Consider the following 123,934-nt stretch of genomic DNA (forward strand, 5'->3'; position numbering starts at 1 on the left):
GATTCATCGCCCATTGTCAAGTTTCAACATATTCAAAATATATATATATAGGATATTAAAATGAATAAATATCTATTTTTACAGCCTGCTGTATTAGTATTTATTTATCACACTTTAGATACAGTTCCTATTTATTGTTATTTACGCAGGGCATATATACTATTTATCAAGTCTACTTTTATTACTATCGTATTTTAATGGGGATATAATTTATTACAGCTGACAGTTATGTGAGCAAACAAGGTTTGAACATCAACTGTAACAAGATCAAACTGAAATTCACAGCTTTTTAACACAAATTTGAAGGCTGTTTATTGGATAAATACAGGTAAACGTCTTGCCTTAAGAACAGGTTGTGCAACCAAATTAAGCACTGACTTAGTTACAAGCTAACTAGTAGTTACTAAGCCCTTACGTCCCAACTTACATGAGACCTTACGCACAGCTGGTGCGACCCTACCCAGGTGTTGCAAGAGAACCTTTAAGCATCCAGCACTCATCCTGCCTCAAACTCAACAGACCAAATTTGAATGGTGAGACAATTTCTTTCATTTGACACTTTAAAAGCTGTAAAAAGCTTGAAAAGCTGCTCCACTCTTGCATCTCATCAGGCCTGCGTAGTCTTCTTAGTTACATAATAAAAATGCATAAATACTATTTGTTCAAAATAACAATATCAGTATTACCTTTATTAGATGAACTACTGTACATCAGTAGATAGATTTTTGATAGATTAGACCATTGATAGATTAGTACCATCTCAACTTCTTACAGAAGAACATAGGCCTATAGCCTATACTTCATGTAAATGGGTGCTTTTATAGGCTACATGCAAATACCACCAAATAAGTAAAGGGGAGAACTATTATTGTTATTTAGTTCATATTGTTTCACTGTCACTAACTGTCTTCCAATTGAAGCCATCAAATGTGGTTTACAGTACAATTAATGGTTTCAAGCCTAGGTGAAACTTATTCTGGTTAAAATGATTCTGTTAGGGTCAGGGTTAGTATAACGGTCATGCAAGCAGTGGAGACGCCCTACATTTATGCTTTCTGTTGGTGCCTATAAAATGTATTTATCTCCTATGGATCTGACATTTGAACCAGTCATGTATCATACAGTCCAATATAAAGCATTTCAGGTCTCTGCCGTTGTTATAAGCCATACTTCTGTGGGGTAAAAATCATGCAAACCTTGTTTACTTAAAGTCTTATAGTTTAATATTAAGAGTGTTGACTCAAGCATGTGAGAACAAGACAGTAAATGCACCCACACATAGATCAGGCGCTTGCAGACTGTCTCATTGTATCTGTACTATGAATCAATTTTCTTTGTGTTGAGCTTTTAAACTTCCATCAGTGTTTCGCCATGAACGAGATGATTTAAATGGCTTTTGCATTGCTGTTCCTCTAATAATTGAGAATGCAAAGACTTAAGATAGCAATATAAGGAATAACAAAGAATAACACGATGTGCCAATAATGGCTGATTATTGTACGTTACAATGATCTGTTCTCAAGAGCATTGCATGTATAGTGTAGCAGAAAAAACAAGTATATTCAGGACAAGCTATTCTACAGCTCATACAGTTATGATGGGAAACAAAATACTCTCTTTTCAGCTGTCCATATTAAAGAGACTCAGCTTTCAATAGATGTGGAAGAAAGTGTCTTGAGCTTAAAGTTGTCCTTGATTTTGTTTTCTTCAATACATTTCTTGGTGTAATCGCTTTCTTTTACCCTGATACAGTAGATCTCTGAAAAAGACGTAGCATTATGGCTGCATCCGAAATTACATACTGTTAGAGTATGTACTGTATTTGATGAAGAATGCAGTTCTTCTTGTTCTACAAAAAAAAAAAAAAAAATGTTTTGAGTAGTACAAAAACATTTTCGGACATACTTCTTCCAGGAATGTGGGCATTGCCCCATGACCCAAATATAGGACAGAACAACAACCACGTACAGTGTTCAGTGGATGTGCACTTCTAAATCAGCTGGATACACTAGAACATCAGGGTATTTCTCTCCTATTCTTTTATGAATACTGAGGATTCGGACACCCCACTCCATTGGCATACTATGTGCTGTAGTAGGGAAGTATGCATATTTAGATGCAACCCATTGTTTCTAAACACTGGAAAAACAATGCTCTTAATTTTCCTTCTCCTGCTTGGGAATATTCTACCAAAGCACATACAATGTTGTTTAATAAAGAAGGGAAATCATTTAATGTGTTTTAATTTTTTACCAGCCTGACTGGTAATGTGAATAAGGATTGAGTAACTATAATCACTTATTGGTATGTTAATAATAATAATTTCTTAACTTGAACAACTGAATATATCATTGTCATAACTGAATAACAATTCTGAAGCTGAAATGAAGATCACACGCACCTGCACGCGCATTCACACATACAAACACACACACACACGCACACATGTTGGTGCGGCTATCATTATGAGGACTCTCCATAGACATAAAGATTTTTATACTGTATGAACTATAGATTCTATCCCCTAACCCTAACCCTCACAAAAAACTTTCTGCATTATTTTCAATAAAACATTGTTTAGTATGTTTGTTTTTTTAAGCGATTTGAATTATGGGGACACTAGAAATGTCCTCATAAACCACATTTATAGCATAATACCCTTGTAATTACCAGTTTGTAACCTAAAAAAATGTCCTCGTAAACCACACACACACACACACACACACACACACACACACACACACAACTGTATATGTATCTGTGTCCTTGCCCTGTGGTGATGACTTTGATATGTGCTTTTATGGGATCAGTGGGAATAGGATTTTGCATGGTTATTATGACAGAGACCTCCCCATCTCTCTGATCCACACTCTGGTCCTCTTCTTCATAATCCCCACATGTTCTACTTGAGTCTTCATTTCCAGGCCCAGAGAAAAATGGGGAAACATGAAAAGAAATAAAAAAAACTCCTTGGAAATATAAGTTAAAGAAGAAAGCTTGGAAGGATCCAAAGCTCACAGTGAAGCTCCAACCTCTGGGATATGGAGGGTTTGGTCCTTTTTGTCCACATATGTTATCATTTGTATTTGTAAAAAAGATTGCATTGTTGATACACTATTTCATTCAATATTTGGAGCAGGCAGATATCATGATTATTACAGTCTCCTACTACAGTGAATCTGTTACAAAGGTATGACAAACTCTCTGTCTCCGCTGAAACTTTGCACTCTTCTTAACAATTCTGTCAATATTACTACAACCATTACAGTAATTATTTGCGTTGTTCATGTGTCATTAGCTCAGTAATTATGGACTGTGTCTAAATGGGTTACAAAGGTCTAGTTTTTTTTATTTTTTATCATATTATATAAGTAGATACTGCACTGCATATTGATTAGTCAATAATCTGCTATTCATCCAGATTTGTTAAAGACTTGAAAGGCTCCACTTAAGGCACAGAGTGTAAAGAGCCTTGGGATCAAATACAAATTTACTGTAAGGACTAATGCCAGTGATATTTATAAGGCCTTGTTTGGTTTCTACTGTTCTCAAATTAGGCTTGGCACCAGTGTCATAAATGTGAAATTTTTTACATTTCCTGTTCTGAAGAAGTGACCAATTGTGTGTGGTGGACCTGTATTACTTCAAACTCACCAAGTGAGCACAGAGATTTCAGACAGATAAGTAGCCTACCTGTCTCATCTTCTACTGAATGGAGAGGATTTCAGGCACACAGTACAGTTTCCTGCTGTGCTGGACATGTAATTTATAGAATGTTTTCACATTATTTGAAATGATAGCTAATGCATAAGCACCGATACATGACTGAAATCATAAGCAGTATGGTGTACATCTTTTAGCGTTCATTTATTTTAGTTTAAAATTAGAGAGACATGCCTACTACAAACCCTTAAATTTAAAGGGATAGTTCACGTAAAAATGAAAATTCTCTCAGTATTTACTCACCCTCACGATATCCCAGGTGTGTATGACTTTCTTTCTTCACCAGAACAAGAAATAAATAAATAAATATCTTAGCTCAGCGGGTCCTTAAAATGCAAGTGAATGTTGATTTCTCTTTTGAAGCTCCAAAAATCACAGACAGTCAGCACAAACGTCATCCATACGACTCTAGCGGTTAAATGAATGTCTTCTAATGGGATATGATCACTTTTGGTGCAAAAAAGGATCAATATTTAAGTACTTTTTAACTATAAACAATCGCAGTACACTTTTGTATGATTTTTAAAATTGTTTCTTATGATTTCGCCATTACAATTTCACCATCTTGTACTTACTGCAATTACTAAAATAGTAATTACTACAACTTGTCATGAGACCGGGTTGGCCGATACTGATATCTAGGGAGCAGGGTGTTTGATATAATGCAGATATACTGTATATAATATGATTTAATGGTTCCAAACAAGATATTTTACAAATTATTTACTTAAAATTCACTAAAAATTTTGAAAACAAAATTTGTGATTTATCCTTGGACTGTTACTGACACTAGGATGAATCACCACTTCACCATTAATCTTCCAAGGGCACAGTTATTGGCCTCAAAATGGCAAATTCAGGCTGATTAATTGGCCTGGCTGATACATCTGTCTATCACTAGCATAAACTGCATATAAGCTAGATAGATTGTTGAAGCATACTAAAGAGCTCAGTTCTACTGTCTTTATTTGGCTTATCACACCAGCATTGTATAACTCCAATATAGAAGTATCCAATATAACTAATATTTTAATTAAACTAACAGACACATTTTAAATGATAAGTGCAGAACATGGACTCATCCGTTGAATGACTGAGGCTGACAACGATTCCAAAACCACTGCCAACCACATTAGCAGGGTTGGGAGGGTTACTTTTGAAATGTATTCCACTACTAGAAAAAAAGAAATTCAGAGATCCAACATGAATTTTCTTGATAAAAAAATATGTTTGTTCTGTAACGATTAAGACAATGTATTGACATGCATTCTATTAGTATGCAGGGTACCTTTAAGACGCTGACCATCTCATTTGCATATGCATGTGCTGTGTGATTAGAGAGTTACTCAGTATGTGTGCAGGTGCAGGAGGATGATGACCAATCTGCTCTCCCTGAACTTTATTATACTTTTATGTTTTGTGACACTAATGGTTTGTTAATTTTCTCATGTATGAGAAGAGCGTGCAGCCTGTGTATCTGCTATTAAATGCGTGGAATACAGACTTTTGCTGTTTGGCTCCGTGATTTGTTGGACTAAAGCATTTATCGCCGAGTAAATGCGTTACAAGTCCTGGTAACTTGTGCATGTAAAATGGCTAGAAATAGCATTTTAGCTTAGCGTAAAGCTGACAATTTACACAAGGTTTATTTTCATTTCTTCTGCTCCTAAATTACTTCTCTCTCTGCTCGTATGAATGTAACACATCATAAGAAAGTATTTCACCGCTGTTCAAATGCACTTTGGATCGCGTCATTTATATGAATAAATGTTTTCCATCTGAAAGGACTAAATATTAAATTAAACAAATGACAATAAAATTCAAAGTAATCTCTTCAGTTATCAAAATACTTTTTGAATGTAACTGTATTCTAATTACCAATGATTTAAATTGAAACTGTAGTGGAATACAGTTACTTATATTTTGTATTTTAAATACATACTCCCGTTACATAAATTTCGTTACTACCTAACCCTGCACATTAGTATTACAAACAGCATTATTATACAGTCACTTCATATGAGCAGTTCCCCTCCATCTCAACTGTCTCCCTGCTTGCCCTGATTTAAATGGAGATGACACCATTGTCATATAAGTTACTGCACCTGTGCAAACCCAACAAGACTGAAAACAACCACACAACCTTTATGTTTTTGTTAGCATGTGTATTTATCTTCATGCAAAAGGTCTCTGTCAATGAACTACAAACACTCACTGACTGACACGCAAGCCTCAGGGTATGATGACAGTACATGTAAAGCCACACCATTTTGTCCAGTGTTTAATTGCAAAGTCTTTTTACGAAGTCTTAATGCAAACACGGCTGATCAGGTCACAAAACTGAATGGGTACAATGCAGAGATGTGCCTTTTATGTGAGGAAATCCACAAATTACTGTGTACAATGTAGAGCAAGCATACATTGACTACTATTGGAACATGTTTCAATTACTTCTTTTTTTGACCACTTTAGTAAAACTTCTAATTGATTAAAATGTTAACTATTGTTCTTTAAAAGTGATCTAGATTACTAATTACTAGGTTTAATTTACTGATACAAAATATAGGTGTTCGATCAATTGAAATATTCATCTTTGAACATCAAGATCTAGAAGAACTGACAGCCATACACAGCTGTCTCAGTTTCACAGGGTCATCTATCACAGACAGGGTTAAACTGTTTAAGCTGTTGCGAACCTGTAGAGAGCAGCATTTGATATAATCAGATTCTTCTCTATACCATCAACTCGTCCTTACCGTAAATGGGGTGGAGCGACTGTAGTAACGCTCTTGCATTTCCCTGTCTTGGGAGCCGAAACATATTTGCTGTACATTTTCCCCACATATACACAAACAAATCATGAACTAAACCGCTTCTAAGTGCATGTACTCTTAATGTCATTTTAAATAGTTCGCTGCGGGTTGAAAAGGGCATCAATATTTCCCCGCAACGTGCATTGAATTGCACTAAACTGGGATACGCGACGAAGACCGCTCGTTTAGGAGCCTTGTAGGATTTCAGTGGACCCGTTTCGATTTTTGGAAGCAGTTTGACGTTCTTCATAAGTGAGTGGGTGAGTAATTGTCCTCCGGTCAGCTGTCGTGTTGAGCTTCTCACTTCAGAGTTGTCCTCTAATGGTGCGCGCGAAAGCGCAGAGTCGTAAAACATCTGCGCCAATTGTCGGGACTGCGCTGATGTTTTATAGCTCTGCACTTTGCGCGCAACATGAAGTGAGGTGAAAAGTAAAAGGGCTATTTGCCAAGTTCGGCTCAGCATACACGCCAGAAGGCAAATCACATTAGTTCCCATTACTGTAGTGTGGATAAAGGGATATAGACGGTGTATACCCATTAATAATATACTTTCACTTGCCCCTGTGAGGAGTCAGTGTCATAGGAACATTTACTAGGTAATTTAGGTACATATTTTCTCACATAAGTTTTGGCAGTACATTCGTGGGTGGTAATAAATCAATCATTTCACCCTGTTGCATAGCCGAGTGTTTATCATTCAGCAGTGTAGTTTTATGAGGCTGTAACTTATAGGCCCTTTTGGATAACATTTTCAGTTTAACATGCAAAGACATAAATATACAGCAGGCACAAAAATAACAAACAAACAAACAAAATAAAAAAACCCTTAACATCCAACTTGATTTTGCGTCAGCCTTCGCTGTTTTTTTCAAACTGCTTTCATATATAAACGCGGCGTCTTTTATCTGTGCGCCGCGTCTCGCGCAGGAGCACCGCGTTTTTTAGACGTCGTGTCAAGGTAAAACTTAAACTGTCTCTACATATTAATTGGCAGGATATTTTTGCTTGGCTTCTGCGGATGTTACACAGAATACTAAATAAGAGGATACGAGCTCGTGGTCATGACGGGCTGAATAATTAAGTGCATGGGTATAATGAGGACACGCAGGCATCCTTTAAGAACCCAGACGGTGGGAACATATGCGATAAACAGTCCTCCGGTCGTACTCAGGTTTCAAAGGAGAACTATTTACAAGTAGTGCAGCACACTTGGATGTGACTTGACACGTTTCCTTACGTGTCCCGCATTTGGGAGCGAATTCGCTATTGCGGTTAAAAGAACGCGAGAGGAAGAAAGGGAGTCCAGTTGCATAACAGCGCAGCTGACGTCCAGAAGTGCATTCGTTATATACTGCTGACGTCAGAGCGGCCGTCGCGGGTGCGCGCGGGTCAAACGAGGGAAAGCCAGCCTGGCGCACTATACTGTGTGAACAGCATGCACTCTGCGAATGTACAGACGAGCCTGTGCTTTTCTGCCCTCGTTGCTGTGGTGTCCTTAAGCAGTCGTGAGACTAACCATTCAAAAATGGTGTCCTCGAAAGTGTTCTATTTGCAGTGCTCTATATACAGTCCTGTATTTGCATTGGATATCCGAGTGAACACTCACCAGATTTAGCTCAGCAGTCATGTCTGTACATGCATAAAGCATGTATGACATGGATTATAATAACAATAACAGCAGTAATAACAACAGATGTTGCAGCCTTAGGCAGTCATGATAAGTGTTACAACTGCCTGGGCAAAAACAATCAGAGCAATTCGCCTAATGTCCAGTGCAGTAGAGAACATCTCAGAGTTTAAGTGCAGCCTACTCGATTTCATAATGCAAGACTGGGTTCTTTGTGTATTTAAATGTTTTGTATTTAAATGGCATGGGATCAGGAATGAGCCATGTTGCTTATTTTTAAGTCTTTTATTATTATTATTATAGATTTGTCTGCACATGCTTTAAGCTCATGGGTCTCTTAGATTCTTAAGTTTCCATATTCATTCAGTGAAGTCTAACAAAATAGAACATACACTTAACAGCATCTGATGCAGGCTTTGATATGCTGTCTTTTATTAATGAAGACCTCTTCCTCTTAACAAATTTCACTTGTGAAATTTGTGCTCTACTTTCTTACAATTATAATTGTAGTAACAAATCTACAGTAATAAGAGTGACATTGCATTTCTGGGTGTGATGTGGTGTAAGGATAGAAGTTTGACAAGTATATTGTGTTGTGATTTTTTCTGAAGTGAGGGTTAAATGTTTTTTTGCAAAAAATAAAAAAAATAATAAAATAAAATGGAAGAAGTTGTGACTCAGGGTTAATGGTATTGATCCAATAGAGAAACAGAGCCTCCAAAATAAATTTTGCCTATGGCCTCTTAATGTCAAGAACCGGCCATGACCACAGTGGCCCTGACTGAAAGTAAATTGGGTCATACATGAGTCTACCAATCTTGTGTATTTGTGTCCAAAGAATTGCTTCAGTTAGTTACTTAAGATTAGTTTCAAGAACATTAATTAGTACCCTAGTGTAAGACCTGAATCCTGAACCCAAAATCAATCTTGAATCAGATGATTGAGACATTAACATTCCAGCTTTGCTTTACAATCTGTTTATAACCTATAAATAGATTGTAAAGTATATCCTGTTGTGATTTTTTCTGAAGTGGGGGTTAAATGTTTTTGCAAAAAATAAATAAATAAAATGCAAGAAGTTGTGTCTCAGGGTTAACGGTATTGATCCAGTAGAGAAACAGGCCGTCTTATCTATATTTATTTATAGATATTAATTTAACTTGCATCAAATCAGAACTGATTATATTATTTTTTAATGCAGAAGGCCTCAAAAGCCATGTGGCATTTGTGCTGCTTTGGAGATAAGTCTTTGATGGAAATAATTTGGCCATCATGTTCAAAGAGGGCACCAATCTATGTGATAAACACATTTTTCTCCCAGTTCCTCTATATTGTATGTCATCTATAAGATCCAGCACTGGAAATATATGTCTTAGTAGTAGACGCATCTTGTATGAGTTCTGTATTGAAGAAATGTGCCCAGTTGCCATCGATCACCACTCAGCAATTTTTGAAGACCAAACAACAAGACCTTTGTGTTACTGTTGATTAGACTCTGCAATAGAACTCACTGACAGATGGCTATGGTCTCATGGCCACTGTAATGATGAACGCAGTCATCAATGAGCCATCCACTTTGTGGCCACTGAGTGCTCTCATCCTTAACTGCAAAGGACTGACCTTGAGTCACTCATCCCACCACTTTTAAGATTTAATGAACTGCCATCGTCAGATGTTATCTCAGCAAATATTTATGATAATATGAGTACAGGCATTGTGACTACAAAAGAGGATCTGCTATACTATAGATGTAATTTGATATATGCAGCATAAACTGTAAGATTACATGAATCATATAGAAACTAGCATGAAAGCTTTAACTGAAGATGTTAAGGTTGTAAAGCAAAGCTGGAATGTTAATGTCTCAAACATCAGATTCAAGATTGATTTTGGGTTCAGGATTCAGGTCTTACACTAGGGTACTAATTAATGTTCTTGAAACTAATCTTAAGTAACTAACTGAAGCAATTCTTTGTACACAAATACAAATGGTAGACTCATGTTTGACCCAATTTACTTTCAGTCAGGGCCACTGTGGTCATGGCCGGAGTTTGTAATGCCAACAAAACTACATTTGGTAAGAAACCTAATTAAGTTTGGACATTGAAACCTGTTTGAGTCAAAAGATTAGAGTCTCTAGTTTCCTTCGATGTGCCGTTTTTTAAATTTTAGCGATTTATCATGAAATGCCACGCTGCTAAACACAATGTACACTAGGGTTGCTCCAATACCACAATTTTGGCTTCGTTACGATACCAGCCCTGGGACCTCGGTATCGATACTAACTTGATACTTGGAAAAAAAAAAAAAAACTGAAATTATACAAAATATTACTTGTCTAAAAGAACTGCATAAAGTCTTATAGATACAAATTATGTCTTTTCTGTTTTAATTTTTCTGGATTCCATGTTAAAGGTTTTAATTAAATGTTATGATCAAATTGTGTTTAATCAAATACATGTACAGCTTTAATCAAATAAAAATATATTAATTTTCAACTATATATATATATATATATATATATATATATATATATATATATATATATATATATATATAGTTGACTTCAGTACACTTGCTTATGTGTTATTGCTTACAGATAATAATACTAATATTTTAACCATTTCGTGTTACAATGAATATTATTGAGACTGCTTTGAATATTACACTTTTATACAGTAATAATATTTTTCTGTTGTAATATCTTCAATTTCATGCAATCAGTTGAGCTCTCATTTCAGTGGGACTTTTATTTTGAAAGATCTTTAAAGTTCTTCCTGTTTCTGAAGGGTTCGTTATATCAAGCTTCCTGTGACTCACGAGCTGAAATCTCCGAGCTGCAATGGAGAAAGAGTTCATTTGAGAGTTCACAGCCGTTTATACACTAAACACACTGCTCTGGGGCTCTGCAGATGGATACTATTGGACACACTGCATGAAAATCAAGCATTATTAGTGTGTGTTGCATTTGTGTGTGTGTTCGTATGCGTGCCTGTGTGTGTGGGTTCCTGTGCGTACCTGTGTATGTGTGAAGGAGATGACTCATACTCATACTGTGGCACGAAGCGCATGTGACTGTATATTATTTCATTAAATGACATCCTTCTGCTGTTTAATGATCACACTTGGCCATATAGAGGCTTTTTTATTATTATTTTCAAATGGTATTTGATTTTATCACAAACCTCACATTACATTACATTTTGCTAATGACAGCATACTTTAATATGGTACAGAAATTAACAACAAGATGATATCGTACCATTTAAATTTTTTTTTGCATCACAATATTTTGTTAGTATACTGCACAACCCTAATGTACATATATGTGGACATAAATTTTTAGGAAAACATTTTGCTGTAAAAGATACAGTATACATACAGTACTGTGCAAAAGTTTAAGGCACTTGTGAAAAATGTTGCATAAAGAGGATGTCTTAAAAAATAATGAAATATATAGTTTTCATTTAAAAAAGCTAAATCAATATTCAGTGTGACAACCTTTGCCTTTAAAACAGCACCAATTCTCCTAGGTATACTTGGACACAGTTTTTCTTGGTTGTTGGCAGATAGGATGTTCCAAGCTTCTTGGAGAATTCACCACAGTTCTTCTATCTATTTAGGCTGTCTCAATTGCTTCTGTCTCTTCATGTAATCTCAGACTGACACGATGTTCAGTGGGGGGCTCTGTTTCCTATTGACACACTAAAGCTGAAGATATAAATAACCATCTTAAGACAAATGGTTTTGTGAAACAGCTAATGTGCCTAAGACTTTTGCACAGTACTGTGTGTATATATATATATATATATATATATATATATATATATATATATATATATATAATCACAAAAAATAGTTTGAGATCAAACATTATTCAGTGGACCCCCTGCAGTATGACCGTTGAACCCCTGTTGAAGACCCCTGTATTAGAAAACAAAGCATAAATGGTACTATGCTCTCAAAGATTCAAATTGTGTTAAATTGTGCCAGACCCTGTATATTAAATGAACAAATGTCCCTGTGTACCTTGACAATATGAAGTGTCAATGTCCTGACTGTACAAAGAGGCAGCTTTTGTAAAGAGTGGCACATATGCACTGGAAAATGGCTCTCTACGGGACGCATAAGTCCTGAAGAGAGCCATTTCACATTACAGTCACTGGACTGTAACCAGAAGATTGAAGTAGATCACATTTCATTTGCCTCCCTCTGCCCCCTCACTAACCTATGATTGTTGATTGATCCTATGCGTGTGCGTGAGTGTATGTGAAAGAGGAAGAGAGAAAAGTGTCATTTATATTCCTACTTGGTGATTTATGTGTTTGTCAGTTTGTCATTCTTACTGTTTTTCCTCAGAACTGTGTGTTTGTCTTTCTGCTATAGTGTGTCATGTGTCCACTACGCTGGGAACATAAATATGTGGTGTGACACTTATGATATTGCCACACCCTGAACGCCATAGAGACAAAGTATAGGCTTATATTAATTTACGGAGACACATAACTCATGGAATACTGATTTGTGTACACAATGAGTAACACACCTCCTGTAGCTTAAATCACCTCAGAAAACAATAGCTTCTAGCAGTCCATGTGATGTGACTGTGTCTTGGATTATTTGGCATTCAACCATCCATATGTATACTGATCTTTGTAATGCAACTTGTTATAGACTGAAGTTAAAGGAACAGTTCACTCGAAAATTCAAAAAATGACAATATTGTCGGAAAATCTTCTGCTCTGTTGCAGCTCTAAAAATCTCATTCTCCATTTTGCATTTGTGAACTGGGGCATCATGTTTGCTTAATAAGTAGGTGAGAACTAATTGTGTGTCGCGATAATGACGTCAAACCTGGCATGATGCGTTGAGGCACCATTTTTTTAATCTGAACATAATTACGAATAAGATTTTAGAGTAAGGAAGAGGAAGATTATCGGTGAATAATGAATTTTGGCCAATTGCTTACACAAAGTTATTGTATAACTTCAGAAGACATGGAAAATAGCACATGAGTCATATTGATTACTTTTACTGTACTTTTATGGTATTTTTTTTTTGGTGATTTTTGGACATTGACACAATGGTGGTCACAATGAACTGCCTTGTGTATAAGAGCTGCATAAAAATTTCAAAAATGTTTCCAAAAATTCAAAATGATTCATTTTGTGTGAACTATTCCTTTAATGGACTGTTGCATTAGAGGGAATTGAGGGTCTAAAAATGCTATGCTAAAGGTACACTACAGAGGATATCTCATTTACTTTTTTCATTAGAAATGCAAAAAAAAAAAAAAAGTAAAATATATGTAAAATATTGAGTTTACATTCAGAGCTGTCGGGTTCGATTTGGTGGAAATTTCAGGCTTTTAGCCTTTTGTGTTTGAGTCATGTCCTTAATCAAGGAAAAGATGGTCAGGCGGCAGATATGCGATTTACTTGCTCACGTTACATATTTTTCGGATACATTTCTTTTATGATTTTCTTCTTACTGTCAGTGACTCCTGGTGTAGTTAGTCAGATCTGCTCTGATATGGTGATCACAGGCAACCGGGTATACCTCAAACCATCACATTTATTCACCCTAAAGTAGCATACTAGTATGCCATTCCAAACTCAGCTGTGTTCCAAGTAAATTGCAATTTTATGTTTCAACCACTGATGTTGATAGAGCCCAGAATTATGCAGTGTACCTTTAAGAACAATGTTTTTTTGTGTGTCCCTCTTCCTCTTTTTGTTCCGCCCATTAACTGTTCACATTTATCATATATTAAGCAAGAGAGAACTGTCAAAATCAAAAGAGGTCACAGACAGTCTAAAAAAAACCACTTGGACCCATGGCCATGTTCAAGTGGATATTCTTCATGCATATCGCAACCTACGGGGCAGGGAGGAGAATTTATAGTAAAAAAGGACCCACACCTATCATATCGCTTCTGAAAATTTTGGTTTGTAAATCTTGCATTGTATGGAGCTACAGAGCAGAAATATTCTTCTAAAAATCTTAATTTGTGTTCTTCAGAAAAAAGAAAGTTATACACATCTTGGATGTTGTGAGAGTGAGTAAATGATGAGAGAATTTTCATTTTTGGGTGCACTACTCCTTTAAGATGGAACTCAGTGTGACCTCATTGTGTATTCATGTTAGTTTGTGTACCATCAAGGTATCTACAGGAGACTGCTCCCTATAGATCCATTCCATTGTGTTTTATCTGGATTGACCCTTAGCCTGGTCTGCTGTACTGTGTGTGTCATGTATCTTGTTCCCAGGAAGAAGAAAGCTGTGTACGGTACGAAGTTGTAATCATGACAGATTTTGACTAATCAATAGATATGAGTAGTTTTGTTTCTCACAGTATGTGAAGATGCTTTTGATGAGATTTTAATCAGAGATGAGTGTTAGACAGGAAACAGGTTTTTCAGACAGATTTTCTATCAAACCCTAAAAACAGCTAGACGCAGTGCAACAAATGAAACAGAACACAGGTGTCTCGAGGTGCATTTTAAAATATTGAAGCTCTTTTTAACTTGACACGGATTTAAAATCCATCGGTCCTGTGTGAGACTCTAAAGAAACAGCAAGATGCACTGCAGCAGTCAAAGATGTCCATCTAATGCATGATTACATCAGAAAACAAATGAAACACAGACATGCGCAAAAACATGTTTGGTGTGAAAAGCCCCTGTTGTTGGAGCCAGGATTTGAACTGGGGTCCTTGATGTAAGACTCTTAATTTCCACCACTGAGCCACAGAAGGGAGTTGAACTTGATAGTCAGACGAGCTCTTATAAGAACTCAGAAGAGTTTATTAACAAAAATAGCAAAAGAGTACAAAAGCAATTTCTTACTGACAATCACAAAAAGCAGAAAAATCTTTAGTCCAGAAAAGGATCTGAAAGGAGGAAAAATAATCTCCAAAAAACTCAGGAAAAAGATAAAAACAGCAAAAAATAAACACGGGGAAAGAACAAACCAAAAGGCTTACTAAGTTTAGTACTTGGAACTAGAGCAAACTTACAGCAGTAACTGGCTAGGAACATCAATAACCAAGCAAAGAAACAAAAGGAAGTGAACAACTTAAATACACAGTCCAGAACGAGGCACAGGTGAAAACAATAACACATGATAAAATGGCGGGAAACTGAAAAGAAATACAATGAGGGCCTCTAGTGGCCAAAATAAAACATTAAAGCAGAAAACTCTGACAGGACCCCTCCCTCTAGGAATGGCTCCTGACGTTCCCTCCTGGACGACTGGACTTGCGAGCATGAAATTCTTGAATTAGTTTGGGGTCCAAGATGTCCTTGGCAGGGACCCAGGAGCACTCCTCAGGGCCATATCCTTCCCAGTCCACAAGATACTGCCGGGACCCACGTACTCGACGGGCATCCAGTATTCTGTAGACTGTGTAGGCTGGCTGGCCACCAATGATACGAGGAGGGGGAGGTTTACCTGTCGCAAGAAAAGGAGAAGACAAAACAGGTTTTAACAGTGAGACATGAAAAGTGGGATTTATCTTCAAAGACCTAGGCAAATATAAACGGTAAGTAACTGGGTTTACTTTCCTGGCAATCCTGAAGGGGCCAATGAACCTCTGGGAAAGTTTACGGGATTCCACCCGCAAGGGAATGTTCTTGGTGGAGAGCCAGACTCTTTGGCCGGGGCGCAGAGTGGGGGCAGGTCTGCGTCTACGATTGGCCTGGTGCGGATACTGCTGAGAGACCTTCAAGAACTTGAGTCGGGCTTTTTTCCATGTCTGGCGGCAACGTTTAATGAACTGTTGAGCAGAGGGAACTGCAACCTCCACTTCTTGCTCAGGGAATAGAGGGGTGTATCCCAACTGGCACTCGAAAGGGGACATGCCTGTAGCTGAGGAGCGAAGGGTATTGTGAGCGTATTCTGCCCACATGACGAAGGAAGACCAAGAGGACGGGTTGTTAGCTGCCATACACCTCAGTGTAGTCTCAAGATCCTGGTTAAGCCTCTCCGTTTGCCCATTGGACTCCGGGTGGAACTTAGAAGATAGACTCACTGTAGCCCCCAGAGATTGACAAAATGCCCGCCAGAATCGGGAGGAAAATTGGGGTCCTCGATCAGAGATGATGTCTTGTGGGATGCCAAAGACTCGGAAGACGTGGTTTATAACCAATTCAGCAGTTTCTTTAGCGGTGGGTAGTTTGGGCAGAGGAATGAATCGGGCGGCCTTGGAGAATCTGTCAACTATGACCATGATAGTGGTGTTGCCTCGTGATAGCAGAAGTCCAGTGATAAAATCCATAGAAAGATGAGACCAAGGTCTATGAGGTATGGAGAGAGGATGCAATAGCCCCTGTGGAGAGCGGTGAGGGACCTTATTTTGGTTGCACGTGGGACATGCATTTACAAATGTTGTCACATCCTCCTTGATAATTGGCCACCAAAATCGTCTTTGGAGGAACTCAAGAGTGCGAGAGGTACCAGGATGACAAGTGAGATGAGAGGAGTGTCCCCACTGGATGATCTGGGAGCGGACAGCTTTAGGGACAAACAGGCAGTGGGTTGGCCCCCCTCCTGGGTCAGGTTTTTGGGCTTGGGCTTGTTTTACAGTATTTTCTAGATCCCACCTGATAGGAGCTATTATCTTGGAACTGGGAATAATTGATGCAATAGAATCTTCCTGAGGAGTGTTTACATATACTCCGGACAAAGCATCAGGTTTTAGTGTTTTTAGAGCCGGGGCGGTAGGATAAGATGAACTGGAAACGGTTGAAGAATAAGGACCAATGTGCCTGGCGGGGGTTGAGTCGCTATGCCTGCGGAATGTATTCCAGATTTTTGTGGTCTGTGAATACTTGGAATGGGTGTTTGGCCCCCTCAAGCCAATGCCTCCACTCTTCAAGCGCTAGCTTAACTGCCAGTAACTCTCGATCACCAACATGATAGTTTGTCTCAGTCGGTGTAAGGCGGTGGGAAAGGAATGCACATGGATGCAACTTGTTGTCCTCCCCTCTTTGGGACAGCACAGCTCCAACCCCTACATCCGAAGCATCGACCTCCACGATGAAGGGTTTATCTGGGTTAGGGAGAATGAGAATAGGTGCAGAGGTAAAATGGCTTTTGAGTTTGCTGAAGGCCAACTCTGCTTCATGTCCCCAATTAAAGCTGGTTGTGTTCCCCTTGGTGAGGGCAGATAAAAGGAGCCGCCACAGTACTGAAGTTCCGGATGAACTTGCGATAAAAATTGGCGAAACCAAGGAAACGCTGTACTTCCTTTACCGACGAGGGGGAGGGCCAATCCACAACTGCTTGAACCTTTTGAGGGTCCATTTGTATCTGGCCAGGCTTGATAATGAACCCCAGGAACTGAACTTTGGTTACATGGAACTCGCATTTCTCAGGTTTAACATAAAGATGGTTATCAAGAAGACATCTGAGGACCTTACTGACGTGTTTTACATGTTCTTGGAGGGAACTCGAGAAGATGAGGATATCGTCCAAGTAGACAAACACAAATTGGTTGAGCATGTCTCTAAGAACATCATTAATGAGAGCTTGAAATACTGCAGGAGCATTGGTGAGACCGAAGGGCATAACCAAATATTCATAGTGCCCAGTGGGCGTGTTGAAGGCGGTCTTCCATTCATCTCCTTGCCTGATGCACACGAGATGGTAGGCATTGCGCAAGTCAAGCTTAGTGAAGATGGAGGCTTCTTGCAGAAGTTCGAAAGCAGTGGTCATTAATGGCAAGGAATAGCGGTTTCGAACAGTGATCTTATTAAGGCCCCTGTAATTAATACATGGCCGGAGTCTGCCATCCTTCTTCCCAACGAAGAAGAATCAAGCTCCAGCAGGGGAAGTGGATGGTTAGATGATACCTGCCGCAAGGGATTCGTTAATGTATTTGTCCATAACAGTTCGTTCAGGGGGAGACAAAGCGAATATACAACCTCTGGGGGGGCAGGTTCCTGGGAGCAGCTCAATGGCGCAATCATAGGGGCGATGAGGTGGTAAGGAGGCGGCCTTCCTTTTGCTGAATACTGCCTTGAGGTGGTGAGACTGAGCAGGGACTTGAGACAGATCTAGGGTTTCTTGGGACTCGAGAACAAGATCAGGGGAATTCTGGGCCAAGCATGTAGTCTGACAGGTGGGACCCCAACTGAGAACAGTGCCAGTGGACCAGTCAAAGTGTGGGCTATGCTGGAGGAGCCAGGGGTGACCGAGGATAATAGGAAACTCTGGAGTCTGTATAAGGTGAAAGCACATTCTCTCCTGGTGCTGGTAAGTGACGAGACCAAGGAGAGAGGTGAGGTGGGTTATTTTCCCTGGAGCTAACGGTCTTCCATCCAAGGCTGTCGCAGTTAGGGGGGCAGGAAGGGAATTAATAGGAATCTGGAGACTCTTGGCAAGGGAAATATCCATGAAATTCCCGGCAGCACCAGAATCAATCAATGCCCGGAGTTGGTGTTTTTGATCTCCCCAAGTGAGTGTGATGGGAAGGAACAATCCAGAGTTGGAAGGTGAAGCTGTGCGTGTAACTCCCGTTACAGTCCTTCCTTGCCTGTACAGGACTGGGCGTTTTCCGAAAGCTCGGGGCAGGCAGAGCGAAAATGACCATACACTCCACAATATAGACAACCGCGCTCTCTCATGCGACGGTCTCATTCTGATGGGGAAAGCCTAGTCCTTCCCAATTGCATGGGTTCCGAGGACTCGTGGGGCACTGGTAGCATTGGAGCAAGTGCTGGACTGGCAGACAATGTGGAAACAGATGGCCGGTTCAGGGTTCTCTTCCTCAGGCGATTATCCAGCCGGATTGCTTGATCCATGAGGGTCTCGAGATCACGAGCAGGTTCTCTGGTAGCCATATCATCCTTGATTGCCTCAGACAGACCATTCAGGAAGCACACCATGAGGGCCTCGTCGTTCCAGCCGCTCCCTGCTGCAATTGTCTGAAACTGTATGGCATATTCAGCCGCGCTGCCATTACCTTATTGGAGGATGAGAAGTCTCTTAGAGGCTTGCCGGCCACTGAGGGGGTGGTCAAAGACTCACTTGAACTCCTTTTCAAACACAGAATAACTGGAACAGAAGGGTGCCTGTGCCTTCCAGACTGCTGTTGCCCAAGAAAGAGCCTTGCCAGAAAGGAGGGTAATAACATATGCGATCTTGGCCCGATCTGAGGGGAAGGAAGATGGTTGTAATTCAAATGTGAGAGAGCATTGAGTCAGGAACCCATCACATGCACTGGGATCACCTGAGAAATGTTGTGGTGGAGATAGGCGAGGTTCAATCAGGGGAGAGAGTACTCAAGAATCCAGAAGGGATACCAAGGCAGCAGGAGAAGCAGTAGCTGAAGTAGAGAGCAGCCAGTCCAGGATCTGACAAACAGAAATCATGAGATCCAACAGCACTTGTGAGTGTTTAGCCATCACAGTCTCCTGCTGGACTAGTGCTGACTCATGGCATTGGATTGCGGACTGCTGCTGAGCAGTTGTGGCCAGGAGTTCTTGAGCATTAGGAATCTCTGGGTTCATAGTGTGGCTTGGTTATTCTGTCAGAGCCAGGATTTGAACTTGGGTCTCTGGCACAAAAGTCTTAATTTCCACCACTGAGCCACAGAAGGGAGTTGAACTCGATAGTCAGACGAGCTCTTATAAGAACTCAGAAGAGTTTATTAACAAAAATGGCAAAAGAGTACAAAAAGCAATTTCTTACTGACAATCACAAAAAACAGAAAAATCTTTAGTCCAGAAAAGGATCTGAAAGGAGGAAAAATAATCTCCAAAAAACTCAGGAAAAAGATATAAAAAAACAGCAAAAAATAAACACGGGGAAAGAAAAAACCAAAAGGCTTACAAAGGTTAGTACTTGGAACTAGAGCAAACTTACGGCAGTAACTGGCTAGAAACATCAATAACCAAGCAAAGAAACAAAGGAAGTGAACAACTTAAATACACAGTCCAGAACGAGGTACAGGTGAAAACAATAACACATGATAAAATGGCGGGAAACTGAAAAGAATTACAATGAGGGCCTCTAGTGGCCAAAATAAAACATTAAAGCAGAAAACTCTTGACACCTGCGTTCTCTCAAAAGAGTATATCTATGTTGCCATGTCAAGTGCTTTAGTTTACTTGTGCTTCGGATCTGCATTTGTCTTCTTATCTGCATTTGTCATAAACTTCTTTCTTTCAATGTGTATGCCCTAGTCTCTATTTCTTGTCCAAGACTGACAGCCCTGTGCTAAGCCCCAGCTAATTTTTCTTACCCCATTGGCAAATACTTATAATTACAAATAGTTCCTCCATGCCACATGACGTACAGGTGCATCGCAATAAATTAGAATGTCGTGGAAAAGTTCGTTTATTTCAGTTATTCAACTCAAATTGTGAAACTCGTGTATTAAATAAATTCAGTGCACACAGACTGAAGTAGTTTAAGTCTTTGGCTCTTTTAATTGTGATGATTTTGGCTCACATTTAACAAAAACCCACCAATTCACTATCTCAAAAAATTAGAATACATCATAAGACCAATAAAAAAAATATTTTTAGTGAATTGTTGGCCTTCTGGAAAGTATGTTCATTTACTGTATATGTACTCAATACTTGGTAGGGGCTCCTTTTGCTTTAATTACTGCCTCAATTCGGCGTGGCATGGAGGTGATCAGTTTGTGGCACTGCTGAGGTGGTATGGAAACCCAGGTTTCTTTGACAGTGGCCTTCAGCTCATCTGCATTTTTTGGTCTCTTGTTTCTCATTTTCCTCTTGACAATACCCCATAGATTCTCTATGGGGTTCAGGTCTGGTGAGTTTGCTGGCCAGTCAAGCACACCAACACCATGGTCATTTAACCAACTTTTGGTGCTTTTGGCAGTGTGGGCAGGTGCCAAATCCTGCTGGAAAATGAAATCAGCATCTTTAAAAAGCTGGTCAGCAGAAGGAAGCATGAAGTGCTCCAAAATTTCTTGGTAAACGGGTGCAGTGACTTTGGTTTTCAAAAAACACAATGGACAAACACCAGCAGATGACATTGCACCCCAAATCATCACAGACTGTGGAAACTTAACACTGGACTTCAAGCAAATTGGGCTATGAGCTTCTCCACCCTTCCTCCAGACTCTAGGACCTTGGTTTCCAAATGAAATACAAAACTTGCTCTCATCTGAAAAGAGGACTTTGGAACACTGGGCAACAGTCCAGTTCTTCTTCTCCTTAGCCCAGGTAAGACACCTCTGACGTTGTCTGTGGTTCAGGAGTGGCTTAACAAGAGGAATGCGACAACTGTAGCCAAATTCCTTGACATGTCTGTGTGTGGTGGCTCTTGATGCCTTGACCCCAGCCTCAGTCCATTCCTTGTGAAGTTCACCCAAATTCTTGAATCGATTTTGCTTGACAATCATAAGGCTGCGGTTCTCTCGGTTGGTTGTGCATCTTTTTCTTCCACACTTTTTCCTTCCACTCAACTTTCTGTTAACATGCTTGGATACAGCACTCTGTGAACAGCCAGCTTCTTTGGCAATGAATGTTTGTGGTTTACCCTCCTTGTGAAGGGTGTCAATGATTGTCTTCTGGACAACTGTCAAATCAGCAGTCTTCCCCATGATTGTGTAGCCTAGTGAACCAAACTGAGAGACCATTTTGAAGGCTCAGGAAACCTTTGCAGATGTTTTGTGTTGATTAGCTGATTGGCATGTCACCATATTCTAATTTTTTGAGAGAGTGAATTGGTGGGTTTTTGTTAAATGTGAGCCAAAATCATCACAATTAAAAGAACCAAAGACTTAAACTACTTCAGTCTGTGTGCATTGAATTTATTTAATACACGAGTTTCACAATTTGAGTTGAATTATTGAAATAAATGAACCTTTCCACGACATTCTAATTTATTGAGATGCACCTGTATGTCTAAAAGGTATAGTTCACCCAAAAAAGAAAATTCTCTCAATATTGACTCCATTCAATCCATTCAATGCAAGTGAATGGTGACCAGAACTCTGAAGATCCAAATATTACATAAAGACATCATAAAACTAATCTATACGACTCCAGTTTAATCCATGTCTCCAGAAGTGATCCAATTGGTTTTGGGTGAGAACAGACCAAAATGTAACTAATTTTTCACTGTAAATCTTGATAGCAGTCTACTTGGCGATCGTGATTTCAAGCTCGATTACACTTTCAATAGCGCCATTTAGCACTCTGTCACTGTGTCTCCTTTCAAAGGCTGCATGCTAGGTAGGTCGCGTCCTTTGAAGGCAGCGGTATACAGAGTGTCCTCCTTTAAACAAGCCTCATTTAAACAAAACAAAACCTTCGTAGGACAAATGGAAACAGAACTCATCATGGTTGCTATGACAGCACATCACTCTTTAACAAGCATGAGCGCTTTGAGTGAGAAGGGAACAAAGTCCCTCTGAAAGGAAATGTAGGAGGTAAATTTTAGGAGAGTTATAATGATGTAGAGAGAAAAGAAAATAGATTTTACAGGTGTACTTTTAGTCTATAATACTTTATTTTAATTATATATTACTATAATTATACATATTATATACTCTGCATCCGTCTACTGAGGTACGTCAACTTGGGAATTAACATTACTTGTGTTTTAACATCATATTTTCAGGCAAATTTGCGTCATTTTGTTTTTAGACATTTCCACTGAAGCAAAGCATTGTAGATTGTGAGTGCCTACAAAGGATAATCCTCCAAATTCTTGTGAAAGAAGGTCGCATTTGAAGGCTGCATTCAGAGTGTCCTACTCGCTTTTATGAAACGAGACAGCCTCGATGATGTATGTGGCCGACAAATGTGACCTCCGGAGGATGCAGCCTTCGAATTGAGACACAGCCTGTGCATGCGTGAAGCACTAGGAAGTGTAATTGAGCTCGAAATCATGATCGTGCTTAGAGACTGCAGTGGAAAATTTATAGTGAAAAAAGACTTATATTTTGGTTCGTTCTCACCGATTGGATTGCTTCTGGAGACATGGATTTAAACACTGGAGTCATGTGGATTACTTTTTGATGCCTTAATGTGATATTTGGACCTTCAGAGTTCTGCCAACCATTCACTTGCATTGTATGGACCTAAAGAGCTGAGATATTCTTCTAAAAATCTTCATTTGTGTTTAGCAGAAGAAAGTCATACACATCTGGGATGGTATGAGAGTAAATGATGAGAGATTATTTTTTTTTTGGGTGAACTATAGCTCAGCAAGTAAAGACGCTGACTACCACACCTGAAATCGCAAGTTAGAATCCAGGTTGTGCTGAGTGACTCCAGTCAGGCTTCCTAAGCAACCAATTGGCCTGGTTGCTAGGGTGGGTAGAGTCACGTTGGGTTAACCTCCTCGTGGTCGCTATAATGTGGTTCTCGCTCTCGGTGGGGCGCGTGGTGAGTTGTGCGTGGATGCCATGGAGAATAGCGTGAAGCCTCCACACGCGTTAGGTCTCTGCGGTAACGTGCTCAATAAGCCACGTGATAAGATGCATGGATTGATGGTCTCAGATGCGGAGGCAACTGAGATTCGTCCTCCACCACCCGTACTGAGGTGAGTCACTATGCCACCATGAGGACGTAGAGCGCATTGGGAATTGGGCATTCCAAATTGGGGAGAAAAGGGGAGAAAATCCAAAAGAAAAAAGAAATACACTCTGTCCACACAATGAACTTGCAAAACTCTTTAGTATGGAACAAATTGAAACCATAGGCCCTTTGTGTTGTGGTCTGTGTGATTGACAAATGAATGGTCCATTTCACTGATGTGGCAGAGCAAGAAACGTATTCTGCATCATGCTCTTTTCTATTTTTTTTCAGATGAAATTTCTAAGGAGGAATACAAATTGAGAAGTAGATTTGGATTTACCTCAAAAACTTTTCACGCACAGAATGACTCTTGTGTTTGTATGCTGGGGATGCATTTGAAAAAATGTGAAGAATGCAAACTGCTAACCAATTAGAGACAGTTTAGAGACATGCAGCTATTAGAAATGCACTAAGCTTTTCAAGCAATTTGGTTCGCTGATGCTCACCCAAGTTTGGAAAATCGCTCTTTCACACCAACCAAATGCTTCAAACTCACACCCAAAGCTCTAGCTTGAAAACCCATAGTGTGAATTCACACTAAGCTACAATAGTGTTATTTGGTAAGGAATCAAAATCGGTGTTGAGTGTTTTCTAGACCCATGTTTACTGTTGCTAAATAGTGCCTTGACAAAGTTCGGAAATTACATAGAATGCACCTTTGTATTAGCCACAAGCCAGTCAGCTCATTTTTTCTCTGTTGTTTTGATAGAAGCTGTTTACATTTCCAGCCTTTGCTGTACAATTAAAAGAGTGAAGGTGCATGCCTATTAAGCATACAAAACTTCCCACTGGGCTCCTTTATTTGACGAGAACCGATGCCACGGGGTGTTTCACAGTGAATAGATGTTGCAACTGCCTCATTCAGTCACTGCTCTTCAGCTCGACTGCCCTTACAAGTTAATTAATCACAATGTGGTGTCAGGGACAAATCAGATTCTTCATCCTGCTTGTCATATTGCCTCCTCTTGAATGTTACAAGCCGAGTTGACTCGCTGCTTTGACTCATGTAACATTTTCATTCATTCGTTTTGCAACCCTCTTGACCTCAACTGTCAGTACCTGAAATAGTAATTCCGCAACATAATATTTTAGCTTTTCACTTGTTGTTGAGGGCCGAATAGGAAGACAGTTACCAGGGTAACAAGCAGCAGATTGTCTGATGGTTTTAGAAGCCCTGCCAAGGTTGTATTACTCCATAAACAGCATGTTTACACTAATTTGGCATTTTATTCAAGACCCAAAGACATTGCATTTAACAGATGTTCAAAAAATATTCAAAATCTTTTACATACCAAAAATGGTAAATGTCACAAAAGAGAAAAGAGCAATTCCAGCTTCATTTTGATTTGGAGATTAACAAGAAATTTCATGACAGAAATGTCATCATTCAGTTTTTTCATGTGAGGCTGACATTTCCAAGCTTCATCAGCTCCTGTGAGGCTGTTGCTCTCAAAGATTCATCATGATATATTTTGGATACAGCAGATATGATACCCACACTGGAGAAATTCAGAGACAATCACTTTATCTTTAGCCGCTCACTGCACAACAGAAACACATCAAAGATGATTGAGGAAGTCAGACTGACTAATCTCAAGCTGCAGGCATGTCACGAGACCAGTTGCATAGTAGTTAGTATGGCCTCAGTGTCTGAGGAATATTTGATATGTCTGAAGACCTGAGCTTTTGAAAGTGCATAAATCAAACCTGAGCATGTGCATAGCTGCTGGTTTTCTGCTAGCTTGTTGCTTAAATGTCTTTTTTCAAAAACATCTTTGCTCACACTCTGTTTAGATGCTTATAACGTCATTCATTGTCATTAAATTGTGAGATTAAATAAAAATTCAGACATGCCTTGACATTTAAATATTATAAGGATCACATTCATAATTAGCCATTTAGTGTAAATCAGTTTCAGTTGGATGCTGAGTGATTTATTCATATTTATCTATATTGTGTGGATAAACTGGAGTTTCTTCATATTTTTCAGTGTCAGATACTTTTACTGTAAGTACAGTCGGTGCTTGCTTTGACTGATTTATTTTTGTAACATAACCCTCATCTTATTTCCAGATTATTCGATTATTTGAAATAATCCGCTTTTTCATTGTGCCACATAAAACATTTAAATTCTTTTGAAACAAAATAGCTCTTTTTATGACAGAGAAAAAGAATACTGCTTCAGAATACATTTACATGCATGTAAAGTAAATATGTATTTTTAGAGTATTTAAGGTTATTTTGGAGAACATATATTTATTTTTTATATAGAAGCATTCTTTTAAAGGGACAGTTCACTCAAAAATGAAAATTATGTCATCATTAACTCACCCTCATGTTGTTCTAAAGTCATATGACTTAATTTATCCGTGGGACACAAAAGGAGAGCAAAGCAGAATGTTAGCGACTAACAGCCTCAGTCACCATTCTCTTCCATTTTTTGGAAAAAGATGCAATGAAAGTGAATGGTGACTGAGGCTAACATTCTGCCTAACATATCCTTTCGTGATCCATGTAAAAATAAAAAACATCTAGATCTTCTTGGCAGGTTCTTCTCCTTAGTTTAGGTTATGATTAGGATGTGACAGAGAGATGTAGAAATAAAACAGTGAGGATAGGATAAATAAAATAAAAGAATTTGGAAAATTACAAACTCTCTTTATTTAGTGTGAACATATAATTTTCCTTGTTTGTATGTTCCTTATTCCTTACTAAGGGACATTTTACACAGTATGCCGTCATTTTGTAATCATAAAATAATGAAGGTATTAGACTAGTGTCAATTTGGGTATTAAGAAAAGTTCTTAAAGCCATCCCTTTAATGATGTGCTAAATTACATTACATTTACATTTAAAGGTATTTTGCAAATGCTCTTTTTCAGAGCCACTTACAAAAAGTGCTTCAGTTTTAAACATAAAAATACCATGGTGAACAAATGGTAATTGTCACGTCTACTCCATCTTCTGAAATGCATTTTTTGTTTTTTTTAAAGAAAAAGAAAACTGCCTTATTCAAACCCCCCCCCCCCCCCAAAAAAATTTTTTTTAAAGGAGCTTTTTGTTGTAATATTGAATCCATTCTATGACACGTTTTACCTGGTCTTGCCATTTTAGTATCACAAATTTTGTCTAGCCATAGATCCACTGTATATACAGTATGTAAAATCTCATAACTGATTATTTCGTGGTCACGTGCACAGTACCAAGCTTAGTTTTGGGGAATTCCCATGGCCTACTTTCTGGTAGTGACTGCTCCCATTCTCTGCAGGTCCTCGGTTGACCAGTTCAGGAGCGCCTCAAAGAATGTCTGGGGCAATTTGATCCCTTTTTTCTGCTTTTTAAATCTAGTAAAAGCAAATTATGGTTATTAATATGCATTGCTTTTTACCACAAGTGTTTTTTGAGGTGTCTGTATTATGATTCAGTTGTAACCAATCCTCAATCAACAGTCGCATTCTTAAATAGCATCAGCTCCCACTTTAGACAGTTTTCACCTCCATCATACTTTGTTTCTCACCACCCTGTGATGTATGGTTCATTGTTGCTTGTGTGATGTGTTTTTGGGGATTTTATTTTAAACCTGACCTAAAGATAGATCTACCAAGCCTGTGTGTTTGAATCTTGGCTCCATCACGTAAATCTTTTAAAATCCCTCTTCTGTTGGGCCATCAAAAACATTTAGGACTGTCTCCACTTGGAGAGGAGAAAACACTAAGATGAAAGCATAGTTTTGAATGTTTCAGTGTCAATTTGAAGTGCCAATTGGTCTCCTTCTCCATCCCCTTAGGAGAAAGTTTCTTCTTCCATCCCTGGCTTTTTGAGCAGGAGGGATTCAATGTCCTTGTCCATGTCTTTGAATTAGCATTTTATTGTTTAGTGTTCCAAAACAACCAGGGTTCAGTACAGAATTATGTGGTGCTTTTAATACTTATATTGTTTTGAAATCCAGTCAGATTCTTGGCAACACATGAGACCATCTCTGCCAAAAATGTGTTGCAGTCGTATGGACTGTGTGCATGCACTCTATAGAAATGTACAGTATGCTCTATATTGTGTGTGTATGTATTTGTGTTTGTGTGTGAAATTTTGGGGACATCCTCATTTGGTAAATCAAGCCATAAATAAAGCAAAAAAAAAAAAGTATAAAATTAAATAATAAAAAAAAGTTTATTTAAACAAGACTGATAGAGAGATTTGTTATAATAGTGAGTTCCTGTTTGTGTATGTTCGAGGCTGTATGGTACCATTGATCGGATTTAAAGAAAATAATTCCTGAGGGAAGGTTATAAATGCTGCTTCGATCAAGTCTGCTGCAATGCTTGTGTAAACATACACAGAATCAGATTGTTTCATTAGAAATTGACAGTAAAAGCTATTGACTAAAACTATTGAATGGGAAAAGTGAAACTACAATAGCTTGTTAAATAATACTGCTTGCAATACTTGAACCTGAATAAATGACATATGATAATTTCACCTGTTTAGAACATAACCCGATAGTGCAGAACTTGGTGATTGTCTCATAATTATTGTTTTATTCATGATCTATGGACCCTAGTCAGGGTAGATGTCATGCAGTATTTAATATGATGTGAATGAGGAAGAGGCTATGACGTGAATAAAAATGCTTTACAGTACAAGTCATCTTAATCAAATCACAGAATGCAGTTGCAGTTTCACTTGGTTTATTAACAGAAAGAATATGCCTCTAGGAATTGACCTTGAGATCTTAGTCAAGCCCCGGTACCACAGAGCCATGTAACATCATTAAGCATTTTTTTGAGTGGTAAATCTTAAGTGCAACGTTGCTCAGTATCTTAATCTGATTCATTCAGTTGATTATTTATTTTATTTGATTCTGTTTTCTAGCCATAGGGAAAGATAAACAGTAATATCTACCAGTGTAGAAAGAGAGAGACAAAGCAGGAAACGAAAGCATAACATTTTCACAAACATAGTCTTGAACAAAGAATAATCTCCACTTTCACTTTAACTTCCGCATTCTTATTCTTTTGTTTTTGGCGATTCGCGTTCTTAATGCATAGTGCAATATACTGGTCAGGACAGTTCAAAGGTGGAGATTTATAGTTAAAAAGGACTTAAAAATGTATCTGTTTCTCACCCACACCTATCATATCACTTCTGAAGACATGGATTTAACCACTGGAGTCTTATGGTCTTATGTGATTTTTGGAGATTCAAAGTTCTGGTCACCATTCACTTGAATTGTGAGGACCTACAGAGCTGAAATATTCTTCTAAAGATCTTTATTTTTGTTCAGCAGAAGAAAGAAATTCACACACATCTGTGGTGGCATGAGGGTGAGTAAATGATGAGAGAATTTTCCTTTTGGGGTGAACTATCCCTTTAACTTGTCCTAAAATGTAATGAGCAGTGATGACCGCTTAAAAATGAAATACTAATGGCAGCCTTTATGGCAGTTCAGCCTTCCTATAATTGGACAGAGGCTGAGTGGTTATCTTGGAAACGGCAAAGTTATTGACCTTGTACAATGAATCCATATCAGTTTCAGAGCAGGAATGGGAAAATAACACACAGATGTAAGAGATTAATGTTTATCAGTTGCCCCCTTTTCCTTCGAATGAGTGTAGCTCGCCTGAGCCCTTGGGGCAAGAGTTCACAGATGAGGACCTCACACGCATGTGCACCACCAAGTGTTGAAACTGAGTCACAGCTGCTTTAGAGATGTGGTTTGGTGTAGCCTCAAGAATGGTGGTACATGAACCCCAGGGTGTAATTTAGCTGGTTCGAAGGGCTTACTTGGAAAGATTTCGATTTAACTTTTTATTTTATTTTTTTAAGTTGCACTCTGCTTTTTTTTTTATTACTGTCTAAACTTTAAACAGAAACAAATTAATATTATTTATTTTAAATATATTTACAATGATGCACCTTCACATGAGATGAAACCTCTAGACATAACAGTTTTAAAGAAAAATGCTGCTTTATGTGGTGATGGGTGAGCGCCCCATGCTGACATAATATGACCAGACAAAGATTATTTGCTTTATCTTGACAATCCCCTTTAACTGGATGCTTTTACATACTCTCATGGCTTACTGTGAATAGCACATTTCTTCGATGGCATCAGTAACTTTGCTGCTATGTGTCAGCACAATTTAAACACAAATATTACTCAATGCACCTTTAAACTAATAAAATAGAAAAGGTGACATAAATGCTAGGGCTTTCAAAGAAAATAAAATGAAATGTGTGTTATATTTGCCAGTTTTATACATTTGTGTGGATGTGACTTAAACTGCGCTAGTTTAAAATGTAGATTTTTTTTAAAAGTAACATTAATAATATAAATGATATTGCTGCATTATATTCGTTATAATGTGAGTTTAAAAGATCACATTTCTGGTTTGGTGTTTATAAAGGGGAACTTCAGCTTTACAAATGGGGCTGTGGGGGTGCGTATGACAATAACGGTTGGGAAACACTGCAGGAAGAAGTTTTGCAATGAAGAGGTGCCATGTAGATGACTTGGTTGGATAAATTTACTGTTTGTCTCTTTATTCTTGAACAATGTACCGTATGTTACATAATTCAAAGAGATGATCAGTGTGATTCATGTCTCTTATTGTCTCTCAAACAGGTATAAAGGGTGTCCAGTTTGGCCGAGAGCCAGATAAACACACAGGGGATGTCACCATGAATAAACCAATGGCAGCTGACTGATACTGACACTGCATATGCTGAGCACATCAGCGAGGGTTGGGTTTGTCTCAGTCTCGTGTGATTGGACGCTGAATGGCATTAAGGTGAATGGAACACAACGAGCAGGACCTTAACCTGCCAGAGGGAGATGAGTCACAGTGAGTTATTGTGCGTATGTGTGTATGTGTGTGTGAGCTTTTATATAATGAATGGTAATTCTAGATGTGGAGCTCAATCACAGTAAATAATCTCAACAAAATAATCATACCCAGAATAACGTTAATATTAATAAAAATTAAGGCTGTCGATTTTATGCTTTAATTCAGTGTGTTTATATATATATATATATATATATATATATATAAATGCATTTAATCATGTACCCTGTACACATGTAATTTCCATCTTCTTCTTCTTCTTCTTCTTTCGGCTGCTCCCGTTAGGGGTCACCACAGCGGACCATCCGTGATCCGCTCATGATCCGGCACTGGTTTTACGCCAGATGCCCTTCCTGACGCATCCCCCAGTGTCTGTGGGACTCTATGCATGTAATTTCTATAATAAGGAATTTTTCTACCAACAGAGCAATTAAATTTGTTTTTCCGAGTCACAGTCAGCAGGGGGCAGTCAGCGCTACTCCAGCTGTATAGGGAATAAACCGACAGCAGAGTGCAGGGGTCTTGAGATGTGTTTTTTTTTAAGTTTCAAACTATGTTTAACTTGACACAGCATCCTAAAATAGTGACATTTATGGCTAGAAATGCTGAAAACAGTGGTTCTTTTGTAAAATAACTTTTGTAAACTGCAGCACCTGTGTATGGTGCCCCCCCCCCCCCCGGCCCATCCCCCCCCAGCACCCTAACCAATGAAAAACAAATAAATAAGCATACTGTATACTGTATGCTACTGTTCATATAAATATTAAAACATTTTATTAAAACAACAATGTAGCCTTCAAGTAGTAAACATTGCTTCAAGCTTTTAAAGTCAAAATTCAAGAGCCAGTAATAAAATAGAGTAATAAAATAGAGAACAGAGTAAACAGTGCTGAACAGTATTTTTTTTGTAATAGCAGCAATTAAGCATAAAAAAAAACATGATATTATGAAACATTAAAAAGTAATCTAATGCAAAATAAAAGTACTTTAAATTATTGACATATTCTTTACTTTGATTATTAGATATGCATAAATACTGATTCAATGTTGTCAGAGTTTGATTGAGAGGTTGACCAGTCACTGAAATTCATTTAAAGCTGCTAAAGTTGAGGACAGTGAGTCAGTGTGCCTTTCTCATTTTCTTGTCAATAGTGTTGTTTGATTAATATTAACAATAGGCCTATAGCTGCAGGTCTATTAGGCTGCATTTACACATCGCACAGATCTGATATTTTGAGATATAAGATTTTTGTCCTGTCTGCTTACACTCTTGTAATACATTAACGGCTGTGTTTACATTAACATTGCGTCAAGAAGGGCATTTTGACCAAGAAGCACGTTTGACTGTTCACATGTGCAGCTGCGTTCAGAACGAGACAGGAGCACTCCAAAAAGCACGCCCAGACATACGCATGTGAGTGTTTGAAAGCAGACGGCGGTACTTCAACAGCGCGCGGGTACTGAATTCAATCAGTAGGCTACTTGGTACTTCCGGTACTTTTGACATCGTGGCTGTGAATAGAGCAGAGATTACGCTGCACCCAGTTTGGGATGCAGTGACATGGACCCCCGAAAATAGCGTCGACGGAACACAACAACGTGTCCTCCTGTATTGACTCAATTGCAAAACTGATTGCTGTGGACTGTAGGCCAATGAAAGGCTTATGTTCAATGAAATGGAAAAATAACCAACAATTTATTGACTTCTAAAGGCACTTTTTGTATTGTCTAATCACTAGTCTGCCACAGTAATGTAATGATCTGAATTTTCAGAATTTTTATATTTATTATATTTATAATATATACTGGCAGCCAAACGTTTGGAATAATGTACAGATTTTGCTTTTATGGAAAGAAATTTGTACATTTATTAACCATAGTGGCATTCAGCTGATCACAATGTATAGTCAGGACATTAATAACGTGAAAAATGACAATAACATTTTGAAAAAAATATTCAGAACATCTTAAACTACTTCAAAGAGTTCTCATCAAAAAATCCTCCATGTGCAGCAATGACAGCTTTGCAGATCCGTGGCATTCTAGCTGTCAGTTTGTCCAGATACTCAGGTGACATTTCACCCCACGCTTCCTGTATCACTTGCCATAGATGTGGCTGTCTTGTCGGGCACTTTTCACGCACCTTACAGTCTAGCTGATCCCACAAAAGCTCAATGGGGTTAAGATCCATAACACTCTTTTCCAATTATCTGTTATCCAATGTCTGTGTTTCTTTGCCCACTCTAACCTTTTCTTTTTGTTTTTCTGTTTCAAAAGTGTCTTTTTCTTTGCAATTCTTCCCATAAGGCCTGCACCCCTGAGTCTTCTCTTTACTGTTGTACATGAAACTGGTGTTGAGCAGGTAGAATTCGATGAAGCTGTCAGCTGAGGACATGTGAGGCGTCTATTTCTCAAACTAGAGACTCTGATGTACTTATCCTCTTGTTGAGTTGTACATCTGGGCCTTCCACATCTCTTTCTGTCCTTGTTAGAGCCAGTTGTCCTTCATCTTTGAAGACTGTAGTGTACATCTTTGTATGAAATCTTCAGTTTTTTTCAATTTCAAGCATTGTATGGCCTTCATTCCTCAAAACAATGATTGACTGACGAGTTTCTAGAGAAAGCTGTTTCTTTTTTGCCATTTTTGACCTAATATTGACCTTAAGACATGCCACTCTATTGCATACTGTGGCAACTCAAAAACACAAAGACAATGTTAAGCTTCATTTAACGAACCAAATAGCTTTCAGCAGTGTTTGATATAATGGCAAGTGATTTTCTAGTACCAAATTAGTAATTTAGCATGATTACTAAAGGATAAGGTGTTGGAGTGATGGCTGCTAGAAATGGGGCCTGTCTAGATTTGACCAAAAATGACTTTTTTCTAATAGTGATGGTGCTGTTTTTTACATCAGTAATGTCCTGACTATACTTTGTGATCAGTTGAATGCCACTTTGGTGAAATAAAGTACCAATTTCCTTCTGAAAGAGCAAAATCTGTACATTATGCCAAACGTTTGGCCACCAGTGTATATATTATACTTATAATTATTTTGATTAGTATATTTTACATTATTTTGGGGGTCTTTTTCAGCAGATATTGATATATGCAATTATTAATGCGAATAATTAATTAAATGTATCAGCATAACGTAATTCATTTTATTACAATTTTCATTGATCGACAGCCCTACAAAAATTAAGGGAAAAAATAAACCCAGACAGGGTGAACAGGACCCCAATGCGAAGTGGATTATTACACTGCTATTAACCAACTAAATAAATATATGTACATAAAAGATTGATTTGTGTTGAAATTATGTAATTATGTGAGAAGAAATAAATTGCTAAACAGCTGAAATTCACCTCCGGTTTGCGTCGAAGTTCTTTTGGTGTTTATTTTGTGAAAATGACCGTCTGACTTCTCATAATCCAGCCCATTACAAGACTTCTTGCCAAATAAATAAAAAAATGGGCATGAAACATTGATTTGCACTGAAATTATGTAATTATGTGAGAAGTAATAAATCGCTGAGCAGCTGAGTTGCACCTCCAGTTTCAGAGTTTTGTTGGTGTTTATTTTTTAATTAATGACTGTCTGACTGCTCATTATCCAACTCATTAAAATACTAATTGCCAAATAAATAAATAAAAGCACATGAAATATTGACATATCGGACCGCTAGATGGTGAAACTGACCAATCAGAATCGAGTAATCCAGAGAGCAGTGTAATAAATAGGCAAATGAGTTCATATTATTATTAATACGTTTAAAGGAGCAATATGCATTAACATAAAGCATTTAAAATGGGTACTGCAGTCCAAATTCAAAATATTGGAGAGAGTTGTCTCCCCACCCCCCCTCCCCAGACTCGAAGCTCACGCTGGTTGCCAGGTTGAGGACACGCAACAGGAACGAGCAAACTGACAATGGCAATGTCAGTTGATCAGCTAATGTATACATTTGCAATGTTTTTATTGTTTGCAAATTATAAACCAGCTCATGTGGAGTTTGTTATAAGTCTGTCAATGTTAGCTAGATGTAGGCCTATTGCTGGCTTCCATGGCTGCAACGCGCTGTGTTTGCCCGCTAACTTGTTTCAAATCTGGCAACCCGGGGTGTCGAAATACTATTGGGAAATGGGCAGTGGACAGGTTCACACAGGCCAAAACACAAACAGAAATTCAGGCCCCGAACGGACATTTCAAAGTAGAATAAATTGGCTGTAGCCAGTATTTCAATTTAGCATATTTCCTAAATCTCTGATAACATATTGTGATAATTTTATGCTTTAGCACAGTAAATATATTACATATTGCACCTTTAAATCTTTGATTTTAAAGTTACAGTATGTATCTTTTGGCCCTCTAGCTGTTAAAGCATAAAAATGCAAATTACGTACTTACATTTTACATGATTTGTGATTTGGCTCTGCTCTTCTGCGCGGATTAATCTTACGGTTTGAGGACTCGGAGATATTTACCTGCAGAGCAGGAGTCATGAGCCGATAAGGATATTTTCATGTTGATATTATGTTATTCGTGTAAACATTTAGAATTGATAAATGACTTAATTTGAGGAAGATAAACAACTCTCTTAATTGTATTTTAAATGATTATTCAAGTGTTTTATCCACTGCACAATACACATTAATGTTTGTATTGTACTACACATATCAAGATAAGAGGTGAAACTTGAGAAATTACTGATATGAGTTCAATTCAAGATGCAACATTTTTATAATACATTCTACAGCCTCAGTGGGCAATGCAAGTTAAACCATAATACTACAATAGTACGTCTATACACTGCACACAATAAAACTATAAAGCCAAATGCAAAACAAGGATATAATATATATATATTTTATTTTATTTTTTTTTTATTTTTTTTTTCTGCTAAAAGGACAATGGAAAGTGACAATGATTTACGCATTTCTGTGACTGGGGTAAAAAAAAAGTAAATAGCGGCACACACACTTTGGGAATCTCAAAACTGCACCAATGTTATAAAATACTCAGAAGTCAGGAATATAACTCAATATGTTACAGTAATTTCGCCGGAAAAATGAAACTTATAAACACATCGCGATCGGTACACATGACAACTGTTCGATTAAAGCATGACAAACAATATAAGCTTCAACAACCCTACCAGAAAACAAATCCAAGCATTACAGCAGGTAAAAAAGCTTTGCTATACTGTTAAAAACAGTTAAACATCCATTAGAAGAAGGATTTCACGCTACTGCTCATGCAAGTCGGGACACAGCCGGACCTTTCTGAGCTTACGAACATGACGTAAACAGGGTTTAAAAATCAGTGAGTTCCGGGGTGGTGTCCCTTTTCAGTAAGTTACTAAAATCCTCTCACCAGTACCTGACTCCTGCTCAGAAGACTCTCCCTCACTCTCTGACCTCGAGCCTTGTGGTTGTGCCCCATCTTGAATAGAAGAATTAGACTTTTCACTTATTTTTATATGCAATAGTATTGTCAATATACTGGATATATTGTTATGCTAAATATATAACACATGTAGAATAATGTATATATCTGCACTTTTAATTTTAGTATTCTGAATACTAAAATTTATATTTGTTTTACTTAAAATATGCTTTACTTTGAAACACAAAGTTATATAATACTTCCTTCTATGTCAAATTAATATGAGGAAAAAAATACTTCACTGAAGACACAGTGTGAAGGATCTTTTGCTATATATTTTCATCATGATTCAGGATTCAACTGCTTGCTTTCTCGTGCTTTGAATCCAGCTTTGCAAACTCTCCCTTTAGCAGCCTCTCTCTGCTCTTTCTCTTTCTCTCTCTTTTAAATTTTTTACAGTATGCAACACACAATTTGAACATATTCAATATTGTGATGTGCAGACCTGGCATTATTTAACATTATGCAAATAAATTCCACAGTTACCTCCACTGTTATTTATATTTACTTGACTGACATAGACTTTCCTTATAGACTTTCCGTACATACAGTAATACAAAGTGAATTGTAGTAGATTGCTTGCTACATACACTGGCGGCCAAAAGTTTGGAATAATGTACAGATTTTGCTGTTTCGGAAGGAAACTGGTACTTTAATTCACCAAAGTGGCATTCCACTGATCACAAAGTATAGTCAGGACATTACTGATGTGAAAAAACAGCACCATCACTATTTGAAAAAAGTAATTTTGATCAAATCTAGACAGGTCCCATTTCCAGCTGCCATCACTCCAACACCTTATCCTTGAGTAATCATGCTAAATTGCTAATTTGGTACTAGAAAATCACTTGCCATTATATCAAACACAGTTGAAAGATATTTGGTTCGTTAAATGAAGTTAACATTGTCTTTGTGTTTGCCACAGTATGCAATAGAGTGGCATGTCTTAAGGTCAATATTAGGTCAAAAATGGCAAAAAAGAAACAGCTTTCTCTAGAAACTCGTCAGTCAATCATTGTTTTGAGGAATGTCATCTGACAGCTTCATTGAATTCTACCCGCTCAACACCAGTTTCATGTACAACAGTAAAGAGAAGACTCAGGGGTGCAGACCTTATGGGAAGAATTGCAAAGAAAAAGACACTTTTGAAACAGAAAAACAAAAAGAAAAGGTTAGAGTGGGCAAAGAAACACAGACATTGGACAACAGATAATTGGAAAAGAGTGTTATGGATCTTAACCCCATTGAGCTTTTGTGGGATCAGCTAGACTGTAAGGTGCGTGAGAAGTGCCCGAAAAGACAGCCACATCTATGGCAAGTGATACAGGAAGCGTGGGGTGAAATGTCACCTGAGTATCTGGACAAACTGACAGCTAGAATGCCAAGGATCTGCAAAGCTGTCATTGCTGCACGTGGAGGATTTTTTGATGAGAACTCTTTGAAGTAGTTTAAGAAGTTCTGAAAAATTTTTTCAAATTGTAATAGTAATTTTTCATGTTATTAATATCCTGACTATACATTGTGATCAGTTGAATGCCACTTTGATGAATAAAAGTACCAATTTCTTTCCATAAGAGCAAAATCTGTACATTATTCAAAACTTTTGGCCGCCAGTGTATATTCAGTTCAGCAACAGTTCAAGGGCTTACTTTATTTTTATAATTCTTTATCATTTATATTATAATGTTATGAATTAGCTGTGCAGCAATTGTTGTATTTGGAAAACCTACATTTCAGTTTAAATAACATCAAAATGAAAAGGTTTAGTTTTTAGAGACTTACGTTTGCTCTGCGATCTGATGGTTTACCTTATAAACTATTCCCTGTTTTTAATGCATTTGGGCCCGTTTAAGCATTATCATAAAATTAATATGCATTTATGATGCATTTGGACCCACTTAGGGCCCCTCTCCACCATTGCACATGATTCGCTGCACTGCAAAACAGCCGTTTAGAGCACGTTTATATAAATCAACTGTATACTATATATACAGTATATAAAATCCCGCAGACCGTGTTGTACTATTCATCATACTGTATATAAATCGCTTTGACAGTGTGGATAAAAAGAGTCTGCAAAGCTTTCTCCAGAGGGGCACGATGCACCACAGTTGCACAGGAGGGCAAAAGAGCTGTCACCCCTATGTGCACATCCCTAGTAGTGTGCTACCATTTTGGGAACGTTACTTACAGATAATGATGATCATTGCTTTTTTTTTTTTTTGCTGAACACGGTATGCTGCCAGCAATAATCTGCCTGCTGTTTACATGCAGCTTTTTGATTATTGTCAGTTTAAGTGCCGAAAATGAAAAGTATTGGGTTTTCACAATTCACAACTCTAAACTCACAGTGGACACAAAACATTTTAGCCCACTGTCTAAACTGAATTATACATGCAGACACTCAAAGGAGAAGTTTTCGACCGCTGATTTTTAATTCAGTTGTAAATATATCTCTAAAAGTTATTTTTTAATGTGACCTCACAGCTAGTTACGGCCATGGACGTAAACATGCAAGGACAAATGACGTACACCTGTGATTTCATGCCAAATCTGACCCGACAACTCTAAATAAAAATCATTATTTTAGGCTTACCGTAGTGAATCGGGGTAAGATAAGGACAGGGTTTTGAACATAGTTTTTTTATGTACTAACTCAGTAATTAACTTTTGTTAATTGTAACCCAAAAAAAGCTTAAGTAGTGCAGCTTTACGGGCATTTTTGTTTATGTTTGTACGATAACATTCTTTGATCCTTTGTTGTTTTTTCACATGATGTCCAGTGTAAAATTTGGTCCTGAAGTGAAAACAGTTGAAAACCACTGGTTTGCATGGATATATGGAGTCATTACTTCACAGATATTCTGGAAGCTTTTCAGAACATTATGCAGATTCTCAGTCTTTAACATTACCAAAGCAAATGTGATTGTAATCCAGAATTCCTGATGATTTGTCCAAGTGTGTGATGTGTTTAAGAGGAAGCTGTCAACAGTACACGCATACGATTAGATGAGAAAAGGACAAATAGAGAGTGAGATTAGAGTGCCTAAGAGAGAGAGAAAGATAGAGATGGCCAGATGGGGCCACTGTATAACAAGGGACAATTCAGGACACTGACTCATGACAAAAGTCTGTAGATTGTCTGTGAGCAGCATGTCACTGAGGCAGAGAGAGAGAGAGAGTGTGTGTGTGTGTGTGTATTTGGAGCGCAGAAGCACGTGTCTCTCTGTGAGCTGCCTCATGGTCGTGCCCTCCCCCCAGACTTTGAGTTACCGCGTCAACACAACCACACACACTCTCACACACACACAGTTTTAGGCCCCTGTGGGTCAGTTCTGGTATTATTATGCAGCTAGAGAAGCTTCAGACGGTTCGCTGTAAGGCAGAATTTTCCCAAGCCCTGCTTCGCCTCGACCGCCATTTAATTACGCTGCTATAATTTGATAAGCAGAAGGCTTCACTGAAATGCTTATTCACTCCAAGCATGCTCATCTCTCCACACCTCAGCCCATCTCTCCATCTGTTCTCCTCGAAAGCATTTGCAGGAATTAAAAGCAGGAAGTGGAACCGTGACATCCTCTCGTGGACTTTGCTTTGATGTTCAGCAGCTCACGTGTCAGTAGATAAAGTCTGACATTTTTAACTTGTTCGTGCCCAAACAATTGCAGCAAATCTGTTAATAAAAATGGTGTATTTGTTATCTGGTCAAATTTATGTAAATCCACTTGTGAAAATGGTTTGAATTTAATAGTTTTCATTGCAAATGATAAAAGCATAACAATCTGAGTAAAAAAATTGAGCAGGAATTTGAGAATTTCATAGTATTTTGTAAATATTTAGTTTAATGACAGGCTGGCATGCACTGATAAATTGATAACCTGCAATTGTTATCTCAAGCATCTATTCCTATTTGATTTATCCCATGAAAATGACTTTTTTTGGAGAAAGCTTTTTTGTTTGCTTGATTTAGTCAGATTAAATACAATTTCTGACATAAAACTAGTAGCACAAACTAGCACAAGTTTTAGGCTACTTGACAAAACATTTTTTTTACACTGTGGACTCGAGTCAAGATTAAAAATCGAATTTAAACATGGAAATAAACAGAATGATTTACGTTGATGATTTACATCATCAGTGTTTCATTGAGTCAAATTTGTTTCAAAATTGATTCAAGCTCTAAATTCCTTCCATGACTACTTTAATGAAGATTATATAATACTTTATAATTAATAAAAGTGAATAGAAATAGAGGTGGACTGATGCTGGAATAGTTTAGTAAACATTTGTTTATATACTGTACCCTCATGTTTAGAACTCCATTGATGTTGTGCATTGAATTGATGCACTGAACATGTGCATGTTGTGCGTTCCGCTCTAACACAGTTCTGTTGATGATTTATGCATGTAGGTATTAATATGCTATAAACTCTGCAAAAGCTGAATGTTACTATCTGGAGTGTGTCTAGATGACAGAATTGTAGCAGGTGATTTTGACTGCAAAGGAGGGACCTTTGCTTCATTAAGTACGATTTGATCAGATAAAAACACAGTAGAGTGATGAGGAAGATGAGAGCAGAGGGTTCTGGATGTGGGAGAGATGGGGCTCACAGGAACAGAGCTCTCTGATGCACTGGAGCAGTGGCAGGAGGAGGGATGTGATGCAAGTGTGTGTGTGTGTGTGTGTATGTGTATGTGTGTGTAGAGGGAGGGGGTGGGGGAGAGAAGTTGAATCCTACCAGCTCAGAGTCCCTGTTACTGCAGATAGATTGCTGACAGCTTGGCAAGAGGAGGGCGACAGAGATCATGCACATTTTACAACCCCATTATGCCAACAGGTTAGAATATTTCATTTTCTTTCTTACTCTCTCCCTTCCACCCTAATTGCTATGTTAGTGTTTGCTCAATTGTGTTTTCAGTTTCAGAGGAATTTATGTTATCCACGACATTGCATGTTGTTATGATGTAACACTAGCTGAATCATTATATCTTCATATAGAATAGTATTATTAAGATTGAATGTTTATAAGGGTTTGGATACTGTGTGTCGGTGTGTTAAGCTCCATATACACAAGTATTGCCTCAGTTGAACTAGACTGTGTGCACGTTTAAGGGGGGTGTGTCAGGGTTTACCTTGCAGTACATTGCCAGGGAGTTCATAACCTCCACACACAAACAGAGACATTTGTTGTTATTAACTACACACTGGGATACTTTACATGAAAGAGTTGCTTGTGTGTTTTATTGTGTTATTGCAGTCATGAAGGCAGACACATGAGCTGAACACATGAGAACTTTTATAATTTTTGTGGCTGATTTGTGGTTTGATCTATTGGCTTTTCTTTCGGTTTTAGAAGGTGATGCAACTCTCTGTTGATAGACACATTATGGCAGTCAGCCGAGGTGAAAAATGCAGTGAAAATTATTTTAAAACAGTGCCACCACATGGTGAAATATGTATATATTTGAAAAGTATATTTGAGGGGTTAAAGAGTAAGAGAGATTTTGGAGAGAGGAGATTTTCTAAATCAATGGCTAAGTCCGATGGTAATGGACCCTTTTCACAGACTTTGATGACACCTTTTCACATTAAAGGGGTAGTTCACACAAAAATGAAAATTCTCATCATTTGCCTACCCTCCTGCCATCCCAGATGTGTATGACTTCCTTTCTTTTGCAGAACACAAAAAAGATTTTTAGAAGAATATTTCAGCTCTGCAGGTCCATACAGTGCAAGTGAATGGTGACCAAAACTTTGAAGGTCCAAAAAACATATAAAATCAGCATAAAAGTTATCCATACGACTCCAGTTTTTAAATCTATGTCTTCAAAATCGATATGATAGGTGTGTGTGAGAAACAGATAAATATTGAAATGCTCTTTACAATAAATCTCTATTTTCACTTTCACATTCTTTTTGGTGATTTGTATTCTTTGTGCATAATGCTCTTCGGCAGGGAGGAGAATTTATAGTAAAAAAATAACTTAAATATTGATCTGTTTATCACCTGGACCTATCATATCATTTCAGAAGACATGGATTATACCATTGGAGTCGTACTGATTACTTTTATTCTGCTTTTATGTGCTTTTTGGAGCTTTAAAGTTCTGGCCACCATTTAATTGCATTAAATGGACCTACAGAGATGAGATATTTTTCTAAAAATCTTCATTTGTGTTCAGCAGAAGAAATAAAGCCATACACATCTAGGATGGTATCAGGGTAACAAATGATGAGAGAATTTTTATTTCAATTTTTTAAAATATTTCAAGTGCATTTATTTCACTATACAAATTATATATATATATATATATATATATATATATATATATATATATATATATATATATATATATATATATATATATATATATATATATATAGATAGATAGATAGATAGATAGATAGATAGATAGCCTATTTTTAAGATTTACACGTTTCAGTTTCATAACAAAATTCCATCACATTGAATTGTGTAAAGTTTATCAAAGATAAATAAATTACTTAAATATATTTATGTATTTTATTAAAGATTGCTCAATAGATGAAATTTTGTTATGAAATTGAAATGCATAAATCTTAAAATTATGATTATCTAAAAAAAATTAAGTGTACTTTTTTTATATTACCCTGGAATTAATGAAAAAAAAAAAAAGGTCACCACTGCTGCGACAGGGTTTCAAATACAGCTGCTGAGCATCTTTGGCATCTTTCTCTCTACTGACTGCCATGAAGTTGTCTATTTTATTTCTCTAATTTAGAAAGGCATGGAAAAGTACTGTAATAGTGGATTTTTCTTTTTCTTTCTAGCTGTTGGGAATGCAAAAGTAATATTTGCTGTAGCTTGTATAGTTTACTTCCATTTTCCAAACCCAGAAATGTGAAAACAGTCAACATTAATTTTACTGTTTAACCCTGTAACGCCGTGTGTATCAAATATGATACACAATGTATGACGGCTCCTGTCTCACTCTCTTTTCAAGCTGAAAAGCAAAAAAAAAAAAAAAAAAAAAAAAAAGGATGGTATGTAAGTTTCACGTTTATGGCTCCATCTAGAGGTTATTTGTGAAAAAGTGGTTTCAATGTTTATATCCATCTATTTAAAATGGCGACGGACATCCGCAAAAAAAGACTCTTATGTTGGGATAAATGACAGCTTATTTCAATAAAGTAAAAGTGACAGTAATTATTATATTGTTACTGATATTTTAAAATGAGTATTTGCTGAATACAAGCAACTTATGCTTGGTTAAAAATGTTTATATTTTATTGAAAAAGCATGTTGAAATTACATGTATCAAATATGATACAATATGCTTTTGAGGTATATCTCTTAATCACCATTACATTCCATTCATGCCCACTTTATAAAATAATAATAATACAAAAAAATCACTGAGCTTTGAAAATTCTGACATATACTTTTTATAAGATTTAAAGTGTGAACTACTATGTCTGTGTGTTTTCATATATGCAGCCTGCTCTGTCATTATAAAGATCTAATAATTTTACATTATAAGCTATGATGATGTCATCTTACCATAAGTACCATAAGAGACCTGGGGAAAAAAGTTTTACAATTTCCCTTTTTTAAATGTCAAAAATAAAATAAAAATGTTTGGTGCATAAAATACCTATGATAAAAATTGTTTATTGAAAAATTTTATTTTTGATTCATATTGAATTTGATGTGCTGAACTGAACGGTGATGCATTTCAATTCATATTTATAGACCAAGAAGAGGAACTTGACATGGCCAAACTCTCAAAAATTTGGTATCTCTGAAAAGCCCAGGGAGTCCTTTGATAATACCCCAAGATTTACCACTGTAGCATGTATGGGCTAAGAGAAACTTAAATAACAAATGTCCTACACAAAAATGAATTGCTGGGCCTCAGGGTGATAATGAACTTTAAAGCCTAATGTATCAAATATGATATATACATTTTATTCTTTTTTTAAAAAAATGAAAAAAAATTGCACTTTTTTTTTTTTTTTGACAATTTTTTTTTATATTTTGTCTAATGACACTAAAAACAGTTTAATATATAAAAAATAGAATTTTCTGACAATTCTTTCATATGTCAGGCTTTACAGTATTAAAGAGTGTAATAAACATAAACCATTTCAATATTTATTGTGTGAAAAACATTTCTATAAATTTTTCAAAAACTATGACTTTCCAACTGTTGTGGCATCATTTCCACCACCACACCAAACAAATTTTCCCATAATAAAGTTTTTCCATAAGTTAGTGTAGTTGTTTATCAAGTTGTCAAAAGTGTCAGTCAGATTGGCTTGAGATGAACTATGAGAGTCAAGGAAAGTCAATATAAATATCACTTGTGATTAGAATATTGTTTATTATAATTTCCAATAAAGCTGTAAATTTTGCCAAATTATGCAAAACGTGAAAATATTATTGAATTGTGTGTATTTTTATGATACATAAAATGTTAGCTATGAAATTAACCTTAGCAAGACAAAAGAGTTGGGAATGTCATTTCAAAAAAAGTTTAAAATACAATTCACATCACAGAATACAGAATTTGAGGTGTGGTGGAAATGACACTGTGGTGGGAATTTTCATGACTTTCAGAAAAGAAATTACAGAGAATGAAATAAATCTCCTGTGATTGCAAGTACATACACTGTTGGACATTGTTTTTAAATAAACGAAATAATAATTAATAAGTACAGTATACTGTAAAACAGTTCAGTAATAATGAATATACTGAAAATTATATAGCAATCTACAGCATTTTACAAATTTTGGATTTTCTTTAGCTTGGTAAAATTTGACTTTCTCTTCCCCTCCCCCATCTCTGTCTTTTTCTTCAGGTGGCCAAACGGAGTGAAGAGAAAACGAAAGAACAGTCAATGCTCTATGAAGAGCACGTCTGGTAAGGATTTTGCATCTAGTGGCAACCCAAACATTTTGGGCTTATGATGGATTGTGTGTTTATGAATGTATGTACCTAATTTAAATGCAATGATAGAGACTCCTCTATCTTATAGCAGTCATACATTCTACTGGCAATCAGGGTTGTAGAGATCTCTGGGAGGTAGAAGTGGTCCAGCTTGTGTGTGCATGTGTGTGTGTTCTGCTATTACAGTCCATTTTCCTTCTCTTCTAGTGAAGGGCATCTCTGTTCCAGGTTATGTTCCCAGCTACCTGGACAAAGATGAGCCATGTGTGGTATGCGGGGACAAGGCCACAGGATACCATTACCGCTGCATCACATGTGAGGGCTGCAAGGTGAGATTCTGAGTCCTTGAGCAATCTCAACACAATATAAATCTGTACATATTCATTCATGTTCTCCTTTCTTTTCTCAGGGTTTCTTCAGGAGAACTATACAGAAGAATCTTCACCCATCCTATTCCTGTAAGTATGATGGCTGCTGCATCATTGACAAAATCACCCGCAACCAGTGCCAGCTGTGCCGCTTCAAGAAGTGCATCTCGGTGGGCATGGCCATGGACTGTGAGTGTTCACATACACACACATTCACATAAACTGTACAAAAAAAAAAAAAAATCTAAATCATTTTAATAACAGTCATTAAAGACCCAGTGAAATTGCTTGACTTGCTTATTGAAACTGGAAGTTTAGGTGGGACATATTGTAGGTCTTGTCTGGTTTTTCTAAATAGCCAATAGGATTTAGTTGCATTACAACCATGAACCATGAATTGCTACTTGCTTGTTGGTTGCAGGGGAAGGGACATTCTCATTCTGAATTCATATCGTTTATGTATATCTGCTGTAGGGCTGCACAATTAATGGAAATAAAATCGAAATTGTGATCTGACCTTATGCAAAAGGCTGTGATTTAAATAAATAAATAAATAGTCTGCCCGCGCTGCTGACTTCAAAGATTATGTGCGCCGCTGTCTTTTGTCTGTATTGTGTTAGTGCATTATTACAGTTTTTTCAGAGTGGTTCTGTGCTCCACAACTCCATCTCGTGCTCAGAGTAACAGATGTGCGTTCGGTTCAGTTACATTTGTTTATGTGCTCTGAGCGTGCTATATTTAAAGTGCTCCAGATTCACTTTAATATCACTTTTGCATAATTCCTAATATTTGTGTAATTATATGGGTATTTGTGGACAGAGGAGGAGATGTTAAAGGGGTCATGACATTAGGAATCAAATTCTCCTTGATCTTTTAACACATGGTTTATGCAGGTCTGAAAAAAAGTCTTAAAAAGTCTTAAATTGCCCTTTCAAATTAAGGCCTTAAAAAGGTCTTAAGTCGGAGCAACTAGTATTGAATTCATAAGCTCATGCTATTAAATGTTAAATGAGGGATTGGTTGCACGCTGTGTTTAAGTCATTTTATAGTGAAGAATAATTTCTAGGCACGAACAGCCCCCATACCAAATTTGTGGTCTCTAGGACAAACTCTATAGCACCACCACCAGTTAAAAAATGCACTTTTCTTTTGCGTATCTTTTAAATAATTTGTCCTTGAAACAAAAAAAATTTTTTTTCATGTAATTATGCTCCTCCTGATGATACAAATGGACTGCTTAAATTAAAACTCTGCCCATTACAGTGGATGTCATGAATTGGAATATGACGCTTATTGTTTATTCCCTACTATTCCTCCAGAGTTTGCCTGATTTGCATAAACATTGGCTAAAATTCATCTCCAGACTGATCTACACAGAATAAACAATACAGAATTTAGATTTTTGATCTTGTTGAAAAGTTATGTAACACAAATTTAACAAGGTCGACAGAAAACAGGAAGTGATGCTGTATTTCAGCAACAGTTTGTCGTATTGGAATGAAACTTGGTATGCTTCACCAGGACCATGATCTGAGGGTACATGCAAAGTTTGGTGACAGAATCATCTATGGGTCAAAAAATTTGAAAAATGGCTATTTTTGCCCATACCTTTTGAACCGTATGTCCCATATAATGTTTCCCATATCAGCCATACTGCCCCTCTGGCAAATTGATTTTGATCAAAAAGTTAAATATCTTTTGAATACATTGTCAGATTTATAAGAAATTTGGTATGCATCATTGACATCATGTCCTGAACATACATGAGCAGTTTGGAGGCGACACCACCTATAGTTCAAAAGATAATCCACACTTGTGTGCTAAATCCAGCCTTGGCATTTCTCTTTGCCATTCTTGAGTCATTTCAACTGAGTGGCACAGCGTGTACATTTCTGTAAATGTATAAATTACTGGCTAATCCAAGACAAAGGATCTAGATTGCAGAATCATAGGGAGGTTCTTATAAAGAAAGAAAAGACAATCATCTACGCTCCTTTTGTTAAGCTTCTAGATTTAATGACCAAAAATGTATTTAAATAGAATCTTGTTTTTACATGTTTGGTGGTGATCACTTATTTTTTCCCCAGACCTTTGAGGTATATTTTTGGGTGTTGTTTAAACACTATTCAAGTGAAACAGCAGTGTTGTAGAGGAATATAGCTGATACAATGGGTCTGATCAGAAGGTAAAATGTATTTCCACATTCTGGTAGTTAGGGGCAGAGGTATTCAAGCCTTATGTTACTTAAGTTGTTAAGCTGTATTGTGTTAAGTTGTGTTTTTAAACTTTGAAGTGTTATTACTGTATATGACTGTGCTTGTGCTCCCGAGGCATTTACTTTTAGAGAACGATGCAATGACATTAAATTTCCCTTTAGTTGGTCTTAAAAAGGTCTTAAAAAGTCTTACATTTAGCTTCATAAATCCTGCAGAAACCCTGTAACATATGAGAGGTCATTGTACTTTAAAAACATACTGTAAGTTTCAGAACTCTAAACTTACTTCTCACTGCGAAAAGAGCATTTGTTGAAAACAAGCTGCCAAAATGACTCGTTCTCTACTTTCTCCACATTGTGATGTCACACTGTGGTATTCATTTGTCAAACACATCAAAGCCTACTTTACCTTGTCACCTCCATAGCCCGCCCAGTAGTAGTGAGCAGTCAGATGGCAAGTAGAGAGCAGGTCAGTGAAGGACAGAGAGCCAATCATAACAGTGGGCGTTTACTGTCAATTCTTAAAGGAGAAGCAGCACAAAGAGTGTTTCTGACAGAGGGTCAGAATGAGGGTGGAAAATGATCATGTTTTAGAAATATATAACTGTTTAGTGTGCAAATGTTTTTACTTATATTATAAGTGAACCTCACATATTAAAATAGTAAGTAGTAAGTAGTATAGTAGTAGTAAAATGCGGAGCACATTATACAGCTGTTGTGAAGCTACACACAGAAACATGCAGTTGCCCACCCAAACAAAAGCTTGTCAGTTTAGAACTCTGTCTGGACCGCATACTGTAGCAATGCCACATGCCAGTGAAGATTTTAGTACAGAAATATATTAATATTGATAATGATTAATAATCAATATAATATAAAAATATTACAGTAATACAATATTCAAATTGATTGGGCTGCAAAAAATAATGAAGATGAATAGTCACACAAAAACAGGTACACAGTGAACAGGTACAATGTGAATATGAAAATATTTGTATCTCTTTGTTTTGCGGTTTTATTTATTTTTGTTTTTGTTTTGTTTTGTTTTGTTTGTTTGTGTTTGTGGCCATTAAAAAAGCCTGCTATAATCATCTAATGCAAAATAACATTGCATAATCTTGTCTGTCATTTTCTTATGTGTACTGAGAATATTAAGTCGAGTGATTGAGTGAGTGATTCATATCTCTGGCAGTGGTGCTGGATGATTCAAAACGGGTGGCCAAGAGGCGTCTGATCGAGGAAAACAGAGAGAAGAGGAAGAAGGAGGAGATGGTGAAGACACTGCACAATCGACCCGAGCCCACCGTCTCAGAGTGGGAGCTGATTCGAATGGTGACTGAGGCTCATCGCCATACTAATGCACAGGGACCTCACTGGAAACAGAAACGCAAGTTCCTAGTAAGAGGCCTGCTCGTGTCTGTATGCCTGTGATCTTCAGCACTTTTCAAAGCATGTGCAATTAGAATGTATTTAAATCAAAATGTCCATTTACTGATTAATTTCCACTGGCCCCACCACAAAACAATTATACATTTACATCAACTAACCCGAAACCCTTTCACACTGGCCCAGGGCCTCGGACCATCGTTACTGTTGAGCCCTGATTGTACAGATGGTTGGATTTTCTCTCAGTGTAGTGGCTAGATAAAAAAATAAGATAAAATCCAGCTCTCATCCCTCTGTCAGCTGTTCTTTTGAGAATCATCCCAGTTGCCTCAGCAACAAGTATCACGTCATCAAGCTGTGCATAATTCCTTCATCGTGACAATTGTGTTTGAATGTCAGGGGTCAAAACACATGTTGCCTAGCAACCATATGAAGTGTTAGGCAGAGTGGGTTGCTAGGAGCATTGATTATGTTGACCAAAGAGCATTGATGACATTATTTTCACAAGGCAATGACCTAATACTCAATTTATATTCAAATAACAGCATGCTCACACAAAACATGCTGGACGAATGATTCAAGATAAATCAGTTTGAGAATGGATGGAACGGGATTGGATGGATGGATGGATGGAGCAATGGATGGATGGATAGATGAATTTTTGTTACATTTCATTAATACCATCCATCAGATATTTTTGTTTTCACTACTATCAAATCCCTATATTTGTTTGTCTTCCAGCCAGAAGACATTGGACAGTCTCCAGCCCCCACATCAGACAATGACAGAGTGGACCTGGAGGCCTTTAGTGAGTTCACCAAGATCATCACCCCTGCCATCACAAGAGTTGTGGACTTTGCCAAAAAATTGCCCATGTTCTCTGAGGTTAGTCTCTGATGTTCCATAGTTTTGCATATGTAACCTTACAGTTGCTCATTTCTTCACTGTGACTGAAAGCCCTTGCACAGATAATGGTTATTCCACGTGTCTTTTGATAAATATTTTATTTTTTATAAATGTTGCTGTGCTGCATTATTACGATAACTGTGTGAGATAGAGACTGCTGTGAAAGAGCAATTATCTGCCCAGCTCAAGCTGTCACTGCATGTTCTGAGCCACAAATCTTCTCATCATTCACCGTGTATGTGAAAGTCTGTGTTTTTCATCTAGTTTCACATAAGTCCTTGTTTGTTACCATATCTGAGTAATAGCTTAATTAAAACACCATTGGCTGTGATTATGGGCTGTTCCTCTGCTTTGAATCAGTTGTTATTTTGTCACTCAAATGCTCATGTGAACACATAATCACAAATCATCGCTTAGTGCCTTGTACACAGGAGGAATTTGAAGCTTCTTTTCTGCCTCTAGCTGAGGAGAGGTGCTTGTGATTTGAGTTTGACTAGGAATCCCAAAAGGCCATAATTTCTGAAATGGCAGATCTGTAAATGTCAAAACCATCCAGTGATCTGTGCGCCAGTGAAAGCACAGAAATCTATTGTGTTTGCCTGTAAAAGGCTCAACGATAAGGATTTTCCCTGCTAGCCCGGTCATGCCAGTTGTCCAGATTTTACTTGCCCTGCCAACATTTTCACTGGCCCCACCGAAAATAACATATTTAACTATTTAGTAAAATATTTTTGTCTGTAAAAAGTAAAATTTTCATTAAATGTGTAGTTTTTATGTAGTTAAAAGCTAGGACTGGGTAGAAATATCAATTTTTTTCGATGAATTGTGATCTTCATTTGAATGATCTCGATATCGACTCTTAAATCCCAAGATCGATCTTTTGTTCTATGCGCAACCCTCTACTACAGTGAGAGGAAATTGCTCACATTTGCAACCAACTTTCACACTATTTGACTAAAAATGTCTATGAAATACCACTGGCTGGTAAATGTTCAGATTTCACTCACCAGTGATTGTGTAGTATTGTGGAGAAGAAGTTCAGCTGCGAGGTCTTTTCACTGCATTTTGAGAGTAAAAGTTTGGTTTGACTCTTTCTGTGTGTCAAAAGACGAGATCCACACAATCAATTTGTTATGAAATAATGTCTCTTTTAATACCCTTTCTGTTCTATACAGTCAGTTGTTTTTAAAAATAAAAAAGAAACATTTAATTCTAATCATGCATAGCATGGATGAGGTAATGTTTTTCGAGTCTCTCTTGTTAAAATGCCCTCTTCTACAGATGCTCTTTACAGAAATGCCAGTTTTCTTAGAGAGGCAGTTCCGGTTTTTAGCATGTGTTCAACAAATCAATGTAAATACTTGTGAATAGTAACAATTATTCATTCATTAATTTTTAAAAAGCTGAAAATATGACCAAAATGATGGAAAACTAACATTAGTAAAATGTCATAATGTACCTAGTTAGAAGGTCCCCTGTATGATAAACAGAATTAGCTGGGAGAGAATTTCTTTCATATGTTAGCAAAATGGATGTTATCAATTAAATATACACATATGAATTGATATCAAATCGAAACCGGAAAATATTAAATATGGTGTGACACACTGCTGATTTGTTTATAATTTTAAAGCAATTCTATGCTTGCAAAACATTCTTGTGAATTTTGACCTCATCTGTGTGAGATAACTTTACCTTGGTGACATCTACAACAGGTAAATTTGCAACAATGTTTACTTTATCACAGAAAACCAAATGTTTAAGTTTGTGAGACATAAAAACACATGTACATGATAAGAAAATGTAAGATATAGCTATAAGGCTGCACTGGGCAAGGGACAGTTCCGTCAGCTTGCATGAAACTGTCTTCATGGCCCTGGGCCCTCGGGTCATCCTTACAGTTGAGCTTAGCTGTATGCTTCATTCTCTGTTATTGGTGTACAGCTGCCTTGTGAGGATCAGATTATCCTGCTGAAAGGCTGCTGTATGGAGATCATGTCCTTGCGTGCGGCAGTGCGGTACGACCCAGAGAGCGAGACTTTGACCCTGAGTGGAGAGATGGCTGTCAGTCGAGAGCAGCTGAAGAACGGAGGGTTGGGCGTGGTGTCTGATGCCATCTTTGACTTGGGCAAGAGCCTGTCACAGTTCAATCTCGATGACTCAGAGGTGGCACTGCTGCAGGCTGTACTGCTCATGAGCTCAGGTGAGATGGTGGAGGAGGTGATGAAGCCATATATGAGTTTTCTAAAAAGCATCACAATAAAACTTTTTTAAAGGTGGAATGTTTCATTTCTGCACCACTAGCGTCATCAAACAGAATTGCAAAAACAATGACCCGAACAAACAGAGCAATGTTTTGATAGCAGTAGCACCACAGAGCCATAGTGTTTACACTTTTCAGGGAAATCAACCTACAAATAGCTTATTTATTTGAAAAGAGTAATATGAATAGTTCACCCAATTTAGAAAATTCCGTCAACGTTTACTCACCCTCATATTGTTCCAAACCCATAAGACTTTTTTAGGTGGAACACAAAAGATGAATTTGTAAGAATATCCTTTTTTCCAAGTGAAAGGAGATTTGTTCTTTTAAGCTTTAAAATAAGCACCATAAAAGAAACTTAAAGTTAGTCCGTAAGACTCGTACACTATTTTCCAAGTCACATTTTAGTCATCATTCACTGATAACTGTTCCCTCTGCCAAAGCTTTGAAATGGAAATAAAAAAGATCTAGGCCATTTTCAGTAGCAATACAAAAATCCTCACAAAAAAAAATAACTCAAATGGCTTCAAAAGACATATAGCGCTGTATAGAGTCGTATGGACTACTTATTTTTATGATACTTCAATGATGCGATTTTGTCAATTTGGAGCTTGATAGCCCCAGTCCCCATTCACTTTTCAACCTTTGCTCAAAAATTCATCTTTTGTGTTCCACAGAAGACAAAATTCATATTGGTTTGGAACGACATAAGGGTGAGTAAATAATTTTCATTACTGGGTGAACTATTTCTTTAAAATATTACATATTAAGCTGAGATTGAATAAAGTATTTGAACATTGCCAAATTTCACACATCACCTTTAACTTTCCTGTTATGCCTTTTCTCTGAACCCCTGACACAGTTATTAATGTGGAGAACAAACTGATGAAATTTATTTCATAAATGCATTTTAGGTCTCTTTGTAAATGTGAGTTTGAAAAATGCATGAATGTAATGACCAAATTCACTTGTTTCAATCTTGCATTGTGCAGATCGTTCAGGACTGACGTGTGTGGAAAAGATTGAGAAGTGCCAGGAGATGTACCTGTTAGCGTTTGAGCACTACATAAACCACCGTAAGCACAACATCTCACATTTCTGGCCCAAGCTGCTGATGAAGGTGACAAACCTGCGCATGATCGGAGCCTGTCACGCCAGTCGCTTCCTGCACATGAAAGTGGAGTGTCCCACAGAACTCTTCCCCCCACTCTTCCTGGAGGTCTTCGAAGATCAGGAGGTGTGATCAAGAGTAAAGGGGGCAAAACTGATCATGAATTTGTTTTTGCAAAGAATACCAGAAGCATTTGTTATTTTCATCCTCATGCAATGGCGAACTGGGACATGTATTTGTTTTTGCACCAATGGTCCCTTGTCAGCTTTGTCTGGGATTAGTTTTGGGGGTGTCGGTCTACTCACATTGTGACCCCACTGTCAGCTGCCATTCAGATTGCTCCCACTGACAGAAAAAAGTTAGCATGCATCAACCTACCTCTCGTACCAACATACCTCCCAAATTCAAAAGGAGCTTATTTTAAAAGCGTGACAAATAGACCTGGACAGTGAATGTTCCACACTGAGGAGTCAGTGGATCTCAATAGAGTGCTACAGCACCAGCTCAGACGTGTTCAGCCGTCTTTGTTCCAGAAGTATTTTTCCCATGAATTTTTTCCATAGGAATTTCTGAAAATTCTTCATAAAGAGTTCTAGACCATAAACAAAATCAGTCATCTCTGAGGTGAATCACAATATTACAAACTTTGATTTGAAGCAAAAACACTTATTTAAAAATTGGACAAAAAGGCTAGGGTACACAACTGGGAATGAACTACAATCCCATGAAGCATTGCAAATGATGTAATCCAATTAAAAAAGATGAAAAAAATAAATAATTTAATATATAGAATTTATATATATTTAAAGTTTATTGCAAAATATTTATATATACAAACATATAAGTAGTTTGGGAGTGTAGGGAGATGGACTCGATTATGTCATCCACAATGCTTCATGAAGTGGGAGGTCGCTACAGAGCTCTTTTGGTGTGCTTTGCTGTTTCGCGATTCTCTGATTGGTAGATCATTCTCTGCAGGATCATGAGTAGAGTAGTTCTTCATCAGGAATTCTCCTATTAAACACAAATTTTAAAAAACAAGGTTGATAAAACATGGACTGATGTCTTAAAAGACGCATATACCATCAATTAACAACCTCGGCGCTCACGGTAGGTCTGTATTTAAAATGTAATAAGTTATAATTAAAAAATCAGTTTGTTTATGGGGAAAATCAATAGAATTTGTACTTCTGGAACCTGACTGTTGCACCCAGTAGCTATTTCAAAACGTGTTTAGGAAGTTCTAGCTGTTGTTGTAAGGACAGAGGAAACCGAAAACAGCATTAAACACCAACACTATTGGGCAAAACTTTATTCTACAAGAGAGACAGAAAAATAATGCTCATTTTCCTCAAATCACAACAGTATTTTGGCACTCTGCTTCCTCTTTGCACGCATTTAATATCTCCTTTGAAAACATACCTACCTGTATGCACTCATACACTCTGTACATACATTAATATGTTGTGTGAACAACGGGTTCGAACCTTCTCATACCTCATATGCACCAGTATATAAACACATGTAGCAACATGTACATACATGTATGCATGCGTTTAATTGTACCTGCACCATCATATCTATCCTTTTACAGTGCAGTGTATACAATTCTCATACCTTCCTACCTACCATATCTACCATGCATACATACCTGTGTATATGTGCCTAAGCTGAAAATGGTGTGACCTCATCTTCTGAGTAGCCTCTTGTTGCTTTCTGCTGTTTGCCTCCACACAGATTTCCTCCTTTTCCTCCATATGCGTTTTGGTCTTGGATGTTAATTCCTAGTCATGTGCATCTACTATTCTTGGCCTTCAGATATAATAGATATAAAAGCACGGCCTACAATATGGTGGTACCATGCTACAGTCATGGTAAAACAATTGTATTTTGATATATACCATCTTCATGTACCATGATATTTACATGGTACTCCAAGTTACTTCAAAGAATAAAATGGTACTGTATTACCATGGCACCATGCCCAAATATCCATTGCCATGGTCACTTTGGTACTTTTATTTAATGAGGCCTAACACTGTGTCCTAAAGAGATGTGACAAGATAATGAGACAAACGATAAAGCTTCCATGTCTTCCAAATGATAATCTCTTCCATGTCAATCTGAGTTGTTGTCCAAACCAACTGCAATGAGTGACAAGACATTTTGTCGATTGATAGGTTTCTATTTCTGCAGCATGGTGCTGGGTAGTCCCGCCCACATTGGTATGCTATGGATATTATACATCAAATGTTCTGATTGACTGTTGTTGTGCTGCATTACACAGCATTTCCGCTTTCAGTATCGAAAGACAAATTACTTCTCACTAAAATCTTCATGTAAGTATTACCCCTACAATCAATCCGTCTTGCAGTTTGTTTCTACATTATGAATTCAGTTTGGCAAAATACCCGAAGTTATTTAGGAAAAGGTATGTTGCTTAAAAATCCCTGAAAGATTAAGAATTTGAAATGGAAAGAGAAGCTAAGGACAAGGAAAGTGGAAACTAAGGGTTAAAAGGATGTATTTCTGGAGTGCGTCTTCACTGTTTTTAAAAGTGGGAAGCTTGCGGTCTTGACAGCCTCCTTGCAAGAGGAAATTAAATGAGTGTCACTTACCTCATCATGTCTTCAAACAGACTCTACCTCACCCCTCATCCATGCATTGTAAAGCACATTCACACTCACCTGTCTACATATGCCTGCTTAAACCTGTACATAAGCGTATGCACATTTACACTAAGAAGGCACATATTTGTTCACTCATATGTTTATATCCTGCTTGTCATCTTTCTTTCCATTTCACTTTTGTAATGTGGGACCAAGTGTCAGTATTGATCCCTGTTTCCGAGGATGTGCCAGACTTTTCCTGGATAGGTGTGGATCAATTTCACTGTGTTGCAACAGAGCTAACTGATTGTTCAGCAGAATATTTTGGTTTAAAGGGATAGTTCACCCTTAAAATTGACATTCTGTCATCATTCAGTCACCCTTATGTGGATTTAAAGCCTGTATGACTTTCTTCCGTGGAACATAAAAATTACTGACTTAAATTTCAGTCTGTTTCTCACATATAAAGGACCATTTGTATGATACTTTTATTGTGCTTTTAAATCCTTTATGAAGCTTGAAAGCTTTGTAATTGCATAAAAAAGAGTGATCAGCACAATCTTCAGAATTTCTCCTTTTGTGCTTGTTCTACAGAAAAAAGGAAACAATTTGGAACGACATGAAGGAGAGTAAATGAGGACAGAATTTTCATTTTTAGAACTATCCCTTTGAATAAGCTCTGGGGAGCCAGCAGAGGAAATTGACCGCTGCGTAATGGCTCTCAGCCAGTAGGCCATGAAACCTAATTTCTTGTCAGCCCATTTCTACTGTCCCTGTGCCTCCAAACCTGACCCATTTATGTGCTCTTATTCCACTAAGAACTGTCATTCAATATTTTTGTACCATCGCTCCTTAAGCAACCATACCTCTTCACGCTTAAAGCCATACATGAAGAACTGTACATGAACTCCTGCCCAGCAAAAGACACAGCCAGACCCCAAAGCATCTCTCCAAATAGTTTAACCGGCTATTAATACATAGCAGGGTTTTGACCACAGTCGGATGTCCCTTTTACCGATACTCTGTGATGTGTCACTGTGATGATAAAACAAGAATGTGACACAGACAAACACAAGGGCATACCGGACAAACTCACTGTGACTCAGCCAAACTCAGGCATGGAGCTCCCCTCAGGCCCCAGGCCATGCACCTGACTCAGGCTCAATCCAATCCACCAGCACTGCAGAGATGCACTGCCCACAGTCACAATCTACTGCACCAGCAAGGGTCAGCTGTGCCCTGCCCACAGACCCTTTTAGTATTAATGTGTAATCAAGAAGCCATCTTTTCTGGACATACAAACTCAGTTTACAGCACTTTTATCAGAACAGAGTTCACTCCCTCACAACTATCCAAGATGGTTGTGTATCTACTGGCCAGGATTAACTAAAACAATCTCAAGGCGCTCTTGGAAGACTTTTAAAGGGGTCATATCATGAGAAATCCACCATTAGCCTGAACGGTTCTGAGCATTTTAAGGTTCCAGTAGCATTTGGACATAAAGGAATGTTCCACTCAATACAAGTTAAGCTCAATTGACAGCATTTATGGCATAATGTTGATTACAACAAAAATTTATTCTGACTCATCCCTCCTTTTCTTAAAAAAAAGGACAAATCTGGGTTACACTGATGCACTTACAATGGTGAATGGGGGCAAAATTTTGTAAGTTAAAATACTCACTGTTTCAAAAGTGTAACCACAAAACAAACAATGTGCTTGTAAAAAATGATTTTAATGTGATAAAATCACTTACTAACCCTTTCTGTGTAAAGTTATAGCCAATTTTACAACTTTGTTACCATGACGATGTATTGTCAACAAACCCTAATATGACTGTAAAAACAACTAATTAAACAACTTTACAGCTCATATAATACATGAGTTTTAACAGAACAATTAATGCAAGTGCTTTTATAAAATTATAAGCTTCACATTTCTGCCTTTAAACCCTCCAAAAATTGGCCCCATTCACTTCCATTGTAAGTGCCTCACTATAACCTCGATTTTTGCTTTTTTTAAAGAAATGGAGGTCAAAAGTAATTTTTGTGGTAATCAACATTATGCCACAAATTCTGTCGTTTGAACTTAACTTGTATTGAACTCGGAAAAAATGTTTAAGCACTGTTCGGTACGCTCAGGATTTCTCACCATTGTTAGCTAACCGTACTCAGGACAGAGAACTGTACTGGTGAAACGACTTTAGTAATGTGGCGACTCATGATTGGTCACTTGCCCAGTCAATCTATTCTTAAACCCAAAATATACTTCGGTCAGACGCAAACACTGAGCATACAGGGCGCATGACGCAAATCTCGTCATCAGCAGAGTGCTCGAGCACTGAATGTGTGCAGGCCGATTTTTCTAACCGCGCATCTTTGAACGCGCAGAATGCGCATGCGCCTGAAATCATTTGCACGAATTAGTGTTCACACTGTGGCAACACTTCACATTTGAGCAGTTTCTGTCACAAAGAAACACTAGAAGATGTTATCGCTGATAAATAACAGGAGACAAAGGTTAAAACAACAGTAGATATGCACGTCAAGAGCGTGTGTGTGAGGAGGTCAGGAGACACCTACATTTGTATAACTCGAGTCTGAAGCACTATAAAGACATCTTTATGGGTCAAAACGCCTGAAGAGAAATACTCCGGTGTCTCATAGCAGTCGTAGCGCGCATGCGCAAATCGCCTGTGAATGCGCACACCGTCAAATGGAGTATATTTTGACAGGCTCGTGTTCGACAGTACGCAGACGCTGAGCGTTTGCATCAAAATCGAAGTATACTTTGGGTTTTGTCCTGATTTTGCAGTACCACAGTGGAAAAAGAAACCGTAACCATGCTGATGAGCCGGGAACGATACGAAATGGCACGATTCCGCAACTAGAATCGTTCAGCCCGATGCCTATTCAATAGCTCCCTGTAATATTCACACTGGCCAGTAAATTCTAGCTGCCTCTGAATTCCACAAATCCCTTGTGAATGTTCACAGTCTAGGATTTAGTCAGTCATATTTGAGGTCCAAAAGTTCTATAAATGTGTGAAAAGAAGACCTGCCGTTTCATTTAGAAAGCTACATTGTCCTATCTACTGATGAGGAATGTAAAAAATAAAGAGAACACTCACTTTCTATAAAACAAATGTATTTACTGAAAAAATTCTTGCTGTTATAATCATGCATTTTATGGACTTATAAAACATTTGCGGATGAAAGACGTAATTTACGCAAGTATGGTTTGGACTGTGCATTTTGGACAGTGAATGGGATTGGGATAAAGAGGAGCAAATGTTCAAAGAGTGTTAAACTAAAGTTTGAACAAAGTTCATTTCAGACACTGTGCGTTTTTGTAATTGATTTTCAATATGAAATGTACTGTGGGTGTGCAAGTGCTCATTGTGGACAGCCATAGTGCTTCTCATGTATTTAGACTGGCTTTACACATCTGATTAGTATTAATGCTGTCTGTCTCCTATATCAAGTTGCTCTTGCAGTTATAAGTAGATTTTAGATATTTGATCAAGACAGAACAAAAACATCTGTTTTGTCAATAGCTGTTCATACCTTACATAGAAATGATACATGAGGGTGAGTTTGATTTAGAGCCACACTAATTTCTGCACATTTGTATAAACATTATTAAATGTTAAAGGGATAGTTCACCCAGAAATTTTAATTCTGTCATCATTTACTCACCCTCATGTTGTTCCAAACCCAATTGACTGTAGTTCTTTAGTGGAGAACACAAAAGGAGATGTTAGGCAGAATGACTCTTACTCACTTTCTTTGTGCACATGTAAAAAGAATGGTCACTGAGACTAACATACTGCCTAACATATTTTGTGTTCAACGGAGAAAGAAAGTACTATTTGTTTTAAAATGTAGCCTAATTCTAGCTCATACATAGGCTGTCATGATGCAAAGTTGCCTTCATTTGTAAGGCTAGAACAATTAAAGTTGCAGATCTTAAGTCTCGGCCTGATTTGCAGTTCAGAAACCCAATTAAAACTGAATGAGAAAAGATGCCAAGATTTGTATCCACCCAGCAAGAGACTTATCTGCAGCAGAACTTTATACAGAGTGCTGTGAATATGTCCAAGACAGTCTTTCTTTGATAAGTAAATCACTACCAATACCTCAATCTAGGCTCTATCTAAGGAGCTCATCCTTTTACCATTTTAATCAGGGTCTAACCCACAACACACTTTCAAAATCAACTATACGTGGCTGAAACCACACCCATCCTCAAAACAGGAGGCCTCTAACCTCTCTGGACTTCATTTTGGAAAGCTCTTTTGTGCAATGGGACTTTTTAAGTTCAACAAGTGACATAGATGTATTCTTTGCTTTAAATGTATAGTTTACCCAAAAATGAAAGTGCTCTCATATTTTACTAATCCTCATGTTGTTCCAAACCTGTATGACCATATTTCCTATGTAGAACACAAAATGAGATGTAATACAGAATTTTTATTTCAGAATGCCCCAGTCACCATTAACTTCCATTGCATTTTTTCCCTATACAATAAAAGTGAATGGCGAATGAAGCTAACATTCTCTCTTAACATCTGTGTTCCACGTAAAAAAAAGTCATACGGGTTTGTAACAACTTGAATGTGAGTAAATTGTTTTGGTTGAACTATCCCTTAAACAATGCTTGTACCTACACTTTGTCAACCACGAATAGTTCTGTATAATGACAAAGACATAAAAAAAACTTGTATTGCAATACAAAGCTTGCACAGTTGTTTATAAAAATATGTTTGTGTGTGCACTATGTCCTTTTCTTGCTTGTGGACATGTGAGACCAATATAATGTATGTGCAGAACACAACTTTGGAAGCTAGCCATGCTCAAACAGGAAGTGGTGTTGAGATGCCCTCTTCTGTTTAATGCTATGGGTCGATGGAGGACCATCTAGTGCTTTGTTAAATAGTTCTTTGTAGCACTGTATGTTATCCCTCTATGAAACTGTCTCATAGTACCAACCTGTAATAGATGAAGGCCCTTGGTCACCATGAGGTTATTTCCCACGATGCCTCAGTTAAGTGGATTATTGGATGCAATGCAGACTATGTTTTTCTTTTAATATTTCAATTACAAATACTTTTTTTTTTTTTTTTTTTTTGCTCTAAGCTGTAATAATGTATTGGCATGTAGTGGAAATTTAAGTTGATGGTTTAGATCAATCATCTGTTCACATGCAGGAACCAGTACTATCAAGTGAAATATTTAATATTAGAAAATGTCACTTTCGCAGCTATACAATCAAATTGTATTGACTTGTTCAAAAGCATACCAATCAGTGGAAAGCAAAGAAAATCTGAGGAGGGTTTAAGTGTAACTCAGGAATGTGTGCTACTTTTCACTTTAATAAATGTTTAATAAATGATTGTTGTCTGTTGTGAAGACCTCTTGTCTTTGGCTTTTCACTTATGCTGTCATTTGTCAAAGCCACAATCGAATCAAATTTGGTCAGAGCCACAATCAAATCAAAACATTTATCTAAGCAAAAGTCAGTCTGCACTCAAAACATTAGCTACTGTATATAAGAGGATAAGGAGACTGTTTTACTGCCTTAGCTCCTCTGTTTATTCATAGATCCACAAGAGGTCAGGAGATAATTGCTTCAGACCGGAGATGCAGAAAACAATTATTCCAAATGAGAGACCTTGTGTACTCATCAGAATTGATTTGCAGATATGGACCACTCACCATTACTGCAGTCACTTCTTAAATGTTTCCAGCGTCAGAAATGAACATTATCTTTGTAGCAAATGCTTTCCAGTTTTACCAGAAACTTAGCTGTGGAGTTGACTTGATCTACTGCACATGATCCAAGCTATTAATCTTTGCAGCTTGATAACAGTTTAGGTTTGAGTGCTGGATAGGGACCAAAAGATTTTTACTTGAATAACACAAAAGGAGTAATGATCTCAGAACTTATTATTATTATTATCATAATTTTATTAACTTTTTATTTTTCTAGACTATTTAATTTTAACAAAGTTCATTTAACTAAATCTGACAGCACCCCATTGTTGCAGTGAAACGGGCTGTATTACAGAAACTTCCCTATCTTCAGTCTTAATCTGACAAATTCAAATTAGGATTCTAAAGTCACCATGGTAACTAAACAGATAAGAGAGAATTATAGATGGGATGTTTCTGTAATATGACCCCAGATAGAGACTGAATGACATACGCATACATACAAACATACACAGCTCAGTAATACAAATACTCAAAAAAGCACTGTTTAATCCCACTAACTGCAAACACAGATGAATTGGGATAAAAAAGCAGACATGTTTAATGCTGAGACAGCTTTCCTTCACCTTCCAGTCTGTCGTTTAGCTGGCAAAGCTGACGCAGAAATCCATCATTGGGTCCAATTTCACGTTTCTCTCTCACTGTTGCCAGAGCTGCACGTACATCCATCCTGTGATGCAGCATCAGGTATGCAATGACTAGTGCAGCCGAACGGCTATAACCTTTCTGACAGTGTACATACACCTTACCTGTAACAAAAATTAGAGACTGTAGACATGTTATTGGCTCATATATTTAAATATTCTCAAAGTAGCTTTAAAGGGTTTTCCTGCTGGGAAAAAAAGCTCAGACTGGCCTAAGGGGGTTAACTGGTCTCTCAGCCTGGCCAAGCTCATCTGATTTGATGGTTTTAGAGTGGTTTTGGCCACTTTTTAGAGGAGCAGGCGAAAAGACCAGCTAAAGTCCAGCTTGGCTTAATACCATATACTGGTTTAAGCAACTTGTTTTAGCAGGGTTAAGGCCAAGACACAACAGTGGTAGGAAAAACTGCAAGTATAAAAAAAAAAGAGATATAAATTAAGTATGAAATGAAAGAAAAATGTCCCATCTAAACACAGAGACCTTTTTCACAGCCGCACCATCTTTTTGATTTTTGAAGGGAACGACAACAAGGGTGTGAGGGATAGACGTACAGTCCCTTCAGTGGGTTGTAGTGTTGTTTAAAGTTTTTTTAATCGTTCCGCTGATGAAACATTTGTAAATATCTTTTCAGTAGACTCCAGACAACATAAGTTGTGTAAAATTAGATGTGATCTAGGAGCTTTAGACTATGCATGCCACTGAAGGGACTGTGTCTATTCCGAACACAACAGCATCGTTTTCATTCACATCAAAAATCAAAGATTTTGAAGGTCTGGTGCGTTAAAGTCATGTCAGATCGATCATATTTACGAGTTGAGCACACATGAAAGCCACCCAAATGTCTTAATTATGGGATTTTCGATTTTTGAATCATGACGGAAGCAAATTGTTATCAGTAATAATTTTGTTTTACCTGAGGATTTTGACTGTGCAGTTTAGTTTGCATACATTTAACGATAAAAACGATAAATAATTATTAAAATAAGACTAATTCAGCTTGTTTATGCATCAACAAGCATTTGCAACAAAACTACATTTCCCATCATTATATGTAGCTGCACTAGTTTGATAAGATAGATAGATAAAGCAATAATTACACACCTTATACGTGGCTTTGCTCTTCATTTTGTTGCATTGCTAAAAAAATGCTTCTGGTCTTCGCTAGCATGTGAAAAAGAGAGAATGAAATACAAAATTGCAAAACAGGTCTGTTACTGTTCATCACATCATTTTAACGATTTCTGATCTCATAAATACGAACTTCCCAGGAGGACTTGAACGCACCATATATAGCTCAGTCAGGTAATTGTTATACTGCATTTTTTTAAACAACATTTAGTTCCAGTCCTCCAACTGGATTGGTCGAACAGCTTTCCAAGCGTGCTCATATTTAGTGTAACAACACTGGGATATTTAACTGTTTGTATCACTCCGCTTGTCTCAGTTTGTGGCTTTCCAAATAGTTGTGGGGATTTTGAGTCATTTAGACAACAGTATGGTTCAATGACCATTTCTGCAGACTACATATTGACGGCAGCAGATGGCGACAAATGAAATTTTTTTATGTAATGAATGTGTCATTGAAGCATAGACTCAACTGATTCGTTAAAAACACTGAGCTATTCTTGTTTACGACCAAAAAAAATTTTAAGTGAACAAGAACAATTAGTTTACTTAAAAGATTCATTCAATAACAACTGATTAGTTTCATTGACCCCACTTGTTCGAAACCAGAGTAGTGTAGAGAACAAAGTTGTAGCACATCAACCTACAACCAAAAAGCTTTGGCTTCTTGAGAGACTATTTTTCTATCAGAAAGACTCGAGATTATTGGAATAATACGAACAAAAAGATACTTACAGGTGCATCTCAATAAATTAGAATGTCGTGGAAAAGTTCATTTATTTCAGTAATTCAACTCAAATTGTGAAACTCGTGTATTAAATAAATTCAATGCACACAGACTGAAGTAGTTTAAGTCTTTGGTTCTTTTAATTGTGATGATTTTGCTCACATTTAACAAAAACCCACCAATTCACTATCTCAAAAAATTAGAATACATCATAAGACCAATAAAAAAAACATTTTTAGTGAATTGTTGGCCTTCTGGAAAGTATGTTAATTTACTGTATATGTACTCAATACTTGGTAGGGGCTCCTTTTGCTTTAATTACTGCCTCAATTCGGTGTGGCATGGAGGTGATCAGTTTGTGGCACTGCTGAGGTGGTATGGAAGCCCAGGTTTCTTTGACAGTGGCCTTCAGCTCATCTGAATTTTTTGGTCTCTTGTTTCTCATTTTCCTCTTGACAATACCCCATAGATGGGGTTCAGGTCTGGTGAGTTTGCTGGCCAGTCAAGCACACCAACACCATGGTCATTTAACCAACTTTTGGTGCTTTTGGCAGTGTGGGCAGGTGCCAAATCCTGCTGGAAAATGAAATCAGCATCTTTAAAAAGCTGGTCAGCAGAAGGAAGCATGAAGTGCTCCAAAATTTCTTGGTAAACGGGTGCAGTGACTTTGGTTTTCAAAAAACACAATGGACCAACACCAGCAGATGACATTGCACCCCAAATCATCACAGACTGTGGAAACTTAACACTGGACTTCAAGCAACTTGGGCTATGAGCTTCTCCACCCTTCCTCCAGACTCTAGGACCTTGGTTTCCAAATGAAATACAAAACTTGCTCTCATCTGAAAAGAGGACTTTGGAACACTGGGCAACAGTCCAGTTCTTCTTCTCCTTAGCCCAGGTAAGATGCCTCTGATGTTGTCTGTGGTTCAGGAGTGGCTTAACAAGAGGAATATGACAACTGTAGCCAAATTCCTTGACATGTCTGTGTGTGGTTGATGCCTTGACCCCAGCCTCAGTCCATTCCTTGTGAAGTTCACCCAAATTCTTGAATCGATTTTGCTTGACAATCCTCATAAGGCTGCGGTTCTCTCGGTTGGTTGTGCATCTTTTTCTTCCACACTTTTTCCTTCCACTCAACTTTCTGTTAACATGCTTGGATACAGCACTCTGTGAACAGCCAGCTTCTTTGGCAATGAATGTTTGTGGCTTACCCTCCTTGTGAAGGGTGTCAATTATTGTCTTCTGGACAACTGTCAGATCAGCAGTCTTCCCCATGATTGTGTAGCCTAGTGAACCAAACTGAGAGACCATTTTGAAGGCTCAGGAAACCTTTGCAGGTGTTTTGAGTTGATTAGCTGATTGGCATGTCACCATATTCTAATTTTTTGAGATAGTGAATTGGTGGGTTTTTGTTAAATGTGAGCCAAAATCATCACAATTAAAAGAACCAAAGACTTAAACTACTTCAGTCTGTGTGCATTGAATTTATTTAATACACGAGTTTCACAATTTGAGTTGAATTACTGAAATAAATGAACTTTTCCACGACATTCTAATTTATTGAGATGCACCTGTATATCATTTGGCATAAGCCCCGTCCTATGGTTCAGCGATATGATGCTGCTTGAACCGTCAGATCCTGCCGGAGGTGATGACGGCAGGGGAGCAGAGCTTACCCCTGCCCAGGACGAAACCTAAACTATTGGAGATGGGGGTGTGAAAACACGGAAGTATGCATACAATGAGAGGCAGCTGTCAGGCTTATAAAGCTGAGGCTGTATTGTGATTGGATGTGATGCCTGATGAATGAATCCTCAGATCTTTCTGCTAGAACTACGCTTACGCTTACATTTCCAAGTGGAGAAGAAATGCACAAACTAACTGGACAAATCTGTCTGAAACGTAATTTATTTAAAAAAATGTTTTACCTGTTTGTTAACTTTTGTTCGTTGAATATCACACTCACAAGCATGTAGTTGAAAAAAATATATATAAATTTGTCACTCTTGCTCATGTGATAGGCTTTTGCTGAATTAAAGGGATATTTCACCCAAAAATAAAAATTCTCTCATGATTTACTCACTCTCCTGGCATCCTAGATGTATATGGCTTTCTTTCTTCTGCAGACCACAAATGAAGATTTTTAGAAGAATATTTCAGCTCTGTAGGTCCTCACAATGCAAGTGAATGGTGACCAGAACTTTGAAGCTCAAAAATCCACATAAAGGGAGCACAAAAGTAATCAATATGACTCCAGTGGTTTAATCCATGTGTTCAGACATGATATGATAGGTGTGGGTGAGAAACAGATCAATATTATGTCATTTTTTATATCATAAATTTTCCATCATGCCCAGTAAGGGGTGATATGCATGAAGAATGTGAATCACCAAAAACAGAAGAAGGAGAATGTGAAAGTGCAAGAATTTATAGTAAAAAGGACTTAAATATTAAGAATCAGAATCAGAATGAGTTTATTGCCAAGTGTTCTCATGTACACAAGGAATTCATTTTGGTGATAGGAGAAACAAGTGCACACAAAACATTACAGTGAGACACAGAATATAAAACAAGGTAAGAGTATAAATAGATATACAAATAATAGGACATATAACAGAATGGCGCATGTCCATGTGCAAGTGGTAATGTATGTGCAAGTTTGGGGTATGTACAGTTATTGAATGAAATATGTGAATTTACATTATTGCACTATGGGGGAGTCCAGAGGCAGTTTAATTGTTCATGTGGAAAATGGCCTGAGGGTAAAAACTGTTCTTGTGCCTGGATGTCTTGGCACTCAGTGCTCTGTAGCGCCGGCCAGAGGGCAACAGTTCAAAAAGGGAGTGGGCAGGGTGGGTGGGGTCCAGAGTGATTCTACCTGCACATTTCCTCACTCTGGAGACATACAGGTCTTGGAGGGTGGGCAGGGAGGCACAAATAATCCTCTCAGTAGCCCTGAGTGTCCATTGTAGTTTCCTTCTGTCTGATTTGGTGGCTGAACCAAACCAGACAGTTATAGATGTAGCAGGTTGAACTTCCTCAGCTGACAACAGAAGTACAACCTCTGCTGAGTCTTCTTCACAATGGAGTCTATGTGGGTGTCCCACTTCAGGTCCTGAGAGATGGTAGAGCCCAGGAACCTGAATGACTCCACTGCTGCCACAGTGCTGTTCAGGATGGTGAGGTGGGGGGGGGGGGGGGGGGGGATTTTTTCCTGAAGTCCACTATCATCTCCACTGTTTTGAGCGTGTTCAGCTCAAGGTTGTTGTGACTGCACCAGATAGTCAGCTAATCAATCTCCCGTCTGTATGCAGACTCGTCACCAACACGGATGATGCTGATGACCAGTTTCTCACCCACTCCTATCATATTGCTTCTGAATATATGGATTTAACCACCAGAGTCATCTGGAGTACTTTGACAGACTATGTATGGAGCACTATGACAAAATGTAAATCCTTGGAGACTTTAATATCCACATCTGCTGTCCGTCTAATTATTTGGCAAAATACTTTTTAAATCTCATTGAATCATTTAATCTTGTTTAGTCTTTGACAGGTCTGACACATGAACATGGACACACATTAGATCTTGTCCTATCACAAGGTTTTACTGTTTGGGACACTGAAATATGTGATGCGGGTTTCTTTGATCATAACCTTGTAATTTTTAGCCCTTCCTTTCCCTGTCAGCCTGTTAAACCACATATCTCTGCCCAGCGACTTCGAATAATGAATCCTGAAGCTACTGATTGTTTCTCTACTGCTTATAAAATTGCTGCCCGTTCCCTCAGTCTGGAAATCTCACCTCCTTACCTAAGCACTGAGGATATTTTAACATCATTTAGAACAACGTGCATTAATATTTTGGACTCTATTGCCCCCTTGAAGATCAAGCATGCAAAAATGAAATCGGAGCCCTGGTTAAATGATGCCACCCACGCCCTCAGACAGGCATGTAGAAAAGCTGAGTGGAAATGGAAGACAAGCTGCATGTGTCTTATGACATTCTGAGGGATTCCTGGTTGAAACATCAGAAAACAGTTAAAGCTGCAAGGTCAAAATTTTCAGATATTATTGCAAAAAACTGTCACAGACCTAGAGTTTTATTTAGTAGGGTAAGATGGGGGAAGAATATCTACATTTATGAGATTTATTCCATCCAAACAGTTTTGAGGTTAAATTATAAAAAAAATGTTGTCATTGGAAAATTCTATTATGTTGGATATTAAAAGTTTTTATGTCTATTTGTTAATGGGGATCTGTGGACACAATAAATTATTTAGATTTCTGAAGTTAAAGAATTGATTTTAAGCTTTTGTTGTTTGTTTTTAAATCACTAAATGACCTGGTGCCCGCTTATCTCACAGACATGTTTGGACAACATACTCCCACCAGGTCTCTTAGGTCCTCTGATCAGCTGCTCTTAACCATACTAGACTGAAGCTTAGGGATGACCATGCTTTTGCGGTAGCTGCACCTAAGCTTTGGAATTGTTTACCCCTGCATGTTAGAGCAGCTTCAACATTGTCTATTTTTAAAACTAGGCTAAAAACCTATCTTTTTTCAATGGCTTTTAATCAAACTTAAATAATTCAGGTGGAGGACTGTTGTTGCTGAATTGATTATTGTTACTTTTTTATTTTATTTATTCTTTCAAATTATGTTTAATGTTTATTACTATTGTAAAGCACATTGGTCAACTATTGTTTTGTTAATTGTGCTATATAAATAAAGTGGCTTTGATTTTATGTTGCCCTTTTGTGGATTTTGGAGTTTCAACATTTTGGCACCCATTCACTTGCATTGTGTTGACATACAGAGCTGAAATATTCAGCAGAAGAAAGAAAATCATACACATCTGGGATGGCATGAGAGTTAGTAGATGAAAAAAATTAGTTTCATTTTTGGGTGAACTATTCCTTTAACTATGGCATTATTTGAATAGAACAGTTTGACACACACACACACACACACACACACACACACACACACACACAAAATGTTTTTATTGTTCTGATAATGGCAAAGCAAATTTCTGGAGTTCAGTGAATGAAAATAGCAATAATTCATTGTAAAGTGTTGATGTTGATGGACTACATGCAAGTTAGCAGGTAGCAGCATGCAATTTATTATTAGTGGGTCACTGAATCATTAAGAAGGCTGGGTATAGCAAATAATTCATTACTAAATATCTAGCACTGAAGAACCAGTGCCACTGAATGAGAGGAGAAAAGGATACGCATTAGAAATTACAGTAGAAAGCAAAAGAGGAGAGATATAAATAAAATAATAATTGTCAATCATGAAATCAATTAAAGTAAGAACAAATCACAATACTGTTTTACTGAGACCCTTCCCACCTTTCACTGACAAGGCCCTTGAAATGAAATTAGACGCCTCTTCAAAATATGCGCTGAGGTCAAAATGGTCAGTGTCAAAGGCTGGTATTCCATGATAGATGATCCCTGTTTCTGCATAGAACTCTGCATCTGTGTTCACATGCATGTCTGATTGGCCCTCTGCAGCATTCAGAATGTGTGTCACTCCCAGTTGTTGCAAACGTGTTACATTTGTGGCTACAGACCTGTTGAGATATAGGTGTAGTGTAACAGCTTCATCAATCTTTTCTCTCACTCTTTTGCATGCTCTCTTTGAGTGTGTCAAGTTGCAAGCATAAGAGGGCGTTCGCACATGGATTGAGGTAAAAATAGACTGTTTTTAAAGGCTTGCTCTTGGGAGTTTGCAACAGGATACATCTCTGCACTGTCCTGTCAATTTTATAATGCTGAACTTATGATTGTAAAATGTATATATATATATATATATATATATATATATATATATATATATATATATATATATGTATAATGTATTCATGTATATATGTATACCATAGGCCTATATCTGGAGACTGTATGAAGACTTACTCATTTCCTAGGATTATCCCGGGATAGACTTCATTGCAATTTTTGGAGGGCATACAGAACTCTCCGTTTTCATCCGTCAACAGATCATTGAGCTGTTGAACAGACACTTCATAGTCTGTCATGTTGAACTGACGATAAATTGCCTTTCAAGAAGAAAATTATGTTCCTCAGACGTTGTGGCCCACGTGTTCAGTGATGATTTGCATTCTTTGTTGGAAGCTTTTCTTTAATTCAGTTCCATCTTCATTGTGTCGTCTTTTAGAATATTACATTTTTGGTCCAGCATTTTCTGTGTCCAGCTCAACGCTTTACAAATTCTGTTTACTTTAATCTGTAATAGTTTTTGTTTGTTAGGCCTAGAGAGAGTTAACTACAGCCAGAAGCTTCCACCCTCATTTTGTGTTATCAAACCACTAGATGGCATCAGACAGTCTTGTGAACTAAGACTTCACATGATGGAATATGTAAGACCACATTTCAATGTATAAGATGAATAAGATAAAATGAATCAAAGTTATTTAAATAAATCTCATTATATCTTAAAACTTAAAAAATACGTGTAATTTAATAAGCATAATAATTATTATTATTAGGCTAGTAGTAGTAGTTGTAGCATGCTTTTAGTCATATATTTTATGAACATATACTATTACGTATAGTTTATGAAATAAAACAAGCAATAGACATATTTTCTAATATTAAATGTACAATCATTGAGAATAAAATAGTCAGCACAAAGGTATCTATTAATAAGTGTCCATGAGAGTTCAAAAAGCAAAGAAGGAACACGACTGATTTCAGTGTGTATCTTTCTAAAGCATGTAATTTTCTTTGCCAATCATTATGAGAATTTCATTCACACATGTAACCACATTCAGTGTAGAGGTCTACCAATAGTGGATTTTGCCAATACTGATAACTAAGGTGGTGGAAAAAGCCGATAACTGATAAATTGGCCAATAAAACTGGCGTCCAAAAAAATATCTTAATCTTTCCATACATAACAGTCCAAAGAAAATAAAATCCCAGATGCAGTGTATTAGTCAACCATCATCCCAATAATAACCAGGAAAAAATGAAGATTTGGTGCATATGTATGTAGTTTTCAGGGGGTATGGGGGAAGGTAACCCCCCCAAAATTTATACCATGATCAATGGAAACATGTAAATGCTTCACACTGCAATCACAAAATATGCATTTAATTGAAGATAAAAATATGGATGAATGTTTTCAATGATGAAAGATTTCCCTGTTATGCTGCAGAACCAAGCCATCCTAACTAGAATCCTCCAGCGCTGACCACAGACAGAGGAACATGGAGGAATGAAAAATAAAAAAATAAAATAAAGAATTTTAGAGAGGATTCATAGATTTTTGAAAATAACCAATAATTCCAAAAAGCAACTAGCAGCACTGATTAATCGTAAAACAGATATATTGGTCTACATCTAATTCAGTGAAAACGGGGAAAATAATATGCAATAGACAGATAAACAATCAAGAAGAATACAATTCTTAAGCAGCTGAAGTTGCAGGCTTTGGAATATTTGATAGATGGTACAACCAGACAACCAGGAAGCAACCGGACAATGCATTTTATTCAAATTTACAAGAGCTTATGAAATCCAAGTTCAGAGAGAGCAATCAGGCAGTTATACTGCCAGTCTTTCTACAAAAAAAAAAAATAAAAATAAAACAAATCTGCAAGCAAAAAAAATTATAATTTTGTCAGCAACATAAATCTTCATGAAGAGGAGGAACTTGAGGAAATCTTGACTGTGAGTAAACAGTGCTGAAAGCGGCCTGGCGTTATCTGAATCAGAGTGTACTGGTGAGAATCAGTAATGGGGAATTGAACTGTAGATTGTCTTACAAATCGAGTCACATCATCTGAGCTCTTGGCATTGGGTCTTGATGATGACCAGGGTACCAGTGTCCAAAAGAGTTCATATATCCTCCAGAGTGGATTGGAGCACCCTTTGTTGACATGGAAATGTCCCACAGGGGTGGCATTCCTGGAGAACATGGTGGTCCAGAGGCTGAAGCTGCTTGAAGGTGTTCTCCCTCTGGTCCGCTTGAGCCATGCTTCATTATCTTTTTGTACTTTGAACGTTTGTTCTGGAACCATATCTTTACCTGCAACAAGGGATAAGTATTAGTTAAATCACATTTCTTTCATCTTTATTTAAACAATAACTTTATTGTTAAGAATTATTTATTTATTGTCAATCATTATTATTACATTTTGAACAAGTACATTTGATTACCCCAATAAAGTTATGTACAATTAATGTCCATGTTCTCTAGAGTTACAGAGGTACATTGTAAAAAGTGGTAACCAGCAAAATTTTTGTTTTTACCTAATGCTTACCTATTTTAACCCTTACAATTTTTTGGTTGGTGTAACCTAATGTAATCAAGTCAATTCAGTGATATTAAATAACGTTTCTGGTTTGAAAATAATATTATAATATTATCAAACCAGTTAATTTAGATGTTACCACATGAAGTTAAAAAATGTTACCACATTTTACTATTATTTTTAGTGTAGGCTGTAAAAGTTTTTTTTATTTTTTTATTAAAGTTCTAGTCACATATAGCAAAAACTTTTAACTCCCCAGTCTCCCATATCGAATATGAAACTCATTTGGATTTGCTGGAATTTCAATTATAAATTGAGAATAATTCACATTTTTAATGGGGGGAGGGGGGAGTTTTCCAAATAACATGTGTTTTCTATGTACTCTGCTCTATGTATTAATTTTTACAATATCAATATGATGGTAGATTTAATTCTTGTGTTTTCATTCCCACAAAGTGAACATGAGCTCTTCAGAACTGCAGAATTTTGTGTCCTACAGACACTTTTGGTTTTCAAGAATCAGCAAAACACAACGTGCAGAAGTGAGAATATCTGCCAGCAGTTATTCAGCATGATATTATGTATGTGGCACAAGGCTTTTGCCAGCACATGCTTGCTGCAAGTGAAGGGGAAAAGCTTAACAGTTCTTTGGATGCAACAAAATTCCAAATATTAATACTGTTTCTTGTGATCGGTCCAAAATATTACGAAGCACTCTTCCCAGCACAAACTGTGTGCATGCATTTTCAAATATATGTAATGTAATAAAGTCTTGTAAATGTATGCATGGTGTATTTAATGTCTTAATGATATGACCAGTTTGGGGAAAATTCATGCTAATTTTAAATTTACAATGGATCTTAAAAAAGTGACACCCACAGAGCTGTACAATCTCCTGTAATGAAACATAATTACATTGATGTTTTTCACAAGACTGTTAGATCAGTTGAAATTCCAGTTATCCTTTAAAAGTTTAGTCTGCACACTGGAAACCAAAACGTTGGCATTCACAATAGTTCTTTTTTCTTACCTCTGACTTTGGTGAGACCTCATGTTCTTGTGATTTCATGTTATTTTTATCATTTTGTACAATATTTATTATTGTCAGAAAATTGATGGAAGAAGCCATCTGGGCTAAAAGGCAAAGGAAAGGTCACAGAGGCAACATTCAAAAGGTAAAAATTTAATTATGATTTCTTTGACTTGTGTCGTATATATGAATTGAACAAATGAGCCGTAATTACTGCTGTGGATTTCTTTGACAGCAGCAAAGACAGGAGCTTATATTCTGTACTATGCAAAAGATTAGTGAAACAAATAAAGAGTAACCTGACCACACACAATCACATAATTGTATTTCCCTAAGTTTTGTCTGTTTGTAAAATCTGTGTGGTGGGTGCATGGATTTTAATTTTTGAAGAGCGTTCAGTATATCTGTGGCAGGGCGGATGGCGGGGCCGGGTCGTGATTCTACACACCCAGCTCCTGATCAGTGTAACACATCAATGGAAAGGAGGATGGCTTGATAATATAGGTAATAGTTTAATTATAAACTGAACCAAAAAGACAAACACACACAGGTGTCAGACAGCTGTCTGTAACTCTCTCTCTGTCGCACTGCCATCTCCAGTCAGCCCTTATCCCTCTCGGGCTAATCAGCCTGATTAGGAGCCGGGTGTGAAGAATCACGACCCGGCCCCGCCCTCCGCTCTGCCACATTATCATTTTATTTTAGTTACTGAACTGGGACAATATATGCTTAGTGGAGTGGATTTTAATTATTTAGATTATGTGTCTGTGTTGCTCCAGGGGGTGTAGCACTCTACAGACTGATCTCACTGGAAAATCAGTGCTATGCGGTCAAATTGTTTGTCTGCTAAAATCGGTCTATACGTTTTACATTTCCAAACTACTGTAGTGCTTATTTTTGTGTGAGACGGTGTTCTTTCACTTCTTTGAATGGTTATGTGCGTTATGTGAGGCATTAGGGGTTTAACGGTTCAAATTTCTCACGGTTCGGTTTGTATCATGGTTTTAGGGTCACGGTTTCTGTACGGTTCGGTATCTGTTATGTTCAGAAAAAAAAAAAAAAACAATATTACTGCCAAATCCAAAGTAAAAATATCCTATTTGGTAACAAACACTTCCAGAGTTTTGCCCTCACTACAAATCACCATGGTTTTATTACAGTAACCATAGTTTAACCATGGTATTTGTAGTAAAATCATAGTAACCACAAAATGAACATGGCTACTGTCATGGTTACAATACTATAGTAAAATCATGGTTACTCTATGTAAAAAAAAATGGTTAATTGTATCAAAACTATGATTTCTTCCAAGAAATCAATGGTGACAGCAGTCATTGTTACTTCAGTCATGGCTACTACAATATTACTATAGTAAAACCATGGTTACTATATGGCTACTTCAGTATTACTGAATAAAACCATGGTGTGACAAGGAGGAGGGCGTGGCCGGGCCATAAGTATGCACGCTAAATTTTCATAATCAGCCGGGAGGGGGATAAAGACCAGCCGGAGGCACCAGTTTGAGAGAGAGAGAGACACACTGTGTGTGTGTGTGTGTGTGTGTGTGTGTGTATGTTTATGTTTGTTTAAGTTCAGTTATGTCATTAAAATTATGTGGACTGTTCTGCCGGTTCCTGCCTCCTCCTTGCCCGTCCTGTGAACCCAGTTACATTGGTGCTGAAACCCGGGAAGGAGGAGGGATGTGCTGTCGTGGAGTCCTCACCACTGCTGTCCACCGGGGAGGAGCCATGGCCGTCCTCAAGAGGATGGAGGAGTCACTGCCGGCCGCCAGGAGTCAGAGGAAACACTGCCGTCTGCCAGGAAGGGGAGGAGCCGTTACCATCCACCAGGGGTCGGAGGACTCGCTGCCTTCCGCCAGGGGAGGAGCGGCTATTGTCCAGCAGAGGGCGGAGGATTGGTTAAGGACCAGGTGACTGCGTGTCCAGGGACCGGCGAGCGAGTTTTTCGCTCTCTCTCCTCTCTCTCTGTCTCTCCCCCTCGCTCTTTCCCTCTCCCCTCTCCCTCCCCTCATCTCTCCCAGGGCTCCAGAGAGGCGGGGAAGACCTGCCGGCAGAAGGACGGCTGGAAGGGCAACACCTCCCCTCCAGGAAGGGAGGGGAATACGTTAAGCCGGAGGTTTCCCCAGCCTGAATCGGGTGGTGGAGGAGTGTGATGAGGAGGAGCTGAATTGTCCTAATCAGCCGGGAGGGGGATAAAGACGAGCCGGAGGTGCCAGTTAGGGAGAAAGAGAAACGCACGTGACTGCTGTGTGTGTGTATGTTTGTTTAAGTTGATTTATCTCATTAATGTTATGTTGATTGTTTTGCCGGTTCCCGCCTCCTCCTTGCCCATCCTGAACCCTGTTACACATGGATAATTTTTGTTAGAGTCCCTAACTAAAAAATATATTTTTTCTCTAATTACTACCTCAGCATTTTACTTAATATCTGCATTTATGCTACATGCATCAACATAAAGTGCATTTCATACTCAACATATATTCAACATTTGGAAGCTGTACATCACTATAGAAGGAAAAACCTTGCTGTTAAATGGATGCTAGAAGGGATGTCGTAACACAACATGAGTGTTTTAATCATACATGGAAATCCCACGTCTTCATCAACGGAGCAGGGCAACATAACTTTAGCAATGAACACTACAAGCGCTTTAGTTATTGTTATATGTCTGTCCAAACTAGCACTAAGTTCCAGTGACATGCACAGACCTTAGCAGGTGCAGCAGTGTAAGGACATGGACAGAGTGAAAAGAAATCTGCCGTCAATTGTTGTTGAGTGGCAATAGTTGATGAGCGGTAGGGGGGATTTTTGCTGTAGTAAAGACACCACCACTTAAATCTCCGTGCTCTTAAAGGCACCTCTGCTTAAAAGGGCACCTTTACATTTGTGAAGGGCACCTTTAGATTTGTGAACAATAGCCCCTGTTCTGTGCACGTCAGTGCTGAGTTCCTTAAAGACGGAAGGGCGTGTGTACAGTTTCAGGCTCACCTGCGGCTCTGTGTGCGCTGCGCGCTATGTATACTCGGGTGATTTCGGCATAAATAACATCTTGGTTTCGTATGTAACCTCGGTTCCCTGAGTTGAAGGGAACGAGACTTTGCATCACTAAGCTGACGCTATGGGAGTGTCCTTCTACACGACCTAGTCAAAACCCTTCTACAATAATGGCAATTCTTTAAGGTCTTTAAGCCCCGCCCTTGTAAGCTTGAAGCTGTCTGGTAAAAATGTGGGCACTCAAACACCATTCCTCCGAATTTTCTGACTGAGGGACAAAGAGCACATTGCTAGCATCTCAAAGAACTCTGAGTCTGTAGTGCGGCCAGCTTATGCAATGTCTTGTTCCCTTCATCTCAGGGAACTGAGGTTACATACCTAACCGAGACTTTCCCTAATGATTCAGTTCACTTGACATTTTGTCACTAAGCTGACGCTATGGGGAACAAAGTCCCATCACACCGCACAATACGACATAACCCTACCAGAGATGAAACATGACGCTGCATTCCTGCAGGACCGCAACATGAGTATGCTGCAAATGAATGCCCCTCATAGTGAGCCAGGAGGGGAACACTCAGAATGGATGAATGAACTATAGTCATATAGTATGAATTAACCCCTTCACAAACCGAAAGACATTTTATTTATAATGAAAGTGCTTGTGACTTTATGGGAAATTACAATGGCCTGAATGCAGGCGGTTGTGTAAAATGATGGGGAGCCCGTACTTAGAAGTACTTAGAGGGGCATAAGTATATGTTTGGCCAATGAAATATTAAGCACTCTAAACAGAGAGGACAAGGTTGTAAAACCTTGTGAATGTGTAAGGCCTCTAGTTGAGTGTGCTTTAACACCTATTGGGCAATTCGCACCATGCAACTCCGAAGCCAGGGCGATCGCATCAACAATCCAGTGGGAAAGTCTTTGCTTGGAGATGGACATTCCTTTTGTGCATCCTTCATAACACACAAACAGCTGGTCAGACAGTCTTAAATGGCGGGTGCGCTCAACGTATGTGTGTAGTGCTCACACAGGGCATAACAAATGCAAGGACTGTTCCTCATCCAAATTAAATGGTGGAGGGAAAAAGGCTTGATGGTGAACCACCTGCGCTCTGAAGGGTGTGGTTAGAACCTTAGGCACATAGCCTTTTCTAGGTTTGACAGTTGCTTTTAAAAGACCCGGACCAAACTCCAAACATGAATTGTCGACTGACAGTGCTTGCAAATCACCGACCCATTTTACTGAGGCCAGAGCCAGCAGTAGTGTGGTCTTAAGAGAAAGCACACGCAATTCAACAGAATCCAGAGGCTCGAAGGGGGGCCCTGCGAGCACTTTTAGGACTAAAGTTAGGTCCCAAGTCAGAACTGTAGCCGGGCAAGGGGGGTTCAGCCGCCTCACTCCCCTAAGGAACTTTATGATTAAATAATGATTGCCTATATAGGTGCCGGCTTCAGGTGCGTGATACGCAGACATAGTCACCACATAAAGTTTGAGCGTTGATGGAGTGAGCCCTGCATCCAATCCGTCTTGAAGAAATGTGAGAATTTCAGAAATGGAGCAGTTCATTGGGTCTTTGCCGTGTGAAAAGCACCAATTAGTAAACACATTCCATTTCAGTGCATAAAGGTGTCTTGTATATGGCACTCTAGCCTGTAAAATGGTGTTCATAACCAACCGTGTCAGTTCTGGCATGTTTATCATGCTCTGTTCGGGGGCCACACATACGGGTTTCTACAGCTTGGGCTGGGGATGCCAGATTGTGCCCTGTGCTTGAGAGAGGAGATCCCTCCTCAGCTGTATTTCCCATGGAGGGCTGTCCAGAATCTCTATCATTTCTGGAAACCAGGACTGATTAAGCCACTTCAGCACAACCAGTAGAATAGTTTCTTTGTCCTCTAGGACTTTGCATGTGACAGAGTGAAGGAGGCACACCGGGGATACATGTATTTGCATTTCACAGGCCATTTGTCAGCCACTGCGTCTACTCCTAGCGGAGCTTGGGACTTAGAGTACCAGAGGGGACAATGGGCGTTTTCCACGTAGGCAAATAGATCGATCTCCGTTTTGCCGAATATTTCCCAAATCCTCAGTACAGTCTGAGGATGAAGTCTCCATCCACCCGGTGTCACTCCTTGGTGTGACAATAGATCCGCACCATAATTCAGACGGTCTGGGACCTATGTCGACCACAGGGTGAGGAGATGACCCTCGCTTCACAGGAGGAGGCGACGTATCAGTCTCAGCATTGGCAGGGAACAAATTCCACCTTGGCGGTTTATGTATGCCACAAAGCTAAGTCGTGTTCAGGACGAATCAGAACATGATGATTCTCTATTTCGGACTGAAAAGCCTTCAAGGCTAGGAAAACAGCTGACAGCTCCAGGTGGTTGATGTGACACGCCCTCTTCGCACCTGTCCAGGTGCCGAAAGCTGGGCGTCCATCGCACACTGCCCCCCAACCTGCGTTGGACGCGTCTGTGTTCACCACTTTCTGCCTGAAAATCTGCCCCTGCATGACACCTTACTGGTAGAAGGCAGGAGCTGTCCAAGGTGCTACAGCAGCTAGACAGCGGCGAGATAAAGTGATGCACAAGAGCCCTTGGCGCCAGGCATGTCATAGCACATGACACTTGAGCCAGCACTGAAGAGGTCTCATGTGTATAAGACCTATTGGAATGCCACTGTCATAAGCCCCAATGCTTTTTGAAACAGCTTCAATGGAAGTTTTCTCCCCAGTTTGAACTGAGGCAGACACTGGAGAATGGCCTGAATGTGCTCACTCGTGAGATGCGTGCACTCGCTCATGGAGTCGAGACGGATGAAAGTACGTGTCTTTCAGATCTATCGACACAAACCAATCATATGGGCGGACGTGCAATAAGATTAGTTTCTGAGTAATTAATGTCTCAGATCTAAAATTGGCCAAAGTCAAAGTAAAACCCTTTGTAGGCTTGACAGTCTGGAACAACCTCTATTGTGTTCTTTGCGAGAAGATTGTGTATTTCGGCTTGTAACACTCGCGCGTCTTCGGATGGAACCGTGGAAGACAGAACACCGTTGAAATGGGCCGGTCGACATGCAAATTGGATCATATAACCACGTTTAATCTTTTTAGCACCCAGTCAGAAAGGGCCGTAAGGGCTCGCCACGCATCCTCGTAACAGGACAAAGGGCAATTTGGTTTGTTCATTTTATGATATAATGCGCCGCTCACCATTGGGAAGTGGTTGTGCAAAATGTGTGGGCTTTGAAGTGGAAATGAGCTCTTTATTTAAAAAGTGAAAGAGTGTCTTGTGCATGTGCAATGAGCGCTGTACTCTTTTTTGCATGTGATTGAATGTGAGACACAGAAACAACATTTTGAACAACAATATTCCTTTCCCAACAAACAGCAGTGGGGAAGAGGGGAACAGCTTTGTGTGTCTCCAATCGAGCCTTCTTTGGGACAGGTCTGGAAAGAACGGTGAGCTCTGCATTCCGCTTCATAGGGCTGTGCCTGTCAGTTGGCATGGGGCTCATGCTGAGATGGCTGCCTTCATTTGGGCCATGGCTTGCACGTCATTATGGTGGCGACTTTAGGCAGCACTGAGGCAGCAGGCGTGGGGTTTTTAGCCGGGTGCTGGCTCGAGACAGAGCGGGAGCGAGCCGGATGTGATGAAGTACTGCTCCATTTTGGCATAAAATGTCTCATAGCCTGTAAATGTTGCTGAGTCGTGACATAGCGGTCAGCAAATCTATCCACAGAGCTGCCGAAAAGGCCAGCTGGAGACACCGGAGCATCAAAGAGAACGTCTTTTTCCACATCATACATTTCCATAAGGGTCAGCCAGATGTGACTGTCCAAAACCACCAGGTTGCTCATTGACTTGCCAATGGCCTGTGCATTGACATCCGTGACTCGCAGCGCTAAGTTGGTAGCAGTGCGGAGCACTTTGAACATCTCTGGATCGTAGCCTTGCTTGTCCATTTGCTTGAGGAGCTTAGCTTGGAAAACTTGGAGCACCGCCATCGCGTGGAGTACTGAACCAGCTTGGCCCGCCCCGAGTATGCTTTTCCTGCCAGTGCGGATGTCAGTCGGTATGACTGGGAAGGATGAACGGGTTGTGATTCCCATGCCCTGCTGCTCACCGGGCAGAGATGTGCCTCTACCGCCTCTTCCACAGGGGGTAGCTGGGCATAACATTTGTCTTCCTCATGGTCCACTTTAGTGAGGAGAGTGGAATCGCTGTGCAAGTGAGCTGAATAGGGCGCGCCCCAGGATTTTGTCAGTTCGTTATGAACTTCCGGGAAGAACGGGGCAGATCTACAGAATGCGGTCACTTGATGACGTCCAGACTGCAGGAACCATTCATCAAGGTGAAATTTTTCAGATTCCTCTGGAGGAGACAACTCGAGACCGAGCTCTTTGACCGCCCTTGAAAGGACACAAAGCATCTCCTTGTTAGTGGTGTGTGCATGCTCCTCACCCTTGCTGGGGGAAGGGGCAGCAACATCCTCCATTGACCACTCACCAGATGTGGCAAGAGACATAACGTCATCCCCAGTGTCAGAACCGCCGAACGTGACGAGAACCGTTACATCTCTAAAAGGCACAGTGTGTTCAGTTTTCTGAAACTTGGTTCAATCAAAGATCATTTGATTTGGAGTCTAAGCACTGTGCAATAGGCAACGTAGTCTCATGAGAATTTGTCACAATACTATGATGTGGTGAATTCGTACCAATTCCCACAACTTTCGTACAAAAACTTACAACTTATACATCAGCCAATCCCATACGCTTCACAAACACGCATTTGGAACCCGAAAGTGTCGCTTTCTTCCAAATTACACATCAACATTTACATTTATGTCATTGTTTTGTTTATGATCTGGGAAGGGTAAGGTGTTACACTCTATAGTTAGGTTTAGGGATAAGGTTTGGGTTAGAGGTTAAAGTTACGAAATAACAGTTTTGGAATTAACGCAGAACAAACACCACATCAAGAACTACAAGGAAATGAGGGAAGCGTCTCTCGTTGGTGGATGTCAACTCGTATTAAAAAGGGTTTTTGCTGCTTTTTCAGTGTACAGAATTAAAATAACTAAAGCAACACAATTCTAGAATGTTTTGTTCCAACTAGTGTGTTATATCCATTTAAATTTGTCAAATTTAAATTTACTTAATCCATTTGAGTTGGGACTACATGAATACTTTTTGTGGTGTTCATGTAGCATTGATTAAACTGGGCAGGGGACTTCCATTTCCAAGCATGTTTTGCATGGGACTGGGTAAGGAGGACAAGTGATGAATTAAATGTTATATTATGCATTTCAGAGCAAGATGAGAATATGAGGAGATTTTTTTAATGTTTAATGTTCTCTTGTATTCATTTTTAAAAAGAGAGTCTGTTATGCAGGAGTTTTGGGGGTTACCATTGTGGTGAAGAATGGCACTTTGCATTTGTGCTGAGGTTGAGGGACTTTCACTTAAGTGATGCTTGTTTTGAGTGCTGCTTAGCTATAAGCAGTTGCAATTAAATTAACAGTGTAGCAGTTTCACTGTCCTTATGCTTGTCATCTGGCTGGCATATAATAATGATTACCAGTGGTATTTTAGGCTTATTATTTCTGGTAGGGCACAAACAATCATTTAACCCAACAGGGGGTTGTTTATCGATTTTTGAAACATTAATGGATTAGCGAAAATGCTTTCCGTCATTTTGACAGATAAAAAAGAAATAAGAAATGCTTTTTACCTAGTTCATCAGTTTTGAATTCTTTCTCTCTTTCACATGCATACTCGCTATGTGTGTGTGTGTTCCTTGTTTATTCTGTGGTATTAAGATGCATTAAAATGTGTATTAACAGGCACTATTGCCATTTACACCTGGTGTTAAAAGTTTTTTTTCCAATTCCATTTTAATTTCGTGGTGAGGGTCTCTGATTTTATGACTGCATGTTAGTAACGTTTCTAGCTTGTTTGGCACCCTGGGCGAAACCCGCTTAAACACGCCCCCATTGTTGTTGATTGGGGGGGTCTGTGTGGGTGCCTCCTGCCGCCCCACCAAGAAGATGCCGCCCTGGGCAACTGCCCGTGTCGCCCATGCCTAAATCCGCCACTGCTGCATGTCAATCATTATGTCAGCGTGTTAATGCTTGGTAAAAAAGCACCAAAAGTACAATAACAAAAAGATTTTTTTCTAATGAAACCATCCCTTAAAATTTCATCTCAGCATAAAGCACCACTGAAACATGCACATCAACTATGTCAAAATGCTCAAGGGACCGTAGAAGCAGACCATATTTAAGCAAATCATCAAAGGCTTTGCATATTATTTCACTAACTCGCATGAACAGTATAACAAAACTAATCAAAATGAAAGACTCTGAATATTTCACAGTTTTTGTAATCTAATACAAACCACTGCATCAACTCATAACACTTCATAATGCAGGTCTGCAGGGTAGAGCGGTAAATTCTGAGGAGCATGTCAACTTGACATCCATATGATCAAAGCTTCTGACTGGTTAAGGGGCAAACATGCCCCTTGGGCTATCATTTACACATGCGCATGAGGTTCTCCAGATCTACCTTGATTAATACTGAGGATGACAGGCCAAGCAAAGCAAATGAGAATTATTAAATGTATTTAACAACACTGTCCTTAATAATTGTAGAATTTCTCAAAAGATTATCTGTTTTTGTCTTGTAGAATGGACATAAAACAAGTTTAAAATGCGGAAAATATATTATTTCTTAAAATAAATATATGATTATGCCATGCATTTTGCAAAAAGTGCCACATCTGGTGGGGTGCAGCCCCACTTGCATCTAATGTAGAGACGCCACTCACTGATAATTACTAATATAAATTAAGTTGGACCAACATAATAAAATTAAATGACTTACTTAAAAACTTAACGTAAATTGAGTTTGGCAAACCCAATGAAGTTACTACTATTGTACATTGATATGACCTAATCCAACTAAACTATTTTGGCTCAATGAAACCGAATTGATCTGAACGAAAGACTTTAAATTGCTTGCAAACTTTCTCAAATTCAATTAAGTGAGGGTAATTACTTTTTTTTTTTTTTTTGCATTTTTGGAGTGTCATACGAATTGTTATGACTTCGCAAACCTCATACCAATTTGATGAATTCTTGTATAAAACATTCTGTACAATTTGACTGCCATGCTAAATTTGTTTACTGGAGCATATCTGAACCTGCCATGGCCCCTTTTCACAGACTGTGCTGATGTGTTTCCACCTTATTTAGCAGTGCAAATCTATGTTTTTTATATTTTGAATTTCTTAGTTACTTAGTGTGCATTTATATATGCTTTGTTATATTACCCTTGCATTAATTTAAAAAGAAACTGCTCAGGGAGTAACAATACATTTTTGCACCTTTCTCACCTATTTTCTCTCTATTTTTTCCTTTTTTTGGAAGGTTGTGGAAATGTAATAGTGGAGTTTTTCTTTTGCTGTTGGAGAAAATGAGAGCACAAAGTAATATTTTTCATTTACAAGTTTACGCCGCTATAATTTACTTCCACGTTTCAAACCTGGAAATGTCAAAAGGAACCATTGGAGAAAGAGGAGGAGGAATCAGATTTGGAAGGTGTTGTTGAACATCCACTCACTCTTTTGTTAGTAGTATTTGTTTGTTTGTGAAACTAAGTTTGAAAACTATTGCAGGTTCACATATTTTTTGTGAAAGTATCAATATAAGGATAGGTGGGGCAAGGATTGATTAAGAACTGAGAGGCCCATGGGCTGGTACACCGTGGAGGCCCCCCATGACGTGGTTATGTTCACCTGTATGCGCCACAGGACGCTTGTCAGATTTGGTTGGATTTTTCAAACAGATGAAAGAAAAGTTTGTAGCAATGTCTGACACGGCCAATTATATGTACTTTTTAATTATGAACCGATTCAAAATCACGCGTTATTATTAGGGATATACATGGTATTCAAATATCAAAATCACTATTCGGTTATTCTGTACGTGAGTTCTTCAACCCGATCTGAGTCCGACGGCACCCGACAAACAGGTTTTGGGCCAGGTTCGGGTCAGTTTTTCAAGTAAGCTATATGGCGAGTTACGGGCTGTTCACACGTGCGTCTGCGCTGTTTTTAAATTGTTTTTCTATGTAAACACATACTGGACGGACGTCTTTGATCGTTGCGCAGCATTTTTAGATACTGTATTAAGTTTAAAAGACCTTTAATATTTGTATATGCATCTCGAGACACCTGTGATCTGTTTCATCATTTGTTGAGCTGCATCAAGCTTTTTCAGCGCTGCTGTCAAAAATCGACATTCTAATGAAGTTCAGGTTGCAAAGAGGACTTAATGTGACTGTTACACATGAATCCAGATTATTTTTCACCTGTCAAAGTTTCAGCGCTTGATAAACGGTGAGCCAATGTTTTTTCCCCCCTTTTGCTCTGGTATGCAGACAATAATTACTCAAGTTAAATGCTGAATGATTTAAAAATCAAAGCATCCCGAGGAAGTCCTATAAACCGTAGCGTTCGCTGCCTCATGGAAAGTGAACCTGCCTGGGCAGAATTACGCATTTTCCATTTAACCTATTAAGAATAGGCCTACTATATTGCAGGCAGTGACAGAGATTATTTTTGTTCGACTTTAATGTGATTTTATCAGAAGAAAATCTATGTATTGTGCTATAGGCTTATAGTTCACTGTGCGCTTTATTCCCTGCTAATCTGAGATTGTGTTTGACGCATCCATGGCAATAAATGTTCTTTATTCCCGAGTCCTGACTCCAGACAAAGAACACAATAACCGTTCGTGAACTCTCGCGGTTAACCAAATATTACAAAAGGTTACCGTGCACATATGTAGGGTATTAAGGCAGGTTTCTCTTTATCAGTATACATTAAATGCATGCAGGACTTAAACATTTTAAAGTCCTCTGTACTGTTGCACGAATTCTGTCGCTTATCATCAGCTTTGTACAAAGCCAGGGTAAACTGCACCTTTGTGTTTGAAAGCGTTTTGTAATCAGACGCTGTTCTAGTCCTTCAAATTAACATGCTGCACCTGTGAGATGCAGATTCCCTGAGCGTGCACTCGAGTGTCTGTGCTGATGCTGCTGTCATCCATCACGCATTCGGTTGAACAAATGGTATTTCACATAAGGCTGAAATTTATGTGGATTTATAATAGATATCTCTAAATAAATAAATGATTGATTGGTTGATTGATTGATTGATTGATTTAGAGCTTGGGGCCCTTTGGGTTTAGAGGCTCCTGGACAATGGCACAATCGGCCCAGTGGTTAATGCGTCCTTGGGTAGCTCAGCCAGTATTGATGCTGACTACCACCCCTGGAGTCCTGAGTTTGAATCCAGGGTGTGCTGAGTGACTCCAGCCAGATCTCCTAAGCAAATTGGCCTGGTTGCTAGGGAGGGTAGAGTCGCATGGGGTATCCTCCTCATGGTCGTGATTAGTTGTTCTCGCTCTCAATGGGGCATGTGGTAAATTGTGCATGGATTGCAGAGAGTAGCATGAGTCTCCACATGCTGTGAGTCTCTGCAGTGTCATACACAGCGAGCCACGTGGTAAGATGCACAATAAGACTTGTCCTCCGCCACCCGGATTGAGGTGAGTAACCGAGGACCTGCTAAGTAGTGGGAATTGGGCATTTCAAATTGGGAGAAAAAGGGATAAAATGTTATATATATATATATATATATATATATGAGGATAGGTAGACCTATAAACATATTGTTTACTTATCTGTCATGTTTATTGTAAATGTTTTATCTGTCATATGTTCAAGCTTATCAAGTGGCATGCACAGACTGTAGAGGCACTTTCCAGAAATAACACTTTAATGTCATATTACTGTTTAAAGCATTAGAGGCACGAATCTCATGTTTGGTAAGAGCTATTTAATTTTTTTTTTTTTTTTTTTTTTTTTTTTAGATCAATATTGAAATGTTCATGTAGAAACATTTTATCTAACATAAGATTAACATAGCATGTACTGTAGTTTTGAACAAATCATATAGGCCATCTATGTCCCACCACTTAAAATTGTGATATTTCTGCCCCCCTCAGCTATCTTTTTAATTAATTTGTAATAATGTTTTAATGATTAAAAATAGTTATTACAAAGTATTATTTAGCTGTGCACAGCATTTTCTGTGCAGCCCTGTTAATGCCTTTTTTTTTTCAAATAAAAAAAAGGAACATTCCATATAATTATGTCAAAGTTACATCATTTGAACACTTCCCAAACCATCTAGCCCTTACTGAGACAATTTTTTATTTTATTTTTTATTTATTTATTTAGTTTTTTTTTTTTTTATTGGATACATTTTGTGTACTTAATTTTATGTTTATTTTATTTAGAAAATAACTAAATCACACAACGCAGAGTTTTAAACTTGATAGTTTATAGATGTCCAAAATTTTGGTAACCGGGTTGCCAAAAAAATGCAAACCTCATTTATAATAAATCTGAAATAAATCTACTAATAAAAATAGCCTTCTATTTAGTTTGCCCTCCTGAGGTGAGGTAAACGTAGAGCAATATCTTTATGTTAAGCACACCGTGGAAATTGCCTAATGCTAATACTTACGTGCCACTAAAGTTCTCCTTTCTCTAGTGCTTCGGTAACCAAGGACTGTGCTTCTTTGTTGACAGTGACTCTTTGCCGTTTATTTGCTTGTTTATTTTCTAGTTTGACTCGCCCATTGCCTGACACTCAGCTCTAAACAGATATTTTTGTTACATAGAAAGAAGTATTAAGAGACCTGATTTAGCTCATAAAACATTTTGGGAGACTAAGCATCAGAGCAGAACGTGCTGCTCTAAATTATAATTTAACTGTTGAAGGTGTTCTGAATGAAGACATTATGTTTTTCTTCCTTTTGAGAGCGTCCCACCAAGACACACGGCATACACCGAGTTATTTGCCATGTTTAGTTTAATGTTATCTTATAAGCCTACATACCTGTGTTTGCGTCAGACCCAGTTTGGCAGCCAGGTCAGCGCGTTCAGGGAGCGCGAGATACTGGGTCTGCTGGAAGCGCTGGTTGAGCGCCTGCAGCTGGAAGCTCGAGTAGATGGTTCGGGGTTTGCGAATCTTCTTCCCCTTTCCGTTCAAGCGTAGTTCTCCACTTTCGATGGAACTTAGCTTCTCGGAATCTTGAGTGAGAAGATTCGATAAGTCATTTTAAAGAGCTATAATCAAAATCATCATCGTAGTAGTAGTCGTAGACTTTAATAGACCAATTGTGAAATAAATAAAAAATGCATATTGGCCATTGTGTCGTTAGAAAATGGTTAGTTAAAACGGCTGCAAAAGGTTTGTAAACCCCACACAAAGATGATCGGCATGTGTTTTTGACAAACTGAAAAATTCAATTCAATCAAATCAAATTCAGCTTTTGTGGAAATAAAAGGGTGTGTTGAGTCTATTAGCTAGACGGTCGGTCAGCTGCGATCGGATCTTTCTAAAATAGTAGGCCTAATTTATATAGCCTGTTCTGCTAAATAAACCACAATCAATTGGCCCACATTTACGGATTATTTGCGACAATTTCATAAACCTTAGATTGCTGTCCTTTACACAGACTGAAATACATAGACCAAGAGTTGAAGTTTCAATTGCTTGATGAAAACAAATGGATTATGCATTTCTATGACGTTACAGCAAAATTCCAGCTGCTGAATAAAAACAAATAGACTATAGGCTATTACAAAAATGTATCCGTTTATCTTCTAGGCGAGGTAGCCTAAAACATTTACGTTTATGTAGTTTAGACAGCAGACTTTGATCATTAAAGTGCAATGACCACATTTTTTTTTTTTTTTTCTCGTAATAATTCTTAAGACAGAAAAACGAGTCAAGCCTGTGTTAAGGAAGCGGGCAATTACTTGCTTTGCTAATTGGAGTCATTGTTGTTTAATAATCCATATTACCTTAATAGCATAGTAAAGTTTACTAATACAGACAAATTATAGGCATTTCGCGATTTAAATCGAAAACCTAAAGCAAAACCCCATATATACGACCTGGTTTTTTGGATAAAACATTGAAGACACTCATGACAATATAGATGCTTGTAGGAATTTGCTTACTCAGTAAAGTAGCCTAAATGTTTTTAAATCAGTGGATATAGCCAAATGCATTTGAGAGTCCAACTGTGATTTAGTAATTTAACGGGTAATTCTCCTCTTCCTTTTACTCTTCTTCTTTTACTTGAAATGAAGCACTTCTATATTACCGGCTTTGTTTTATTTTGTTGCACTCAATCAACGCTCCTTTTATATTTGTTTAAATCTAACAAATGTAAAAACTTGAATCAACTTCACATTGGGCAGACCAAAGTTTCGACGAGTTTTTTTATTTTATTTTTTATTTTAATTAGATTTGCCTTTTTTATTTTTATTTTTTTGTTTTTTTTTTTTAGTCCAAATTTCTCCGAATTAAAACACAAATTTAAAGGGCATTAATCATAATAGATTCCAAATAATACATTCTTATTCACTTCGAAAATCAATTCAGGAGTGTTGTTCCCTGTGTAGCTCATCAGCATCCTCTAAACCAGGAACTTTGGTACAACACAAGTTTACTTAGTTGATTACATTTTGACTCATAGTAGGCTACTGTAGAAAGGAAAAAGAAAACAAAGTGTACCTGCATCCTCTACTCTTGAATGGCCAACGGCAGTGTTGTGCTGATAGGGTAGGTAAGCTCCGGAGTGATGATGGGCGCTGCAGTGGTAACTGAGCGGACGGCCATACGAAGCAGCGCCAGATGAGAAGTTCGCATCGTACTGCGGATGTGCCCCTTGATGCAAACCGTGCACCGGATAGAGCGCGTGGGACACACCGGGGGAATGCTGTTGGTGAGACTGGTAGCCGTGACTGAACTCCAGAAATGCCGATTTTGAGGGGTCAGAAGCCACAAAACTTTCAGACATTGAAGTCATAGTCATTTTTTAGAGTTATGTCCATTAGACCGATGCACCATGAAAGCACCATCTATTAAAAAGAGCCGTGCGATTTCCATCCCTGAGATTCATGTCGTCAACTTCCCAAAGTTCCATGAAAATGCGTATCTTTTCATGAGTTTGCTTTCGTAGCATGGAGTCTCTGAAGTTAATCTAAATAGTCTCATCACATAGACTACTAGAGTTACATTCCAGCAGTGAGAGCGCGCTCTCTTATTGGATGCATCCGATATCTACGTAGTGTCTTCGGAGGCAGTGACGTCCCCAGTGTAAAATGTACAATTCTTAAGTCTGCAGAAATGATAAAGTTTCTTAATTTGTCGGTCTAATACAGTTCTGTTGAGCTACAAAAGAAAGAAGAAGATGAAAAAAGACATTTAAGACATTGGATATTATGTTCGAAGACTACACTCAGAAACATATTAATGAATATTAATTAAAAAAAATTGACTAAGGAAAAAAATGTGTATTTCAAACAAAGATCCTAATAAAATGTTAAATTAATTTTTGATAACCTTATTGAGGTCACATAGTCTAGACCAAAAAACAAAACAAAAATAACATTCGTTTATTATTGTAAATATTAAACTAATACGCCCCGTTTTATTTCCATTGAAATTTAAAACCGTGCCATTTTTTATTTATGTTTTTTTTTTTTTTTTTTATTATTATTATTTTATCATGGTTGGGAGGAGGAGCAGTGAAAAGAACCGCTATTAAAACACGAAGTATACATGTTTTGGTTGGACACGTGATAATTTCCAAGATTGTGACGCGTCGAGAAATACCCAAATTATAGGAGCTTTCATCTTGTGCCAACATTCCTCAACACAGGTAGGCTACAACCGTCACGACACGCCCAGCCTAAGTGCCTCCATACAACCTGCGCCATACTGCACTATACTGCACGCACTTCCCACTAACGGTGTAATTCTGAAAACTGGCATTTGAAAGCCAAAACTCGAGAAATCATAGAAAAAGACACCACTGTATTTGTAATTGTGCTGTTGGGAATTTCTGGGTGCTATACTTCCTCCATTAAAAAAGTTCTTATTCATGAGATCTAAATGATGACACCCGGATAGCTCTGTTGTTGACATGTATTTTTTCTTCTTCAGTTTTAACACCAAACATCTGAACCTTTTTTGTGTTTTTTTTTTTGTTTGTTTTTTTTACATTGTTTTTACAGTTTTTCTCAGTCGCTTTGGTACATTTCTAGAATCATCCTTAACATTTGCAAACCAGTAAGTGCATTTCTCCAAACAATTCATACAAACAGCACCACACAATGGATTACCTGCAAAAGCCTGTAACTTGCTCAAAATCCTTAGTTTATCTCTCAAAAGTAAATATTTATGTCAATGAACATATCAGTGCCATCAGAATGACAAGTCCTTGTGTCATTGTTCACAAACAAGACAGTCAAAATGCTAGCTATGTTGTCAGTATAACAGTGTACTCTGTCGGTATTTCCTGATGTAAACTATGGCTACGGTTTTGATGACAGTGATTGAAAATGCACAAGGCTGCACTTTTTCTGTATGGCATATATCAATTTCAACTGTACAGAGTTACACATTACTGTATGTGGGATACTGATTGCAAGAGATTGGACAAGATTTACATTTACGCTTTTACTGTTGGTCTATCAACAAATTACAGTACAATGTCACTGCGATACAGAAAAGAAAAAGACAAGACTATTTTACAGCACAAAGGGGGAAAAATACAATCAATTTAGGACACATCTACAAAGAAAAAAAAAAGTCTAATAGAAATGTATAGAAAATATGCTTGACAGATTATGACAACTGGTTCAACCATTTTGCATTTAATGACTTATGCAATGAACTATTGCCTAGATGTTTTGGTGGGTAAGACTATTCAACAGAGAACCAGTATAATATAATTTGATCAACATGACATAAGCATTTGATAATGTAGGAAACAGCAGACAATTGTACCTAATCAATTGCATGAATGTATCAAAGCATTGGCAGTTTGTTCAAAAGAATGAGAAATTGCTTTTATGATGTGCACAAGTGACTAGATGATGTGGAGGTTGAACAAGTAGTTTTGAGAATTTCAGTTGTGATCTGAGAAATATACCAAAGCGACTGAGAAAAACTGTATGTGTACAGCACGTTAAAACAAAGGGAAAAAATAGACAATAGCTGGTGTTTGGTCTTAAAACTAGGTTATAATCCACTTCAGGACTGAGAATGCTCTAGAACATGGGAGAGGAGAGAGAACAGAGGGAGACTATGAGGGACAGAGTTAGAGTTTGCTAAACAATAAAGACTGACGATGCCAGAGTGAGAAAGAAAGCACATGCTGATAGCACAAGAAACACAGAAAGAAATAGAAATGTAGACTTCATCCCAGTCTGTAATTACATGTACCTTATAGAGAAGTACAAAGCCCCTGAAGTCATAACACAAGGATATATCCTCACTTTGGTTTTCATTCACACTGGGGGAAGGGAGGTTAATAACAATACTTCTCAACTCAGGCCAGACAAGCTGGCGTCGTCACATTGTGTGTGTCTCTCATCTTGGGTGCATGCATGTATTTGTGCATTCAGTTTCCAAGATAATGTGCATTGTGTAGGTGTGTTTGTCACCCATTATTTTAGGGCAGGTGAAAATGTTATGGCACGCGTTTCTCTGGCTCCTGCTGTGCTGAGGCTGAAGATCAGTGCTGGCACATGTGCATGATATTCTGCTGTAGATGAACTTGAATAGGTGAGGAAGAAACATATAGACCTACATGGTACAAAACGTGGTAGATAAGGAAAAGTTGAAGTTCACAACTAAAAGCTCTGAAAACAGTTTGTTCTTGAAATAAATGTCAAATTTAACAAGTCACATTATTCAGGTAAAAATGGCTGACAAAAATGATTTCTGACAAATACTTTAAAATTGCATTCATTGAAGCTATGTTATGTTGTTTTTAAGTTGTCAAGGTTCAGCTGGGCTAATGATATCTTAAGCAGATCTTAATTTCAGAAGCATGAGAGACTATTGATATGCAAATATTACTGTCCAACACAAAAGTCCCCAAAAGTCTGTTTTCATTAGTTGAAGGCAAGGCTCCCTATAGGCTTTGTCTATCATGAAGCCTATTTAACCTCTTTTCCTTAACATGTATTATTATTATTATTATTATTATTATTAATAACACTCCAATATATTCAAAAATGTTTATGATTTCTGAAATATGCAGTGTTTAGTAGGACAAACTGTCTAAGGACAAACACTTATGCCATCAACGAATTTCGGCTCACCGATTATTTGTGGTTTAATTTATTTATTTATTTTAAACCAAGCTCCACACAAAAGGTGACTGGGCGCTCAACATTTAGCCTATTTCTAAAATCTTATCATTCTCGCGAAAATTATGAAAATTAAAAGTCTCCATTAAGCATGCTCTTATGCGCATAAAAATATCCAGAAAATACATTAGAGCCAATAAGTCTTAAGGTAATCGATTTCAATGCAGGCACATGTCAACCCACACATCTAGAACAAAACCATAGCTCATCGGTCTCGGATAATTAATGCATGACGCGTCTTTGATAATTGATTTGTCCAAAATTGGGTATCTGTCAAATATGTATATAGGGCCTACCCATTTGAGGATGTTGTCTACAGTTCGACACAATCACAGCTTTTAATATGAAGACTATACAAGGATGTTCTCATGAAAGATTTCACTTCTGAAATTGATAAATACGAATCAAACATGACACCCATGTTTAACTTTTAATGAATGGATATAATTATCGTAAAGACTGCAATTATCAATAGTTTATTGGCTTCATATTTAAGGCAGATTTTTTCATAAGGATTGTCTGTCGCCTGGAACTTGATATTAGTTGTGCGTTAAATTGCGACGCTGGAGGCACTGTGGGTTAGCTCGTGGGTTCCTTCATAAGAATAGGCATACATTATAAAATGTAAATAAATAAATAAATAAATAAGTCAAATGAATCTGGTTTGTGAAAAAGATATTATAGAGTCTGGACTGAGTGAATTATTAATGAATTAAACCATTTTATTAAGCCATTTTATGTCTGGGAGCACAGCTTTGGTGACTTTTGTTTGAATTTTGCTTGGTACATCCTCTCAAACATTTGTTGTCAGCGTGAATATACAGTTTTCTCGATCAGTTTTACACATTTCTCCAAACTATAATTCATGCTCTCAAAACAATTCACACAGCCAACGAAACAGACACTTAATTTTGTAGAACAATTCAATTTGACTGCATAATGAAGTACTGTATTCTTTTCTGATCATGCATACAATAAAACGAAATACTTGCATCAAAACCATAGATGTGTTCTATCGAGCAGTCGCATGATATCATACGAATTAGCCACGTTTAGAAAAGTCGTATGAATCCTGACGATTTCGCCGTGAGAGTGTGTTGGCATTTTCAGCGATATACACACAACTCTACTACTGAACACAATAGAGAGCTTTTTCCATGTGTTTTTGTAAAATTTCTCGACACTTCTAGGTTTTTTTGTACTGCTTTTCCTCCGGAAAGAGGATGATGACGTTTACTGTGAAAAGAAAAAAAATCAGTCTTGCTATATTGTATAGACCTAAGTAAGACAGCACTGTATGCACAGATGGTACAGAAATTGTGGACATTGATTGTGGCATAGAGACCAATTCCATTTCTCCCTCTTCCTTTTTGTTGATCACTGTAGATCTGCTCACATTAGAGACTGTGATTCATAACTTGATCATTTAGAGGGACTCTCAGATCATTTGAGCTTCTTCTGTATCTTCTTTACTCTTCCACCCTGCTGTCCTCTTTCTCTCTGCTCACCATTATAACAGCATCTCCATTTGGTGTTTCCTCAACTCTTTCAATGCTCACCCCTTTAAGAAGTGAAAAAACCTTCCCCTTTTCTCATCACTTCTAAATTCTATTTCCTTTTCCTTTACCCGCTCTACCTCTTCTCAGTTTACACCTCTTCTCTGTCTTTTTCTTCCTCTTCTTCTTCTTCCTTATTGAATTTTCATATCTGACCCCTTTTATAGCCAGCAAAGTTATGATAGTTGTGTGAAAAATTGAGTAAATTGCATTTTCTTTGCTGTGTGCATTACAAACACAGCAGATGTCAATATAAAGTGATTTTACAATCTGACGTGTACATTTGAGAATATGACTTTAATTTAGTTGTCTGTGTTAACTGTTTTGAAAGCATGAATCTTGGATCAGAGAAATTTGTGTGTAGTGTTTTGAGAAAATGATGAAAATCAAGGAAAGTTTGTTTAGGACAGTTACAAAGTGTTCAGATGGCTGTGTTAATTGGTTTGAGAGCAGTGACCCGAGTTTGAAGAAATGTGTAAAATAGATCGAGAAAAACTGTAAATGAACATTACTTGAAATCTCAAGTTTTGGGCTCATAACTCAAATATCTATCTTTCTTAAAAATCCATAGACTTAAGATTTTAAGAATTAATAACTCAAATGATTGAGTACAAAACTGAGGCTATGGGGGATACCCACAATGCCTTGCACTTGAATTATTTAATTATGTTTCCTGGGTCAAAGGGAACGTATGGGTGCATTTAAATAGTTGTTATTAAGGATTAATATAAGCTTTAGCTCTTTTGGAGTATTATTTATGTTGTATTGTTGCATATAGTTGTTTGGTGTGATGTCACCATTAGGGTGATCTGTGTCCGCTTGTTCAAGTTGGATCTTAGTTCATCTTGTACATGTGCAACTGAAGTACAGGCATAAATGCACTTCTGTAGAGAACTAAGTTTATTAAATGTCTGACCTATATATCTCTTCAATATATTATATATTTAAGCTGTATATGATTTAAATGCGTCTTTTCAATAAAATTATTAAGTTGAAACAACATTTAAATAGCAAATCTGAGTTAAGTACTTGCATCTAGTTACCTCAACTTAGTTAAGCTCATTCTGTAAGAACACCAAGTTAAGTGCGCTTAATTACACAATTTTTGGAGATACCATTACTCAATTCAGCTGAGGGAATGAGTGTACTCACTTATTTGAGTAGTCAACTTATTAGGGTTATCAGTTTGTAGGGTTTGAAAATAAACAATAACCAAATAACCTTGCAGACCTGAAAAATATTTGGTAGATGCATAGGACATATACTATAGTAAGTAATGGTGTCGCCAAAACTTGTGTAATTAAGTTCACTTAACTTGGTCTTCATATAGATTGAATTTAACTATTTAAGATAAGAAGCAAGTAGATTAAACTCAAATTTACTATTTAAACGTTTGTTGTTTCAACTTAATTTTAATTGAACGGACTCAAATTCTATGGGGGTCCATATGTGACACGCAATAATCAATTGATAAATACATAAATACATTGAGAAATCGATAAATCAATTGAGCAATCAATTTTAAACATCATTCGATAAATCAGTAAAACAATATAATAATTGAAAAATCAATAAATCAATTGAGCAATCAATTATAAATGTGGATAAATAGATAAAAAGAATCAACAATTTGATAATTAAAAAAACAATTAATAAAAAACAGATACATAAATTAAAAATGCAATATTCAGTTTAGTCATTTATAATATAGAAATTATGATGAAATCGATTTTATTATTATTAATATGTGATTACGGAGTGATGATAATTGTATTTTTAATTTGCCTATTGATTTTTTATTTTTTAATCTATTGCCCTTTTCTCTAAGAGAAGCAGATCTAGTCTAGATACATTTATGCCTGTACTTCAGTTGCACATGCACAAGGAGAACTAAGATAGTATTGACAGGATCCAAGTTGACCAAAGGGGACACATATTACCGTAAAGGTGTCATCAGAGGAGACAATTCTTTGCAACAAAATTACATGAATAATACTACAAAAGAGCTAAAGCTTATATGAATTCTTAATAACAATTATTTAAATGCCCCATATGTTCCCCCTGACCAAGAAAACAATTAAATAATTTAAGCGCAAGGCATTATGGGTATGCACCATATCCTCAGTTTCGAGTTATTAACACTAAAAATCTTAAGTCAATGGATTTTTAAGAACAAATAAGTTAAATGAACGTTAGATACTGTATTTGAGATACGAGCCCAAAACTTTTAAGTTACTAGTTTAATTAAGACGGCTTTATTTTTCCAGTAATGACAACTTTAGTGTTTACAGTGTATCACTTTGAGTGACCTAATGACACTGAGGTAATTTTTCTAGATCAGGGTTTATAGCTATTGAGTTCAACCTTTGACACAGTCGTGCAACTGTTTGAACGATCGTGAAGCAGAATGCAACTTTTAAGGGGTAAATGAGTGGCATAACTTTCCTTGTAAACAGCAATTAGTTTGAACAACAGTGCAGATATTGAGCCTTTTTTCTGTGCTAAATGGTGAAAGTGAATATGAGAGATACAGTATCAGCATTCAAAACTGACCCCATGCCCCATCTTCTCACCAGTGTCTCAGGTGTCTTTACCTGTCAGTGTAATTAAAGTGCTTGATAAGTGTTTATCTGTGAATGTGTTTTAAAACTCGCTGCAGGGTTTTGGGTGGTTTAAGGCAATGCTCAAGCAGGGCGGTACACCAGAGAGACAGATTGTCTCCTTCTGTTTGTCGGCTGCCAGCAACATCAAAGGTGTTGATGTGGACTCATTCGTCTTTGAACCTTGCCGAAGTTCTCTCCCTCTCTCTGTCCTCTTCTTTCTCTATTTCTGTCTCTCCCTCATTCTTTCTCCTCCTTCAAGATCTACCATCTGGGAGCAGGCTCTGGCAGGTCTACCCTGGGGCAGCCACAAGGGAAAGAACAAGGAGGAAGTGGTGGGTAGATGGCAATGCCAGACTGGCAATGCTGGTCACTCTGAAGGGCACAACATTTTGGCAATGTGTTTGACCTACCAACCCTGTGGGATGGACAAATGCACCCTCATCGCCCTCATCTGATCTTCTTTGTGCCCTTTTGGGGTGAGAGATGGTCTTCTCCTTCACATCCATCCATTTGTTCATTCATTCATTCATTCATTCATTCATTCATTCATCCATCCAGTCAATATTTTCATCCATCCATCCATCCATCCATCCATCCATTTATGCATCCATCCATCCATCCATACATACAGTCATGATTTCATCCATCCTTCCATCCATCCATCCATTCACTATTTCCACCCATCCATCCATCCATCCATCCATCCATCCATAAATACATACATTCATCCAGTCACTATTTCCATCCACCCATCCATCCATCCATCCATCATTTACTTTTTTAATCCATGCAGGAGATTGGTAATACAGTAATATTAGAGTTGCTGTAATGCTATTGTTTTCCCCCTTTTGACCAGAAACAAGGAAAATTCTGCATATTATCTGGCACCATTAAAAATGTATTAATGAGCACAAATGCATTATTGAAATGGGTGTTGTTAATGCAAGTATAATTTATAATTTATTATAGTTGTTAAAAAGAAAGATTCTTCTTTCACGAGCATGGACGGTTTACTGTAAAATACAGGTGAACGGTTGATTGCTTGGGTACAGTACGCACTCACTGTTCACATTGGCTGAACTGCTGTTACTCCAAGAGGGGAGTTCAAATGCTGTTACAAACAACACTTTGAATAATTTCCAAGAGCCACATCTCTGTAGTATCTGTAGTAAGTAATCTGCCAGAGGAATGTTGCCAGGCTACTCTGACCAATTAACCGAATCCGTTTTCAGTAGTGGGCGTTTCTATGTCACCAAGGCTCCAGAGAGGAGATTAAAAAATGTAGAGGAATCACAGATGGAAGACTCACAACTCTGCCAGGAGGAATGGCCAGTAGTCACCTTGCAGGTGCTAAGAACTTAATCCACCAGTACACACCTTCTCAGGAACCATGAAGATTCTCATTTTTTAAGGTCATCAGTCATTTAGGGCTTAACATTACCTAACATTCTGTCAAAACAGAAACTATATGTGAGTCAAGCAGGAGAGGAGAAGGAGATGACAGATTCAAAGTTTAAAATCTGAATGAAAAGCACATAAATATTATCACAAGAGCACAATTTATTTTAAGGAGTACACCCAATAAGTAAAATTGTCATCATTTACTCAACCTTTCTTTATTCCATGGAACACAAAAGGAGATGTTTGACAGAATGCTTTAGTCATCATTCACTTTCATTGCATCTTTTTTCTATACACACCTGTTTTCTATATTTAATTTTTGGGTAAACTATATGCTTTTAACGTCACGCATTAACCATGTGGTAAATGGGGTTGTGGTAGCTCTCTCTCTCTATATACGTGGGCGTGCATGTTTTTGTGCACATACCAAGTACATTTTAATCATGGAGCAACTTGTTAACCCACACTGTTATATACAATATTATTATAATAAAATACTATTAATCATTACAATGTTTTGCAACTTTGAACACGGACAAACAGCACCCACAAAAAGTCCAATTAGAGTACTGCCAGCACTTTTAGTTATAGTACATTAAATTATAGCTTAGAATACTGAAACCTGGTCTAATAACTGAGCTGCTGAGTCTGCCAAATGCTACAAAACCATTAATAATAAACTCATAAATCCCTGCACAGAAAAGTCCAAGCCTGATGTCAGATAAAGAGGAACAAGAACCAACTGTTTTAACACAAGGACATTTGGAGAAAGCTTCTGGAGAAACTTACCAAATCTCTCATTTTTAATGACACTGTTATGTCCAGTGACACTCTTATGTAAAACGAGTGCGGTGTAAAAATAACTTTGTTGGACTGAAATGTTATGTCCAACTTAATTTGATTAAAGTCCTCTTCTGCTAGACATCTGCATTTGTAAACTATCATTTATAACTTTACATGACACAACTATTCAATAGACTACCAGTTTTCCAAGCAGTGGCAAACACTTGATTTGGATTGCTATCCAAAATCTAGAGGATTTTTAAAGTGTGATTAGTTAAATCAGTTTCAGTATATTCAAAATATGTAACTTGATCAGAGAAAGGGATTACACATGGATAAAAATGCCAGTACAACACACAGACAGACTAGGCTAAAACAGGAGGCTCATTTAAGAAGCACTTCACTGATACAAAAGTTGCAGAGGAAGCAGCTTTAAGAATTATTGAGAATCTGTCTGGGGATGCTGATTGACTTTGCCTGTTTAAATAGATCAAAGTCAAAATAAGTTGCATGTTTCAACTCTATTTACAGAGTTAGAAAAACAATAGGCAAATTAATATAGGATATAAAAAGAGATTTCTATGATCTGAAGCAAACTTGCCAGTTTTGTTACTTAGACACTCAACTAGATGAGACACTTAAAGCAATTTGAAAATGCTGCTTCTCACACCCTTGGAAAGGAACCAAAACAACAGAGTCGGATACATGTTGTACCTTAAGCAACCCACGGGCTGAGCTTGTATTGAACTTCAGGTGTGAAATGCCCTTGGCAGTTCACACCATTTGAAAAACTAGGTGTCATTGTGCCTGTGTGTCATGCAACTGGTATTAATCATGTACAAACAATTCATTTGACATAATGCAGCACCTTGATTTTCTCTGACTTGCGTGCTGTGCCACCACCATTTTAACATATTTGTGATCTTTTTGGCCAGACATCAAATCCTCACCCAAAGGAAAAACACACAAATGGTAAAAGGGAGACCACAAAATATAAAGAGGAACTAAAGCTAAAAGTAAGAACTGCAGTTTTATGATTTATGGTTTGAAAAGTACATTGGAAATATACATGAAAATTCAATTATAACTTACTGTACCTACATACAATGTTAGTTTCATTATATTAGTTTCATCAAATTGTCAATTTTAGCTTCCAAGGCGATTAAAGACTTATTTTCAAGACAATACATTTAACAGAATGCATTATTTATGAATACAGTGGAGTTCAGATTCTACCATGAAAATCTGGGATTCAAAATCTAATTTACAGTAAACATGGGTATAAAGTTTTAATTGGAAAAAAAATGAAAAATGTGATGACATGAATGAAAAATATTAAAGATTCTTCACTTTTTTCATCACTAATCAAATAAGCATTTTTGTGACCATGTTAACTCCTTGATATAAAAGGTCAGATTTCCTTGCTTACATTGAAACAAGATGCTCTTTCTCAAATTTCTCAAATCATGCTAATGTTGATCATTTGGTTTTGCGTGAACTTGTGAAGTTCATGTCAGCTCTAGTAAATCCTGTCATTAAAGCAAAAGTGGAATATACCAAATACAAAACTTTTTTGAAGTCCTGTGCTCGAGCTCCTAGACAGCACGCCAAAATCCGTTTACTTCAATGCGTGGCAGAACTATATGAACCAGTGAATTTGTGAAATATGCATTGTTTAAATATGGCTGTGACTTTAATGGACTTAAAACCATAAAAATACAAAAAAACAGTATATTTTCTTTTTTTTACGTATAGTTTATTGCGTCTATCTGTTCAGTACATTTCTCTTTACATTGTACATTCCATTTCCATTATTTTCAAAAGACATAATTATTTGTTTCTTTTTCTCTTTTTTTTTTTTGTGGGGTATTAATTTTCTCCCATCACCCATATATTATTCATCAAAAAAAAAAAAAAAAATAATAATAATAATAATAATAATAATAATAACAATAATAATAAATAAATAAATAAATAAATAAACAAATAAATACATACATACATACATACATACATACATAAAATTGCATGCATATGTTAACCCATCATAGACACATATATATACACAGACATACTACCGGTCAAAAGTTTTGAAACACTATATATATATATATTTTCTTCACATTTTAGAATAATAGTAAAGTCATTAAAACTATGGAATAACATAAATGGAACTATGGGAATTATGCTGTGGCTAAACAAAATCCAAAATAAATCAAAACTGTGTTATATTTTAGCATCTTCAAAGTAGTCACACTTTGCCTAGAATTTGCAGACATGTACTCTTGACATTTTCTCAACCAATTTCTTGAGGTATCACCCTGGGATGCTTTTTAAACAGTATTGAAGGAGTTCCCATCTGTGTTGGGCACTTATTGGCTGCTTTTCTTTATTATTTGGTCCAAGTCATCAATTTCAAAAACTTAAATTTTAGATTTATAATGAAATAAATTAATATGTTGGCACAACTATATTTTTGTCTACAAAACTAATTTCAAACATTTAAGCATACGCCTTCAGATCAAAAAATGTTTAAGATCATGAGAAACATTTCGGTCAAGTGTTTCAAAACCTTTGTCCGGTAGTGTATATCTCACAATTTAATTCCAAATCAATAATGCATATGTGCATAGATGCTTTGAAAAGAAAGGGGGGAAAGGGGTTTTCAGTAACTGTACATTGTCATCCACATTCAGTTACAGCTAAGCTTGTTTTTTTTTTTTGGGGGGGGGGGTTATGATCAGAGGGTGGCTGATTGAACTAAGCGTTAAGGCACCCAAGCTCCTCCCTGTCTGACCCTGCCACTGCCCCTCCATTGCTGTTCCTCTCTGCTGTGCCCTCTGTGGATTCTGAGAGATGGCAATCTGTCTGTGCCCTCCCGTGTGTTTACAACGGTTTTATCCTGGAGGCTGGGGCACATGTGGGAACTCGTGGTCTGCTGGTTGTGCCCCTTCCTGTGGCTGTGGTTCATTACTCTCTGTAATCACAGCAGTGTGGGTGACTGAGTGCTACAGGGGACCTGAGTGTCACAACGGGCATCAGGACACCCAAGCAAATGGCAAACAAGTCTATGCCAGTCTGGCTGAACTGGTGGTTTCATAGTTGGAATATACAAACACTGATTTATTATCTTCATTTCATAAATATTCTTTTAAAAAGTTTAAATCAAGATAATTTTTTGACAGTTTCCTGGTGAAATGAACATTAGAGGTGCTTTAGAGAGACTTTTATTCTCTTTTACACAAATCTCGAATCATATATCAGATTATCAGTTCATAAACTCTTTTCACTCTGTTCCTGACACAGTTCTATCTTATGATATTCAAATACTTCTACTATAATGAATTACTTGTAATGCAATACATTTTAATGTTTGCATTTGCATGACATAACCAACTACATTTGCAAGCTTGCTCCATCATGTTTCTGGCTAGCTCAACTGATATTGCATTGCAACACGAAAGACCGGGTACGAGTCCATCCATCCAAACACTAATCCATCCTGATGCGTCATGGACAACAGGGAAGCACCACCCCTCACCTGTTAATCAACCACTGCACTACATCAAGAGTGTAAAGTTTGCCTGTTATGAGTGGCTTTAAATGGAAATTACCATCCGAATTGAAAATTTTGAAAAGCAGTTACATACACAAGCACAAGAACTTCATGGATATTCTTCAGTGTGTCTAATATCAACACAGATGAGAAGCACGAACATCTGATGCTCCTTTCATAGGTTATCCTGTATTGTGTTTGGGCTTAGGTAACATTTAAACTCCATCTGGGAGAAACAGCACAAGTTTTGTTTTTTGTTTTTTTCTGTTGTTGAGCTTTAATGCATAGGTGTCTATTTAGGTAGGATGTCCTTACCAACTCTCAGAAAATCAGAAATATCACAACCAACATTTGGGCAATTTTAACACTAAGAAAATACTTAAAACTTATATTTCCATTTGAATGACTATCACATATTCTCAATATCATTATTTATTGCCCGACGTCTTCTGAAGTGGCGCAAAAATGGCATTGTCATGTGGTAATGTTCTTTTCTCAGCGCTGTTCAGGATGCATCCATCCCAGTCGTTTGTGATTACTGTAGAAGGGCTTTTTAATTCTCTGGAGATTACATGGGTGGATTTCCATTTGTATCTTAGGTCCAATCCTTTAAACTAACAGATTAACAAGAATGCTTTTCGTAAAGTTTCCTATATGAATTATTGAATCTGAGGGACTGTGCCAGGTAAGGGAGTGGATTAGAGGTGCAGGATTTTAAAATGCTAGTATAACTGTACAGACAACAGATTGCCATTCCAAATTAAAAATTCAGTGGTGGCCAGTTGGGCTGCATAATATATTGAATCTTCGCGGTATACAAATGAACTTTTGGCAAGATTTGAATGCATTAATCGGTAAAGTGTAAAAAGATACAGGGTGCACAAAATAGGCATGCGTCTGGTATATGTGTGTGTTTTTTAACGACAGAGGCATGTGTGAGAGAATCGAGCAAGCAACTCATCAAAATGAGTCGGTCTATGTCAGCGCAAGGATGTTTCCATTTTTAACTAATATTTTATATTTTCTGCACACAATGTATAGTATACATTTAGCCAATACATGTTTTATTTTGCACATTGGAGAAGAACATCGGGGTAGATAGGAAAAGCATGTTTTGTCAATAAAATACAGGAAATAAAATTTAACTTGCGTGATCAAAATGTGCTAGTAAAAACAGGCTAATATTTAATATGGTGGGGCAGAAGAATAGAGCATGAGACTTGTTTTGAGAGGAAATGTTGCGCCTATAGACATACATTCTAATATTCTTAATATATTCTTCTTGCAGTATGTCCCTAACAACTTTAAAACCAAACGTAAGCCATTGCTTGTAACACACTGGCATGCATGTCATCATGAAATCAAAGACCATCTCCTCATAATCCGAACACAAAGCTACACTATGTAAGATTTTTTTTTGTTAGAAATGAACAAAATTTCATTAATGAGCAAGTACACCAACAATCTGTCTTCCAAACTTGTTTTTGCCTTACCCCGATTCACTATGGTAAGCCTATAATAATGATTTATATTTTAGAGCTGTCTGGATGGATTTGGCTGGAAATTGCATACTTCTGTCATTCGTCCGTGCACGTTTATGTCATGTCTGTGAATAAAGAAAAGAAGGTCCGGAGCAACTACAGTGTGTGTATATGTGCGGTGATAGGTGTTGTAGTAGTTTGAAGCTGAAAGCTTGTTCCAACAACAAATGAGCAACATTGACCATGGATCATTCAAAAAGGCAACCCTCTGGGGAATCACCTGTTTTCAAAAATAAGAAACCTCGAACTGAGAAGAGAAAAGGGAAAGTGAAAGAGCCCGTAATAAAACAGATTGGCTTTACAGAGGTGGGGAAAGCTCTGAGATCTGAAAGGATTTAAAATCGACCCAGAGATGGCCTTTTTCTTGCTCGGCAGATATATTTTTTGGACCGATAGTTAGCCACGTAGCTCTCTTGTTAGATAACGTTAGCCACTCTAATGGGGCATTTTATTATGGATTGTGGCATTGCAGTGCTTGGTTTAATTTTCGAGGAAGGACAATGAAAAAAAAACTTTATGCTGGTAACAATGCCAAAATCTAAATCAGTAACCTTGGTCTATTTGCCTTCTAGCTAGTGATGGGAATTCCATCTTTTTTTAGTGAGCCAGATCATTTGGCTCAGCAATAAGAGCCGGCTCTTTCGGCATAAATAATGTAAAAACATCAAACACTATTACACGTGTGTACTGAACGTTTTATTTATATTGAACTATCCAAAACACAAACCATTCCAAACAAATCACACTCAAAATGGAACACGGTGTGACACATAACAAATAGAAAATAAGTTACTCTTTGAAGTGCCTCATCAACAGCTCTATTGTCATTAAAGGCCAGCTTTTTGAACCTCGGGTCCAGTACAGTGGTTTCTGTGAGAACAGTACTGTATTCCAGTATTGTATCTATGGAACTTTCTTTCCATAGATGCACAGAGAGAAGTCACTTTCCCTGTGGTTACTGTTCCTCCTGTATGGTGGTGGGCTGCTATTCTCTGCAGACCCTTGCACAGGAGTAGCATTTTGGAGGTTGTCACATAGCAGAAAAAAGAGAAAACAGTAACTAAAAAAAAAAAAAAAAAAAAAAAAAAAAGAATTATGCTTTGTTTTATTATGTGGTATATGGGCTTTGTTCAGTTTATTCTTGTCTATCATTACTGCCATTTACCTCTATTTACTGCACCTTTAATATGCAGTTATATAATAATCATAAATAATATAATAACAATTGTCCACTTTTCCTGTCTGCACTGATCTCCACAGTGACCTGCACAAAGGGTTCCAGAACAGTACATGTCTTTCACACTTCCTCCAATTCTTCTTGGCTCAGAGCATCAACAGGTGCACTGATAATGGCCAGGGTAGAGATGATTGAATCCTTGGACTCCAGAACCCGTTTCAGCATTTGAAATGTTGAATTCCACCTCGTAACACATTATTGTTTGGGCCTCAGCTCAAGCATACCCATCTGGCATTGAGTAGATTTCAGCTTCTCTGTGGCTATTGTGCTCTTATGGAAGAATTCCACCATCGCCATTACTTTGTCCACTGTGGGCTTCATCACCTTCAGGGCATCTCTTACAACCTTGATTGTGTGTGCGAGACATGAGCGGTGGGTCCATTTCAAGATTTTAATAGCTTTGGTTATGTTAGCTGTATGGTCACTTACACAGCAAACTACTTCGTTTTCTACTTGCCACTCTTTTGCCACTCTTAGCAGTTCCTCTGCCAAGTTCTCTGAAGTGTGTCTGTCACTAAACTCAAAACAGTCCAGAAGACAGGACACCATTTTATAATTTTCAATGAAGTGACATGTAACAGACATGAAGGAAGTGGCTCTGGATGTCGAGCAGTCAGTTGTCAGGCAAACTGCTGTAGCCTTTTTAACCCTTTCTTGCAGTGAAGCACGTTCATATAGTCTTGGAATAGTTGTTTGAGAGAGTGATTTCCTGCTTGGAAGAACATTAATTGGATTGAGAGCATGGGTGTAGCTTCTAAATCCCTTGTCCTCCACGATGAGAATGGCTGGAAATCCCTTGCAATCATTTTAGCCAATACCTCATCAACTGTGTTCTGTCTTGCTGGGGTCATGGCCTTTGGCATAAATTGGCTTATAGAGCTCTGGGTTGCAATAGGTTGTGGTGTACCTGATGCCTGAGGGGTGGCTGTAGACACTGCAACAGCAACAGTTCCAGTAGATGCACTGGCTTTTTCATGTTCAGTAGCAGGCAGGCTAGCTTGCCTGTTTTCTTCTAACTGCACTGTTGGATGAACAATTCTAATATGCCTCTGAAGGTTGTTAGTAGATCCTGCTCGATATGATATATTTACCTTACAAATTCTACATTCTGCCTTTATGTTGTCTATGTTATTAAAATGCATCTAAATGCTACTTCGTTTGTGACTGTCACTCATCTTGTTTTCTGACCTGAATTTAGGATGATCTTTTTGCCACACTGCTCGGCCACGCACACTGCACTCCATGCACTGACTGAATATTGTGTTGATGTGTATGTGTATGCGACCAATCGAGAGCACCGTGAGAATGTCGTCACACGTGATTGGTCGCACGTACATACACATCAACACAACATTCAGTAAGTGCATGGAGTGCACGTGGCCGAGCAGTGTGGCGAAAAGTTCATCATATTATTCTGTCTTGTATTAATTTACAAAAAAATAAATCGTCTCTCAGACGGGAGCTGGCTCCCATCATTCACTTAAAGGAGCCAGCTCATAGAGCCGACTTGTTCGTGAATGACACATCACTACTTCTAGCTAAGTTATAATAGTTTCCACTGTTTGACTTTATCTAATATGATTAGCAATCGTTGTCTAATGTCATCATTGCCTAACTTTTGTAATGCTATTTATTTTATATGCTACTTACTTGCTCATAAGACATATCTTTCAGAAATCCATCTTTTTCTTCCTTTCATTCTTTTTTTATTGAGGGGAGGGTGCAAGCTTTGTTATCGTTAGTGACATTCACTCTGATAAGTTGATCTCCTGTAACCATGGTTACACCAGTGCTCCTCAAACCATCAGATTCATCCGTGCAGAAGAGCAGAGCCAAAGCCCAACTCACATAATTACCAAAACAACATTCCTCCTCAAAAGTTACATTGTGTAGCTTTAAGCGACCAGGTTGTGACTTGTGATCAGATCACCCGAGATGCATCTTAATACTTGGTGTAAATTGGGTCTTCATCTCACATTTGCTTTTACACTATCAGTTAGGTTTGGGTTTAATGTTTATGAAGTTGATCCAAAATTCAATTGAACATTAACCCTCAAATCTGTTTGGGAGAACATTTAACTCGCTTTTAGCACCACACAGTGATCATTTTACCTTAGTACTGCCGGGACATGTGAAATAAAACATGTAATGTCATTTCCACAAAGTGTCACACAGTCAGGTAATTTTCATGAGATCAGGCTGTTTGTTTCACAAATCCAGAATTTTACGTAGTCACATGAATTCTTGAAAGGTATTGTGGAAAGTGCTCTACAAATAAACATAAAAAACATTCCTGAGGTATTTGGTGTCATTGAAAAGGAAAAGACCATTTTAATGTATTGTGAATGATATTCCTTTCAAGACGTCATCATAGTTGGATTTAGTGGTCTTATGAGATAACTGATAATTCTTTACAAAAAGCATATGTTATGATACATCACAGCTAAGAATTTTCCCATTAAATTTAGTTGAGTCTAGAGAAAGCTTTAAGAAGTTTTTTGTTTGTTTGTTTGTTTGTTTTAAGGTCAATAGTTAAAAAATAGTCAAATGATCAGAGAGAGAGCATTTACACTATATAGTTCTATTTTAATTATTATTTTATTTTCATAATTTAACAGTTTGTGTTTTATCTAATGCATACTATTTCTGAACCAAAATTAATTTAACAACAAAGTTATACAGTGTTGCATCTTTGTATTGCATCTTTGTCTGCGCCACCCTTGATCTGTTTTAATAAAGGGTAAAGAAAAGCACCATAAATTCAGACACAAGGCAAACAGAAAAAAAAAAAAAAAAAAAAAAAAAACATTGGAATTTTTTTCTCAGATCTTCAGGGTTTTGCAGCAATTATTGTGAAGTGTTACCAGATGTCTCATGGTGGAGGTTATCTTATCCTTGAACTTTGCTTTGCTTAAAGCTTTCTCAGATAAAAAAAAAAAAAAAAAAAAAAATAAAAGAACACCATACAACCAACACGTTGTGATTTATTGTGTCATCCACAAATACAAATCTCATTTTTTTTTTTACTGTGCTTTAAGTTCTGCTCTGTGTATTCTTTCTCTTGACATTATTGACAGTCCATCCCGTAGTGGATTGCATTTCATCTGTGGCTTTCGAAAGTCTGCTAGAACTATGATTGGGCCGTTCTTGGACTGAGCGATGTTGGCTTAATCCTCAAATTGCACTGAAAACAGAGCTGAATTTGCAATTCTTTTCTCAGTATGGATGAAATATATAGTTAAACAATCTTTTTTTAGTCATTTGGGGTTGTCTCAGTTATTTAACCCTGGGGTGGTTTCCATTTTACCCAAAGCAAGGCCGTTTTTCAGAGAGAGAGAGCGTGTTGTTTTTGGATGGAGCAATATCATGCCACGTTTAGTCTCAAGCATTTTTTTCAGGGTGACAGTTTAGATTTTTTTTTTTTTTTTTTTCAGAAAAACATGCAAGCCAAATCTCCAATACCCTGGAGAATTTGTAAATTGCAACGGAAGCCTGTGCTACTAAGCACCGGTCGTTCATTTTACAGATAGGGATCGGTGGGCAAGAGAATGTGGAACACACATCTGGGAGGTTTGATGCAACTTACATGGCATGACATGGCATGAAACACAAAGCTTTACACCATGCTATCTTAACAGAACTTCACAAAGTCAGTGTACACAGTGATTCTTTAAGTATAATCTAGTGCAATTGACTTGAGAATAATAGCAAAGCACAAAACATTGAAGCACATGAAATGGAAAGTTTGAAGCAAAATGGCAAAGAATGCCTGGCATGAGATGGCAAAGTCTGCTTTCTCCAGTCTGAGGTGAAAGGGAGACTGTTAAGTCCCAGCAGGAGGTTTAATTACATCGTAATGAAACATTTTATTGTCTAGTAATTAAGTGATGAAAAAGAATAGCATCAAAACACAGTCAAACACACACGCACATATGCACTTGCACATGAACAGTTGCACTGATATAAAATCTGTATTAAAAGCTGTAGATGCTGTCCAGTCATTCAGCCTTCGAGTTTTGATTGCATTCTTGTTTAACTTATGTCAATTTAATGACAGGATCAAAACCCACACAGAGTGATATGGAGGCCTCCAGCTCTGTAACTAGAGTTTCATGGAGGAATTAATAAGTGGCCTACAGAATTAAGAAGAAACACTCATTCAGAATTCAGTGTGTGGTAGGACAAGAGGGCAGGGAGAAGGATTGAGTAGAGGAGAGGAGGTAACTTACATTGTAAACACAAAAAAGTGCTTCCTATAGAGGAAAAAAAATTCTCAGAGGTTGCTGTTTCATAGCTCAGTAGACCTAAAGGCATAGTTCACCCAAAAATGATTTGTAAAATTGTTAAATTCATAATTGATCATGCATTCATCCCCATTTAAGTCCTTTTCACTATAATAGTTTACTTCCGATTGTTCTACAATGCGCGTTCATGAGAAGACCGAGTACACGTAGCCTCTCGCATGACGTAAGCGTGTTGGCATGATCACGCGAGAACTGACGCAATACAACCGGAAGTGCAGCTTGGTTTATTTACAACAGAACACTGTTCACAAGCTTCATTGGTTTTACTTTCATTTGAACATGCCAACGCACATTTAACCACTGGAGTCGTGTTGATTACTTTTATTACAATTGTCTGTGCTTTTTGGAGCTTTAAAGTGCAAAGCATCATTCACTAATAATCTTCGTTTGTGTTCTGCTGATGAAAGAAAGTCATACACACCTAGAATGGCATGAGGGTGAGTAAATGATGAGAGAATTTTCATTTTTTGGTGTAGAATACCCTTAAGCTAACAACTACACTACACAGTGTATATTCCTGAATATGTAAGTATATAGCTTTGCTTTGAGCAATATGTGTGAAGTTTAAGACCCGGATTGGTGAAAATGCCTTCTCTCCGATTTGGTATAACATGGCTGCAATAAAATCTTTAATAAACAAAATGTAAATCAGCAGTCACACTAAAGTAATTCCTCAGTGTTTGATAGGTCCAAACACACAGCATCACACACACAAAGTGAGATGCTTCTAAACACTTCATCTGAACGTCTGTGTGTGTGTGTTAGAAGGAGGGTCAGCAGAGGTGGCAGATGTGCTCCCTGTCTCCAGACTGGCTGCAGCTGGCTTCAATTGAGCAGAAGATGGTGGGTGGACGTGCTTGGTGGTAATTACTAGGACACCTCTGTATGATGCCTTAAATAGCAGCCTTGTTTGAACTAAACATAAACCCTAGAATACATAAAGTAATCATGACCCCTGACCTTTGACACGAGGCACAAAGGCTTTGACCATGGCCCCATAAATAGCGGAGGTTCACCTGCAAACACACACCCACCCACCCACACACACACACACACACACACACACTTAATGAGCTATAATTGTAGCACAGCCTCAGGCAGCAGTGCTTTGGCTCAGGATGGATGGTAACTCCAGTTTAGATTGCAGAAGATTGCAGTTCAGAAATCCAAGTGTTGTAAGATTGCAGTCACAATTAATGATTGATACATCCTTATGGACAATATAAAGATAAAGACATTATCTGAGGGCAGTAGATTTATATAGAGAATAGACAGACAAGAAAATATAAAGAATAGAAAGTTTTGAGGTAAAGAATAAGGAAGACTCCAAACATGTTATGCCAAATAATATGAATGAATGAATGCATGGATTTTACACTATGTGACTTTATTATGTGTTTATAAGTATTGAGTACAGCCTTATGCAGACTTTTATATTGACATGTACAGACAACAGATAATCTGAGGCTGTCTGGGAGGTTGTTTCAGATGAGGAGCATAGACATTGCAGACTACACCCTCATAAATCTTTGTATTTAAATTCTGACTTTGGCATGGCAGTTAGCCAGGGTTAGACCAAAGACTATAAAGACCTGTTTGGAATTGACACCAGAAGCATATCCAATGTGTATATACATGTAAACCTTAAAGGCATCTTTAATGCTAAGTACTATTGAGTTTACATTTAATTCTGATCTTCATTCGAACAACCCCAAAATCGATTATTAAAATCCCAAGATCAATCCTTTACTTTTACATTAAAGTTTACTTAAGTTTTGGTTGTGTTGATTATTATATCTGTTAAATAAATAGTAATTGAGCTGCAAAGTTTAGGCCATGTTGTTATTTATTTTATTTTTTTATTAATAATTTATAATGTATAATTTACAGCATTATATGAAAGAGAATCTTTCACATGTAAGCAAAATGGGCACTATAACTGACTACTACTCGAATCAGAATCGAATCAAATCATATCGGTATTGAATCAAGAGGTTGTGAATTGGATTTGAATCAAATCAGGAAATCTGTATTGATACCCTGCCCTAGTGTTTAGCCTCCATTCAACCAATATTTCTTTTTTCTGTTCCTTCAAAACTGGCTCAGTCTTTGTTAAAAACAGCCCATTGTAAGAAAACCAGCAAACTAATGGGCCACAACAGATGTTTGGATCCAACTGATAGTCTTAAAGCAGCACACAGACATAGATATGAACAAAAACATGCGCACACACAAACCAAAACCCTGGCTTTCCTTTGGCAACACTCTATACAGTATGAAGCTATTGCCAAGAACATCCAAACATGCATGAACTTTGACCCAACCTTAAGCAAGCTGCGGCCAATAGTGAGTTGGCATATCATATGCATAAAGACAAATGTTCCTATCATTGTAAAGTGCCTAATGACTGACAGGTGGGGAGGGGGGAGCGGTCAAACACATGTGCTGTTCCTTGATAAGCGGCTTTGAAATGAACGGGCTCATTTGTGGGTGCTCTGTGGATCAGGAACCTCACCTCCAGCTAAGATGAGAAAACAGGTTGGTTTGCTCCAGGAAAAGCTAGGAAAGAAGTTTTCTACCACACAACATACTGTGCCGCATCCATTATCTGAACTTGGCCTTGACTGACAAGTGTACTCAAGCATATAACCAGCTTCCATGATGTTTTTCAATTATGGTTGAATTACCATAATATGGAGCAAATCTTTGCAGAGGATCTGAGCAATGACTGAGACAGAATGAGATGCAATCTTCATTCAGTGTTTTTCCGGTATTGCCATCATTCCTGTGTAAATGTATTCTTTCTTTCCCAAAGAGCTGAGTACACTGTAACTGTAACTAATGCAATGGTCTCAATGTAGGACACCTACCTATAGGAAAATGTTATTGCTCAGAGAGGTTGCTCTTTCATAGCTCAGAACATGTAATGGATTTCTTAGTTATGCCTCATTTAAGTAACTTTGTCTCAGATGTTTCTCCTAAATTTTCTTAGAAGCAAATGAGACAATTGTTGACATGCAGTAAGAATACATAGCCTAGATAATTATATCTTGGAAGAATTTAATGAGAAATTTGTTGATTTTGAAATCTCAGACTTTTGATAGCAGATTTTGATATCCTGGCAAATCTTAGCACAGTGTGTGATGTTGAGATCTCTTTTAAGGAGACATATGTGAGATTACTTGGGTCTTTTAATCAGGAGAAATTATCTGAGAAGCAGGAGGTTCCATTCTGTCTCCTATTAAAGGAATAGTTCACCCAAAAATGAAAATTCTCTCATCATTTACTCACCCTTATGCCATCCCAGATGTGTATACTTTCTTTCTTCTGCTGAACTCAAATGAAGATTTTTAGAACAATGTTTCAGCACTTTTGGTCCATACTATGTAAGTGAATGGGTGCCAAAATGTTGAAGCTCCAAAAATTACATAAAGGCAGCATAAAAGCAATCAATATGGCTCCAGTGATTAAATCCATTTCTTCTGAAGTGATATGATAGGTGTGGGTGAGAAACAGATAAATCTTTAAGTCTTTTTTTTTTTAACTATAAATTCTCCTCTCTGCTCAGTCAATCTCCAATGTAGCTTTCACATTCTTCTTCTAGTGTTTTTGGTAATTCACATTCTTCATGCATATCACCCTCTACTAGGCAGGGAGAAGAATTTATAGCAACAAAAACAAACCTTTTCATGTAATTTCTGTCTAGGAGAAGCCATTGTGATATTAAGATGATTTTATTTGTATTTTTCTTTCCTATGGGTAGTAGTGCACAATATACATTTGTACATTAAGTATTGTGGATTTTATGGATAGTTCACCAAAAACCTGTAGGCATATTGTTGTGCAATATGCCTACAGGGGAATAATTGAAAGGGGAATAATGGCTTGTAGTATATCTTTTAGCAGTAATTCAATCGGACACAGCCACTGCAGTCTCCAGAGAGGTTATGGCACGTCTTTGGTCCAAGTCGCTCTCCCTGAGACTATAGCAACTGATGATTGTTTCAGTATGTGAGCTGGTCCAAAGCCTCATTTAAGAGGGAAAAAGGGGGATGAGATCCATTCAGATCATTGCCAGAAAGTATTTCAAAGGGCAATGGATTTTTTGGTGAAAAATCAGCCCAATGCAATCTGTTTTCTCACTGCGTGATCATCTGACATCGTGGATGTTAGTTTCAGTTTTGTTATTTCTCTCAGATGCTGTTTACCTTTAGCAGAGTTGTTTTTTTGGAGTCATCATTTAAATGTCCATCTTATTTGTTTCTGTTTAATCAAGTTTGGTAGCATAACAGAGCTGAGTATTATACAGTACATAAGCATGAAAAATATAAATAACAAATATGTATTTATTTATTACTGAATTTGGCCTGGAAAATAATAATAAAAGATCAATGGAGACATGAGGCATCAAATCATATATCAATACTTTAAGTTTTGTATTTGTACTTTTTCTTTTCTTTTTTTTCTTAGATTGTCACTTTAGTGCATTTTTACTGAGAAAACCTTTTAAAATTATAAACCTGAAAAATACAAATACAGTACATATTTCATTTAAATATGTACATTTTCACATTATATTTAATTGTCCAAAACATATGATTCCAATACACTGTATTGTACTGTATTTATAAATCTTTTTTAAATTGTTTTGTGAATATTTTGTAATTATTTACAGTGTTACAATAAAGTAAAAAACATATCCATTTACATGCATATATACAGTAATTACTGTAAATGTATTTTGCAGATATGTGTCATTGCCATGTACTTGTTTAATAAAGCTCATGTTTGTGTCATGTTTCAACACATTATATAACATATGGTTCAGCAATGAAAACCTGAGACATTATTATCAATGATTGTAGTAGAACAGCTGCACTGTAAAACTATAATGAAGGGTAGGAATTAGCCATCCAGATGTTCTGTAAGAGATTTGTAATGAGAATAAAACACTAGTGCCATTTGTTTTTTAATCTGATTTAGCTTCAGTTGACACTGCATTGAAGAAGCTCAAAGGTTTCTCAACTCTATATTGGCATATTTCTCAAAACTAAATCCATACTTTAAATGCAGCAAACAGCAGTTTGACAATTTGGCACCAATAATTTCCATCGCATTCATGTACAATGAATCACACATTAATGTCAGAAAGCAATAATAATAATAATTATTATTATTTAATGTTTAATTGTTTTCTCAGTGATCAGCACAATACTGAAAACAAATCAATTATTGGGAATGGAAATGTGTTGCAGCATAAATAATCTGATACTAACACATTATTATTATTATTATCATTATTATTATTGTACATAAAGTATGTGTATGTTTCTGTTTGAATGTTTCTATTTATTTATTTTTTATTTTTTAAAGACACGCTTTTCAAGTTGTAAGAAGATATGGTTAAAAAATACTCATACATTGTTAAGCTAATATTGGAAACATTTTTAAATACTTTAATAAACAGGTAATGTGCCTGTAAATGTTTTTATTTTTAAATGTATACAAATTAATTGGAAAATTAAATAGGAAAATAAATAAATCAATAAATAAAGTGTTTCTTTTGGTCAGATCTGTACTTTGCAGATGTAGAATGCAATGTGTGCCAACTCAGATCCACAAGACACAAAGACAGTCAAATCTCCACATGTTACATTTCCTCCTATCTGATTACCAAAGTGCTGTCTATTCTTCAGTTGCAGTGTTGATAAAGATCATTCATGAAATCAACAACTACTCAACTAATTTATAGGCATCAGAACATTGGACAATAAAATACAGAAAAATTCTCAATGTCCAAAGTCAGTAAACAAAATTAATAAATATATCACTTCTGATGTTAAATGATCACACTTTCATAGGATATTCAGAGTAAATGTCACCCCTCACTTGCCCTCTGGAACGACTTCTTTTCGGTCTCTTTTGAGAAAATCAGCTTGCAAAACTGAAAGATATTGTTAATATTGACAAAATGAGTGGGTAAAGTACAAATTGAGTGTGTAATATTACAGACAATATACTTGAAAATGTTATATTTTATTTATTAATTTACTGATCTGCCTCAATGTGGAATGTTGCCACACCATATTATGGGTGTTAGATTATGCTGCCCTCTATTGGTAACATTCATTGCCTTGACTCAAGCCTTCATCATGAACACCTCTTTCATTATCTTTTAAAAGTGTTTGTTTCCTCCTGGTTATAATTTTAGGAGAATCACAATAAATATCTAAAAAATCTTAGTTTTCTTTGCATCTGTGCATAATATTCATTGTGTGGAAGCCTCGGCATCTCACAACAACAAAATCAGCAGTGTAGTATAGGTGTATGTAAAAAAAAAACTTTTGTACCGCATAGCTGAATAATAAGAAAGGCATAGCCTTTGTTCAAGCTTTTGAGAGCTGAACAAAGTGTTTGTATACATCATATGCATTTTAAGGTGCAACCTTTCTCAAACAGGCGGTTGCTATGACCTTTGGTGCACAGGTGTGCTGAGGATGGCACTTGTTTGTAAGCCTGGGGAGGTAAGATTTATTTATTATTTCCTTCAAAATCTGAAATGCATTATCCAATGCAATATCCAAATTCACGAGAGTTCAAAGATCAGGGTAAACTAGTAGTACTTGCACGACTTTGAACTAAAGACAGGGAGTGTTTAGTCTCAACATCAGACAGCGCACCCATCGCCCACACACTGTTCACTTTATTCTGATAGTTAAAAGTCTGGCTCTGCGAGATAGGGAGTGTATAACTATTATAAATACCCTAGCATTAATGAGATAATTGATGGTAACTGAAGAAGCCACAAGTGAACTTCAAAGGCTGGGAATGATGACTTCTGGTGGAGAGCTGGGCCAATTGCAACTTTCAAACAAACAACCACCATATTTTTATATAGAAAAGACTGTTAAATATAAAACAGCTAAATATTGTAAAAAAAATTTCATGAAACATTCCACCAATAGTTGTACATAAAATGACTCACACAAGTGGTCATTTAAAAATAAATGAAATTATACAAAGTATCCAAGAGTCCCTTCAGGGGAGCGTTATACCTATTGGCTTGTCACAGTCACACTGCTATGGCCTATGGATTTTAATATTTTATTCTGAATAATGCAAAGCCATTCTACAATGTACAAGGCCTGATTTTCACTGAATTGAAAAGTCATTTAATGATTAATACTGAAAAAAAAAATTCTGTTCAATGTAAATTTCCTTTTTTCAGTCCTGTTTGCTTGCTTGCTGCTACTCCTTTTGTTTTGCCCTTTAAACTTTATCTCAGCCTGTCATGACCAAACTTTTCTTTCTTATATTTTTGTCAAATGGGTAGATTAATATATATATATATATATATATATATATATATATATATATATATATATATATATATATATATAAAACTAGTCTGGCCATTCTCTGTTGACCTCTCTCATCAACAAGGCATTTCCATCCGCAGAACTGCTGCTCACTGGATGTTTTTTGTTTTTGGCACCATTCTGAGTAAATTCTAGAGACTGTTGTGTGTGAAGATCCCAGGAGATCAGCAGTTACAGAAATACCAAACTCAAACCAACCCATTTGGCATCAACAATTATGCCACAGTCCAAATCACTGAGATCAAAATTTTTCCCCATTCTGATGGTTGATGTGAATATTAACTGAAGGTACTGACCCATATCTGCATGATTTTATGCACTGCACTGCTGCCACATGATTGGCTGATTAGATAATTGCATGGATGATTGTTGGTGCCAGACGGGCTGATTTGAGTATTTCTGTAACTGCTGATCTCCTGGGATTTTCACACACACCAGTCTCTAAAATGTACTCAGAATGGTGCCAAAAAGCAAAAAAAACATCCAGTGAGCAGCAGCTCTGTGGATGGAAATGCCTTGTTGATAAGAGAGGTCAACAGAGAATGGCCAGACTGGTTTGAACTGACAAAGTCTATGGTAACTCAGATAACCACTCTATACAATTGTGGTGAGAACAATAGCATTGGCGGATTGGCGCTGTTTTGGTGGCACGAGGGGGACCTACACAATATTAGGCAGGTGGTTTTAATGTTGTGGATGATTGGTGTATATATATATATATATATATATATATATATATATACACTTACTCACTAAGTTACCTGTCAAGACTCCTTTATTGAACACTGTCTGGCCCAAGGAATTCTCATGAGTGGTACTATTCAAACCTACACTCTCCCTGATTTCGCTCGGTGGCTCAAGAAGAAATCTCAGGCTATATAGATCTCTCACAGAGTTTCAGAGGCAGCTTACGTGGAACTCACACGCCGAGAGTCAAGACAGTCAAGGCAGAAGTAGTTTCGGACTACCACCATTCTTCTTGGCAATAAGCATGAGACCAAGGAGGAATTAAACCACAGTATTGCTTCTCCTTGTGTTACCGTTTCTGCTACCTCCAAGAGAAGAGAACGATTCAAGCCATTCTGCCCTCACTGTAATAATCAATATCACTACCTTAGTGCTTGTGCTGAGTCTGCCAAATTGAGTCTGACTGACAAGACTAACTGGATAAAAGAGAAAGAGAGGTACTAGCAGTGTGGTCATGGGCACAAGCCCGACAAGTGTACTCTAAATAAACCATGCACCAGCTGCAGTGGAGAACATCTAGATGTTCTACACGAAATTGCAACTACCAACACTCCCAGTGTTCTCACTCTTAGCACGTCCCCACACACAGTCTACCTGGATAAAGGTAGCCATTCAGGGAGAGTCATGTTAAAAGTAGTCCCTATTCAGCTTCTCAATGGAAGGATAACCCTTAATACCTTCATTGTATTAGACGACGGCTCAGGGCGGACAGTCATATTGGACGCAGCCCTGAAACATCTCGGACTGAAAGGTACTGATGAAACATCAGACAGGATATTGTTCAGCTACAGGGGATCGCTGTATCCCTGGAAGTGTTGACCATTGCTAACCCATGAGTTAAGTTCCAGATCCTACATGCCTTCTCAGCTGGTGAATTGAACCTGGCTCGACAGTCATGTCCTGCGGATGTTCTGCAGCAGAAGTACCAGCATTTGAAGGGAATTCCATTAAAGACATTCAGCAACGTGCAGCCTATGGTGCTCATCGGATCTGATCATCCAGATTTGATAACTCCCATCAGTCCTGTCCATCTAGGTCCTCCAGGAACTCCAGTAGCTACTCAAACTCTGCTGGGATGGACAATTCAAGGCCCTACAACCTTTCTGAATCACCCGGTAGTTGAAAGCTCCTGCCTGCATTCAGCGTTTCTTTCCCTTGCTAATGCCTTACATCAACACATCGAAAAGCTTTGGCAGCTTGACACATTGCCATTCCAGAATGTCAGGGATATGACTCGTTCCAAGCAAGACCAAGCTGCAATGGAAATGCTTGAAGAGAAAACAGCACATGATCTAGTGGATGGAGTGAGCCGTTATGCTACACCTCTTATCCGTCGAAAGAATGCTGTACACCTCCAAGCTTCCATCACTGCTGTAATGGCTCTTCTCAGATCTACCGAACGCAAACTGAGCTGTAATTCTGAACAAGCTGCTGTGTATAACATTGAGATAGACAAGCTGGAGAAAGCCAGTTATGCTACGAAGATCACATTAGATGAAGCTAACAAATTCCCTGAGTCCTGGTATATACCCCATCACATAGTATATCACAATGGCAAGGCCAGAGTGGTCTTTAACTGTTCTTACCGCTACCAGCAAGCCTGTCTGAATGACAATCTACTACCTGGACCTACCCTAGGTCCATCCCTGCTTGGTGTACTCCTACGGTTTAGAAAGCATGCAGTAGCAATCAGTGGGGACATTAAAGCCATATTCCATCAGGTGAGGCTTCTCCCTGAGGACTGACCACTACTTCGTTTCATTTGGAGGAACATGGAGAAGAAGCACAGTCCAGAGATATACGAATGAAGGGTATTGCCATTTGGAACGACATGCAGCCCGTGCTGTGCAGTTTATGCCCTCCAACGATATGTCAGAGACCATTTAGCAGGCCATGAGGATGTTATGGAATCTGTTTTACATGCTTTCTATGTAGATAATTGTCTCCAGTCCTTCCCAAACATGACACAGGCCAAAGACTTCCTCAATAAGCTCAGGACCTTTCTTGCTGCAGGAGGTTTTGAAATACAACAGTGGGCAAGTAATGTCACAGATGTTATAGCTCACCTTCCAACTGAGGCAAGATCACAAAACTGTGAACTCTGGCTTATGGAAAACAAAGTAGACCCTCAGGAATATACTCTCGGACTAAAGTGGCACTGCGTCTCTGACACTATCGGTTACAAGCAACGAACTATATCAGGTGTAATCCCCACCATGAGAAATGTGTATCGAACGCTCGCCAGCCAATACGATCCTCTTGGATTTATTATTCCATACACCACCCGAGCTAAAGTCCTCATTCAGGCTCTTTGGAAGAGAGATAGAGGATGGGATAACCCTATTGACAACGAGCTCCTCTCTGTATGGCAAACATGTGAAAACGAACTGCCCAACCTACAGAACACATCCCTGCTGAGATGCTATCTTTGTTAGATGTCAGTATGTTTCAGAGGTTGTCAGCTCATGCGTGCCCTTTTTAATAGCGGCATAGTGGGCATGGAAGCTCAGAATATGCACAATATTATATACTTTTAAAGCAATATTACGGCAAACTGCAATCTTTACTTCACCTCACAAATCTTCTTTACTCCAGTATTTCCAGTCTCACATCGCAGATTTGTATTCAAAAGTGAACAAATTGAGTACATTGTGCTTTACATTTTAATGGGAATTTTTTATTACTATAATATTTTTAACATGGAACACATTGGAAAGGCCTCCACACTCTTCACTGTAAAGAAAGAGCTTTATGTATTTCTATTTAGCCCTTCTAATAAATATTTTTTATTCTATAAATTTCACAAAATACAATTATAGCACCCACATTCTATTTACAGTTCCTTCATTCGATGAATATTCATGTTATTTATAAAATGACATTCCATAATAGCAGTATGCAAGTAATGTCTGCCAATTAAAAGCTTGAGCAATTAATCACTCACTCTTCTTCACCAACTAGATAATATGTGATCATTTCATGAACCACACATAGCATAGAGGTTAGAGTACTGTACTGAATTCATGTACTGTACATATAAATGCACACATTTCCAGATTTGTTCACTGTATTCTCTTTATTATCTGAAAATACAACTGAGACATGCTGTCATTTAAAGTCACCCACAGTGCCCTCCTTTAACTGGAGGTCAGGTGATACAATGAAAAGATGTATCTTTTTGATGCTCAGCCTCCTCTACTCTATCAGAAGCGTACATGGTCCTTCTCTAAATTACTTTTTTAATTCTGCCTTTCAATAGGGACCTTTTATGTCTTCCTATTAACAAGGAAGAGATTAGTTACTTTTCCCTAATGCAGAGATCAGGAACATCCGTTGTGTGTAATCAGACACATGATCTTCAATTAAAACAACATAATTTCATTCATTACCAAGTGGAGGCTGATGGACCCTCTACATGAGACTGCACAGCCATGGCCTTTTAGGGGACAGGACAACAAGTTTTAACGCCACACCAAATAACAATGGAAATATAACTCCTATCATTGTCCACCTCTGTTACAGCAGACCTTCATCTTATAATGCATATGAATAATCATGTGTGGCCTACTGAAAAACATTACATTAAATCTATGGAAAATTATGACAACTGTGGGAGATCCTACAATTGAAAGAGGGTCTATGACAGAAGCAACTGTGGGAAATGGATGATATGATAATTAAAAGTTTTCAGAAACCCCAATATTAAACAAAAAAATGCTATTCAAAATAAAGGCATAAAATTAGCATGCACAGTACATGCTAAATACTAGTAAAATTAACCTTAATATAAAAATATAGTAAATCCGTAGCTATATAGCCTATATTATTATTATAATACTAATAGAATATGAATGTTAATACCTATTATGAAGTTCAGTACAAACAAACATAACGGTCAACCTATTAAACATGAATGTAGACTAGAGAGGTCTAATATTAATGTTGAATTAAACTTTTAAAAGTACGGTAAAACATTCAAGTTTGAAATTTCACGCATTATTTCGGCATACTTGCCGTCATACAAACTCTCTGTCCTAAACCAGTGCAGCACCTATCGCTATTACAAAGTGAAGTCAAAATAATTCTCATTTCCATGTCATTGAAATATGGCGCGCATTTCTTTTTAGCATCTGTTTCCAATGTGACTCCTGAAATCGACGCTCTATTGACAATGCCTTTTTGGCACATGAGTGAGGAAGATGTCTTCCCTGTAACGCACAGCGTTGAGATTGACTGCAGTGATAACAAGCTCAGTCTGATGATGCTGTGGCACACCCCCCAGACCATGATGGACCCTCCACCTCCAAATCGATCCCGCTGTAGAGTACAGGCCTCGGTGTAACGCTCATTCCTTCGATGATATACGCGAGTCCGACCATCACCCCTGATGAGACAAAACCGCGACTCCTCAGTGAAGAGCACTTTTGGTCCAGCAAAGGTGGGTTTGTGCCGATAGGCGATGTTGTTGCCGGTGATGTCTGGTAAGGACCTGCCTTACAACAGGCCTACAAGCCCTCAGTCCAGCGTCTCTCAGCCTACTGCAGACAGTCTGATGGAGGGATTGTGCATTCCTGGTGTAACTCGGGCAGTTGTTGTTGCCATCCTGTACCTGTCCCGCAGGTGTGATATTCGGATGTACCGATCCTGTGCAGGTGTTGTTGCACGTGGTCTGCCATTGCGAGGACCATCAGCTGTCCTTCCTGTCTCCCTGTAGTGCTGTCTTAGGGGTCTCACGGTACCCCACAGTATGGACATTGCAATTTATTGCCCTGGCCACATCTGCAGTCCTCATGCCTCCATGCAGCATGCCTAGGGCACGTTCACGCAGATGAGCAGGGACCCTGGGCATCTTTCTTTTGGTGGTTTTCAGAGTCAGTAGAAAGGTCTTTTTAGTGTCCTAAGTTTTTATAACTGTGACCTTAATTGTCTACTGTCTGTAAGCTGTTAGTGTCTTAACGACCGTTCCACAGGTGCATGTTCATGAATTGTTTATGGTTCATTGAACAAGCATGGAGAACATTTTTTAAACCCTTTACAATAAAGATCTGTAAAGTTATTTGGATTTGTACAAAACTACCTTTAAAATACAGTATCCTGAAACAGGGAGGTTTTTTTTTTTTTTTTTTTTTTTTTTTTTTTGCTGAGTTTACATTAGGCAACTTCAGCAGAATTAAAGAAATAATGCAGACTGTTGTCATGTAAATGTAGCCAATTAGTTGGTTTGAAGAACCTTTTCACCATAAGAGAATAAAGCAAGACTTTGTAAGAATAATACATTTATTATTAGTCATAGTGGTGGGAGATTTAATTTTGACTGAAATATATTTATGGACAGAATATTGTAACAGGTTAGTAGAAGGTATGAGGAAGACCAATTGTAATTTAGTATTCAGATTTTGAAAATAATGTTGTTCCTATGAATTTTTCAATGACCATACCCATGTTAAACAATCAAAGAGTGTTGTTATACCACATACGTATATCTCTCATCTCAATACAGCGCTGTATCATGATATAGTGAGAGAATTAAGCAGCATTCAACACGTCAAGACCTGTGATACAGCAAGCATATTGTATTCCATGACACCTTCTCCAGGTCAGAGCTATGAACACTCGCTGCTCCATCTGTGTCCAATTTTACAAGATGCCAGAGGAAATGGTCAGACAATTTCACATATCACACTGCTTTAATGTAAGAAAGAGAGGATAAAAAGAATTCATTTTTACATGTAGGTTCCTGACAGATGCATTCAAAGAAAAGTGAAAAAGGGATAATAAAAATATATATATATACGCTTTACTGTAATAACGTTGTGGCAAAACAGTTGTTCCGCCATAGAGAAATTAAGTATTCAAATTAACTGGGCACAGAAAATACTAATGGGCTGGAAACAAAACGACCGGTGGGAGGGCAAAACAATTGAAAAAAGGCCAAGACAAAACAGAACAAAGGCCAAATAAAACTGAGAACAGACCTACTCAAAAATAATTCAACATGAGTTGAATTATTATTCAGTTATTATAGAGGGGCAGCAGAACAGACCGACAGAACAGGACCAAACACAATACACAAGAGGGAAAGAACCAGTACAGA

General features: G+C 37.7%; 3 protein-coding genes across 9 annotated transcripts; 1 reads left to right on the forward strand and 2 right to left on the reverse strand.

Annotated features, from left to right (window-relative positions):
* Window positions 1-5,895: 5,895 nt before the first annotated feature.
* On the forward strand, window positions 5,896-61,216 carry LOC127450930 (thyroid hormone receptor alpha-A). 7 transcript variants are annotated; one of them, XM_051715428.1, is made up of 10 exons: window positions 5,896-6,796; window positions 30,352-30,581; window positions 44,860-44,921; window positions 45,156-45,277; window positions 45,358-45,505; window positions 48,724-48,929; window positions 49,659-49,802; window positions 51,768-52,026; window positions 52,764-52,799; window positions 53,079-61,216. In XM_051715428.1, the coding sequence occupies exons 2-10, from the start codon at window positions 30,562-30,564 to the stop codon at window positions 53,327-53,329; spliced, it is 1,248 nt and encodes a 415-aa protein (XP_051571388.1). In that variant the 5' UTR covers window positions 5,896-6,796; window positions 30,352-30,561; the 3' UTR covers window positions 53,330-61,216. The 7 variants fall into 7 exon arrangements, with proteins under 7 accessions (XP_051571388.1, XP_051571384.1, XP_051571390.1 ...); XM_051715424.1 differs by having other exon boundaries at window positions 30,352-30,571; XM_051715430.1 differs by having other exon boundaries at window positions 30,352-30,517.
* Window positions 61,217-61,831: 615 nt separating this feature from the next.
* On the reverse strand, window positions 61,832-70,387 carry dusp3b (dual specificity phosphatase 3b). Its single transcript, XM_051715445.1, has 3 exons — window positions 70,006-70,387; window positions 69,439-69,662; window positions 61,832-62,328 (listed from the first exon to the last, which is right to left on the reverse strand). Exons 1-3 carry the CDS (start codon window positions 70,125-70,127, stop codon window positions 62,120-62,122), a joined length of 555 nt encoding a protein of 184 aa, XP_051571405.1. The 5' UTR covers window positions 70,128-70,387; the 3' UTR covers window positions 61,832-62,119.
* Window positions 70,388-70,897: 510 nt separating this feature from the next.
* On the reverse strand, window positions 70,898-89,556 carry LOC127450934 (homeobox protein Dlx4a-like). Its single transcript, XM_051715439.1, has 3 exons — window positions 89,084-89,556; window positions 87,395-87,588; window positions 70,898-72,142 (listed from the first exon to the last, which is right to left on the reverse strand). Exons 1-3 carry the CDS (start codon window positions 89,382-89,384, stop codon window positions 71,888-71,890), a joined length of 750 nt encoding a protein of 249 aa, XP_051571399.1. The 5' UTR covers window positions 89,385-89,556; the 3' UTR covers window positions 70,898-71,887.
* Window positions 89,557-123,934: the final 34,378 nt, after the last annotated feature.

This window comes from Myxocyprinus asiaticus, chromosome 13 (assembly GCF_019703515.2).
Source record: "Myxocyprinus asiaticus isolate MX2 ecotype Aquarium Trade chromosome 13, UBuf_Myxa_2, whole genome shotgun sequence".
NCBI lineage: Eukaryota > Metazoa > Chordata > Actinopteri > Cypriniformes > Catostomidae > Myxocyprinus > Myxocyprinus asiaticus.

Bases quoted from the DNA above. Each gene is read 5' to 3' on its own strand.
- LOC127450934 (XM_051715439.1), bottom strand. From the start codon at position 89,384: ATGACTATGACTTCAATGTCTGAAAGTTTTGTGGCTTCTGACCCCTCA. The intron at 87,589-89,083 runs GTACACTTTGTT...TTCTCACTCAAG, and splicing joins TTCAAGAGTAGAGGATGCAG to ATTCCGAGAAGCTAAGTTCC. The intron at 72,143-87,394 runs GTATGTAGGCTT...CCCTTGTTGCAG, and splicing joins TGGGTCTGACGCAAACACAG to GTAAAGATATGGTTCCAGAA.
- dusp3b (XM_051715445.1), bottom strand. From the start codon at position 70,127: ATGACAGACTATGAAGTGTCTGTTCAACAGCTCAATGATCTGTTGACG. The intron at 69,663-70,005 runs GTAAGTCTTCAT...ATATCTCAACAG, and splicing joins GGGATAATCCTAGGAAATGA to GTCTGTAGCCACAAATGTAA. The intron at 62,329-69,438 runs GTGGGAAGGGTC...TTTTTGTTACAG, and splicing joins AAGGGCCTTGTCAGTGAAAG to GTAAGGTGTATGTACACTGT.
- LOC127450930 (XM_051715424.1), top strand. From the start codon at position 30,522: ATGGAACACAACGAGCAGGACCTTAACCTGCCAGAGGGAGATGAGTCA. The intron at 45,506-48,723 runs GTGAGTGTTCAC...TATCTCTGGCAG, and splicing joins GGTGGGCATGGCCATGGACT to TGGTGCTGGATGATTCAAAA. The intron at 49,803-51,767 runs GTTAGTCTCTGA...ATTGGTGTACAG, and splicing joins AATTGCCCATGTTCTCTGAG to CTGCCTTGTGAGGATCAGAT.